General features: G+C 40.4%; 2 protein-coding genes and 1 long non-coding RNA gene across 3 annotated transcripts in view; 1 reads left to right on the top strand and 2 right to left on the bottom strand.

The window, feature by feature from the left end:
* Positions 1–4,215: 4,215 nt before the first annotated feature.
* On the bottom strand, positions 4,216–36,690 carry LOC108435319. The gene is made up of 5 exons (XR_005130468.1): positions 36,616–36,690; positions 7,540–7,607; positions 6,942–6,993; positions 6,478–6,566; positions 4,216–4,712 (listed from the first exon to the last, which is right to left on the bottom strand). It is a non-coding gene; the product is annotated as an uncharacterized LOC108435319 (long non-coding RNA).
* Positions 36,222–67,314, top strand: cd82b (CD82 molecule b). The gene is made up of 9 exons (XM_017687347.2): positions 36,222–36,385; positions 46,191–46,266; positions 49,299–49,371; positions 56,836–56,960; positions 57,771–57,845; positions 61,573–61,671; positions 62,006–62,179; positions 63,203–63,286; positions 65,111–67,314. The coding sequence occupies exons 2-9, from the start codon at positions 46,204–46,206 to the stop codon at positions 65,186–65,188; spliced, it is 771 nt and encodes a 256-aa protein (XP_017542836.1). The 5' UTR covers positions 36,222–36,385; positions 46,191–46,203; the 3' UTR covers positions 65,189–67,314.
* Positions 67,315–110,249: 42,935 nt separating this feature from the next.
* Positions 110,250–116,593, bottom strand: part of st14a (ST14 transmembrane serine protease matriptase a) — a 26,705-nt gene continuing 20,361 nt past the window's right edge. Inside the window, exons 16-19 of the mRNA XM_017722556.2 lie at positions 115,265–115,448; positions 114,858–115,126; positions 112,432–112,568; positions 110,250–111,646 (exon numbers count right to left, since the gene is read on the bottom strand). Of these exons, the coding sequence (XP_017578045.1) occupies positions 111,488–111,646; positions 112,432–112,568; positions 114,858–115,126; positions 115,265–115,448 (749 nt within the window). The 3' untranslated portion in view covers positions 110,250–111,487. The remainder of the gene's footprint in view (positions 111,647–112,431; positions 112,569–114,857; positions 115,127–115,264; positions 115,449–116,593) is intronic.

Raw genomic sequence — 116,593 nt, 5'->3', positions numbered from 1 at the left:
CTCTGAAGCTTTTTAAAATTTAATCTGCACATCTTTTGATCTGTTGCAAAACCAGAATAATCAGAAAACAGCTCCCTTTGAGTTGGGGTACAGAAATCAGTACATTCACTGGCCCAGCATTTTTCAGCAAACTGAATTAATTTCTTCTTATTAAATATTATTTCTGTCTGTAGTCATAGAACTTCATCAACAGATTACTTTTTTTCTCAACAAATGTTTATGCAGACTAAAAGCCTCTAGTGGTAGCCAGATTGTTTTGCATTTGTCAGGGATTTAAAAATGGTCAGTCAGCTCAGCTTGTCTGCCTTTCATCTGCTCAGCAGATCTTTGTAAAAATAAATAGGTTTAAGCAGCGGTTCTCAAACTTTATGAAAAAAAACATTCATTTCGTCTTTGCAGAAATTATACAGCACACAAGGTGGCATCCACTGTTGTCAACACAGGATGAAATTTAAAGATGGGCTAGGGTTTGAACTAATAATTAAAGACTCAGTTGGAATATAACTGGCTAGTATGTAGAATTTTATTAATTAAAATAAATGAGGCAAAGTTTGTTTTTGATGGCCTTGCACTGGCTAATGGAATGACTTAAAGTAGTATTAAATTACTATTAAAATGATAATTGAATGACTAGTAAAGTATTAAAGATTGGATTGACAAGGAGGTAGATAGAACATATTTACCAGTAATGTCTCTATAATGAAGATCCAGGGCAGAGTAGCAAAAAGATAGTTGCTTCATATTAATTTACAATGTAGCAATGTACAAAGTACAATGTTCCCTCATATCTCAACATTGCCTTAAAGTAGTCAGCAGCTATATGTCCACATGGTGATTCACTGCCAATATTGTATATGGGTCTCTGGATTGTGCAGAAGTCGTCTGTTTTTGATTCTTGATTTAGATTTTTGATGATACATTTTGTGCTTAAACCTTATTTATTTGAGTTTTTGAGTACTATTATTCTTCCAGTAAATATACCATTAAGGGTTATTAACATTGATCAAGCATGTTTTCTTCCCAAGCATGTTTATAAAACACTGACAAAAAAGCTTAAATGTTTTAACCAGCAACATTCTTACAACCCCAATTCTAATGAAGTTGGGACGTTGCGTAAAACATAAATAAAAACAGAATACAATGATTTGCAAATCCTTTTCAACCTATATTCAATTGAATACACTACAAAGACAAGATATTTAATGTTCAAACGGATAAACTTTATTGTTTTTTGCAAATATTCACTCATTTTGAATTTGATGCCTGCAACACGTTTCAAAGAAGTTGGGACAGGGGCATGTTTACCACTGTGTTACATCAACTTTCCTTTTAACAACACTCAATAAGCGTTTGGAAACTGAGGACATTAATGGGAATTCTTTCCCATTCTTGATGTACAACTTCAGTTGCTCCCCGGAGACAGTCCGGGGTCTCCGTTGCCGTATTTTGCGCTTCATAATGCGCCACACATTTTCAATGGGAGACAGGTCTGGACTGCAGGCAGGCCAGTCTAGTACCCACACTCTTTTATTACAAAGCCATGCTGTTATAACACATGAAGAATGTGGCTTGGCATTGTCTTGCTGACATAAGCAGGGACATCCCTGAAAAAGACGCTGCTTGGATGGCAGCATATGTTGCTCCAAAACCTTTCAGCATTAATGGTGCCTTCACAGATGAGCAAGTTACCCATGCCATGGGCACTAACACACCCCCATACCATCAGAGATGCTGGCTTTTGAACTTTGTGCTGATAAAAATCCGGACAGTCCTTTTCCTCTTTGGCCCGGAGGACACAACGTCCGTGATTTCCAAAGACAATTTGAAACGTGGACTCATCAGACACTTTTCCACTTTGCGTCAGTCCATCTCAGATGAGCTCGGGCCCAGAGAAGCTGGCGGCGTTTCTGGGTGTTGTTGATATATGGCTTTCGCTTTGCATGGCAGAGTTTTAACTTGCACTTGTAGATGGAGCGACAAACTGTGTTCCCTGACAGTGGTTTTCTGAAGTGTTCCTGAGCCCAAGTGGTAATATCCGACTCAGGGATGCTCCCTTTATACCCAGTCATGACACTCACCTGTTTCCAATTAACCTGTTCACATTAATTATCTTGTCTTTGTAGTGTATTCAATTGAATATACGTTGAAAAGGATTTGCAAATCATCACATTCTGTTTTTATTTGTTTTACACAACGTCCCAACTTCATTGGAATTGGGGTTGTAAATGTTGTCCTTAATATCTTATAAGTATTAAAATTCTCCTTTATTTGGATGAACCTGAACCTGTTTGGCCCTATTCGAACTGGATTAGTTTTACCAGAAGAACTTCAGTAATGTAATTTTTGCTTAAGTTTCATTGTGAATGGCCGATTTGTACAAGATAAACATTCTTATAAGTACTTTCTCCAAACTGCAACAAATAGCCTGGATCAAAACATCGTGCAGACATTTACGCCAAGCAAAACCATCAAAATACATACATAGAAGCCACAATTTGTTGTTACCTATCTGGGCTGATATGTGCATGCATCCGCCATGTTGAAACGATGAGATGTCGGTTTGAGCAGGTCTGCTATTAATGAAAAGCTCTGAGTTTGGTGAATTATAGGAAGTAATTCACTCCAGCATTATTACTTGGCGAACTTTTAAAAACTATGAACATATCAATTCTGTGCTGAATCAAAATCATTTTAATTACAGCACGTCCCCAGGTAATACTAATCCTACTTGAATAGGGCTGTACGGAAAATTCTAACAGCCTGTTTCCCGAACTGAAGGGACCTGTTCATTAGATGGCATCTTCCAAGTATCTACAGCATCACAAGGATGTGTATTCTATTTAAATGCATATGTGAGCATAGTTATAGAAATACATTGTTTTTTTTTGGAATAAAGAAAGGTTCTGAAATGACTGAAATCTGATATGTGGAATCTATTACATGACCTATGCCTATAATTATGTTCATACATATACTGAAAGGCTTAAACCCTTATTGCATGACATTGTATCATCTTTTCTAGGTTTCACATATAGGTTTCTAATATCCTAAATAGGACAATGTTACTCACTCTTGCCTAATTTTCGAAGTAAAGTTACTCAGCATTAGGTATTGTTGGTTGTGGAACAGCAGTGTGGTGGTGATGAGGTAATATTGGACCCATTCTATAGAATTTAATGAAGCTTTATTGCTACTTATCTCCTATTTCTCCTCTCTGTACCTTTTGCGGGTACAACATATCCACATACACATTAATGTTCATAACTGGAGTTGCTTACCAAATTTCCCTAAGCTAGATAGGTAACGAATGTCAAAGTATTGGAACAACCCTGTCATTGCTAAAAGGTGTTTAAAATAAACTACATAGTCACGTAGTCTTAATAGTCAAACAGACATTAGGCAGCAGAATAGGTCGTACCCAAGAGCTCAGTGACTTGTGGCATGTTTAAACACAGTTGCGTTGTGACAACCTATTGTTTTGGTGCCCACAACGTTGAAATGTAATTCCTCAAAAGGTTGTGACATCTAACATTGAGACGACATAGTGGCAACATTGTCAGTAAGTTGTCACAACCTCCTAGAACCCTTTAAGTTCCATTATGTTGAGCAAGGAATTTTGCTAAATTGCCAATAGGTACACTGTAAAAAATGTGACTAATGGTTACTTTAAAAACTAGTGGTTACTATGATGGCAACAAGTGACACGTAATATAACAATCAATATTACTTACCTAAACTTTGACTAAAATGCATTAAATAAGTGAACTAAATTTAAGCAAAAAATTAAGTGTTAATAAAAACAAGTTAAAATGTATTGTATTTAGTAATAGTATTACATTATTATTTCATGTAGCCCACAAATACTGAGTAAATACAAATTTATTTAATTACAAACAAATTAATTACTTTGAAAATGTATTCACATTTACTAAATATCTGGTGAAAACTGGTTTGTATTTACTACACTATACTACAGCTGTGGTTGTCGGATCTTCACAGTAAACATATACAGTGGAAAAGTATGACATTACAGTATGCTTTTTTGCCAACCGTAAATTTCTCTGTTGAGAACTGTTGACTGTTTAATTACTGTTAAAAAAGCATATATTGTAAATCTGTATACAGTAAATTATTTTGAAAACAGGTAGGCTGTAATTATGTTAATAATATATCAGTGATAAACACAGTACAACCACATGACACATTACAGTATTTTATTGCAAAGTTCAACTTTACAGAGAATTACTGGTAGCTGTAGTTGCCAGAATTTCATTGCAAAAAAATGCAGTACAGCACATTAGGAATTACAATTAGCATAGATTTAACAGTCAACAACTGCTTATGTTAACTTACAAAGAAACACCCATTACAATTCAAGGTACAGACAATATTGATGAATTTTTCTTGCATGATTCAACAAAATGTTCAGGATACTCACAAAGCTATGTTAAGATGATGAAATAACATCATGTGTTCATATATATTAAGGATAATCCACATTGGAATGAATAAAGATCATAAAAAGTATAAGCCACTTGCCCTGGCTGATCAAGAATGAGTCACTGAGTCTAGACTTGACCGAAGAAGGTGCTCAACATAGGACAGTCTCACGTGGACATGATGTTGGATGATTACTGGAACTTAAAGTGTATACTGCCACCAATTCTGCATGTTGTTCATCAGGAGTTCACTAGGGACCTGCATGGCCCTCTCTGTAGCCAAAAAACAAAATAAAAGTTAGATGCTTTGCTTGAGCACGATGCCTACACAAAGATAAATGCAAGGCCTTCTGCTGTTGAACTGAGCTCCAATGTAGTATTAATATATGAGAAACCAGCATTCAGTAATACAGTTCTGCAGGTCACTTTTATAACTGATAGAGTTTTGGAAGTGAAAAGTAAACAAGGACACATTTCAACACCATGACATCATCAGCATTTGTCTCTAGTCTCAAGCAAAGAGGAGAAGAAGTACAACACAGGTGAACACAGCTGATTAATCAATCTGCCACTGTTCTAAGAAAGTAACATGCATTATCATATATTAAGACACTACATACTGTATCATGTCTTGAAAAGCTAACAATCTTAAAGCTCACATGTTAACATTGTAAGCATAAATGAACACCAGAAATCCTTTAGAAACAATTCCATTAACTGCCTAAACAAAATATATACAACTTGCACACAATTCAGACATATTGAGTGGAATAGCAGGTAACAGCTACAACAGCAATGCCTTGTATTTATTTACTTTTCTATTGTTCTATTCTATTCTATTTCTTAATGGAATCAGGTCCATTAAATAAATACACTCACTGGCCACTTGCTTGTAAAAACAAACAGCTAATCAGCCAATCACTTGGCCGTAACTCGATGCATTTAGCCATGTAGAGGTGGTCAAGACAACTTGCTGAAGTGCAGACCGTGCATCAGAATGGGGAAGAAACGGGATTTAAGTGACTTTGAACGTGGCATGGTTGTTGGTGCCAGATGGGCTCTTCTGAGTATTTCAGAAACTGCTCATCTACTGGGATTTTCATGCACAACCATCTCTACAGTTTACAGAGAATGGTCCGAAAAAGAGAAAATATCCAGTAAGCAGCAGATGTTTGGACGAAAAGGCCTTGTTGATGTGAGAGGTCAGAGGTGAATGGGCAGGTTTGAGATGATAGAAAGGCAACAATAACTCAAATAACCAACCAAAATCTCTGAGGAATGTTTCCAACACATTGTTGAAAGTATGCCACGAAGAATTAAGGCAGTTCTGAAGGCAAAATGGGGTCCAACCTTTTACTAGCAAGGTGAACCTAATAAAGTGGCCGGTGAATGTATTTGCACTCTGTAGTCTGCACATTCTATATTACAAATTGTAGCTGATCTTTTTCTCTGCATACTTTTTTAGTCCCCTTTCACATCATTCATCAATGATCAGGACTCCCCCAGACCACAAAAAAGCAGGTATTACTGGTTAATTCTCAGCACTGCTGACATAGTAAAAGTGGTACTAGTGTACCAGATACAGTAAGACTTTAATCACCTCATTGTCACTACTGGACCAAGAACTAACCACTGATGAAGGACTAGAGGATGACCAACACAAACTGTGCAGCAGCAGATGAGCTAATGTCTCTGACTTTACATTTACAAGGTGGACTGACAAGGCAGGAGTGTCTAATAGAGTGGACAGCGAGCGGACACAGTGTTCAAAAACTCCAGCAGCACTGCTGTGTCTGATCCACTCGTAACGGCACAACACACACTAGCACACAAACACCATGCCAGTGTTACTGCACTGCTGAGAATGTTTCATGAATAATACCTGCTCTGTGATGGCCCTGTAAAAAAGGGAACGTGGGGGCACTGTATATAAAGACACAAATGGACTCCAGTCTGTAAGTCAGGAGTACTGTAAAAATAGCCAGTGAGCATATACATACAGTATATTTGGGAGAGAGAATGAACATCTGCATCCTACCTGTTAAATATACTCAGCTCTTGACAGATGTGGAGGTCTCTGGTCAATTTCTTTGTCACTTGCAGTTTGTGAAGATGGATTCCTCATGGCTGCATGTAAAATGAAGAAATAAGTGAGCAAAAGTAGTAATAAATACTCACCATACAAAACATAAGGATAAAGAATTCTGAACAAACAGTAAAAAAATAAAAAATAAATCTATAAAGTAACAAAAAAAACATATGCAAAGCAATACAAGAAAGTACAATGTAAGAGTAACCTGCTCTATATCTTTTACAATAGCACACAATCTTTAAAGTTATATTGTTTTCATGCAACAGCAAAGCAAAGCAAGTGAGGAATACATATCAAAATATGTATTACTGACAATGTGTTGTGCTAAAAGACACTAAATAAAATATTTAGTGTAAAATATAATAATATTACAAAGGGCAATACCATAAAGATACTATAAATTAAAGTACCTGGGACAATTCCTGATCAGAGAACCAGAGAAGGTGAAGTAGCAGTGGAAGGCTGTAAAAGATAAAACATTTGCTAAAGGTTTAAAAGACCAGCTTAAACAACTGAAACAGATACAGGCACATTTATGTTGACTAACTGCATTTCTATAAGCATTCAAGCCTCTCAAATCCAGTAAACATGCTGCTTTTACAGCTTAGAAATATTGTTACGTCTTATTCTGGAGTAGGTGATCAGCAAGAAGCCAAGCTTAGTTGTTGTGTAAGACGCGTTGATAATTTGAGTTAAAGCAGAAATACTCTTGGTTAAATATTACTTGTGAAAAGGTATTCAGTCAACATCTGTACTTGAGTCAACAAGCACCCTCCATGAGAAAACATTTAAAAACGTCACAAAACTGTTCTTTCCCAAATGTTATTACAGGCAGACAACAGTCCGTCATGAGAAACACAGACATACTAATAACTATTAAGTTTAAAACACTGACTTCAATTAAAGACAGACATATTCATCTTGGACAATTACAAATGTAGAAAAATGAGCGTAAACAAAACAGCAACATAGCAAAGAAAGAGAGGTAAATAAAAGCTGCTTCCATACCTGGGAAATGCTGGTGGTAGTAAAGGAAACGTGCTAGGTAAATGCAAGAAGACAAGATATGGCTAAGCCTGAAAATAGGGACATAAGGAGAAGAAAAACAGATTTCACAAACTTTAGTGTGATATAAAATTGTTAACGTTAGCATGTAAAATCACAAATAGAAGTTCAGTTGACCTTATTAAGTTAATGCTTTAACTGTACCAGTTATCTCTCCCTCAGATTTCTATTTTCATCCTCTAGTGTGAGAAAAGCATCGAACATGCCCTGCTGGCCACCAAGCTAACAGCCCCACACATCACTGACCATCGCTAGCTAGCTAACTAGTTTCTGCTTTTCAGTCTAACACCAGTCAGTCATTTGACGTCTCCCGTTCGGATTTGAGCCCATCATGGTCAACACAGGTTAGCCGGAGTGAAGGGGTCGTCCAGCAGAGATATTAGCTCGTGCATACGTAGCTAAGGTAACTGGCTAGCTAACAACTACACACTAATTTATTCTACCATAAATTCGAAACTGTCTCACTTTAACAGTTTAACATTTTAATTTAGCTAAAAATGTGCCTTATATTTTGTGAGAGCAAAGTCAGCTAACATTAAAAGAGGTGACTCGTTAGCGAACTAGCTAACCTAGCTACCTTAACTGTTGGCAAGTGATACTTATTTTCGTTTTGACATATGAAGAATTCAACATTCACAATTTACAGAATTAGGTTAGAATAAACATTGAATTGAAAAGCTGCTGTTATGTCAAATAACCGCATAATTTATTCACCAAACGCATTTTAAATCCTTTCGAAGTTTCCAGAAGCGGCTCTAGGCGCTCAGTTATCGACTCCGCGGTGAAACGTTAGTGACGGTTTGGAGCTCAATACGGGTGGAATCTGTTCTCCTCAATACGGGTGGGATCTTTCAGTATGTCTTTTGTCGACACATCTCAGAGTCTTAATAGTAAAATCTGTAATTTAAGTCCAGGCAACGCTTCTGTGATAAACAAAACTAAAATGCAGTCGCAAGCTGCTAGCTTAAATTTTACTTACAGCACAGGAAATTCGACATGCTTGGTAGCTTCAGTAACTTAAAAGAAAGGGCAACATCTGCATAGTTGGAAATTGTTTGTTTCCTACCAACAATTAAAAAGATCTTTGGGAAGTTGAAGGACTGCAATCCCTGAAACGTGTGGTCACTGATGTCCATGAAACAAAGAATGCATTGGGCAGAAGTGTGCGGTGTTTATAGAGTGTGAGGTGTATCATAGCTAATTATATTAAACCAAAACTGTGTAAAATTCAATTAATAAAACATTCAAATTTATTGGATTTAGCTCAGTTTGATTTCTAACTGAACATAGTCTTTTTATTATGTAGATGTTGCTATTAGTTATTAGGTCAATATTAATTAACCCCAGTCCCACTTTTTACAGTGTATAGTCATAATGTATGACACTGTTATTTAATTATGAGGTTGTGACAACGCTGTGTGTTTGCTGGTGTAGCGGATGCGAATAAATAAAAAGATATTGTTTGTTTTTATTCTTATTTCACATAAAATCCCTCCCTAATTGCATTTATTATTTGAGTAAATGGTTCTTCATGTAATTATGTTGTATATGCACTCTATGTGGTGGGTGTACTGTGGGCTGAGAAGCAGACTTTTATTTTGAAATTACGTGGGTTCTCGCTATCGGCGCAATTCACCTCACTCCTCAGTTCGCGGTTAATCTCACTGAGGAGAGGTGGGTGTTTTACTATGCTCCTCGTAAAAGAAAAACTGTTCCAAAGTTGTTTAAGCACTTTTAATGCACTGGAATTGGTTAGTTTAAATGTATTTCAGTACCGAGAAGATATTAATGGTTTTGTGTGCAGTGTTTTGTATAGAGAGTGACTAGTTTAACCCAAACAGCATACTTCATGAGGTAATGAGTAGCTAGCTACCACTTAAGCTAAAAACGGTGTGCTTTTCTCCTCTCAGTTGCTTGTGTGTGTGAGAGACGACTCATTCCATGCTGTACATCCTTTTGTGCTACTCTCATTTCATGTACAGGTACTGAAACAGCTCACTATTCAATTGCAGCTATTGTATTGTTTATTTTTGATTAGTTTAGTCTTGTTTTATGAAGTTTCATGTTCAGCCAGGAAATATGCCATATTTGGAAGTCTCTCTTAAGTGAACAGAGCAATGTGTTGTGTAGAATTTTATTTTATAGCTACAAGCATTTTGCTGTGAAAGAAATATAAATATTTGTCATTCTATATTTTATAGTCTCTATTTTATATTTTGTAAATTTGATGTACAGAGAAAAAAACCGAATATCACTGGGATACGTTAGTTCGCGGTTAATCTCACTGAGGAGAGTTGCTTGTGTGTGTGAGAGACGACTCATTCCATGCTGTACATCCTTTTGTGCTACTCTCATTTCATGTACAGGAGAGAGAGAGAGAATAAATTTCAACTGTATGGCAGAGTGTGTCCAGTTGTTTCATCCTGCTTCACAACGCAGAGGGTTCCAAGGGGGCGTGGCCAAGTCAACTTAGAAAGAGACACACACACACACAAGTCCGGCTACAATGGTGCCGTGACCCGGATCTAGTTGCTCGAGATCAGTCTACAGTGGATCTTTGCACAGTGGATCAGCGTCTGCGTGGTCACCGGGAGTTTACTCGCTGCTCTTCATGCGTCTTCTCTAAGACTGTGACAGCTAAGTTGGCTATTGACACAACACGTATAAAGGACAATTAGGGAATTTTCAGAAAAAATTTGTTCATACAGTACTATTGTTTTTTTTCTGTTTTTATTTTACTGTTTCTGATTTATTTCAAGTATCAAGTGTTAATATTGTTTAAGTGAAATATCCAAGATGGCATTTGATTTGGGAAAGAACGAAGGTTATCCCACAAGTGAGCACATGTCTAATTCTGGGTTGGGCAGAGGTAAATTTTTTAGTGAGGTACCATTCACGCCAGTTTCAAGAGTAAGGCGAGTAGATATGTCCTCACCTGCATTTTGCTCTACTCGGGTACTCGCCAAACCTATTGTCCAAGCCCCCAGTCAGTCGCTTTCAGCCCTCCCAGATCTGAATGATCCGGCTTTGTATAATCTCATAACACACATCGCTCATCAGGTGGGCCAAACTCTGATGTCAGGTCAGCAAAAACAGAGTAGAGAAGAAGAAATAGATAAAGCTACGTCAGTCCAGGGCTCAGGAGCAAACCAGTCCATCACAGACCCACATTCACTGAATTTGTCAGGTGTCAGGCTAGTTATGCAGTCTGATGTAAAAGAGCCTCCAGTCTTTCGTGGTGACGAATCAGACAGGTTTACTGTACGTGAGTGGGAAGAGCTCATGGAAAATTATTTAAGGAAACGGGGCATAGTGCTTGCTGAACAGTGTTCAGAGATCCTATCTAAATTAATGGGCAAAGCTAAAGACATAGTAAAGATCGCACTTCGCAGTAATCCTACTTTGAAACCCACTGACAACCCAAAGGTTATCTTTGATGTGTTAAAGCAACACTATGGTGAAGTCAAATATTCATGCATGCCCTTAGCTGATTTTTATGGAACGGTACCAGTGTCAGGAGAGGATCCCGTTGAATATTGGGTCCGTCTGAACAAGGCTGTGGATACAGCAGAAGAAGGCTTGAGAAGGCTTGGCAGGCAAATTGAGGACCCTTGTCATGAAGTGGCTATGATGTTTGTTAAGTATTGTCCTGATCCTGCCCTCTCCGCTGTTTTCAAGTTTAAAGCACCAGATAAATGGACGGCAAGCGAAATACAAGAACATCTTGACCGTTATCAGTCTGAGCTGAGACAGCAGCTTCCAGCTAGACCTAAAAGGCCCAGTTACATGAAGCATGCCGCAGCCCATGCTGAATGCTTCGAACCAGATGTTGTGACGGCCAGCAATTGCCCAGCAGAAACTTCTTTACGGCTCGACAATGCTGTTGCACCTGTTCCTCATGCCAACGATAACTGCATGACAGCTCTTGTAAGGCTTCTGGACCGTGCACTGTCGCAGAACAATCAGATTGCAAATCGCTCATTCTCTCTGGCCCAGTCACCAGCAAAGCGATGTAAAGTATGTAAATCTGCTGATCATTCCACTCTTGCTCATTGCAGACGACATCGATTGTGTTTGAATTGCTTTCAGCAGGGGCATATCAAGAGACACTGCCCAAACGTCCCAGCTGATCGAGCTGCTCAACAATCTTCTCCAGAGTCTCAGTCTTTAAACTAGATAGCTCACATTCAAGAGGGGAAAGTGTGGGCAAAGGTGAACAACCCCTCGCAAGTGACGACCTTGAACAATGTTATATGGCAGCATGCACCCAAGCACCAATAGGTTCTAAAGTTATAATGCAAAATACCCAGAGGATTGAGCCATTTGATGAGTTGTTCTATGCACCGGTTAATATAAATGATAAATTCCAGTTACGGGGAATGATAGATTCAGGATCTATGGCATGTACTCTTAGCGAGGAGGCAGAAGTAAAGATGCTAGATGTAAATGCATTGTCAGAACCAAAATCGCTGTCTCATGAGATCGTTCTGGTTGGATGTGGAGGAAAATTGACCAAGCCGAAATGCGTGTACGAAGTTGAGCTGAAAGTGTATGGAGAGAGCTGTCTCGTGCCTGTTCTTGTTGTGCCAGGTCAGAAAGATGAACTCATCCTAGGAACCAATGTGATAAAATTCCTCATGCATCAAATGAAGGTCAGTGGCGACTACTGGCGCCTCATTTCCAGAGGAGGTATGCAGTCTTCTATTGAGTGTGAGAAATTTTTGGACTTAATGGCAAACACATGTCGATGGAAAGGCGATGAGCTACCAAGCAAGGTGGGAACTGTTAAGCTCCAACAATCAGTTACACTACTGGCGAAGCAAGAATACCTACTGTGGGGGAAACTACCGAGCAATGTTCCTATGTCTCCAGGAAGCACAGTTGTGGTGGAGCCCACATCTACCAAGACCATGCCTCGACACATAATGGTTGGACGTACTGTTACGCCACTGTGGGGAGATGGGTGGATCCCCATGAAGGTTGCAAACGTTTCTGACCATCCTGTCACTCTGAAGAGAAATAGCAAGCTGGCAGATGTGTCGCCCTGTTTAGCTGTCGAGGACTTTGACTGTTTCCAAGGGGTCAGTCATGTTGAAACAGCTTTGTGGGGGGGGCAGCCATTACATATTGGTTCCACTGACCTCAAGCGGCAGTTGCAAGATGTTGGGCTTGGCGACATTGATATTGACTCGTGCTCCTCTGACATGGTAGGTAAGGAGAGACTGGTTCAGCTACTCGAGAAGTATAATGACATCTTCTCTAAACACCCTTTAGACTGTGGGGAAGCTAAAGGATTTGTTCACCGGATCCGTCTCATGGACGAGCGGCCTTTCCGACTCCCTTACCGCCGTGTACCCCCTGCTCATTATCAGAAGCTGCGCCAAGTCTTATCAGAGATGGAAGAACAAGGGATAATTAGAAAATCGGTGAGTGAATATGCCTCCCCTCTTGTTCTCGTATGGAAGAAAGATGGTAGCCTAAGAATCTGTACGGATTTTAGGTGGTTAAATGCCAGAACCATCAAAGATGCACATCCACTTCCGCACCAGGCGGACTGTTTGGCAGCACTCGGCGGGAATGTTTTCTTCAGTACCATGGACTTGACGTCAGGTTTTTACAACATCCCCATGGCTGAAGAAGACAAAAAGTATACGGCATTCACGACTCCCCTAGGTCTACATGAATATAACCGGATGCCGCAGGGTCTGTCGAACAGTCCAGCTTCGTTTATGCGCATGATGCTAAGCATCTTTGGCGACCTCAACTTTAGTAGCTTGTTATGCTACTTGGACGATTTGCTCGTGTACGCTCCAAACGAGGAAGAATCGCTGAAGAGGTTGGAAGTTGTGTTCCTGCGTCTGCGGCTACATAATCTTAAACTGAGCCCAAAGAAGTGTCATTTGATGCAGGCTTCAGTGCGGTTTCTTGGCCATTACATAGACAGCAATGGAGTTTCGCTCGATCCATCGAAAGTCGAAGTCATCACCAAGATGTCCAGAGCTGACTTGATGGAGGAAGATGGATACACTCCTTCAGTAAAGAGGATCAAGTCATTTCTCGGAATGGTATTCTATTACCAACATTTTATCCCTAATTGCTCTGCAATGGCTAAGCCACTTTTTGCACTCACTTCAGGACAAAAAAGGAGGGGCAAGGTCAAAGCAAACCTGAAAGCAGGGACATTTCGCAGATTGCAGCCTACTGATTGGACTTCTGAGTGTGATATCGCTCTGTCCAACCTGAAAGAAAGTCTTCTGCACAGTGTGGTTCTTGCACATCCAGATTTCTCACGCCCATTGATTCTGTCGATCGATGCTTCCTTGGATGGTCTAGGAGCCGTACTTTCCCAGGTACCAGCTGGTGAAGAAAAAGCTCGTCCCATCGCGTTCGCAAGTAAGTCATTGACCAAGTCTCAGAAACGGTATCCAGCTCATCGACTAGAGTTTCTAGCACTCAAGTGGAGTGTTTGTGAGAAGTTTAGTCACTGGTTAAAGGGCCATACATTTACAGTATGGACCGATAACAATCCCCTGACTTATATAATGACCAAGCCCAAGCTAGACGCTTGTGAACAGCGATGGGTGTCCAAACTGGCACCATATGCATTCGATTTGAAACACATTCCTGGTAGCAAGAATACAGTAGCTGATGCTCTGAGCAGAGACCCTTTCACGAAGACGGTCAGTCGTAGGCTTATTACTGAACCGTATAACTGCTTGCTTGCAGAGGCAGAAGGAATGAGCGTAGATGGAATTCAAGATACCTTCCATCTTAAAGTACAATGCCACCGACCCATCACTATGCCAACGTCTTTGAGTTTCCCTTGTGATAGTGCGACTATCAAAGCTTGCTTGGATATACACGAGCAGTGGGATATGACAGCGGAGCTGAGAGCTTCACAAGCCATCCAATCTCTCCAAAGCCTCACAATCTCTGGATCCGATGAGCTGTTTGGTCTTACCTTAGAGGAGCTCCAACACAGGCAAGAGTCTGATCCTAGCATTGCACAAATCATGCCTTTTGTCAACCAGAAGAGACGGCCTATAAGACGAGAAAAGAATGGCCTGAGTGTGATGGCCTTGGTACTACTCAAGCAGTTGGAAAGGCTGCGGGTCCAAAACGGCATACTTTACAGAGTCATAAGAGATCCTCTTAGCAGACAAAAAAAGCACCAGTTCATCATGCCTGTAAGTCTCCGGGAGAAGGCCTTGAGGGGAATACATGACCTTGCCGGTCATCAGGGACAAACCAGGACGTTACACCTTGCACGTCAGCGATTTTTCTGGCCTAAAATGGAACATAATGTCAGATCGTATGTGAAGCACTGCCAGCGGTGCATCTTGGCCAAGACACCTGAGCCATCTGCTCGAGCCCCGTTGGAAAGCGTTAAGACATCTGCCCCTATGGAGCTAGTCTGTCTAGACTTCTGGAGTGCGGAAGATCGCAAACAACATTCAGTTGATGTGCTTGTTATAACAGATCATTTCACAAAGCTCGCCCATTCTTTTGTATGTTCGAATCAAACTGCTAGGCAAGTGGCCAAGAAGTTGTGGGATCATGTATTTTGCGTCTACGGGTTCCCAGAACGAATTCACACAGACCAGGGAGCGAATTTTGAGAGTGCGCTTCTAGCTGAGCTTTTGAAATTGTCAGGAGTCTCCAAGTCTCACACCACTGCTTACCACCCCATGGGTAATGGAGGGACTGAAAGGTTCAACCGTACATTAGGTAACATGTTGCGAGCACTCCCCCTTCAAGAAAAGCATAAGTGGCCTGAACAAATTCAGACTCTGACCTTCGCATATAATGCGACAGTACACGAGACAACAGGGTATGCCCCGTTCCAGCTTATGTTTGGTCGCATCCCAAGACTCCCTGTCGATGTAATGTTCAAGCAGGTGTTGCACGATCCTGTGGTCGTCGATCATGGTAGCTATGCGAAATCACTCATGTCATATCTTCATGAAGCAGCTAGTATCGCGCAAAGACATGCTGCTAAAGAGCAACAGAAACAAGCCGAAGGTTACAACAGAAAAGTCAAAGGAACACATCTTAACCTAGGAGACCAGGTGCTTATTGCAAACAAGGGAGAACGTGGGAAACGGAAACTCGCTGATAAGTGGGACCCAAAAGTCTATACGGTGGAAGACAGGAATCTTCAGACTAATGTGTACAAGCTGACGGATGATGCCGGAAATCAGAGAGTAGTGCATCGCAATTTGGTCTTGGACATCAGTTTTCTGCCTGTGAAATCAGTTGAGGGTGTAGTGGATGACGACCAGTTCGGTGCTGAGTGTTCTGAGGATGAGACCTGTCATCTGAGCCCCGTGGGGACCCTTGAGCATGAAAACTCACATGATGCAACTGAAGCCTGGGTACCTGATGATCCTGCTAATGCACAGAGTTTCATGACCCTTGGTGACACAACAACAGAAGCTGATGATCTGAATCCTGAGGATAATGAACCCAGTGTTCAAGAACAGACAGAAGATGAAATGGATAGAAACACCTCACATAACACTTGTGCAGGGTCTCCTGACCAAAATTCTGATTCAGTAGATTTTCCAGATACAGGCATTTCAGATGTTACTGATCTACCAGTGCATGTTAGTACTGACATATCACCAAATAACATTGACACGCAGGATGTTGTCAGATCTCGTACAGGTAGAGTCGTGAAAAAGGTCAGTCGTCTGATTGAATCTATGGCTCAGAAAGCTTTTAATGTTAAGGATTCTGTTACTATAGCCGGCAAGAGATCTCAGTCACTTCTTAATATTTTCTGAAACTGTTTTGATGAGTTATTGAACCGTTTATTAAAATTCATTGTAATCTTGAATTTCAAGACATTAGTAAGGCCAGGCTTTCATGTGGTGTACAAGGCATCATATAGTTCCAGGAAAAATCTAAGGCTTGATCACCCTTGGGTTTATCTTGACCTGTTTGGCAGGTAGCTCATATGGCTGAATTACTGAAGAATTAGATTCTTCTTTAGCTTGTGCCGGTTTGGTCAGTTGGGGTTAATGGACATTACAAGTTCTAGGTGAATAAATAAGAATGATCTTGGAGCCAACTGATCAGGATTTTAGTGAAATTCATGGGGAGGTGAATGTAGCGGATGCGAATAAATAAAAAGATATTGTTTGTTTTTATTCTTATTTCACATAAAATCCCTCCCTAATTGCATTTATTATTTGAGTAAATGGTTCTTCATGTAATTATGTTGTATATGCACTCTATGTGGTGGGTGTACTGTGGGCTGAGAAGCAGACTTTTATTTTGAAATTACGTGGGTTCTCGCTATCGGCGCAATTCACCTCTCTCCTCAGTCCGCGGTTAATCTCACTGAGGAGAGGTGGGTGTTTTACTATGCTCCTCGTAAAAGAAAAACTGTTCCAAAGTTGTTTAAGCACTTTTAATGCACTGGAATTGGTTAGTTTAAATGTATTTCAGTACCGAGAAGATATTAATGGTTTTGTGTGCAGTGTTTTGTATAGAGAGTGACTAGTTTAACCCAAACAGCATACTTCATGAGGTAATGAGTAGCTAGCTACCACTTAAGCTAAAAACGGTGTGCTTTTCTCCTCTCAGTTGCTTGTGTGTGTGAGAGACGACTCATTCCATGCTGTACATCCTTTTGTGCTACTCTCATTTCATGTACAGGTACTGAAACAGCTCACTATTCAATTGCAGCTATTGTATTGTTTATTTTTGATTAGTTTAGTCTTGTTTTATGAAGTTTCATGTTCAGCCAGGAAATATGCCATATTTGGAAGTCTCTCTTAAGTGAACAGAGCAATGTGTTGTGTAGAATTTTATTTTATAGCTACAAGCATTTTGCTGTGAAAGAAATATAAATATTTGTCATTCTATATTTTATAGTCTCTATTTTATATTTTGTAAATTTGATGTACAGAGAAAAAAACCGAATATCACTGGGATACGTTAGTTCGCGGTTAATCTCACTGAGGAGAGTTGCTTGTGTGTGTGAGAGACGACTCATTCCATGCTGTACATCCTTTTGTGCTACTCTCATTTCATGTACAGGAGAGAGAGAGAGAATAAATTTCAACTGTATGGCAGAGTGTGTCCAGTTGTTTCATCCTGCTTCACAACGCAGAGGGTTCCAAGGGGGCGTGGCCAAGTCAACTTAGAAAGAGACACACACACACACAAGTCCGGCTACACTGGGATAGGATTCAATGTTTGCCACAAGTCAGTTTGTGATATTTCAGCCCTTGTGAACTGTTATGTTGTACTGTTGTAGCAGTTATTGTGAAGAGGAGGCATCTAGGAACAACAGAAGACTCATCAAGCACTCACCAAGTGTGTAATAAATAAAATGGACCTTTCCTGTGTTCCACCACTCACCACAGAGTTCCAAACTGCCTCTGGAAGCAACATTATTACAAGAACTGCACCTTGAGAGTTTCATGAAACACACAAGCTGAAGATCATTATGAGGTCTGGCTTCTACAGCTATACCTATGCCATACTCTAGGTAGGCTGTAGGTAGGCCAAAATCCAGAATAGCTTGTAAAATATGTTAAAGTATGCCTGCAAACCAGCTTCCTAAATATCTTGCAACAACAGACTTCTTCATGAAATACACGTACCCAAGTACTATGTGAGTGCCATACTTAAAGCCACCAAGTCCATGGGGCATAAGAATGGCTGAAGGCAGCACACTTAAAGCCAATGGCAAATAGGCCTTCAGTATAGCTGAAGAAGCCAGATGGCATTCAGACGTGCTTGTTGTGGGGAAGTCTCTCATTAATGATTTTACATATTTTGAGGTATATCTGTTTTTGTGTGTCAGATATTGACATGTCCTAACCCATCACGAGTATGGAGGGAGGTCGGTCTGGGGTGCTAGACATCACTGTTGAACCTTATGGAGGTACTGTGAGCTTAATTCCATGAGACACAGACGAAGGAAGGTGCCCGCTTGACAGCCCCTGTGACATGCTCACAAAAATGTCTTTGTTGTTGCTAATATTGTTGGTACCAGTGTAATTGACATATTGCACCCTGTTGTGGCTATACTGTTAAAGTATGAGTACTTGCATCTGACAGTGCAAGTACATGTACTCGGGAAGTCCCTAACCAATAGCATAAAAGATTTAACATCTTTTCCTGTATATAAGTAAAAGTGTCCATGCAAGGAGCAAAATAAAATAATCTACAAATCAACAAATCAAGCCATTAAAACTTTTCCTGAACCTAGTGAAACACAGGTTCAATAGGTATTACACACAGAGAAAAAACCTTGACGTCAATATTGTACAAAAATCTACCTATGAAATAAAACCACTCAATGCAATATTATAGCCAGTAAAAAGTATTAAAATTAGCTATTTTCATTAAATTATTAAATGATGACATAATTTAACAAATGTAATTTTCTATATATCTGCAGTGAATATTAAGAAAGGTTTCACACAAATTAAAATGGGAAAATATATTGTCAAAATATATAAAAAAGTAGGTAATAGCTCTGAAATTATATTTAACAAAATAACTTCTAGATTAGTAGAATTATATGTGTACTACACAGAATCAAAATCTGGTTGCAAAACAGTGGAAACTTGCAGAGATTTTTTGAAAATTAACCATTCTTTGTTCAAGTAAAAAAAATAGTTCAATAACTTGTTTACTGTTAAACATTCAGTAACAACTACAGTGGTGTGAAAAAGTGTTTGCCCCCTTCCTCATTTCCTGTTTTTTTGCATGTTTGTCACACTTAAGTGTTTCAGAACATCAAACCAATTTGAACAATAGTCAAGGACAACACAAGTAAACACAAAATGCAATTTGTAAATGAAGGTGTTTATTATTAAAGGAGAAAAAAAATCCAAACCATCATGGCCCTGTGTGAAAAAGTGATTGCCCCCTAAACCTAATAACTGGTTGGGCCACCCTTAGCAGCAACAACTGCAACCAAGCGTTTGCGATAACTTGCAATGAGTCTTTTGCAGCGTTCTGGAGGAATTTTGGCCCACTCATCTTTGCAGAATTGTTCTAATTCAGTTACATTAGAGGGTTTTCGAGCATGAACGGCCTTTTTAAGGTCATACCACAACATCTCAATAGGATTCAGGTCAGGACTTTGGCTAGGCCACTCCAAAGTCTTCATTTTGTTTTTCTTCAGCCATTCAGTGGTGGACTGGTGTGTTTAGGATCATTGTCCTGCTGCAGAACCCAAGTTCGTTTCAGCTTGAGTTCACGAACAGATGGTCGGACATTCTCCTTCAGGATCTTTTGGTAGACAGCAGAATTCATAGTTCCATTTATCACAGCAAGTCTTCCAGGTCCTGACGCAGCAAAACAGCCCCAGACCATCACACTACCACCACATTTTACTGTTGGTATAATGTTCTTTTTCTGAAATGCAGTGTTCCTTTTACGCCAGATGTAATGGGACACACACCTTCCAAAGAGTTCCACTTTTGTCTCATCGGTCCACAGAATGTTTTCCCAAAAGTGTTGGGGATCATAAAGATGTGTTTTGGAAAAATTGAGACGAGCTTTAATGTTCTTTTTGCTCAGCAGTGGTTTTCTTCTTGGAACTCTGCCATGCAGGCCATTTTTGCCCAGTCTTTTTCTGATGGTGGAGGCATGAACGCTGACCTTAACTGAGGCAAGTGAGGCCTGCAGTTCTTTGGACGTTGTTGTGGGGTCTTTTGTGACCTCTTGGATGAGTCGTCGCTGCGCTCTTGGGGTAATTTTGGCCACTCCTGGGAAGGTTCACCACTGTTCCATGTCTTCGCCATTTGTGGATAATGGCTCTCACTGTGGTTCGCTGGATTCCCAAAGCTTTGGAAATGGCTTTATAACCCTTTCCAGACTGATAGATCTCAATTACTTTCTTTCTCAATTGTTCCTGAATTTCTTTGGATCTCGGCATGATGTGTAGCTTTTAAGGATCTTTTGGTGGACTTTACTGTGTCAGGAAGCTCCTATTTAAGTGATGTCTTGATTGAGAACAGGTGTGGCAATAATCAGGCCTGGGTGTGGCTAGAGAAATTGAACTCAGGTGTTAAAAACCACAGTTATAGTATGTTTTAACGAGGGGGGCAATCACTTTTTCACACAGGGCCATGATGGTTTGGATTTTTTTTCTCCTTTAATAATAAACACCTTCATTTACAAATTGCATTTTGTGTGTACTTGTGGTGTCCTTGACTATTGTTTAAATTGGTTTGATGTTCCGAAACACTTAAGTGTGACAAACATGCAAAAAAACAGGAAATGAGGAAGGGGGCAAACAATTTTTCACACCACTGTATTTACATAAATACATGTTGTATATTATCTTTAGGGTTTCTTAGATGTACAGTACAAATTTCTACCCAATCCAGCAAAAATAAGCAACTGGTGAGGTTTAGAGTGCACATACAAAGAATCCCAAAAATTGAGGGATTATGGTCTAGCGCTGTTTTCCAGGATTTGGTCTTGGCCCCTTAGTTCCAGTGAAGGCCAGTTAATGTCACATCATTTAAATACATTTTACACAGTTATGTGCTTCTACCTTCGGGTCAAGTTTGGGGAAGGTCCATTTTCTGTTCCAGCATTACTGTGCCCCTGTGCACGAAATGAGGTCCATAAAGACATGGTTTGACCAGTGTGGTGTGGCCTGCACAGAGCCCTGACCTCTACCCCACTAAACACTTTTGGGATAAACTGGAACACTGAGATGGAACATCTTTCGGATGTATGTGTTGAGTTATTTTCAGAGGACAGTAAATCTATACTGCTATACAAGCTTTACACTGACTATTTAAAATTATATCCAAGCCTCTTTTCTATAGTGTTAATATAATAAAATATTTGCAGAAATGTGGTGGGGTGTACTCAATTTTGTGAGATACTGTATATATGTGGGGGCAGGCGGAAGTCTATACTAGGATTATTTGCTCCTTTTCTCACTCACTTCCAATTATTCTGCTCGTTCTCTCTCTCTCTCTCTCTCTCTCTCTCTTTCTCTCTTTCTCTCATTCTCTACTCTGTACAATCAAAGTGAACATGAACATATCAGTAAACAATAGGGGTGGGAATTGCCCAAAGCTCCACTATAGAATACTGTCACATTACGATATTATTATGATTTTAAACATATTGCGACATGCTGAGTATTGTTATTAAATATATTGCGATCTGTTACCTTCTTCAACTACAAATACGACTGCCAGTTTTTTTGTTGGCAGTCTGCTATTCTTGTGCTACATTTTGCAGGAGGACTGCAATGTTTGGCCCAGTTGAACTTTCATGTACTGCTCTACTTTGAAGAATGTGAGACAGCAGTGGTGTCACTGATACAGTCACATAGGAATCCACTGCCTTGATGTGAAGTTAATGCCATGAATGAAACAAATATATTTTCCAACCATGCTGCCTTATGTATTATCTACCTATAAGGCACATAGATCAACTGTGCTCACCCTTTACAGTGCTTCATGTGCTCACCCTTTACAGAAGACACGCCTCTTCCAATTCACCCAAATAAGTTATGTAACATAAAAAGTATGTCATTAGTTGTTTTCTTTTATATGAGAGAAGAAATAGCTTTTTGTCTTAGTTGTAACGCCGTGTAACAGCTGAGCCCGCAGTACGGAGGCTGTATTTAAGCCCAGCGAGCACTTGCTGTGACTTTGTCACGTGCATCAAAACGGTGCTGCGTTGTAGACAAGATGGGGAATAAAGTAGATGTAGAACGCGAAAATACGAATAAGGAGCTGGAAATTCAAACAAAAAGCTCCATGTTACCGCAATGAAACAAGAAGTTGCACCATTTAAAGTGGCACGGAAAAATTCCAACAGAATTTCAGCCGCGTTTGCTATAAACCCTCCTTGTTTCTAACCAAAACTTAACGAAACACGAGCATTACTACAATACGTACAGGATCTGAACGCGACGAGTAAAATTGAATAGAAATACACTAGAAGTCACAGAATGGTGATTTATTTTTATGATTTCACAAATGTATATCATTAGACCCAGAGCTCTGGAGGGTCCTCACTACAGTACAGCCAGCAGTGAGTGGACGCAGGGGCTGTATCAGCAAACAGTACAGAGGTAACCGAATGAATCACCGGATGTTCGCTTCATTGATCTGAACAGTTCGTTCGTAAGAACCGAATCAGTGAAATGAACAGAACTCTCCCACTGCTGTTAGTGCAGGCAGCCATCTAGCGTTTGACCGAGGACCTGCACCGGCTCTCTTTAGAGAAACACGAGTTTTTTTCAGTTCTCATTATTTAGATTTGCGACACTGTGTTAATACTTTTACGAGGTTAACACTTCTATTATTTTATTTTAATGGTTTGTTTTATGCTGATACGCTACAGAACACAGTTCATGCATACGGTCAGGCCCTGGATAAACCGGAGAAAGTCCAGGAAGAAGTGTGGCAAGTGAGAGAGCAGCTCGAGATCAATCAAATTGTGGAGATATAAGGTGGAACGGGAAATGAGAATAAGAAGCTTAAACTGCGTCTAATTTCATTACACTGTACGAGTTAACATCAACAAAAAATGACAGCGAAATAAATAAATTAACATCAGAGATAAGTGAACCGAATCTGGTTCGGATTGATACAGAAGGCAGATTTCAAACATTTCTTTCTATTACCGACGAAGCAGTTTTTAGACATGAATCATGTGAAGATGGACAACAAAGGCAAGAACTACAAAAACTCAGTGTGGCAAGAACACAAGAGTGAAAAAGCTACAAAGTAGGAGGAGGACATATCTGAGCAGGTGGGCAGTGAGAAATACTAATCTTAACTTAGTAAACAAGCATGAGTTTATAGCATATTGACTGCCAAATTTATGTCACATTGAAGCTTTTGCCAGTTTTCATTCTACCACTAACCACAGTGGTAATCTAAGTGTAGCATATAAATAATAAATTAGAGAAAGAAATGTACAACAGAAAAACACGCAGATTTTAGAAAAACAGTTACAGTTTGGGGTGGGCTGATTTGCATCATGTAACTTGTTTGAAATCGAAACAATCAAGCAAAAATTTCAATGCACTGTTAACCTCCACAAACCTGCTGCCCTGCAAAGAAAATCTAGATCTTGAGTACATTGTGACTACTGCAGAAAGGCTGGAACCTTACTTCAACAAACTGAACTAGTTAAACTGATTTCCTCCACAAAATGTTCTACTTGCATATTGGCTCCAGTTCCAACAAGTTTACTCAAAGAAATTGTGCCAGAAATAACCAAGACTCTTCTGTCATTAAACTCCTCTCTTAGCCTTTGATATCAAGGATTGTGGAAAAAAACTGTGGCAGAACAACTAAGTTCCTATATGCATAGAAAACACATATATGAAAAAATTAAGTCTGGCTTTAGGCCACATCATACTACAGAGACAGCGCTAGTGAAAATTGCAAATGATCGCTTAATATTCTCTGACCCAGGAAACATATCTTTGCTGGATCTTTGCTGGATCTGCTTGATCTTAGTGCAGTATTTGATATGATAGACCACTCTGTCTTATAGGTAGGCTAGAAAACCTTGTAGGAATAACAGGAATAGCTCTTGCCTGGTTCTTACCTGAATGAGTGCTCTCAGTTTATGAATGTAAATGGTGACTTATCTGTTGTAAAGTATGGCGTTCCACAAAGCTTTGTTTTAAGACCAATATTATTCATATTATATATGCAACCACTGGGTACCATTATCAGTAAACATGGCATTAATTTCCACTGCTGTGCTGATCACAAACAATTATATATATCAACCAAACCCAAAGACAAACTTCATCTTAATAAGACTGAGGACAATGTAAAAAACATGAAAGACCGGATGTCAAGTAAGTTACTCCTGCTGTGCTCAGATCAGAGGTTCTACATTTTGTTCCAAAAGCTGCTAGAAACAAACTATCTAATTTAACACTTAAACTGAATAGTTTCTCAGTTTTATCAGGTACATCTGTAAAAGACCTTGGTGTCATGATAGATTCTGATTTGTCCTTAAATACAGATTTAACAAATATTACTAGAACATCTTTCCTCCATATTCACAACTTTGCCAAATTAAGAAATGCATTGTGTCTACAGGATGCAGAAAAGCTAGTTAATGCATGCATTACCTTAAGGCTGGATTACTGTAATTCCCTGCTGTCTGGATGTTCCAGCAAAAGCCTTTAAAAGTTTCACTTAGTCCAGAAAGCTGCAGCCAGAATCCTCACAAGAGCTACAGAATTTAACCATATCAGTGTGTTTTTTTTATTTATTTTTTTTTTATTTTCAACAATGTTGCACCGTTAAACTCATAGCAGTCACAAACCAGAATGATTGACAAAGACGAGAAGAGAGAAAAACAACAAGGAGAAGGGCATTAACCAAACTTCTTAAGATATTCCCAGACAGAGGACCAGATTCGCCAGACCTTGGCTGTTTGTTGACGCAAGTCAAAAGTCAGCTTCTCTAGAGGGAGCAAGGACGAAAGCAGCAAAATACACCTCTTTGCCACAAAAACCAGCAAAATAAAAGCCTGTCTCATCCAACAGTCAAATGTCTCATTGAGCTGACCGTTCAACAGATACAAGGGAGACATAGTAAACTGAATATCAAAAATGGCCTCCATAACAGAATGTACTGCCCTCCAAAATGAATAAATTCTGTCACAGATCCAAAAACAACGAATAAACGTGTCTTCTTGCATCTGGCATTTGAAACACAGGTCCGGTTTATCCAGAAATATCCTGCGCAGACATACTGCTGTCAGGTTAATTCTGTGAATGAACTTAAAATTAAGCTCATGCACAGTAATTGAGGTACAATTAGGAAACAGACATGAACAAACAGAAGCCCATAAATCTTGATCAAACTCCAGTTCCATGTCCCTCTCCAAAATACCCTTTAGGTTTATCAGGGAAGACATAGACTCGTTGGACAACATAGTGTAAATCTTTGAAATTGACCCTTTTGAGTCATATTGTTTAGTGCATAGCAGTTCCATCTCTGTCAGACCCATTCTTAACTGCCTCTTATCTAAAAGAGACTCAAAGAAATGTCTTAATTGGAGGTAGCTAAAAAAATCTGATTTTGATAAACTATGTTTCTCCAAAATATTGGAAAAAGACAACGTGACTCCGTCCGAAAAACAGACAAGAGATCTGTGTAATTCCGTGTCTAAACCATTTAAGGAGTCCAATGTTTTGCAAAATCAGGATTAAGTGCGGCTGGGGGAGACAGAGATTGGCATCTAGGTATCTTTAGATACTTTTTAACGTCTTTCCAGGTCCTAGATACAACAAAAGAATCAGTAACATTTTTCAACTTCTCCACATTGTTAATAAATGGTAAGAAGTGGACTGGAAGAGGAGAGCATGTCATGGATTCCATAATAATCCATAATGAGGTAGTTCTGTTGGCACACCAGCTAAGAATGTGCTTGAACTGAGCTGACCAGTAATACAGCTGCATGTTTGGTACACCAGTGCTTCCCTTCTCCTTAGGTTTCAGGAAGTTAGTTAATTTAAGCCTAGGTTTTTTTATTGTTCCAGATAAACTTTGAAAAATTACTATGCAAATCTTTAAAAAATGAACCAGATAAATAGCAGGGAAGAAATTGAAATAAATATAGAAAACAAGGAAGAACATTCATTCTCAAAACATTTATCCTGCCAAAGAAAGATAATGGGAGAGAACACCAAGCACCCAGATCAGTCTTAATCTTATTCACAAGAGGCAGATAGTTTTTAGAAAGAAGGGTATTAAGATTTTGCCTTAGGAAAATGCCCAGATATTTGAACCCCTCGGTAGCCAAATGAAATGGGAAATCGTCCCTGAGAAAAGATACCAGAGATGCAGATGAACCAGTGGTCAGCGTTATTTAATATTACAGAAAGTGATTGAGCAGGATTAGAGATAAATAACAAAACGTCATCGGCATAAAGAGTTATTCTATGGCCTTCCACTCCTACTTTAATACCTAAAATATTGGCATACGACCTTATAAGCTCAGCCACTGGTTCAGTCACCAAAGAAAAGATGAGAGGTGAAAGAGGACAACCTTGTCTTTTGCCTCTTTTCACATGTATAACTTGTGACATTTGCCCATTGATTAAAACAGTGGCCCGGGGCTCGGAATATAAAAGTTTAACTAGGTTAATAAAATTTGGTCCCAAATTAAATTTCTCAAGTGTAGCGAAAAGAAACTCCATGTGGTCAAAGGCTTTTTCTGCGTCAAGCGACACAATATGAGCTGGGTGTTTTGATGTATTTACAAAATCCATAATATTTAGTAAACGGTGTATATTATCAGAAGCATACCGCTTTGTCACAACCCCAGTTTGATCAGGTTTAATTACCTTTGGCAGAACCACCTCCAGCCTGCGAGCAAGTACCTTAGCTAAAAATTTTCTCTATTTGGTCTATAAGATGCACAGTCCTGAGGATCTTTACCCTTTTTCAAAATTAAACAAATTGTTGCCATTTTCCAAGTTTCAGGTATTGAATCTTGCTCAAGAAGGTCAACAAATACAGGTAATACAATTGGGTGAAGCTCAGGCCAAAAAGTTTTAAAATACTCTGGTGGATAGCCATCAGGACCAGGGGATTTATTAGAAGGCATAGCTTGCAATGCCTGGAAAACCTCTTCAAGAGAGAAAGGAGCATTCAGATCAACCCTGTCTTCTTCAGATATGGTGGGAAGAGATGATTTATTAAGAAAGGACAGAATATCTGTCTCTGATGCTGTGTTCTCTGACTTATAAAGAGACTGGTAAAAGCTTTTAAAAGAGCTGTTTATAACTGAAGTATATGTATATGTAACAGAACCATCAGCATTTTTAAATAACTCTCTCACTGTTTTTTCTTCAGCTGATGTGCCAGCAGACGACTTGAATTATTGCCAAATTCATAAAATTTCAGTTTGGAAAAATGGAGCAATTTTTTTATGTGATTTTTATGATTCAAATTAAGTTTAGCTTTTGTCTGACATAACAACGACCAATTCAACTGATTGGGAAAAGATTTATGCAGTCGTTCTAACTGAAGAACCTCTGCCTCCAGATCCAGTCGTTCTTGAATTTGAGTCTTTTTTACTGAAGAATAGGATATAATATCGCCTCTGATTGTGGCCTTGGCTGCATCCCATAAGGTAGCTGATGACACTGGGGAATGTTTATTATCTCCCCAGAAATACAGAATACACTGACGCATTAATTTTGCAAAATGCTATGTTAATAAGCAGAGAAGAGCTAAATCTCCAAGTCTTGTTTTTAGATGTTGAAGTGTCCAATTTCATATGCATTTATATTGGAGCATGGTCAGATAGAACAATGGGGCCTATTTTACTGGCTGTTATGAGGTGGACTGAGCTATTGGGTATAAAAATATAATCAATGTGTGAGTATGAACTATGAGGTTTAGAGTAAAAAGTATAATCCCTGACTCCAGCATTTAATTCCCTCCAACTGTCAACCAGTCCAGACTCCTTGCACATCTTGTGAAGCACCAATGAGGATTTAGTATTGGTTAACAGAGCAGAAGATTTGTCCAAATTCTGATCCCAGATACAATTAAAATCCCCAGCCATAATGCCCAGGTTTTTGTGATTATTATTATTAAACAATAAGATTATATCAGACATAACTTTAGGACAATCCTCATTTGGTGCATACATATTGAGCATAGTAATATGCTGCCTGTATAACAGGCCAGACATTACGACGTATCTACCTTCAGGATCATTTATTTGTTTTTCAAAAATAAATGGCAAATGTTCCACCCAGTTTCTTTTAAGCTTTGGATGCTCAAAATCTGACAGATGCATTTCCTGAATCATGGCAACTGATGCTCTCTCCCTTTTAAGAAAAGTCAAAATCTTTTTCCTCTTAATAACATGCCCTAAACCTTTCACATTCCAAGTCATATATTTAAAAGAATCATTTACATTCATTCCCAAAAATAAATGAGCAAAAATGTGTAACTGCAATGTAGTGTGCCATCTTGAATCAAAGCCTCCAGTGCAAATGATTTAAAATTTTACACACACATAAAAACACAAACACCCCTTCCCACCCTCTACCAGCCCTGTCCCCAAACGACAGGACACATCAAACGAAACTAGGTCACCAGACCCATGCAACGACAACTGCAAAAAACACTGAGAAAAAAACAAACCCCACACTCAGCATACACCACAAAATAATAGTGAAACAAGACGAGCATCGTTATGGAACTTTACATTAAAGCAATATTTACCCAGATCTCGAAAGAAAGATAGAAATAAAAATAATAATAATAATAAAGTGGCTGCCTATTGAATTAGAACAAAACAACGTCAGGCAACATAGTCTCTGTCACCTTACAGACAGATATATCAGTCTGTTTTTATTAAAATGATATGGGTTGTCAGTTAAATTCCACATTGAGTACAAATTTCTCAGGGTGCAAGATCAAGGTGCTCAAATATCACAAGGTGCTGGCTTACTATTAGTTCCTAGAATTGAAAAAGCTAGAGCCTTTTCATACAAAGCCCCCTCACATGTTCACTCAAAACAGTGGAGCGGAGGGGTGCTGACATCTCAAGGAGCCCTCATGTCTTTCATACCTTTGTTACCTTCTAAGAGTTAGACCTGCTGGAGTCTCTGCTGCACTCTGTTGATACTGTGTACTGCAGTTAATTACTCTTAACATAAATGACTATATTTTTCTATGCAGAGCTGAACAACTGTACGATCTGCTTGCCTGCCAAATAGGCCAGTTTGACCACCGTGGAGCTTTCTGCTGTACAATGCTGTGCAAACCTTACCTGCATGAATTGATACTTGTGATACTGCTGCCTGCATAGACACAATTTAATCATAGCCAATCATAGCCATTGCTTCACTTACTTTATAGTGTATAATAATAATAATAAACAAAATCTTATTCTCTGTTCATATTGCTCTTGTGTTGTTGTTGTTGTACTGTCTGAGAAGAGAATGGGTCCCCCTTTTGAGACTTAGTTTCTCTCAAGGTTTCTTTTTCTTGGTCTTAGGGAGTTTTTGCCATTGGCATACTCATGGGGGCTTAGACACAGATTTTTCTGTAAAGCTGCTTTGTGACAACACATGTTGTAAAAAGCACTATATAGATAAACTTTGACTTGAGTTGACTTGACCTACCATCCTGTTGAGGTGTGTGGCTATTAATGACCTGGCTACTATCCCGTGCAGCCGTGCAGCTGTTTAGTAGTGCTTGGCGGTAGCTTTCTCTGCTAAATGATCAATAATAGTGCCTTTCCTGAAAAGTGCTATGACTCCTGTGTCTGTTTCTTTGCCCCACGTGCTGATCACCCCTTACCAGTAGGCTTAATTCAGGGGTTGAAACCGAAATGTTAAGAAGAGCCGTTTTGTCCTTTCAGCAATGATGAAACCGCCTTGGGAGGCACAACATTTTCTGTCCCTTTTACCTTCTTGGCTGTAAGTATATCTCAGTATGTGCTCATGTGCTAGTACAGGCTGAAAATATAAACGCAAACTCAGACTCACTTTGCTCTGCTTTAACCTTCAGCTCAGCGGTAGCCGCTTTTCTTGCATCTCAGGAAACTTCCCCATGAGTTTCTTGTAAAATGTCTCTCAATGTTTGACTTTTTATGAGGTTTTCATCCTTTTTAAGAGTTTTCATCATCGAGCTTCTCTTTCGAATTGTCCCATTCCACCGTAGCCTTGGCCACCTTGGCCTGAGGCGCCAGATTATTAAGGAAATTTATTGATAAAATATATCCTTGAGTCATCATTAATAAAAAGGTTTGCAGTAATCATTACATCATTTACAATAGAAACTATTAAAATAGAGTATAGAGTAATTGTAACTAAGGCCCAGGCTGTCTTAGGTAGGAAAACAGGCCTCAAGCTTCTAGGCGAGAGGTGTCTGTGCCAGGCACTGTAAGAAGGCCTTGAGAGATAAGCAAACATCTCCAAGTAAAGAAACGCTACCTGTTCACTAAAAGCAAGCTAGCTTTTAGTGAGGAACAGATAAGCAGCGAGCAGGAATTGGTCGTAACTCTTAAATAATTAAAAAGGCCCAATATGGAGAATCGTAAAAATGGTCCTTCTCAGACAAAGCACAGAGGTGTCAAAAAGTAAATTTAACAAAGTGAACATAATGATAGCCAATGGGAACCTTAGGATGTTCAGAGAGGAGGAGTGAAGAAAATACCTTGGGGAGGGGCAATGAGCATATTCAAAAAACATTATAAAAACTGATATTTTGTGTGAATCTTCGCATTTTGGCGATCTAGCAGCCAACTTGTCACCTGAAACAATAAATAAAGAGGGCCTTCTCCTTCCTTAACAGAACCATCTCCTGAAGTTTGTTTTTTCATTTTTCTTTAACCTTCTGCAAGAATGCTTTTCAATCTTTTTGAAAGTATTATCTTTTTTGGATTTTGCAAGAATCCTTTGATTTGAATTATCCTTTTTTGCATTAGAGAGCAGAATAAATTAGTACTAAAACGTAATTAATTATTATATCAATTAATTGATAGGTAACAACACGCATTTCATCTGCATCGTTCGGGATTCTGGGGTAGGAGGGCAGGGCACTCTGAGTTCCGACATTGTCCTGCTGCACCATTTAAGGTGGAATGGGAGAATTCGAACGAGAAGCAGGAGAAAGAGAAGCGACTTAAGTTTCTTGAGTGTCTGTGGATTAAACGTATCAGGAAACCAGAGTGATTATAAATGTAAATAAGTCCATTCATCTGCAAATTATCGATGTTCATCTTCTCTCTCTTTGCTGTTCCATTCTCTGTGTTGCTATGGTGACCAACAGTCTGCAGGACAGTCCTCAGCATTAAGGGTTGGAGAATTGGCAGATATATGTCAACTCCAGCTTTTAAGGCAATGTATTGTGAAAACTATGTTAGAACTGTGTGTTATAATGATTTTACAGCAAAGGAGGATTATTATGTTATTTTACCTAGAAATCTAGTTCTGCTGTGGAGCCATTATTTAGGCTTGATTCTCACCCCAAACAGAGCCAGAGTCACTGATGAGGATTTTGAGGCTAAAGTGTTGCTGAAGTTTAATAAAAACTTATTAAATGCAGTGTCTTGTTCACACTGTCAGTTGGGCTTATTTGGTGGACATTCACAAACATTTTGACAATCGCGCTTTGAAAGTAACTAAAAAAGTAACACACTACTTTTTAAAAAGTAGCTATTAAAATAGTAGTTACTTCTAATTTTTCAATAGCTATTCCAACCCTGCTATTGAAGAGCAATGCTACTATAAGTCATTGGTTTAAGCCCAACTGAGCAGCGTGAGGCAGCAAGGAGGTATGCAGTGGAAGCAGTGCAGGACAGCGGACACTGAGGGCCTGACAGAGGAATGCAGTGGTGGCCTAGTGGCAGTGGCGGGGGCCACCTGCTTTGAGCAGGTGCTGCGGTGTGGATTCCCAAGGCTGTGGCTATACTGGGTTATGGGGTAGTTGTGCTTGTGCCTAGTTTCCCATTGAGGTGTTTGTTTATCGTTGTAGGGGTGGGAATCTCTTGGCACCACATCTCTTGTGATTCAGAGGGCCACGATGTGATTTTAAAACAATTATCGATGTGTCTTGATGCATCTTTCTTTCTATATAGGATCTCTTTTTTTTCTCACTGTGTGACGACTTGATACTTTTGAAGCAAAGTATTGTAATGATCTATAATGAATTTGCTTCCAATTTCTTTTATTAATAAAAAATGGAAGTGATGTGGTGAGTGAACTGGAAGACTCTCATTCACTGCTTTAGTTTGGAGCACATTAAACGCTGCTGCCACTCATCTGCAATAAAATGTGCTGTTATGGTGAAATAACAACCAGTGATAATGGATGTCCACACAGTACGTTACAGCCGTCCTGCCCATTTTCTTTAGTGATTTTATAACTCCGGATTTGGTCTCGTTGTAGAGAGTCAGGGTCTCTGTGTCAGTAAAACATTTTTGAGACGGAACATGCACAACATAGCGCGAAAGCCCTGTTTCTCAACGAGACTGCAGGTCACTTAGCAACTCAGTCTCTCCTGGCTAAGCTAGCAGTGAATGACAAGACAGAGAGAGATTTAGCCGAACATTTGGGGATTTATTCACATTTATAAGCACCTTAGTTGGTTTCCTGGAACATTAAATCTGCCACGAGAGACTGTCAAACACTAAAACGTTGTGAAGCAGAAGTCGCTTCTCTTTTGAATTTTCCTGTTTCACCTTAAACGGTCCCGCATTTACATTCGGCGCCTCAGTCAGAATTTAAGGAGGAATGGAAAAATTCGAACAAGAAGCTGGAGAACAAGAAACGACTTCAGCCTCGTAAAACAGTCGAACGATGAGAGACATTTTACAATAAGCTGCTCTTCTGAGGAAAGGTTTTCTGGCGGAGATGGGAAGAAAGCAGCTAGCTACATCTGAGCTAAAACTTAAAGCAGAGTAAAGTAAGTCTGCATTTTCGTTTATATTTTTTAGCCTATACTAGGACATCAGCACACACTGAGACATACAGGGCATTAAATGTTATCTCTCCCAAAGTGGTTTGGTTTCGCGATGCATCTAAGAATCAATTTTTTCTCTGCACCCTTATTGTCTGTTATTCCAGCTGTTCAGTAGTTCAGGTTTCTCTGCTGAGCCTTCCTTGAAAACCGCTATGATTCTTTGCCAAGTTGTCACAATATTAAGAAACACTGACTCACCTCTTGTACTGCTATATGCCTCTGTCATCTGACTAATATTCATTTTCCTACTGCTCTCAGCTTACTTTTCTTTTTTTCGAAGGCTGCCCAAAAAACGGTGAATATCACAGCCACTTTTCTTCTAATTCATGATGGCTCATCATAAAGCATCAAACAAAAAGTAATGATTTTTATCATAAGCAAGTACCATAACACAGGATACTATATAAATACGCAGTAAATGAAAGCTGCTATTTAGTTAGTTGAACTCGTCTGTGACCATTGTTGGTCACTGTGTGAATGTGTAGCTAATTATCTTTCCAGGTAACTTATACCCTGTTTACACCTGGTATGTATCCTGCATTGTAACCCAATAAGATTGTAGCCATATGCATATACATCTAGTAGTCAAATATGATAGCTGTGTGGGATGAAAGATGCAAATCTGCTCATTACGTGGCAACCAGTTACCAAATGTTTATCCATTCAGCCTCTTTGTCTGCAGTTTGTTTTGCAATGTAGCATCTGTGCATATTGCTATTAAGCATCACATGCCCCATGAGAAGGAGTTTTGGTTGTGCTGGGGGGTTTTAGTTGTCAAATGTTTCTTGGAGAGACAGTTGACTTTACATTGCCATAATGTGGCTTAAATGTGTCTCAGACCACCTCGTGAAGAGGTTTAAGTGAAATGCATCTTGGTGCATTTACACGTGAATTATTCAGTGGCTTGGCCTTTTTCAGAGTAATCCTCATACTCAAGACACTCAAGCATGAAGTGACCAGATGTAAACATGGTCTTAGCTATGGTAGCTAACGTTAGTGATGATTGATTGATTAGCACTCACAAATCAGCCCGTTTTCAGCAAAAAAGTTTGTTTTCACTTCAAACAATTACTGACACTTTTCAGCAAAATCTTTATTATTTCCACAGTTATAAAGTTATAACGACTTTGCTGAAGTGAAGTGCTGGTATGGTAGTATTTTGTTACAATAATAGGTGCCCCATAAACAACTGATGAGAAGACTGATGTATCTTACACACTTGAAAAAGACAGTTCTTCAAGGGTTCTTTAGTAAAGAAAATGGCTCTATATAGAACCATGAACACTCAAAAGAACCCCTCTGCAGGGTTCTTCACATCATGAAATGGTTGATCAGATTGATGGAGAATGTGTTGAATATAATTCCATATAGAACCTTTGTTCTGTATAGCACCAAAAGGGTTCTTCTATTACTAAAAGCTTGACATTGTAACAATAGAAGAACCCTTTAATCATGCAAAATGTTTTCTGAGTGTTCATGGTTCTATATTGAATCATTTTCTTTACTAAAGAACCTTTAAAGAACCATAATTTTTAAGTGTGTAATGTTATGTAAAGGTAGTGAACATTTATATTTTCTACAGCAGTATGGGGGGGGGGGCATTTTAAGCATATCTGAATATTACGGAGGACACATCCCCCTCTATATATATTGTGATTATGGCATTGTCTTAACTTATAGGATCCAGTAACATTTGGAGAAGAAAATGTACAGACAAAATGTACTGGCTTTGGAAAAAAAAATTAGAACAGGCTGATAGACAAAATTTTTGAGAACTCAAATTTTCCCATAGAGAAAAGTTGGTTTAGAGGTCTTTATCTGAGCAATTATGATGAGTACAAAATTATGCACAACCTGATTCTAGTAATATCACTTTAGTAGTTCTCTACATGACATCACTTGAAGGTGAGTCATTGGTACACATGGTAGTTCTTATCAGAAACATTGCTGTTATATAATATGGTAAACAGAATACTGTTGTCTGGTGAAATATCCTCGTCTCAGGTTTGAGTGCTTGGTGTAGTGTAGTGGGTAACACCTCTGCCTTCTACACTGGAGACTGGGGTTCAATCCCTGCCTGGGTAAGCACCCTACAATATACCAATAAGAGTCCTTGGGCAAGACTCCTAACACTACATTTGCTTACCTATGTAAAAAAATTGGCAATTGTAAGTTGCTGTAGATAAGAGTGTCTGCCTAATGCTGTAAATGAGACCAGGCTTTTCAAACTGTGTTCCTTCTGTGTCCTTGATTTGAGTTCAGAGTGTTATAAAAGGGAAAATGCTCATCTCTGCAGAGCAATGGCCTGAAAGAAACCCAGTTTGATACCCCTGTTTTGTGCCGTCTTGGGTTCTCATGAAAATGTTGAACACAGGTTGGTTAACTACTAAAATGACTTCATTCTATTTAGTGCGTGCATACACGGAGGTTTGAGGAATGCTTCTGCTTTTTCTTTGATATTAAGAAGCAGAAAGATCACACAGAAGCGCGGGGGGTATAAACTGGAATTTTCCACTTTCCAGCACCTCTGAAATGCAGCACTTTGAACAGTCAAATGCTGCTGGTGATCTTAACTACTTTGGGCATCGTTAATGATGTGAGGGCAGCAGATTTCTTTTTCTGTAGTGACTAGTGGTCTCCCTCTAGCCTACATAGACAACCTGCAACATGTTGGACAACTTATGGGCATACACTGAAAACTTCTCACAGACAACTATGTCATAGTAACTTAGTAGGCCCATTTCCACCAGGCAGAGGAGAAAAAAAAATCACCCATGTTTTTTTTTCTTCTGTTTCTGGCAGCAGAAAATGAAGATTATGTCTTAGCGTTTCAAAATAATTACTTATATTCTCTATTTATTGATTTGCTATCTGTAATCACTTTCCCTATATACTGATTTACTCTAAAAGAGCAATTACTAAATTATGGCTTGTCAAAAAGAATGACTTAATAATGGCTTATTATCTCAACATCTCGAGAAACTAAGTCAAAATTTTGAGAAACAAAGCCATTATTAGTCATTATTTCAAGATACAAAGCCAAAGTCATTATTTCGAGGCAATAAGTCAACAAGCCCATATTTTAGCATAGCGCTGCCAGTGTAGGAGGGGAGAGACAGCGGGCGTGTTTCTCTCCTCTTCCTGGCTGGTTCTTTCTCTCCGCAGTGAAAGAGTCGGTTCTGTCTGTCGAAGCTCCTCAGCGTGTTTCACCCTGCGCCTCACAACTTTTGTTCCCTGTTTGAGAGCAGAGCGCGGACTGACTGACAGCTGTTCGGAGTTCTTTACTTCTTCTTTTAGCTAGCTATACTGAAAGGGTAAGTTCTCACTCTTCGTGTATTTAAAACGATTGTAGGCAAGTTATTATAGAAGTATTAACTACAAGTTACGACTTGTTTGGTACCGCGTTTAAGACTAAGTTGAACACGTTGCTAGCAAGTGGAAATAAACCGTTCGCCAGAGTCTCTTGAGAATTTCCTAACATTTTCACAGCGTTGGTACGGCGGGTTGGCTAACTAGCTCCTTCATAGCTGATTTGTTTACTTACCGTTACCGAATAGCCAAAGATCCTGTTCGGACAGTGTTATGGCTCGCCTTTACTGTACGCCTGCTGATGTGGCGTTTTGGTTGTGTGTGCTTCACGCTTAGGACTTATTTATGTTCCCTTCTGGATGTTCATCGTTGCTCGTTGCTAACTTCACGTTTTTTCTGTTTGAGAGACCGCTGTTAATTTAGCTCAGCCCGTTGCTTTAGGACGTCTTTGTAACTTGTAGATTAATGAGTAATAGTGGCATTTATAAGTCATGAACTACTAGTTCCGTGTGTATTCGGACAGTAAAATCTCCAGACTCTTCGAGTTTTACAGTGTGAGGTAGAGAAAAGACCACATTTACACGGAGCTTTTAACAGATTCTGTGCTAATGGCGTTGAAACACACCATCCTTTCCCTGAGGCAGTTTAGATGCATGGTGTGGTTCCAATGCCATGTCTGTGATATTCTGTAAGTAATGAAGGGACAGATTGAGAAATAGGTCAGGCCTTTTGTAAACAGGCTAACTTTCTGGAAGTCGTGAAGTCTAACCATATATCGTTTTGGTTTAGAATAAGCTGGCGATGCAGTGTGTGAGAGACTGGAAGAAGAGGGGGAAACTAGCTAAATATTAAGAAGTTTTATTTAGGGCACCAGGCCACAAAATGCATATTCTGTCCCAAGTTCAAACATTGTGCATGCATTCCTGCAAACACTGAATAGTTCAGTTCAGGCCTTTCCAAACCTGCAGATGAACACCAAAATAATATAACAGAAGTAGCAGCCACTCATTAAATAATGTTTAGCTCCGATCCACGTGTCAAACACAAGAAAAATGACCACCACTGCTCTCATGTCCTGGGTTGAGAAGACGTCTGATATGAATTTTCCTCAGAAAATTTCCTTTTACTCTGAAATAAATCTAGCTGGAAAGGCTGTTGAGTCAAAGTGGCAGACAATGTTCTTTTGGCTACATCAAAGATGTAGTTATCTTGTGAATAACAGTTCAACGACTCACAACAGAGCTGAAGGGTGTATACTTTAAGCTTTTCTTTTTTCCATTGCCCACTTTCACTGTTTCACTTAGCTGCTGTTTCCAGTAAAGCCCCTCTTGAAGGAAAGTTGAAGGAAAGTCCCATATTATGTGGGAGTTGGCAGCTGTGCTTTTTTTAGTAACTACCATTTTTTAATTCTTCTAGAAACCAGGAAACACACACATATATATATATATATATATATATATATATATATATATATATATATATATGTATGTATATGTATATATATATATATATATATATATATATATATATATATATATATAGACACTGATATTGAATTAATGAATTATTCCTATAATATATATTCACATATTTCATAGCAGACTGTTTTGGTATCTGTTGATCCATCTTGTCTTCACTACATAAGCCTGTCACCAGGACTTCCTAGAAGTGATAATGAGCATTCTGTTCTATTTTCATATTTCCTTCTGCAGTAATGACTGTTGATGTAGCCTAGTAGTCAGAACCTATCAGACCTGGCTCTAGTTTTGCAGGCAAATGGGGTTTGATGGTACCCTTGGCTGGGTACCACTGAGTGTTACCCTTGTGGAGCAAAAAGATGCTTTGGCTTCCTCCGGATTAAAGAGGAATTCCACCAACACTTGAAAAAAAATGGTTAAGATGTAAACAGTCATTCAGAGTGTTTTGATGTAAAACAAATAATTCTAGAGACATTTACAGAGTGAGAATTGTTTACAGTGGTGATGATAGTAAGCAGATACCAGAAGCATTTACAGAAAGATACAAAGTATCACAAAAATCATGAATGCATTTCAAAAACTGGTCAAATTCCCCTTTAAGTTCTTTGCTTGTTTGCACTGTACTAGTACTAGCATCTATTATTTGTTGTTTTCAGATCTGTCGCAACTATTTGTTGTGAAAAGAAATCAAAATCTTCTACAGTTATAATGAACAGAGAGCAAATTTAGACTTTAGGGACAAACAGATTACACCTAGGTTTGGAATTACACTGTCAGTGGGGGATCCTCCTTTAAAATCCTCTTTACTCTGTGTTCAGAAAACCCTATAAGCCACAAAGGATTTGTGAAGCCATTTTTTGTTCATGTTTAACATTTATTAGATGGCAAGATATTTTAATGTTCTTTGTGTACTGTATATATAATTGCAGTTACATATCACTTACACATACATACAGTTATACACTATTAACAAGAAGAGTTCTACATAGTGCCAAAAAGGTTCTTTGATGTAACAATAGTGGAACCATATTTGGTACTGTATGCAACCATTTTCAAAAGGTTCTCTAAACAACCATGCAGGAAGAACCATTTCTTCATAGAGAAGAAGCATTTAACCAGGCAAAGAGCCATTTATGCATTCACATTTTTGAGTGTTTACAGTTCTATATAAAAACATTGCTAAATTAAAAAAACCTTTGAAGAACCATCTTAAGGATGTATATAACAGATGGCTTAATAACTAGGAAGCAGTTCACAAATAGACCATCATTAAGCCTCAGTCTATGTGGCCCCACACTAACTACAGACTTCACATATTTGTTTTATAGTAGTTACTGAGTAATTTATTGTAGTTACAGAATAATAAGTCTTAAGATTAGCCTCATAACTGAATAAAAAACAATTCACTATAAAGGGTTAAGCATGAGATCATCATGAGAATAGTCACACTTATGCTTCAAACAAATTGCACCTATATTTCAGAGGTTGACATTTACATATGCCACCTCAGTGCTGCTCCCAATCACAACAAACTTTTATAGATCTGGATGTTCTAGTTTGTGAGCAGGTTTGACAGTAGTTTTCCACCAACTGTAAGCAAAAGTAGCTTCAGTATGTTTACATTAGTTATACTTTTATTTGATTATATTGTGCTTATACCATGCATAACACACTTCTGTAAGAACTTGAAGGATACATAAAAATGGATTTCTTTCATTCATAGCAATAGATGAAAAGAGAGATTAACTGAATTATAATTACTGAAAAGAATGAGGTAAGAATGAAAATGTAAGCCAGCAGCCACATTCTAATGCTCACATAAACCTCTTCATAACACACCATAGCAACTTGTCAAGATAGTTTGGTTGCTTTAGCAGTTTGCATTGGCATTTACATTGTAAATATTGGGCCAATAAGCCTCATAATGTGAATATTTCAAAAGGAGGCTGTGTAGTAAATTTCTGGCAGGATTTGTTGCATGTGCTCCTGTTTGGTTGTGTAACTGGATCATTCTTATTCTGCATTCCAAATCATACATTATGGATTCCTATACTGATCTAGCACTAGCCTAGGTTCAGCAGAGAGTAAGTTACATACTGTTAAAGGAATACCCAGTCTAGGTATTTCATATTTCCTGTTCTTTATCCAGTTATGTTTTTAAAAGTAGATAATGTCAAACTAGCTTGATTGCATTAAAAAAGATTAATCTTTTCTTATGTTAATGTAAAATTAAGGAGGCTTATGGTTTTTTCCACTAGACAGAAGGAATTACTTGACACTTTAATGAATCATTTCACATTTTTACCTGTGAAGTATGGAACTTGACAAAAAATCTGATTGCACTTGAGTGGGAAGTAGTTGAAGAAAATAAACTTTAACAGGGCTAATATCTGTTTTTTAGAAAGTCTTTATATGTCTCTCAAGTCACAAATAATGTCTAAATGTCTATATTTTAAGAAAACTTTCACACCAAGTTGAATTGTACTTGACATAACATATCATTAATACAGGGCCAACACATACTTAAATTACAGAAACTGGCATTAAATTTTGTTTGATTTGAAATTGCTTAGCTGATCATCACGGTCCTTTTTAAAATATCTATAGATACCTTAAGACAAGGGAACACACATTTTAAGACAGTTCTCAGGAGTGTATGTATGTGTTATTGTTCAATACGTGAACTGAAGCCTGAAGCCATCATCACTACTGCGTGTGAAAACGAGAACCCCTGGTGTGACTGTTGAGAAGTAACTGCAGATTGAGCAACCAAGTGTGAGCAGTGGTGAAGTCTAGGCCCTGTAATAATTGAGCATGCCAGAAAACCAAATAATACTTTCCCTTAAAGGTCTATTAAATCTTTGTTCTTTGCATTTAAATATACTGTAAACTACATTATACTATACCAGCTGCTTTACTGGTAGATTATTATGCTGAAATTTAAGAGAGTAAGATGTTCGTTTAGAGTATATAAGTGTAATATATGCAGTGAGAAGAAAATGTTGATGATGTAGAACTGGGCAGTATTTATTTAGTGTTTAAGACATCTGATCATTATGGAAGCTGCCAGGCATAGCTGTGGCTAAAAGCTTGTGGGTGCCTGTCAGGGTGGTAACCCAAGAACCCCCTGGTGGACACCAGTGGTGAAGGAGGCCATGAAGCTGAAGAAAGAGGCCTTTAGGGACTGGATGGCTGAAGGACTCCTGACTCAGCAGATAGGTACTGACAGGCAAAAACGTTGGTAGCCACAACGGTGGCAGAAGCAAAATCCAGGGCGTGGGAGGAGTTTAGCGAAGCCATGGAAAAAGACTTTTGGTAGGCTTCAAGGAGGTTCTGGCCAACTGTCCAGCAACTCAGGAGTGGTCAGGGTGGAGAAACTCTGAATTCAAATGAGGATATTGTCGGTTGGTGGAAGGAGCACTTTGAAAAACTCCCTCATGGGAATCAGGACTGGGGGCTTCTGACGTGTCAAGCTCCATTTCCCAGGTGGAGGTTACTAAGGTAGTTGGCAAGCTCTTCAGTGGCTAGGCACCGGGGGTGGATGAGATTCGTCTTGAGATACATGAGGCTCTGGATATTGTGGGGCTGTCGTGGCTAACACGCCTCTGCAGTATTGCATAGACCTCGGGAACCGTACCCTTGGACTGGCAGACCAGAGTAGTGGTCCCTATTTTTAAGAAAGAGGACCGGAAGGTGTGTGCCAGCTTTTGGGGTATCACACTACTCAGCTTCCCTGGGAAAGTCTGTGCCAAGGGGCTGGAAAGGAGACTCCGACCGATAGTTGAACCTCAGATTGAGGAGGAACAATGCGGATTCCGTCCCGGCTGTGGAACAATGGACCAGCTTTTCACCCTCTCATGGATTGTTTATGGGGCATGGGAGTTTTCAAACCCAGTCTACATGTGTTTTGTGGATTTGGAGAAGGCTTATGACCGTGTTCTCCGAGATATCTTGTGGGAGGTCCTCCGGGAGTATGGGGTTGCCAGGGCTACTACTCAGGGCCATTCAATTTCTGTACTCCCGGAGTGAGAGCTGTGTTTGTATGCTTGGCATTAAGTCAGACCCTTTCACTGTTAGTGTTGGACTCCACCAGTGTTGTTCCCTGTCTCCACTCCTGTTCATGTTATTCATGGATGGGGTGTCGAGGCATAGCCGGAGTCAGGAGGGCATTATGAGTGGAGGCGGGAGGGTGGCGTCTCTGCTATTTGCAGACAATGTTCTTTTGGCTGGATTGCATGGATGCCTCCAGCATTCAGCTGAATGGGAAGTGGTTGGTATGCGGATCAGCACCTCCAAGTCTGAGTCCATGGTCTTAGCCCGGAAAAGGATGGCATGCCCACTCCAGGTAAGGGGAAAGGACTTGCCCCAGGTGAAGGAGTTTAAGTATCTCAGGGTCTTGTTCACAAGTGACAAGAAGAAGGATCGTGAGATTGGCTGTAGGCTGGGACAGGCGACAGCAGTAATGCGGTCACTGTACCGCACTGTTTTGGTGAAGAGGGAGCTGAGCCATAAGGCAAAGCTCTCTGTTTACCGGTCTACTTTCCGACCCTCACCTATGGTCATGAGCTGTGGGTAATGACCAAAAGAATGAGATCGTGAAAACAAGCGGGGGACAGGGTCGTCTGGGATTCTCTGCTCTTCCAACTGTTACCGCAACCCTATTTGGACTAAGCAGTTAACAACGATGATGATCATGATTATTTCAGTAGTCTGATATTTGTCTTTGTGGCAAGGCTTTTTATTTGCCTTTTTCTTATTGTTATTAAAGTTAGATTCAATTAAAATATTTTTTTTGGCACTAGTGATATGGTGTCTCACCATGAAGACCAAAAAAAAAGATATAGTCTGGGCCTCAGACACTGCCCACAGAATTACACATACCATTGTATATTTATTGCTGGCAAAGATGGCCACAACTGTCAGGGTTTTGTTTGTTGCTTTATGATTGGCTGTTTACACAGAGTATTGCAAGCAGTTGCAAGCTGTGCACACAGTGATGACGGTGAGGCTTTTAGGACTTATGATTAAGACTTTTATTATGACTTATGGTTTAAGATTATGGATTATGTCTTTAAAACTAATGCAGTGGTTTCTAAATGAGATCTTCATGTGTCCACGCTTACCAACTGTTTTTTGATTTTTGTCTGATCCTACATGTTGATTAATTGTTTTATATGTTGGTAAAATGACCTTTTCTTGTCAAACATTAAGCAAAAGCAACAGGCTTTCTGATAATAGGCAGAAATCTGATCTGCAGGATTACCAAAATAACTTTTAAACATAGCTTAGGCTACGACACGTTTAGCAACACTATTATTTAGGGCATGCCTACCATTATGTTTCATTGAAATATAGGATTATAGTTTGGGTGTCCAATCTTATCTGCAAAAGGCCAGTGTAGCTGCAGAAGTCCAGCCGAGCAGTAGCACACATGATCAATCGTTTGAAGGCTAAAATCTGCAAAGTTTTTTTTTCAGAACATTTTTACTCAAATCTTAATGCAGATAATCTGAAATTCAGTCTGGTTGATTTGCTTCAGGGGGCGGCACGGTGGCGTGGTGGGTAGTGCTGTCGCCTCACAGCAAGGAGGGCCTAGGTTCGATTCCTCGGCCGGGTGATCAGGGTCCTTTCTGTGTGGAGTTTGCATGTTCTCCCCTGTCTGCGTGGGTTTCCTCCAGGTTCTCCAGTTTCCTTCCACAGTCCAAAGACATGCAGTCAGGCCAATTGGACATGCGAAATTGCCCCTGTGTGTGAGTGACTGTCTGTGTCTGTCTGTCTGCCCTGCGATGGACTGGCGACCTGTCCAGGGTGTATCCTGCCTTCCGCCTGAAGACTGCTGGGATAGGCTCCAGCACTCCCCTGCAACCCTGACGGAGAAGCGGCTTAGAAAATGGATGGATGGATGGATGGATGGATATTTTTGGTCCTTTGCTAGTGTGAGATTTAGGCACATTGTAATAGATGTGCTAAAGAGATTAAATAGATATGAAGATATTTAAACTGAATGCATAAGAATGAGAATAACTGTATTACCTCCAGATAGAGATCTACTGTGCATAAAAACATAAAATCAGGTAAAAGGCAGAAAACATGCATTTAAAGGGGAACTATTATACTATATTCTGGTTTCCTCCTTTCCTTTAATGTGTTTTGTAGCTTTTTATGTATGAAAATGGTCTGCAAAGTTACAAAGCCCAAAGTACATACCTGAGGGAGTAACTCTCTCCCACTGAAACCAGTTTTCTCAGCTGCCTGAAGTGCTTCGTAGCAATTCCAGCCCTTTTCCTTTATCACAAGATGACTTAATCACATAATATAATGCTCATTGCATGCTCTCACACAATGCACAGCCACTGCTGGAGGCCGGGAAGAGTTTGTTCTGACTTTCAGGATAAGCCTCTGGCTCAAAGTGATACAGGAAAACCGACACCATTATAAGAATAACTACAGCAGTGTTTACATCAGGAGGGAAGGATCAGCAGACTACAAAACGGGTGGAACACGTAGGGGTGGAACTCTGGCAATTGACCACTCAGAACAGAAAGAACAATCTAACCAATCAGAGCACGCCGGGGAGGGGGGAGGGGGGGGGGGGGGGGGCAAAGTAATTCTAACAGGACATTTCAGACGTCTACAGACCCCAGAAATAAAATTATGAAGATTGAAATGCACAGAAGCCTCAACAACTAAATGAAAACATTTTCAGTATTTAGTTTGTTCACCTGTCTTAATTACAGCTTCCTTTCTGTTCAGGATACTTGTTTTCAGTTTTCAAGGGATACTTTTCTGCATCTAAAATGCGTATTTCATCAACAGTGATCATGAGACTGGAGCAGCTGGCTTAGGCTTGAGGGTATTGTTCTTTTTCTATGTCTCTGTGATCCCTTTTCAGTCAGCTAAGGGTAAAGCAGTAATTAGAAAGAGTGAAACTTACTTATGTTGCTATTTTGTCTTCCACATAAGTTTTTCTCATACTCAGCTTCACAATGCTCTGGATAATGCCAACATCATCAAGTGTCTCTTGCAGTGGAAAAAAAGATCCAGGCCATGTTCTCAGTTTTCATAACTATACTACTGTTAGATAAAATACAGCTTTCAGTCCTGAAAAATGCAGACTAGTGGTTCTTTGGTTTATAGCTCCCTGCAGTATACTTAGAAGAAATCAAGCCTAGTAAGCTTGGCACTGTGGACTTTTTTGGCCTACCCCATTTCCTGTTTGGAGTCTATTTTGGAGGAATGGCAGACCCTTTTCTGTGTGAATAAATGTGTAAATGAACGCGTGAGTGACTGAATGAGAGTGAGGGTGTTTCCTCAAGTATGATTATTTTGATTGTGATGTTTTAAGGGTTCCAAAGAGAGTAAAACTAGCAGTGCTAAATTAAAAGAAAAAAAGTTTTTAATGTAATACTGGTACAGCCTTTGACTTGTCAGTCTGCGTTACATTGTAACAGGCCTGTCACATTTATTACATAATTACACATCTCATTTGAGGGCTACTAAATTAGAAAAAAACTGTGAAGTGAGATAGATAATCAGCCAATTTGCCCCCTTTAGCCTTGCACTTTAATAGTTACACTGAAAAAAACATGTAATCACATTTATTTATATGGCAAATAACTATCAGCTAAAATGATCGATTCATGATTGTGACAGGCCTACATTACAACAGTTTTGGTCTTTGCAGTTATTTAATTGCAGAAAGATTTTATTTAGTAGGATACCTTCTTGTTGATAGCTGTTCTCTGGCTGTCATGCTTTTGTTTTTAAAAAGAGTTAAGGCTGTTATGATTGCTCGATTGAACTGGTTGAAAGTGAAGCTGAAATACAAATGGACTCCTTTCTGAGCTCGTTCCTGTGCTTGACATTTTAAGCAAGTTTTCCTTGACCTTTGCTTGAAGTGTAGTGACTTTTGCCAACCTTTAAATGCCGTCTCATGTTTGGTTGCATCACAGTGTTCCAACGAAAAGGAAAAAATTATACTAATTGTACAAAAAATTATATTATACCCATAATATCTTGGCATGTTTTCCCTCCTCCAATGGCAACCTGTGTTTTGCTTTGCTTTCCAAAGTCTTGAGGGTGACGTGCACAGGCACACAGAGTCCATCTCTTGTGCACACATGTTAGGTTGTTGTACACAGATTTATTTTAATGATAACTTGACTTTTTTCCTGAAGTAATTTTTTCTTGCTTTGGCTGTGAAAGTGTAAAAAAGTAGAACCTATTAAACATATTAAAATTAAATTAAGCTTTCAACAAATAATGACTCATTTCATCTCGTTTCAGAAACTATTGTGCTGATCACTGTTGTCTTGTTGTCTCTTCCTCACAGAGTTGCAGCAGCTATGGGGAAAGGATGCATTACAGCTACCAAGTACTTACTGTTCTTGTTCAACCTCCTCTTCTTTGTAAGTGTACACACTCTCTTACCTCCTCAACGTAAGGTCCAGTCATTTCATCAGCCATGTTACATCCTGCAGCTGATGTGATTAGTGCTTGCTAAAGGATGCAAGGCTAGTACAGACTATAATATCTGTAGAAATTGTAATAATAATCTAAATTTCAACTGTAGTTTTCAAAAGAGAAATTGAGTGCTAGCATGAGATTCAAGACATTTTAATCAGAAATGAATTAAAGACAAAATCCAGATCAGTCTAAGAAATTTGTCCCAGACTCTTGATGGAAAGAGTAAAGCATAAGCTTGGCCTGCTGTCACGTTAGGCTAATTAGACCTGTTAGTAAAAAAGGATGATAAGCAGCCTCACCCAAAGGCTAATGAACAGTGTTGAAGGGTGTGTGCGCATGTATGTCTCTGATGTCTGTCTTGCAAGAGCAGAGACCTTTAATTACCCAGCACGCCTGTACTTTACTGCCTCTCCTACCACAGTGGCAGCCCCCCACGAGCCAAACCTACAGACATCAGGCAATGTAGTTAGACTGACATGTATGAACTCAGATTGTCTGATTGAATTCTGGTTACTTGGGTTGGCTTTACATGGTGAAACATTCACACGTGATGGATTGCTTGAAATATACAGGAAATTAACCCTTTAACATTCCAGGATTATTTCATTAAAAAAGGTTAATTATTGAGTAACTACATGGATTTCAGTGTAAACTAATGGAGCTGTTCTTAGGTTATAGAAGTGTGTAGTGAAACTTGGTCTTTTGGCTTGTTAAGGGGTTAAATATAAGTTTTGTTGTTTTTTTTTCTGAGTTTTGTTTTTTACAGGCGGGGATGTCTTTGAAGAACACTACCACCTTAAATGTCTATCTCTTGACTGATATTGATATAATGCATCCTCTGATCCTTAACCGTGCCAGATACTATGAAATATTTCCCAATGTGTTTGAATGCAGTATACTAAGTAAAGTCTTGCACTGCAATATCCAGTCTTTGGCAATGTTTAAAACACATGTCATTTGGCCAGGGGCACCAAAATATTGTGCACAAATGTAAAATGTATTTATTATCAAAATTAACTGCTACCCGGTCATGTGCAAATCATTATTATTTATTCTTTTTTGTTGTCAAAAGTAAGATGTTTAGTAATCACAGATTTTACGGTTTCTTGCTTACTGTATATGCATCATCTATGAAAAAAGGACACAGCATAACTAAAAACAACAATAGAAGCCTGAATTCAGAGTTCAAAACTAAAGAAGCAGTCTTGGGACACAAAATTAGCTTTTTCTTAAGTGATTAACTGCGTAGAGATTGTGGAGGAAATTGTGTAAAGTTGTTTTTGCTTAACCTACACTTTGACAGGAAATGATTTCTTTCATGGGTCATCACTACCTCACGCAATATTATATGGAAAAGCCACAACTTTCATTAAGCGCACTGAAGTTCTTTAACAGTGTTATTTAGAGTCACCTATTTAGGCCTGCAATAGGTTGTTGTTTGAAGAAATGTCTATTAGATTTATGTTTAATTAACATTTATTTATTTTTCACTTCAATACTGTCATTCTGTGACTCATTTTACTCCAGCTGGCTCAACTTACTCTGCTTGTCAGCTCAATTTGTGCCAGTAGACATTTTTTTTTCCGATTGCAAGGACTAACATTTTTCAGATTTGAGTAAACTTTATAATCTATAAAACATCTTGATTGCCAAACATCACTAAAAAGTTCATTGGTATCAGTAAAACAATTGAATTAAAGTTAATAAAATAATGACTAAACTTGCCTTGTTCTCCCTTAACTACTTTAATAGCTAACTAACTGGATTGGACAGGAGGAAATTCTGTGTTTCTGTTGAGTGAAAAATTTAAATAACAGCCTTCATGGCCTTGAGAACAGCCTGACCAAACAGACTTCTGTATTGATCAGACTAAATCAACAACGTCCATATGTCTTTGCCTAATATACTTTAGGTTGTAAAGGAGTCAAATATGTAATATATTAAGAATTAAAATAACATACTGGAAACATTTCAATGTTATGGGGAACATTTAAAATGAACATTCCAATACAAGTACGGTAGAGTACTACACTTAATATGCTCCACCATGCTGGGGATACTTCTCATTCAATGTAATAGGTGTGGTAAAAGCTGGTAGTAATGACAAAAGAACTAAACCAAACTGATCCACTACTGAGCACACTGTCATAAATCTGCTTAAAAAGAACTTAGTGTACGTCTCAGCACTGCTATCCAAAATGTTAGAATTTTGGATCCAGTGAACATCAGCAAACAAATAATGCCCAGTTAAGCTGTCATGAAAAGGATCAATTAGATCCACAACTGGCTGCAAACAGACTTTATTTAAACAGAGAGAAAGGAGTAAATGTATTACTGAAATTCACATTCAATAATCATAGAAAAAAGTTCAGTCTCTACTTACCTCAGATGTAGGCATTGCATTCAGCTGTTCTTGAGTACACCTTAGCCCGAGACCAAGAGAAGGTCAAGTAAAAATGATGTCAATACTGAGACAAAAGAGATTTCAAGACCGGTTTTAAGACCGTTCTCAAGACTAAAACTGGATTAGACTACTACAACACTACAGCTTTACTTTGAAACAAGTTTTATAAAAGCCTACTTAGCCTGTAATTACATCAAACAGATTTTATTTTTACAGAATTATGTTAATTAATACATCATGGGCAAGAAAATAAAACAGAAGATGGCCTATTGGATGGTTAAGATTCAGATCTGCTACTATTTGTGTGAAGGATTCACCATGTAAAACAGTCATTAGAAGCCTAGAAGTTTCAGTTGTGCTGTTCTGACATCTGATTGCATTCTTGTGTACTTGAGGTTTAGTATGGCATGGGGACCGGGAAGAAAATGTTCTTTTTGTGAATCTGTCTGCAGTTTTTCTCGCTCTCTACCTTTTTTTCGTCTTTACCTTTCTAAATCCTGCTAGGCACAGAAATATCAACATGTAACAAGTGTGGCTTATGTATTAATGAATTTTTTTCTTACTCTCTAGATTTTTGGCGCTCTGATCATGGGCTTTGGATTGTGGGTTCTTCTGGATAACCAGAGTTTTATTGCAGTTCTGCGTAAGTGCAAAAACTGATGAATTTTGTCCTTCCCTGTTGTTTATATTTTCATGTCTTAGTGACCTCAGAGTCCATGTCAGGATATATTTCATGACAAATGAATATAACCTCTTTGGAGCAGAAGCCTGAGGCTGTTAGATTTTTAGATGTGCTGTTCTGGTGGCTGATTCCATTCCTGGGTCCTCAAGAGAACAAGGCTTTACGTGTGACCCTCAGTAGAAAACCATATAGCTTGTCCTGTCTCTCAGAAAAAGATTCATAGCTCAGCACTTCCTCTGGCCAGATGTTGAGGCCTCATAGTGTGTTGTGGAAAGTTGCTCTTGTTTCTGTGATGTTTTTGATTGCAGCTTTCTCTATTTAGCTGTGATGTGTATTCTTTTTTTTAGTAGTAGGGGGTTTCTTTTTTGCTACTAACCGCAGCCCCAAGCAGTAGTGGTGAAGTCTAAGCTTATACGTGTGACTGACTCATTAAAGGATTTTCCAACATGTATTTTGGGGACTTTGGAAATCCTCCTCAAAGTTTTATTCTTTTCATGGTGAGGAGATTCACATCCTGGTAGTATGTAATTCAGCTCAGTTGATTTGGATCAGTAGGTTGGAACTGTACATTCATATGTACACAGCACATTCTCTTTGGGACATGCACTCAGTTGCCTGTGTGAAGTTGGTTGATAAGTCTGTATATATAGCATAAACTGTGTAAAAGCATTGAGAGGAAGTATTTTAATAAGACAGACCAGTTTTAAAACAGTCTACTAAACCAGCCTTTCCCATTCAGCTATGTTGTCAAGTAATAATAATAAAAAAATATTTTTCCTCTGTACAGTGTATTCCAGTACATGCATGCTGTTTATCATGGTACTGCAGATTAGGTATAGGACCCAGAAAGTAGGTGCTGAGATTTCTTGCTACATCCCATTTCCTATTCCCTTGCATGCGATTGGGACATTAGTCTGTTCACCATTTAGCTTCCTTTCATCATCAAGGAAATGTTTTAAATCCTTTAACATTCTTAGCCACCTACATTCTTAGCCCTATTCTTTAGTAACTTCATGGAAAAAAAGTGCAGCATGATAGAATTAATGTTAGGTTATAAGAGTTAGTTAGAGAAGTCTGAACCTATGGATGACATGAAAGTTAAAGTTAAAGTAAATTTCAAGAGAAGCAAATAGCACAAACCCTATTGGAATTATTTTGTTGACCACTCTTTAAAGTTTAATGTGATTATTGTAACACACTAAGCAAGTGCTGACTGAATTTCATTTGACTGTGTATCAGTGCCAATTTTCTACTTAGTGAATATGAACATCTGTGTTTTGTCACCCATTGTACACTCATAGTTTCCATTCTCAAATTCCAAACTCTCTCTGTTAACACAACAGTGATCTATGTTTGAGTGTATTTATGGACAAAATTTACTGTGATGCAAACAAATGTACCAGCTGACATGTAAGTGAAGTTGTAAAGAAAACTGCAGTAGAGATTACAGCCAAAAACAAGTATAATTAATTAAATTCTTTTAAAAAATGAGATCCGAAATTCTCTTCCGTGTAGCTGTGAGACACTATAAATAAGACTGTGACCGAAAGCAAGGGAAGAAAATGCAACATGGAAACTGGGAACACACAGAGATCCTGTTTTTGGCCAAACTTAATGGAAGCTCAGAGCGAAGACTACTTAAGTCAATAAACAGTCAGGCGTCCATATACAGCACTACATGGGCGAAGTGTAGGAGGTTCCAGCCCCTATAGTGGTAGAACAGAGGACCCTGCCCAGAGACATGGGGTCGGAGCAAGGCCACCCCAAGTATGAGGATATCCTCATGGTACTGAAGTTGAGCAAGAGCCAGAGCCTCTGCTATCTCTAGAGGGACAATTGGATTCTAAAAACAATAGCTTTCTAAAATGGTCATGATAAAAGGGGCCCTTCAAAACATTTTCTCAAAAAAACAGGCGCTTTTCATTCCTGGGAAAGAGAAACACATTGCTGCTAGATATTTCCAAAAAATAAAAGCAGACTTAGAAAGAGTATTTTTCAGGAAAACCAGCACTGTAACTTACATGGAAATATTATTCTTGTCAGTTTAGTATATGTATTTATACTTATACATTAATAAAATTCGTGACCAACATTCACTTACAGTACATTGGTGGAGACCACTGGACGAATGTTTTACAACCCCAATTCCAATGAAGTTGGGACGTTGTGTAAAACAAAAACAGCATACGATGATTTGTAAATCCTTTTCAACCTATATTCAATTGAATACACTACAAAGACAAGATATTTAATGTTCAAGTGGACAAACTTTATTGTTTTTTGCAAATATTCATTCATTTTGAATTTGATGCCTGCAACACATTCCTAAGAAGTTGGGGCAGGAGCATGTTTACCACTGTGTGACATCATCTTTCCTTTGAACAACACTCAATAAGCGTTTGGGAACTGAGGACACTAAGTGTTGAAGCTTTGTAGGTGGAATTCTTTCCCATTCTTGCTTGATGTACAACTTCAGTTGTTAAACAGTCCGGGGTCTCCGTTGTCGTATTTTGCGCTTCATAATGCGCCACACATTTTCAATGGGAGACAGGTCTGGACTGCAGGCAGGCCAGTCTAGTACCCGCACTTTTTTACTATGAAGCCACGCTGTTATAACACGTGCAGAATCTGGCTTGGCATTGTCTTGCTGAAATAAGCAGGAATGTCCCTGAAAAAGACGCTGCTTGGATGGCAGCATATGTTGCTCCAAAACCTGTATGTACCTTTCAGCATTAATGGTGCCTTCACAGATGTGCAAGTTACCCATGCCATGGGCACTAACACACCCCCACACCATCAGAGATGCTGGCTTTTGAACTTTGTGCTGATAACAATCCGGACAATCCTTTTCCTCTTTGGCCCGGAGGACACGACATCCATGATTTCCAAAAACAATTTAAAACGTGGACTCGTCAGACCACAGGACACTTTTCCACTTTGCGTCAGTCCATCTCAGATGAGCTCCGGCCCAGAGAAGCTGGCGGCGTTTCTGGGTGTTGTTGATATATGGCTTTCGCTTTGCATGGCAGAGTTTTAACTTGCACTTGTAGATGGAGCGATGAACTGTGTTCACTGACAGTGGTTTTCTGAAGTGTTCCTGAGCCCATGTGGTAATATGCGTTACAGAATGATGTCGGTTTTTAATGCAGTGCCGCCTGAGGGATCAAAGTTCACAGGCATTCAGTGTTGGTTTTCTGCCTTGCCGCTTACTTGCAGAGATTTCTCCAGATTCTCTGAAGCTTTTGATGATATTATGGACTGTAGATGATGAAATCCCTAAATTCCTTGCAATTGCACGTTGAGAAACGTTGTTCTTAAACTGTTGGACTATTTGCTCATGCAGTTGCTCACGCCCCATCCTTGCTTGTGAACGACTGAGCCTTTCAGGGATGCTCCCTTTATACCCAATCATGACACTCACTTGTTTCCAATTAACCTGTTCACCTGTGGAATTAAGATTAAGAGACCCTTATTAGTCCCACAATGGGGAAATTTCACCTCCACATTTAACCCATCCGTGAAGCAAAACACTACATACACTCTAGTGAGCGCGCACACACACACACACACACAATGAGCAGTGGGCACACTTGCCCAGAGCAGTGGGCAGCCCAATCCGCAGCGCCTGGGGAGCAGTTGGGGGTTAGCTGTCTTGCTCAAGGACACCTCAGTCATGTGCTGTCAGCTCTAGGGATCGAACTGGTGACCTTCCGGTCACGAGGCTGGTTCCCTAACCTCCAGTCCATGACTGCCCCATACTCCCCCATGTTCCAATCAGGTGTTTCCCATCTTTTGTTGCCCCTGTCCCAACTTCTTTGGAACATGTTGCAGGTATCAAATTCAAAATGAGTGAACATTTGCAAAAACCAATAAAGTTTATCTGTTTGAACATTAAATATCTTGTCTTTGAAGTGCATTCAAATCATGGTATTCTGTTTTTATTTATGTTTTACACAACATGCCAACTTCATTGGAATTGGGGTCGTAACTTGTTTTAACAGACATCTGAGGCTTGGTAAGAGTACAGACTATAATAATACAATAATTGAATTTTTTTTTTATTTTAAGTGTCTTTTCACTGTTTAAGTCACAAAGTGACACAGTACAGTAAAACATTATAAACTATGTAGCGAGATTAACAAAGTTAGGAATAAAGGCCAAGGCAGGTCACTCTTGGTCTCAGAACACCAGCCAAAGCCGTCAATCTTAGTGACACTCTTTTGGTGAATGCCTTTTTTTCAGGATAGCAGATGGCAGTGAGCTCTAAGCGTTATTTGTCTAATTCATGAGAGTATTTTGAGTCTATGCCAGAAATTGGCAAGGGGAGCATGAAGCTCTGATTTGATTTGGTTTTTCCTTGTGTGGGCTATATAGATGATGAGTTAAAAATGAAAATATTGGGAGTTAGCTGAAAAAACATCCCACCATTTCGTTTTCAACAGTATAATGTTGAAAATGTTTGGTAGGCAGTGGTAAGATACACTTGCTAAAAATCTTTGTCCTGTTGATATATCTGTTGAAAACCTAGGAAATGCAGTTTGTAAGACATTCAGCCCAGTATTTATGGCTATTTTAGATAGTGCAGTGAAGCCCAGTAAGACAAACCACACAAAAAGCATTAGTGCAGTATTAATATGGCTAATCTGGTTTTCCTGTTTTGGGAATATTTAATCCGTACATTGAACCTTAAATCAAGTATTAGACTAAGTGAAAATTATCCACACAAATGGCCTTGAGAAAGACAGTATGCATCACATGTACATTTACACATATTCAGCTTTATTTTGTAATTTTACTGACTTTTAACAGGCATGTGGTTAGGGCTAAATGTTTACACAGGTTTACAGATGATGTGGTCTGTTTCTGTACAGCGAGCTTACAGAGACACATTTCTGCTGCTCCGCCCCACCGATGAAGTTGAACATCTGTTTGTGGTAGGCTGTCACAGCCACTAAATGCACATGTGTAGCTGGAGGATGAAAGCTTTCTCTTTGCTCTTTACATTCTGTGCTCAAGAGTTCTACCAACAGTAGAAAACAGAACCAGGAGCTGCTGAGAGACGGCTCCTCATTTCTCATTTAAATTACATCCTCAAAGGTCATATACACCCAACCTACACAGACCCTGCCCTCGACTCTCTTGAGCCCCAGTCTTCCCTTTAATTATCACAGAACATTAGATTTGTACTGTGCTATACATAGCATTGGTTGTGTGTGCTTTGTAGGTCAATTGCAATTGAAACAGAGACGGACATGTTCTATGAGGCTGAATGGAACTGCATTTTATAGGATTTTCTGCTGTTTCAGAGTGAAGTGATTCAGTTCAGTTCAATTCAACTTTATTGTCATTATACAATACAGGGTAGTACAGTATAACAAAACACTATGGGGCTACTTTTCCAGTGCAGTAATAAAAGATGCATAGTACAGTGCAAAGACAAAAGACAGACAAGATGTGCATAGGCAAGTGTTATAGGTGTATTTGACGTATAGACAGTTAGTGCATAATCAGATATTCAAGTGTATCAGGTATATAAACAGAAATGTGCATGGTGAATTGCAGTACAGTACAGTAAATGTAAAAGTACTATTGGTAAAAAAGAGATGTAAACAGTGATCTGTATATAAAGTGTAGTGATCATAAAAGTTCTGCAGTTTTCCTTTAATTAATGAACTTTTATCTATGGGACAAGTTACTAAAACATAAGCAAATGCTGGATTTTGCTGAATTGGGTTTAACTGCTGTAATATAAAATTCACTAACATACCTATCATGAAACTCTGGATGGCCAGTTATCGTTCTCAACTCACATTGCGAACCTAACTCGGTCATGCAGATATCTCCTGTACAACATCCGTAGGCTCTGACCCTTCCTCACCCAAGAGGCCACCCAGGTGCTAGTGCAGTTTTATGTCATCTCAAGGCTTGACTAGTGCAACTTGCTCTTGGCTGGTCTTCCCATGCAGGCCATCAAGGCTTTGCAACTCATCCAGAATGCAGCAGCACGGATTGTCTTCAATCTGCCCAAGTTCAGCCACGTCACCCCACTGCTGTGCTCCCTTCACTGGCTTCCTGTAGCTGCGAGCACCAAATTTAAAACCCTAATGCTTGCTTACCAAACCAAAAATGGCCCCTACTAGCTTGATGGCAATGGTGAAATCTCGAACTGTACCATTAGCCCTTTGAGCTTCGAGTACAGCTCGGCTTGACCCGCTATCCTTCAAGGCATGTGGAAGACAAGCGTCGAGAATGTTCTCTGTACTGGGACCCAAGTGGTGGAATGAACTCCCACTGGCTGTCCAAACAGCAGAGTCTCTTGCTGTCTTCAAACGCAGACTGAAGACACATCTCTTTATACAGCACTTAAATGAGCATTGAATGAAGTTTTGTTTGTAATATACTGTGCTCCACATATTGGATATCATATTTTATTGTATTGCACTGTGTATTGTAGTTTACTTTATTGTTGAATGCACTGTGTATTGTTGTTTATTGTATTGTATTGCATTGCATGGCACAGAGTTCTGTGCTCAACTCTGTTCATTTTTTCTGGGTATCTACACTGACTTTTGTTTCTAGCAGTATCTGAGCTCATGACTGTCTTTTTCTTTAACCTATTGGTAACTAGCAAAGATACTTTCTCTAGATAGACAAAGCACTTTTTGTAAGCCACTCTGGATAAGAACGTCTGCTAAATGCTGTAAATGTCAGTGTCATTGCAGTGTTGAGAATGGTCCACTTCTGGGGTTAAAATATACAAATTAGAAGTATTCAAGATGAAGAAACTGAGTATTTATATTCAGTCCACTGGTACATTTTGAAAATGCACAATTCTGAATATTCAAAATTAGGAAAATACTTACTATATATATATATATCTTAGAGTTACTGTTCTGTTTACTCAGTGGTGGATGTGTTCCCAAATAATAAACTTAGCATCCATGTTCATTATATAAAAATCTTACTACCTACTTTATAGTCAAATTTGCAAGTTCTCTCACTTGGATATTGTGAATTGTTCCAGAACTTTCCCATACATATTATTAACATGATTTTTTTTTCACTTATTGTAAAAGCCACAGATTAAATCACTCTGTCAGCATTTGAAATAGGCTTCTGCTCAGACTGCCTTTGTCAAGAAAAGGAAGTCAGCAAACCAGTGTTTTAGGTTACTCATGCACAAAGCTGAAACACCAATAATAATTGAAAGAATTGACTATAGCGAATGTTTATAACTAGAAGAATATAATATAGCCATTTAAAAAAGGTACTTGTGTGCTTTCTAACTAGCTCTCTGTATTCAGTATTTGGTTTGTAATATGGAAGATTGTTTTGTGTGTGGATAGGTGGGTGGGTGTGGGAAGTGTGATGTGCACCTACAAAGCCAACATCTGTCTGTTGTCTTTCTGTTGCATGCATATACAGAGGAATCTTCCACCACGCTGAAGGTGGGCTCCTATATCTTGATTGGCGTTGGTTCTCTTTCCATGCTCATGGGCTTCCTTGGTTGCATTGGAGCCATCTATGAGATCCGTTGTCTACTAGGACTGGTGAGGTTGCAAAGAATATGAAGTTGCTTAAAAATTAATTAAAATGTGTTTATTTTCATTTATGTGACAAGTGGATATAGTAAATGACACAAAAGAGTTTTTTTCCTCAATATAAATTATAAAATCAAGACTGGCAAATAAGCATCTTCTGTCATGGTAAACATTTAACATGAATTTCTCTCTAATACTGAGGACAGACAACTTAGACAAATAATTGGACAAAATGTTTCTTTTATAATCTAACAGGAACTGAACTTTGCAGAAGACATCATGTGATGAATTTGCAATTATGATCACAATTTGTTTGAGTTGGATCCCAAAGCTTGCAGTTCTGCTGTAAAACATTTATGCTTGTCATCATATCAAGGATGGTAACATGCAGAAAATCTACCAAAAAACAGAAATGAAACCTGCATAAAAGCCCCTTTCCATTACCATGATAAAGAGGTTGTGTGAAACGGGTTTTTGAGGATAATGCCAGTAGATTTGCTGAGCTGGGGTAATAGGGATAAGCCAGGGAGGTTTAGAGGGGCTTCATGAGGGGACCTCATACCCTCTGTAGGGTTAAATAAGCTTTGGAGTAGACAAGTGCCTTTGCACTGGTTGACCAGCTGTCACTCCCTCTGTATGCAGAGTGTGGGATAACACAGCTTTGTATTGATAAGCTCCCCTGTCAAGGAGGCATGAACATTTAAAAGTATTTATGATCATGTCAAGCATGCAAAAGAGTCAAATGCAAAGCTGTGAATGAGCTACAAGTTGAATGCTTAATTGAAACATATGTCATGTGTGACTTTCCTTATTTCACAGTACTTCACCTGTCTCCTGCTGATCCTCATTGCCCAGGTGACAGCAGCTGTGCTCATTTACTTCCAGCGAGACTTGGTAAGTATTATTGACATAATCTGCTACACTGAGTAGAGACTGAAAGACCCAATCTTCTGAGCAGTTTCTTCAAGGGCAGATAAATATTACAAGCTAAGAAGTGATAATTTCACATATATTATGTGACTTTAATTGACTGTTTCTGTCTGTGGACTGTTATGTTCAACCAGGCTATTTCTTCTGCACTTCTGCAAACTGCCCTTTTCCCTAAGCCTCAATATACTTAATCTCTAAATCCTAGGCCTTTAACACAACATGCTGCCTGTTCTTCAGTAAGTGTGAGTGATTCAACAGATGGGTGCAGGATGTGTTAGGGTAGAAACTGAGATTTAGACATGGGGGAAGTGGTTAGTTGCAGATGGAGGAGGTGATGCCATTGTTTTTTCCAGCAACTATGAATGAGTGTGTGTCTATATTTGTTTGTTAAAACTATCAGTTATGGCTTGCTACATTTGAATAGCGCCAGGGCATTATTTGTGCCAAAACAAATTGGACCTGAATCCGGCATCTCCAAGAGTGGATACGGCGTCGATTTGGATACACCCCTCGTTTGCATATTAAATTCATGTGATAAGGTCTAAACATTAATTTGCATAAGCATACAATTAACTGAAAAGCTAGTGTTCTTTGTCGATCCCTTAATTAGACCTGAAATTTTTTTTCAAACCTGAGTATAACCCCAAACTTTTCTTTCAGAGTCTGATATGACCCCACCCACAGCACCAGATTTTGAGTCTAAACCCAAACTAAACTCTATCCAAACTCGATTTTCTCACAAGCCTGTATGACTACAACATTAAAACCAGATTAAAAACTGTTTTAAACTGTTTTAGTTGGGAAGCAGAATAAAGTGTGGAGAAAAACTAAAGCAGGGGAAAAGCAGGATAAAATTAGAGGCAAGCTCTGGGAACCCAAAGGTGAAATTTTGAGCCTAAATTAAGCCCTACGAATATTTTGGAAATGACCTCTGAACATTACTTAATCTGACATGAGCAGTCAAGACAAATCATTTAAGCGCAAAAACTGTTTTACTTCATGCCACGCAAACACTTGCACTTCTTGCATCTCCTGTGGAGGTGCGCACTTTAGTTATAAGATCCAACATACGCATGTCTGATGTACCTGTTTCTGCCTCCCAGGAAAGCTGCCATATCCATCACTATTCTGTGTTCCAGAGTCATTTACAAATTAACCCATACCTTTTGTAGTTGTTGTACAAGACGCGGTATGTCATGTGAAACATTTGTTATTGCAGCAGAAAAAGCTTTATGGACTTTTCATAGCTAAATTTCTTTACACAGCCAGTGTCATGATATTTACATACCAAGCTTTACAAATGTTTGCAATTGCCATTAACATCCTGCCACCGTGATTTGATTGCATGTATCTGATCCTCATTTTATCAAGACACAGGGTATTTAGACTTGCCCTTTCCTTAGTTTACCATGCAACGTTTGAGCCTGCAGCCTTTGAATATATAGGCAGCTGCCTAGAAGAAATTTTTGATATGAGGAATGTGGGAACTGTTGTAAGTCCGTGCTAAGGATGAGATCCAGTAGATTTGAGACGTTGTGACAAGGTCTTCATTTGAGAGCATGCTGTCCATCAGTCTGCAGTAGCCCAGTCTGACAGCCATTCTAACAGACAAGCTTTTATACTGCATTCCCTCCCCAAGACATTTTGTCTTATATGATGCTTTAAATATGGAGAAGAACAGAACAGCACTGAAATTTGTGTTATGTTCTTGTGATGTTAGTCTGTGTAAGAAGACAAGCTGAACACAGTCTGATTATAGTGTTTACCCAATTACCACAGAATTGAAACACATCCCAATCACACCACACAGATACTATTCAAATACATACAGATATTTATGACATTGTGTACCCAGGGCCAAAGATGTTGTGTGTGCACTTTTAAGGAAGTCTTTACCCTGAATAAAGCTACCATTTGCTTATACACTCACTGGCCACTTTATTAGGTACCCCTGTTCAGTTGCTTGTTAACCAATTAGCCAATTAGCCAATCACATGGCTGCAACTCAATGCATTTAGGCATGTAGAGGTGGTCAAGACAACTCGCTGAAGTGCAAACTGAGCATCAGAATGGGGAAGAAAGGTGATTTAAGTGACTTTGAACGTGGCATGGTTGTTGGTGCCAGACGGGCTGGCCTGAGTATTTCAGAAACTGCTCATCTACTGGGATTTTCACACACAACCATCTCTAGAGTTTACAGAGAACGGTCAGAAAAAGAGAAAATATCCAGTGAGCGGCAGATGTGTGGACGAAAATGCCTTGTTGATGTGAGATGTCAGAGGAGAATGGGCAGACTGGTTTGAGTTGGTAGAAAGGCAACAATAACTCAAATAAATAAACAAAATCTCTGAGGAATGTTTCCAACACCTTGTTGAAAGTATGCCACGAAGAATCAAGACAGTTCTGAAGGCAAAAGTGGGTCTAACCTTTTACTGTACCTAATAAAGTGTCTGGTGAGTGTATAGGACCTTAAAATTGAATCAATATCACATTTGGATATCAGCACACTGTTAGCTGCTAGAGAAACATTTGGACTCCAGATACAGTGTTATAATATTGTCTGCCCAGTTACACATTTTTCAAACTGGTGCAAAATGGTGCAAATGGTCGCTGTTGTCAGTCAATACATATGCTGTTTATTGTGGTTTAATTGACATTAGCTCTATATTGATTTGTTCTAGGGTGTTTTGGTAAATGGTATATGGTGCAGTAGTGTTGTAGTTGTATAGTAATATATACTAACTGAAATTATCTGAAAACTATCTGTACTCCTCACCATTAATGCTTAGTGAATAAGAATGGTCCATCGTGTGGTTTACGTATGTATTCTAGCCAAGACTTACAGCTACAGGGCATCAAAATTCGCACATTCTCCCATATTTCATACCAACCTAGACCTTTTATCCATTGACATGACACTTATGTTACTGCTTCTCTGGGGGTGCAGGACATTGCTCGAATGTGTTCTTTTAACATGGATCAATGGGAAAATCCTGGAAAGGATAAATATGCCTCTTTCAGAATAATGTAGGCCTCTTCTGCTGAAAATACCTTTTAATATTTACTGTTGTCTTTGGTGTCTGCCTGTGCATCCAGTAGACATTAACAGAGAGATGGAGTTAGGGAAAAGTGTGAGGAAAAAGCAGTTTCAGTTTGGCTTGCACAGTCTTTAGTAAAAAAGTTTAAAAATGTCAATCCTGAAAGATGGGTCCAATCCATTATGTTGATAATTGTGAGAAATAACACAAGCTATAGAAGTTATGATTCTCCTCCGAAACTACCTGTATGGCCAGTCTTATTGAGGAGGGAGCTCGGGCCTTTGCCTGGGCATGCTGTTATTCTCAATTTATGGTTCACCACAGGGCAGGGTGGCAGTGTTTTTCTGAAAACTGGGTGAGGTTTCATTCCTTTCGGCATGGACGCCCAGCTGTTCATTTATCTTTTCTTACTTCATCTCATCTTTCCCATGAAATGCATGGTTATGTCATTCAGTTGTTTTCCCAGTTTGATACAAAATATGTGCTTGAAAGTTTAAGTTGTTAAGAACATTTTTTGCCTTACAAACTGTATTTGAACATAGCAAGGTAAGGTCACGTTATGTAATGAATTTGCAGGAATAAGTCCTTTTTGTGGTCCTCCACCTCCTTGTGTTGTTATCTGCTTATTTGTCTGTTTTTCTCCTCTCTCTCAGCTGAAGCATGAGATATCCAGCATTGTGAACACAATTCTGGTGAACTATACAGGTCAGAACAAGACATCCGAGCATGCATGGGATTACCTGCAGAGAACGGTAAGTCTTTTCTGACCTGTTCCCCAGCTATTGTCTCTGATGTCAGATGAATGTGGGTTTTTCATATTTTTGTCTTTCAATACTGAAAATCTGCAGCATGCTTGATACATCATGGCTTTTATTATAGGCCGTGCATTTCCCTTTTTTCTAATTCATTAATTCAGCATGTACGCTGAACAAATTGAAACAGTATGAGATTCTTTAACCTTTTCAGTCTGCAGTTTTACCATGTGTGAAGTTTATGTTTATAATTCATATAATTCTTAATATAATATAATTAATATAATTCTTGCTCACTCTGTCTGTCTATCTGACTATCTCTATGTCTCTTCAGATTCAGTGCTGTGGTTGGACTGGACCATCTAACTGGACTGAGAATGTGTGGATAAAGAACAGCACACAGCCTCTGTATCCATGCTCCTGTAGGAATGCATCCATTCCTGGGACTGAGGTTCAGGAGACAGGCCTGTGTCAGAGTCTGGTTCCTGACTGGCCTGTATACACTAAGGTACACACTACACCTGCATGATCTGGAAGAAATTTTATACTGCAATTATATTGCTAGATGCTATAGTTATGGTATATCTTACAGTATGTTAATATACCCAAAGGGAACACTTTCATCTCAAGTGAACATTTTGTGGAGCTTCCGTGTTCACCTGTCTAAAGCCAGTCGTGCGTTACAGAGCTTTTATAATACAATTTCTAAAATGGAGAGCATCACATCACAGATATCTTAGAAAGAGAAATATTACAAAGTCAAGCTTCTGACAAGGAATACCATTTCAGATTATGAATAGTTGTTGGGAAAGGGGAAATGGGGGTAAAAATCTGTCAAAAAAAATCATCTAGTGTGGGCCCAGCAGAAGTGTTCATCCTGTCATCAGGAGCTTGTGATTTTGATCACTCCTGATGGCACAAGGAGGAAGCATATGCTAACCCACAGAGGAAGCACATGCTAACCTTCATCCTTCTAGTTTGGTAGCATTGCATGAATCAGAAGAGCATACTAGTGAATGTGACTGGTAATCCACAAAAAACATTGTACTAAATGTTTAAATCAGCATTTCACTCATGTTGCTGAGATACAGGAACAAGGCCAGGTCATTTCTGGCTAGACAGAGACTGATTTCTTCATTCCTACTAACCAACAATATATAGTGCAGCTCTAGTACACATACTCCCTGCTTACATTCACATCAGTGGCAGCCAGACAGAAGTAATAATTAGATGTTTCTTAGCCATCTTTGTCAGTCATGTCCTTTCCTGAGCTAATTCTTTGCCAGACGAACATGCTGTTTAAACAAGCATTGTTTTAGCCAGAGTCCCCACAACCCACAACTGATTTAAGCTGAGTTTTCCAGGGACTTGTCCTTTTCTGTGGTCTTTTCTGTTTAGTTTGAGTATTCCTAAAGAACAGGTGTTTCTGGCAAGGCTTTCATTTTGCCCCTTCAAGATCATCTCCTTTTCTCCTTGTATATATTGCTCTCATTTGTGCTTGTTTTTTACTGTCTTCATGTTTTGTTTGCAGGGTTGCATATCCAGTGTGGAGGACTGGCTTCTGAGTAACTGTGGTGTTATTTTGGGAGTCTGCGTTGGAGTGGCAGTGATTGAGGTACATCTGAAGAGCTGTTGTGTAGGCAGCTGGTTACAAGTTGCCTGTATCATAATATCTGTGCAACTCAGCAGTTCTACCAGGAAGACTTGGGAGGCAGGAGACCGTTTTAATCCACGAAGGGATTTTATAAGTTGACATAATGATTCAGTAAAAATGAACCCGTCTTAGGTGTAGGCCCTGTCTTCAGTCCAGGTTTTCGAGTGTTGAGACCCTCACAGATCCTGTCGGATCAAGATGGCAGGACGGGACCAAACTGGTGATGGTGGGGAGGAAAGAGGGAGCGTTGTAACATTGGCATTTAAAAGGAGCACACTAGTTTTGTAAATTGAGTGGTTATAAATGTAATGATGCAGCATGAGAGTCTTCCTGGCAGAACTTTTACTAAAGGTTCCTTTTACACAAAGCACTTAAAAAATAATGAAAGTGTGTACAACTCATTTGATTATTCTATAAATGAGCAGTATTTGTTTTGTCTTTGCTCTATACTCTCATCTGTCGTGTTATTAAGCTTATTAGCATCTTGTCAAAAAAGGAAATATTAATAATATTGCTAGGATCATCGTGTAGTAGGCTAACAACACTGAACATATGGTAGTGCAAATAGCTTGATCGTGTTTCACAGAAGTTTCACGATCTAAAGCCAACTAACCTTCACCTTCTTGAGTGCTCTTGTGTCCATATTTAATTCAGTATGACACTAATTTGCAGTGCTTACAAATTTACATCACATATTTCTGTATACATACTACCACTTTTATAGGATGAGGTATTTTGGATGTTTATTGTAACTACATTATTGATGCTCTACTGCTTTCTCAGTTATAATAGAATCCAGGAATGCAAAATTGGGCAAATTCAAAATTGTTTGAATCATCATTAGTCATGCAATTAATCATTACATCAGTTCTAAAATGGATGCTTCCACTACTGAAATTTTAGGCATGTATGAAGCCATGCTCACTGTATCTCAATAGCTCTGGATAGCACTCGGCATTGATAACACACTTTGCTATAGTTTTGCACACCTACGTGTGATTTATTCACACCCTCATGCACACACGTGAGAACATGGACGAAATGTTTTTCTGTCTTGTCATCTGTGTGGTATATTGTGGTAGTAGCTATCATGCTTTTGAAAAATGCCCTCAAACACTAGTATTTCTAGCTGTGCACAAACATAATGTACAAAAACATTCCTCAGCTTAAATAATACACCTGCCTATTCTGCCTACATGTTTATTGAAAAATTAAATGAAATCTAATATCCAGAGTAACTGCAGTATGCAGCACGGACAGCAGCTAGGTTGGCTGGGAGTGAATCAGTAAGGTCCTAGTAGGTTGTCACAGATATCTGGAGCCATGCTGACTGCAATGCATCCCACAGCTGCTGGAGGGTGCGTGGGGGAGGATGCATAGAGCAATGACGATCAAGGTGGTCCCACAGATGCTCAATTGGGTTCTTGGTCTGGGGAAAGTCTGGAGAATTAAGGGGCCGGGTAGTGCTTGAAAGTCTTGGTCATGCTCTTCGAACCAATGTCAGACATTTATAACTTTGTGACATGTCACATTGTCTTGCTGTAAGATCCCATCTGCCCTAGGGAAGACAATGAGCATGTATCAGTGTACTCGATCTGCAAGGATGGATTTATACCCAGATTGAGAGTGCCACCAATATGGATGAGTGGGCCCAGAGAATGCCACAAAAACATTACCCAGTCCATGATGTTCCCACCACCAGCTTGTGGTCATAATAATGTCACTCGACTGTGTATGGGTAAGGGGCAGAAAGAGGGATCACTCACAGCTCTGTTCTTTTTCCAGCTTCTGGGAATGGTGCTGTCCATGTGCTTATGCAAGAGTGTCCATCAGGAAGTCTACACCAAAGTACCCAAGTACTGAGAGTAAAGAACACACCCACAAACACTCACACACAAACACACACACACACATCCACAAACAAGGAAATACACTCACTACTTTGGCAGAGCATTTTGCCACAATAAAACAAATAGTTTTAACAGTCAATGTTTTATTACCCTCTTGCTTTTTATTTCAGTTTTATACTCTGTGCAAGATAGATTATTTTGTGTTTGTGTTAGAAACTTTTGTTAGTAGGGTTGATTTTTGTTTTGGTGCTTTACCTGCTCTGTGTGCTTTGTATTATGTATGTTTTTTTCAGGTTTTAGTTTTTCCATGTGGTTCCATTCAGGAGCACTTATTGTATGGGAAGTGTGGACTGTAAAACAGTGCTCCTTAAAGCCAGTCTTGTGACATATCAGTGAGCAAGTCCTGAAAAACGACCAAGTGGTCTTAGTATGTTCAGGTCATTTAAATGATTAGAAACTGCATGTAATATATCACTTAACTGGGGGTCCGTGTTTGCAAACACTCCTGACAGGTTTCCAGGAGGAACTTTATGAGAAAGCCAGGGTGGGAAAGTTTCCTATGGGTGGGGTCCGATCACTGAAGTTGTTGAAGGGCACAGACTTGTCTGTGATCACCGTATATTGAGCACATGAGATTTTTAATCTTAATGTGACTACCCTGGTTAAATAAAGGTAAAATAAAAAAAAATAATAAAAACATAGAAAAAATATGTACATCCTTCCCACATTAATAGATTTCATATTTTAAATTATATTAATAGTACAAATTGTATTAGTACTATAGATTTAATGCATTACATTTTAAGCTTAGCAAGGTTTTGATGGGAAGTTGCCAGAGTATCTGTTAGTGTGTCTGACTAGTTATGGTCTTCAGTTGCCACAAAAAGTAGTTTCCTTTATCTGTCTTAAACATTCTGACTCCACTGTGGTATAGCATATAAATGAATCATGAACACAATAACCCCTCCAAAGACCCCTTCCTTCATATTTATTGACTATTTAATGGAATATTTGTAGGTTGATGGGCTTACTTAAGATGGTTGTTGTTTTAAAAAATCAATTGACTTTATTGCTGTTTTCTATTTTAAGTCATTTTTATTGGCTGTGCTTTACACAAGCTGGGAAACAAGGTGGTGAATAGGTCTATAACTGGTCAAATGAAGTGGAAAAATACATACAGCTTTACTGAGTTTAGTCTAATAAGAATTTATTGTGCTAAATTATATTTCTGCAGGTGAAAGACTCTTGCTTATTAGATATCAATTTATAAATATTTATTTTTTAAGAAAGTTTGAGAAATACCTAAAGACGGTATGTAAAAGAAAACTGCACTCTGACAGCAATTCTATATATTCATCTGTTTTCCAGTTTTAGCTTAAATACGCAGATTCTTGACGATAACTCGTTTGTATGACTACATATTGGCAAAATTCCAGTGCCTTTAAATCCAGTAGATTTTTTTTTTTTACAATATTTTACGATTTCAGTATTAACCCCTGGAGGAAAGTGAAAGAAACACTGTACTAAACATGAACAGAGTCATGGAGTCTTTTGCAGAGAAAACAGCTTTCAGCTACTTGTTCCACCTTGTTCTGTTTTTTACAATTCACTCTAACAACTTTGGAACATATGCTGGAATGTTGGACAGAAGTTCATATGTAAACATATTCAGGAGTTGTACATGTCTAACACTGACTGTGTGAGCTGTTTTCTCTTGCGTTTGCACAATGCAACTTCAGTGCGTTTACTATGCAGTTATTTTAAGCACATTTATCCAAGAACAGAAAAAGACTTCTGTGCTCTTGTTTGGTCTTGTCTGTTCATGTTTTTGGTCTCCAGGTCTGTGAACACATCACTTTTAATCACATTGAGGTGTGTCTATTTGTGCTTGGCTGGAATTGCCTTTATTAAAATGCCCTGGAAGAAGCTGAAAAACAAAGTTGATGATATAGCACTATTTACAAAATTGCTGTATGTTCTGTTAGGGTTATGGCAGTGAAGATGAAGGCTTTTTACTGATACTTTTTGATTGGAATTTTTGTTTTTTATGGAACCCAGTTTGTTAATAATCAATGTATTGTTTTTTTACATCCACTCCAAAAGTATTTATGTAGAACAATTAAACAGAGTTAAAGTCTTCATGCTGTAATGTGTGATCTTTTCTCTTGTGTTAAAGTAATCTCAATCATTTTAATGTCAGTTCATGTTTTGTACTGAGATTTTTATGTAATATCAACAGTGGCAATGAACAGAGATATTATAGCATAGCCATGGGTAGATTCATTCTACACTGACATGAATTTGGTTGGATATTTTAGGTTAAAGTTACATTGAACTGAACTGATCAGAAAAAGTGAAAAATTATTTTTTTTAAAATAAGAAGAAAAAACACATGACCTTTGAGATTTCTGAGTTCTGTGAAGGGCTAAATGAAAATGTGAAGGTGAAAATGTGGGTTTTTTTTCTTTTGGAAAAGAAGAAACAAAGTACAAAATGGGATTAGACCAAGGCTGCAAACATGAAACTTTTGTTCATGTTTGAGGAAATTGCAAAAACTGCAGTTTTGGCAGTAACCAGAAGAGGGTAATATAAAAGAGACTGTAAGTATTGGCAGTGTTTCTGCCATATCTTTCTCAGACTATGAATGTCAAAGAAGAATTCTTTATTCTAGTTCATATTCTGTGGTAAGTAGAATTTCAACCCTTGAGCAATTTAGATCAATAAATGCCATGGCCAGCTGAAAGTCACCAACTGAAGAGAGAAAGGTTGAAGTATTACTGTTAATATTAGGATCAACTGTATGAGAGATTCTTGGTATCTTACCACTGACTGCCAGCAACTTCCTTGTTCCCCACCTATGGCTGTTAATGAATGCAGATGTGCAGGGGGGGATTTGCTTGCTTTACTTGACAAAACAATCTGGGTAGAAGTGCTTGAATACATTTAAAAATCTGCCCTTTTATTGTCTCTAGTTTTGAAAAACAGGCACAAGATCAGACAATACTGGATGAATATATCACCAAGAGAAAAATGCTAATGTCAGGATATATTCATCCAATTAAGAGTGCAATATCTCAGAATGTATGACAGAAATTAGATTTGAGGTACTGTGTCGCCAACACAGTTTTGTTTGTTTCCAGACTGTTTCATATGTCTGCTACACTGCTAAGCCCATGACCCAAATTCAGTTTACAATGAATAATGGAGAGACTCCCTCTCTCTCTAAAATGTCTACTACTCACCAAAATACAATTTTTGACTAAACTCCATTGACATGCACTGTCCAGAAGCATTGACACCCCTTCCAAGTGGTGACTTCTCCCACCTGTTGCTGACAAAGTCATATGTGGTACATTTCATTTAATTTCTAATTTCATGCCTGTAACATATTTTAGTGAGCCAGCCCAGCCAGGAGAAAAGGTAGTAAACCTATCCCTTCCTGAGACAAGCCTAGAGTCACAGAGCCATGGAGAGTAGCCAGCACCTTCTTCACGACAGAGTGAGTGCAGTCCTGTGGCAGTTAGAGAAGGATCAGCTCGTAGAGGTCTGCAGGTATTTAAAGTGCAGTGGCCTGGATGCTGTTGATTCCCTCACCAAGCCTCATAGAGCACTCGTCAAGCTGGCTGAAGGGGCGTTGGATGAGGTTGAGTTAAATAAGGAAGAGGTCAGTCAGTTTTTCAGAGGTTTGCTCTCATTCATAATAGAATTACAGCAGGGCATTACTAGTGAGATTTCCAAGGTAATGAGGCACGCGCCTAAGAGTAACAAAGACAGTCAGGATGAAACTAAGGCAATGCAACCATCAAAAAGTCCCAGAAGTCACTCAGGAGAGAATTCAAGATTTTTGGACAGATTGGTGATAGTAACCAGAAAGATAAGCTATCTTACCCAAGTTTAGTGCATCAAATTGAAGTAGGCCTAGAGAAAGGGCACACAAAGGCTGAAGTAATTGAAGCTGGAATCAGAGTAGTGAATCCAGGTTTACCACTGAGGGACATGCTTGACTGACATTCAGAGTGTTGTACACCATACTCCAGAGCCACAAGGTAGACAGCGCCACTGATTTGTGTCACCGGCTAATTAATATGTCACAAGATCCAAAAGAGTCGGCACAGAACTTTGTATTCAGGGCCATTGAGCTGAAAGAGAAACTGATATGGAAAGCCACAAATTGTGATACTGATGAACAGTTTAGCCGTGACACGATTCAACGTAAATTTCTCCATTCAATTGAAATAGGGCTACTGAGTGGCTCTGAAATTCCAGATCTTACCTTATCTTACTAATGTCCGAACCACAGACAAAGTCCTTATTGAAAAAGTGAACGAAGCTGCCAAGCTAGAGGGTGAGAGACAGGAGAAACTAAAAAGAGTGAACTGCAGAGAGGAAATTGTCAAGGACTGCTGAGGACTGCCAGCCCTTCAACCTGCTGAAGCAAAAATGCAACTAAACAATTAGTTGAACCAGGATTCTATATGTAGTGTCCCTACTAGCCTGGGTTCAGTCAAGTATTTGCCGCCATCACAGCACTCTCACCTCATTGATTTGATAGGCAAGCGCTGTCTTGTCAGTTGTTACTTTGACAGCCACCCAGTTATAGCACTGTGGGACACCGGTGCACAGGCCGGCGTTGTGAATGACACCTGGCGACAGCAGCATCTTCCGCATACCATTGTACAGCCCATTGTAGATTTAATTGGAGGAGTGACACTCACTGTTCTCGCTGCTAACAACACAGAAATTCCATTTAATGGCTGGATTGAAGTGAGTTTTAAGTTAGCTGGTGAATCCACATCAAGTTCAGAGCTAAAGGTGCCAATCTTGGTTTCTAGTGACCCGACCGTTGCTGAAGACCCAATAATAGGTTACAATGTCATAGAAGGAGTAGTCAGGGGGGCTGAGAGAAAACATGAAAGGAAGAGAGGAGAGATTACACAGACAGTTAGCACAGCCTTCTCTATAACAGCCAAGACTGCCCAAACGGAGGTAAAACCGTTGTGTGACACAGACTTGGATATCAATGCGGGCAGACAGCAGTCATATTTGAGCACAGCACAGCTATCTCCAATTAAAACCTGCATTTTCATATACTTTCAGACTAACCCCCCCCCCCCCCCCCCCCCACCTTTAAAATGTATATGTTACCGCTGATGTGATATCCAATCACGGTACCATGCTGGAATTCACTGAGCTCCTGAGAGTGACCCATTCTTTCACTATACCTGTGGCCATGAATTCAATGATTTGGATGGGTGAGTGAATCCTTTTGCCAATATAGTGTATGCTAATGAACACTAGATAGGGCTATACCTGATGTTCAGTTACACCAGATCTGAGACGTGACGATGTTTTTTCTTGGAGTCCTTTAGTCCGAGGAATGATGCCGCTCTGACTCTTGACCTCTGAGGATGTCCTAAAATGTACCCCGTGAAGCAATGGTTATAATTAAATAGTTCAAGTCTGTGTTGCAGAAAGTAATTTTTCAAGAAAGTAAAGAAACCCCACTATAATTTGAGAGATTAAAAAAAAGCAATAATTACAAATATAAATAGTACACAAATACTGCACATGCCATAATAGAAGGAAATCAGTGTTACAGAGCCACATGTACATAACCAAGGCAGTGGGAGATTGCGGGGAGGCCCTTGGTGGCCTAGGCCCATGCAGCAGAAACTAGCTCTTGGTACATGGAATGTAACCTCAATGGGGGGGTGGGCAGAACTTGTGCAGGAGGTTGAGAGGTACCAACTAGATATAGTTGGGCTCACCTCCACCCACAGTGTCAGCTCTGGAACCAAACTCCTGGATAGGGGTTGGTCTCTCTCCTACTCAGGGGTTGCACAGAGGGTGCTGGGCGGGTGTGGGGATACTCACGAGTCCCCGGCTGGTGACCATGCAGTTGGAGTTTGTCCCAGTGGACGAGAGGATCGCCTCAATGCGAATTAAAAATAATAAAATCTGTGTTTATGCACCAAACAACAGGTCAGAGTATTCGGCCTTCTTGGAGCGAGTGGGTGGGGTTCTGGAAAGGGTCCCACCTACAGACTCCATAGTCTTACTGGGAGACTTCAACGCTCACTTTGGCAATGACTGGGAGACCTGGAGAGGCATGATTGGGAAGAACGGCCTGCCCGATCTAAACCCGAATGGTGAATTCTTATTGGACTTCTGTGCCAGGCAAGGATTGTCCATAACGAACACCAAGTTCGATCACAAGTATGTTCATAAGTGTACATGGTACCAGAGCTCCTTGGGTCGAAGGTCAATGATCGACTTTGTTGTCATTTCATCTGACTTGGAACCATATGTTCTGGACACTAGGGTGAAGAGAGGTGCTGAGCACCATCTGGTGGTCATTTGGATCACATGGCAGGGAAAACTGATGGTCAGGTCCGGTAGGCCCAAGCGAATAGTGAGGGTGTGCTGGGAACAACTGTTGGAGGCCCCTGTTCGGAATGATTTCAACTCCCACCTCCGTGAGAGCTTTTCTCATGTCCCGGAGGAGGTAAGAGTCTGAATGGACCCTGTTCAAAACCTCCATTGTGGAAGCTGCCAGGCGTAGCTGTGGCCAAAAGCTTGTGGGTGCCTGTCGGGGCAGTAAACCAAGAACCTCCTGCTGGACACCAGTGGTGAGGGAGGCCGTCAAGCTGAAGAAAGAGGCCAGCGACTCAGGAGTGGTCGGGGTGGCTGCGCCCAAGCTGTATTCAGCAAGGGTGGAGAAAGTCTGACTTCAAATGAGGATATTGTCAGTCGGTGGAAGGAACACTTTGAGGAACTTCTTAATCCGGGAGACGTCAGGGGCTCCTGGGGTTTCAAGTTCCATTTCCCTGGTGGAGGTCACTGAGGTAGTTGGTAAGCTCCTCAGTGGAGCAAGGCTCTGGATATTGTGGTGCTGTCGTGGCTAACACGCCTCTGCAATATTGCATGGACCTTGGGAACAGTACCCTTGGACTGGCAGACTGGGTGGTGGTCCCTATTTTTAAAAAGGGGGACCAGAAGGTGTGTGCCAACTATCGGGGTATCACACTGCTCAGCCTCCCTGGGAAAGTCTATGCAAAGTGCTGGAAAGGAGACTCTGACTGATAGTTGAACCTCAGATTGGGGAGGAACAATGTGGATTCCGTCCCAGCCGTGGAACAATGGACCAGCTTTTCACCCTCTCACAGATTGTTGAGGGGGCATGGGAGTTTTCTACATGTGTTTTGTGGACTTGGAGAAGGCTTATGTGTTCCTTGTGGGAGGTCCTCCGGGAGTATGGGGTGCCAGGGCTACTACTCCGGGCCATTCAATCTCTGTACTCCCGGAGTGAGAGCTGTGTCCGTATACTCTGCATTAAGTCAGACTCTTTCAGTGTTAGCATTGGACTCCGCCAGGGTTGTGCTCTGTCTCCACTCTTGTTCATGATATTCATTGACAGAGTGTCAGGGTATAGCCAGGGTCAGGAGGGCATTATGTGTGGAGGCCGGAGGGTGGCGTCTCTGCTATTTGCAGATGATGTTGTTCTTTTGCCGGAATCACATGGATGCCCCCAGCGCTCGCTGGAGCAGTTTGGAAGCTGAGTGTGAAGCAGTTGGTATGCGGATCAGCACCTCCAAGTCCATGGTCTTGGCCCGGAAAAGGATGGCATGCCCACTCCAGGTAAGGGGAAAGGGACAGGCGGCAGCAGTAATACAGTCACTGCAGTCGCGACCCTATCTGGACTAGTGGTCAATGATGATGATGATAGTTTGGCTAAATACAGGATGATACACTAAAATTAGTGTTGACAAATTCATGATTCCATATTCAACACTTATTATACAGCACAGCTCTTCTGTGTCTGATCCACTTGTACCTGCACAGCACACACTAACACACCACCACCAAAATTTTTCCAACAGTTTTCCAACTTTCCAACAGTCCTATTTACAAGCATTGAGCATTAATGTGAAAACCATTAACAAAAAGGAACATTTCACTGTTAGTTGCATAAAAATAAAAATACCTGTAGAGGCCGCTGTCAGAGTCACTCAGAGAGTCTTGTGGGGTCGTCTGATGTTATGGTCCCTCAAAGAAACGACCCTCAATTCCTGCCACCATTTCTCTACAAAGAAGTACAAGCAGCATTTACTATGGTGCTCAAAGGGCTTCTGTGCCATGTAGTATTTTATTATTGTGGTTTTCTAATCTGCGTCAGCACAAAAATGATATACTAGACTATTAATTTAGACCAGAATAGTTTAATTGGAAGCCAAAATATAAATGTAAATATTGTCTGACCATATTTCTATTTAATCATCCAGACACTTTTAGTATGGGTTGTCTAATTTGGGTTGCTGAAACTGGCACTTCTCTCAATTAATGTGGTTATATTCAAATTTTCTATGTACATTCTGGAAAAACTAATACACAACTAATAACAACACTCTGTGACAGCAGTTCTTTGGCAAGTAGGGTATGTGACACAGATCCTCCTTGTCCTGATTCTAATAAAATGACTACAATTAAGGTAAATTTTCTTTTTTTTTACCTAATTACAGTAACATGACATTTGCTAACTTACAAAATAATGAAAGAAATGAAACAAAATCCTTCCTCCTGAGAAAACACTCAAACTAGACACAACATTGCAGTTAAACTACAATATATATATATATATATATATATATACAGTGGGTTGCAAAAGTATTCAGCCCCCTTGAACTTTTCAACCTTTTGCCACATTTCAGGCTTCAAACATAAAGATATGAAATTGTAATTTTTTGTGAAGAATCAACAAGTGGGACACAATTGTGAAGTGGAACGAAATTTATTGGATATTTTAAACTTTTTTTAGAAATAAAAAACTGAAAAGTGGGGCGTGCAATATTATTCGACCCCTTGCTTTAATACTTTGTAGCGCCACCTTTTGCTGTGATTACAGCTGCAAGTGGCTTGGGGTACGTCTCTGTCAGTCTTGCACATCGAGAGACTGAAATTTTTGCCCATTCTTCCTTGCAAAACAGCTCGAGCTCAGTGAAGTTGGATGGAGAGCGTTTGTGAACAGCAGTTTTCAAAAGCGGTAGTTACAGGCAAATATGTGATCTTATCATGCTGGATCACTTCTTCACTGTACACTGACTTGAACTTTATCCTCGGTTCAGTCCAACTAGGGAAAGGCGTCGGCAAGCCCAGGCCAGAGGAAACCTACCTCAGAAAAATTCCATGCCAAAGAAAATTCTCCACTTTTCTGGACAGCTTGAACATCCATACCATTAAATTCAAAGAATACTCTGCAGTTTGAGCTCCCAACAATTTACTGTAGAGAAGACTTTGCATAGTTAGACCTCAACAACACATGAGGGTAGAGTATGGCTTGCAGCCTGAATATACATACACAGTTTAGTGTAGAGAACACCTCTCAGCAACAGTGTAAATTTCAGTGTAAAACAGACTTTAGAGTAAAGAATGCATTGTAGTATGACAGTTTAATGTAAAGCACACATTGTACAGATGATGAACCCCATGGATACCAGTATTGTAGGCAGAAAAAAATGTTTGGGTAAGCCTGTGGAAAATGTGGGCAGGACAACTTGGTATATACAAGTTCCCAACATGACATGTACTATAATGTTGTAACATCAAGCTGTAGGCTATTTCTGATGGCAGTGCAATCAAAATTATACCTTTTCCAAGACTTCTGTCCTGATACAAATCAATAGCAAGACTGTCAAATGACGTTAACTAGAATGCTGAATTCACATATACACCAACCAACACTTCATTAACAGCCAGCACACTTCAGTGTAAAGCATGTTAAATTTAATTCGCTCACAATTTTCGCCTCCAATTATGGTAACATGAGAACATTGGAACCTTTGCTGACTTACTGAGTGATACATTAAATGAAAGAAAATCCCCACAAAACCCACATATAAGAAACTCAACTTGACTGACATCTACACGCAAATACATTCAGCCTGATCAGTCTGGATGATGGACCATGAAATGACTAGATGAATATACCGCAAAAGACTAATGACTAGATGAATATACCGCTAGATGAATATACCGCAAAAGTACAGTAACAAAGAAATCTTAAGGTAGAGATAATATGCAAGAGAGAATGAGCCAGAGGAAATGACTGCAATACAATGGAGAGATAACAATTGAAGTAAATAAATTCCACAAAACATTTCAGCATCTCATAAATACATACACATCATTTACCAGTAATAAACACATTGGAAAGCAAATGAAAAAGCACACTGAATGATCCTAAACACATCTTAATGTATAGAATCTTTGATCCCCCAGAGGTTTAGTGTAGAAAACACATAGCACAGTTTGATGTGTTCCCAACAGTTTCATGCAGAGAACGTAGTGCACAGACTGACTGCTGAACATGCTGAAGTGTAGTGCACCAAATGTGCAGCACAGCTTGAACGTCCATACAGTTTAGTATAGCGAACACACTGTAGTTTGAGCTCCCACCAATTTAGTGTAGAGAACAAATTGCAGTTTGATCTCCCAATGGTTAAGTGTAAAAAACACATTGCACAGTTTGATCTCAACAACAGTCAAATAATACTTTGTAGTTTGACCTTCCAACAGTTTAGTGTAGAGAAGACATTGTACAGATAAACTTTTATATGTAGTGTGAATTTATTTATATATTTATTAACATTGAGTTCCTTTACGTTTAGATAAGGTAGATCATTGTAAGCTGCAAATGCTGAACTGTTAGTAGTTTTATCTATCCACTTTAGCTTAGTAAAGTTTGCTGACTCAGTATGTCAATAATATTTATCAAATTCTTACTACATAGACAGCTATTAGCTGTTAGTGAAAGGTGCTTAGATAAAGATAACAGTGATTATTATTAGAAAAATTATTCTTACTATTATTAACCAGACAAAGTGAACAGACACCACTCAAACACTCAGTGGCTCTAGATGCGTTTTGATTAGCTCATGTCAGGGAGAAATCTCGTTCACTCATTCATTTACTCACATCCATTCTTTCAAGGTGTATTTATTTTATTCTACACTTCTTCAGAAGCTACTCTTTCCGGAGCTTTTTTCCCTCCTGCAGCTCCTTCTGCTCCTTGTTCTTTATCTGCTTTTATAGGTCCTTATCCTTCTTTTTCTGTTCCTTCTTCCTTTCTTTCTCCTCTGCTTTCCTTTCTTTCTCGCTTTCATGCTTCAAATTCCTCACCCTCTTCTGCTCCTCCTTCATCTGCTTTTTCAGCTCCTTACTCTTCTTTTTCTATTCCTTCTTATTTTCTTTCAGTTCTTTCTCATTCTGTTGTGCCTTCTCTCTCCAGATGCCTCACCTAATGCTCCATTGTGGCCATGTAGCAGCAAATATGAAGTGCATGAACTCCTGTGTTATTGTCATCATCTGCTCTTTTTCTGCTCTCCGCATCTCTCGCTCCTTCTGCATCTCCATCTCCAACCTGGACAGTCTGTCTTTCAGCTGACGGTTTTTACTCTCCAGGTCCTGGTAGGTTGAGGTATTGGTGGTTGAGTTCTGCTCCTCTTCCAGGGCCTCCTTGTGGTTCTTTCCCTGCGCTGCTGTCAGCTCCTCCGGATGTGCCAGCAGGCACTGTTGCACAGTCACGATCTGCTCTCTCTCCACATTTCAAGCGATCTCAAGCTGCTTTCTCTCCTGGCACACTTCTTCCTGGACCTTCTCCAGTTTCTCCTGGGCTCGTCTGTATGCTGCACGGCATATCTCCACTACATGGGCTGTGTTCTGTAACACATCATCAATAGCAGCTTTTAGGTCATTTAAAAAACCTGTACCCAATTTTCAGGACGCTGCGCTGAAAACAGCTCGATGAAGAGATTCTAGTAAATCACTAAGCAAAATGCTTCTCTCTCTCTCTCTCCGTCTCTCTCTCTCTCATATATATATATATCCCAGCAGTCATCGGGCGGAAGGCAGGATACACCCTGGACAGGTCGCCAGTCCATCGCAGGGCAGACAGACAGACAGTCACTCACACACCCACACCCAGGGGCAATTTAGCATGTCCAATTGGCCTGACTGCATGTCTTTGGACTGTGTGAGGAAACCCACGCAGACACGGGGAGAACATGCAAACTCCACACAGAGAGGACCCGGCGCTACCCACGGCTCCACCCTGAATAAAACTCAATTTCTCTAATGAGAGCCGGTGCAGCTCCTCGGTCACACGCTAGATGGCTTCCCGCACTAACAGCGCTGGGAGAATTCAGTTCATTTCACGTTGTTCTTAACAGAGCCATGTAGAGAGGCTCTGGTTCTTACGAACCAACTGTTCGGATCAATGAATCGAACATCCGGTGAATCATTTTCCTCCTAGGAGCTGCGTCACTGCACTACTTGCCGATACAGCCCCTGTCCACTTTATGAGAAACCCACTCACTGCTCGCTCTGCTGTAGTGGAAACCTCCATAGCTCGAGGTCTAATGATCTTTGTGAAATACAAATAAATCACCATTCTGTGACTTCTAATATATTTTATTCAGTTTTCCTCGTTGAGTTCAGAGTCTGCAGGTATTGGTGTAATGCTCGTGTTTCGTTATTACGTTTTGGTGGGAAACAAGACGGTTAAACTTAAAAATTGGGGAAACTCCGCTGAGGATGTTTTTCTCTGTGGTATCTGGGTAGAAACGGCCAGGGGCGTCGCTGCCTCCTTTCGCTGCCTCTGCTGTGCCTGCCAATTTTTTTTAACACCATAACCAAGAGGAGACAGCAGTCTGGCCGTTCAGAGATCACTGGGGGAAAGTCTAACGCCCGCCCGGCTCAGCCAATCCGATCACAACTCCTCAGTCGTAAGCCAATCAGATCAGATCTGAGCTCTGGCGCTACTCGCTCAGCGAAATGTCGATAGTCAAACCGCTGAAAGGATTATGGCTAAAATCTCACAGAAATAAATATAAGGCCTCTTTTAAACTATATAATATACAGAGTGGAACAGTTAGTTACAGAGGGGATGATATTTTAAACCATTCTGTGATTTCTAGTTCATTTTTATTCAGTTGAATCATCGCACTTGTTGCATTCAGGTCTTGCACGTACTGTAGTAATGCTCGTGTTTAATTGTTGAGTTTTGGTTGGAAACGAGACTTAAAAGGGGGAAACCTGTCCAGCAGGTTCATTCAACCTAGTGAGAAACTGTAGAACAGACTCAGTTTAAATCGTAATACCTACGTCAGTTATTCGTTAAGGCTAATGTGAAACTAGAGCACACTCAGTTTATATCACAAGGCCTGTTCGGGTCTTGCATTGGCAATTAACTGATATTAGAAGTTGCAATCAGGTAACCTTTACTTTGAAATTATAATAACATTGATTCCAGTTTAAGTGTCATGGTCTTGGTGAACCACGAATGTAGTCTGTTCTTGTAATAGAAGGTTTCATTAGCTGTTTGCAGTCTTAGAGCGCCACTTACTGGCCGCTACGGGTTATTCACTTTATAGTATGTGGATTGACGTTCTCTTCCATTTCTCATAGGGTCGTAGTTGTCGCCTCACATTGAAATCCCAGTTAGAATCAGTTTGCTTTTAAAGAGATTATTTTCACCACGTGAGCAAGACCACAAGTAATAACTTGTTTTCTTTATACTTTGTATCTTTGTGTTAAAAATAGGATTTATTTGCTTCTGTAATTGCGGCTAAATTTGGGATAGCTACTGGAAAAATGAGTAGTTAGCTATTTTGTAGCTACTTTTCCAAAATTTGTAACTAGCTACAATTTAGCTACTTTTCCAGAAAGAGTAGTGGTTCATTTTTAGCTACTTTAAGAGTGTGATTGTCAGAATGTTTGTGAATCTCCACCTGACACACCAAAAAGCACAACTCACAGTGTGAACAAGACCCTGCATTTAATCCTGTGCCAGAAAGAAATGCACAATTGAAACACTGCAAATATACAAAAAGATCACCAAAAAGTAAGTTTAATTGTAACCAACAAACTTATACAAACAAAATGGTGATAGCCAACAAAAATGTAGAATAAGTAAAGGCAAAGTCAGTCATTCCAGGTTTTCCTAACAAAAATCAACAAAATTAACCAAATACAAACAAAACAATTTTGTGTAATGCATTGTCAACTCCAGCAGCCCCCGCGACAGAAGGGGAAGATGCTTAGAAGATGTGTGTGTGTGTGTGTGTGTGTATGATTATTACAGCAATGATAACTATCTCCTTTTGTTTTTTTATTCAGTCATTGCTCCTTTTTTACTCATCTACAACTGTTATGCACTTTTTCTTCCATTTGTCCTTTCTTCATCCCTCCATTCTTCCATAAACTGCTATTAATATTCCTTAAATTTATTTGACTTCAGTTGCCCTGTTGAAGTTTAATTAATCATTTAACTATTCACTTACCTGCTGATTTCTTAATGTCCGCTACATGATACTATACCTTCAATATGCTGGTTAACAGTGAACTTTATGTTGTTTGTTTATGAGTAGGTACATTATCACTTTAATTTCACATCTAACCTCTAATTATAGCCCACTATGGAGCCTGTAACCTAACCTGAGCAGCTATTGGAGCTGTACTAAAGCATGTTGATTTGGCTAGCCACACTACGAGCCATCCAAGCAAAAAATAATTAAATACAGGGTTTTATTTTACAATTATAATGTATTAATTAACTCTCAGCTAGCTAAAATTTTTGCCATAGCAATGTTATGTGTTAGCTTATAGCATGTGTGCTGCTCGTCTTAAAAAGTTACTCTGGTTCACTGGGCTGTGTAGCACATTGTACAGAGACAAACAGAGCAGGCAGTTCAGTCTATGGCCGAGCCACAGCTGTACTGAGGTCAGCTGAGAATCTCTCCCTGCTCACTGTGTAGTTTCATTGCTTTTTGCATCTCATAAAACCCTGAGAAACTTCTGAAGAGCTTGGAGTCCTAACACTAGTTATGAACATCACAGGTGCTAACACTCAGCCATGAAGTCAGCTTCTCATTCAAATTCTCCCGTTCCAACTTAAATGGAGCAGCAGTAACATACATTCTGCTTCAAGCAAAGCAAAGTAAGTTTGTGTTTTTGTTTATATAATGTTTTTTAGCCTATACTACCACATTAGCACACACTCAGACCATGATCTTCGCATGGGGGCAGCGCATACCCATTTGCTCCACCTGTTTGCAACTCAGTCATTACTGCACAGTCACCATCAGATTTTCACTATAGCTATACAAAAATGTGTAGGCACTACAGCTACTAGCTACATTTCATACAACTGTAGTGGCTACAGCTACTAGCTACAAATATTTGTAGCTAACTACAAAAAGTAGCGTGCTACTCCACATCCCTGATTAAGATAAGTGTATAAAAGCTAAAAATGATTTAATTATATTTTTGCAGTTTCGCAATAAAGAAATAGGAGAAAAGGAACTGAAAATCAAGCTCTGCCTACATGTTCTAGGTTCATCCTATAGCTTAGTTTCTTTATGCTTAGTTTACTTGATAGCTAAGCAGCAGCGACATTTAGTTTGCTACTGAGTCCTAATAGAGTGGTGGGATACTTTAAATGGCCAATACTGGAAGCAGCTTCACCCAGTGGCTCTATGGGGCTTGGAAACCATAGGCTTGACTGTTCCATGAAGCTAAGTAAGGCTGGTCCAGATCAGTGAGTGGATGGGAGATCATGCTGCCTTGCCAGTAGTTCAAAGCTTTTCAAACTAAGATATGGACACAGTGAAACGAAATTCATACTCTGGAACTAAGCAGAAGGATTAAGACAGCAAATAGGAAGTCTGCATGTTTGTGGTTATACATTCTGCTGAATTACTTTAGAAGGCCTATTGGCTTCCTGCTTCAGCCAGTTTATACAAATCTATGAGAAGATTTAGTCTGGTCTCATGTCAGAAACAGAAGCTTGATTCAAAATGAAGAATTTTCAAAAAGTCAGCCTCTATTAAGTCCTAATAGAGTTGTGGAAATCTTTAAATGGCCAATACTGGAAGCCAGCCACAAGCAGTGGCTCTCTGCGGCTGGCAATCCTTAGGCTCGACTAATCTGTGAACCTAAGCAGGTCTATTCCTGGCTAGTGGCTGGATGGGAAACCATGCTGCCTTGTCAGGAGGCCAAAGCTTGTCAAAGCAGACTTGTGTTTTGAAAGTAAACTTTGGATAAAGTGAATAGTTATGTATACTGTGGGACTAAGCAGAAGGCTTAAGACAGCAAATAGGATGTCTGCAAGTTCTTAGTTATATATCATTGTTGTCGGAAGAAAACCTTGCATCTCCATTTTTGTTGTTTTTCAGTTTTTGACATAATTTGAAAATGCCTGTTGCTCTTTATGCTACGTATAAATTTCACAGTGAATGGACCACAAGAATCCAGCCAAAATTACTTGGAAAAATGTCTGGTTCCATTTACTTACATTAAAAGTAAAGTAGCTTTTTTCCCTCTCCTATGAAGTTACCATTTTGTGGATATGAGGTTTTCTTTCGACAACAGCAATATTCTACTGAATTACTTTAGAAGGCCTTTATTGGCTGGCAGGACTTGTATTGAAAACTGACATTAGAAGTTTTGAACCAAACCTATATTTTGATATAAAAATAGCTTTAATTGAAAATTAAGAATTCAGCCACTGTTGTGTATAGAGTAGTGGGATTCTTTAAATGACCAATACTGGATGCCAGCCTCAACCAGTGGCTCTATGGGGCTAGGAGCCCTTAGGCATGACTGATCTATGAAGCTAAACAGGGCTGGTCCTGGTCAGTTGGAGGATGGGAGGATGTGGGTGGAGTGAAGGGATGTTCGAAAGAGTCTGTATTAAAACTGACATGAAGTTAATTTAAACACAGGCAAGATTAGTGTCCCTCAATTTTCTGATTAAGATTACTCCATCTCTGATAAACAGGCCACAATGGAACCTCCATGTACTCGACCTCAAACTGACTTCACTGTGATGCCATAGTTTAGTCTGAAGATGATTTTTCCTCTCTGGACCTGCTGGAGATGATGCTTGACATCTGACATATACCTGCAGAGAATATTATATTTTCAACAAAACAAGTTATTTTTACAATGTATAAATAAATAAAATAAAGAAAAACAAATTAAATGAATGAACAACATGTTCAGTAAGAGGTGATGGAGTTCAGCACTCTGGACAGCTCTAGGAAAGTGACCCTGTTGGAGTCCGAGATAAATTCATCATCTTTAAACACAGTGAACAGCTTTGCTCAGTAATCAGTGAATCAACACATAATAATCCAGAGTTGCTCTGGAGACTCTTTCCCTTCAACAATGTTCCTCAAAAAAATCAACAAATGCTGATTTGACTTTTGATGACTTTTTAGGTGGAGTGATTCATTAAAACAATATTGACATGTAAATATTCTTAATATCAATGTGAATGTAAAAAAAATTGTTTTAGAGTAACTTGATCCAAAAACAGACATTTCCTCATATCTTGGTTATTATGGGTTCACTTTGGTTCAATTATTTTAATAAATCATTTAAAATGCAATTTATACAGAATTTAATCCTCTGATCCTCTCATCAGCATGAATATGACAGAGGAATGGTTTTTGATCAGTGTATGTAAATGGAAAACATGAGATGATGTAAGGGAGTGTTAAATCTATTTATATTATTCTTCATTTATTCTCATAGTTTTGTCATAGTTTATCACTTTTACAATGTCTCTGTTAAAGATGTTGATTCAGAGTTTTTAACTTAACAATGAAATCAATTATTAAAGGTTTTTATTTGCCCAAGAACAGTGATTATGGCTCCTTTGCGGCTCCATCTTTAAAAAGTCCCACAGCCACTGTGTTAGAGAAAGGCTAACAATGCTCTACATCATAAATAAATATGCATAGACACCACGCTGACTGTTGTTTTCTGTTACAGTGATGTGTCTTCACATCCTTCATTCTGGAACACTTAATACTGCTTGTAAATAAATAAATAAATAAATAAATGTTAAGATATGATGACTTATCTCTGTAGGCTACGTATCCTTGTTAGTGCTACTTGGCCATAAACGCAGCTTTCGATACAATAGACCACAATATTCAATACACAATATAGGTTAGAATACATAGTTGGAATCACAGGGACAGCCCTATCATGGTTCCAATCTTACCTAACAGAACATTATCAGTTCATCAGCGTAAACAATTTATCTTCCAATTATTCAAAAGTAAGATTTGGAATTCCGCAAGGCTTTATTTTAGGACCATTATTATTTACACTATTTACATGTTACCCTTAGGCACAGTTATAAATAACAATGGCATTAACTTTCATTGTTACATAGATGATATGCAACTGTACATATCAGCCAAGCCTGATGACAAATACAGATTAAAGAAAATAGAGGACTGTGTAAAAGATGTGAAATGCTGGATGTTACATAACTTCCTCCTACTAAACAGTAACAAAACAGAGGTTCTCCTTCTGGGTCCAAAATTGGTGAGAAATAAATAATCAGATTTAATTTTAAATCTTGCTGACTTTCCAGTTACACCTGGTACAGCAGCAAAAAATCTTGGCATCATAATTGATTCAGATTTATCATTCGATCAACACATAGGCAGCATCACTAGGACAGCTTTTCTACATCTTCACAACATTGCCAAAATAAGAAATGCCCTAACCCTGCATGATGCAGAAACACTAGTACATGCCTTTATTACTTCTAGGCTAGACTACTGTAATGCACTACTGTCAGGATGTACGAACAGGAATCTAAGCAAACTTCAACTAGTCCAAAACGCTGCAGCCAGGGTCCTCACTAAAACTAGAAAATTTGATCATATCAGTCCAGTGCTATAATCACTTCATTGGCTGCCTGTTAAATTCTGTATTGAATATAAAATTATTTTAGTGACACATAAAGCCCTACATGGGGCTCCTGAGTACCTGCAAGACCTTATTTCCTATTACAAGTTATCACGACTACTCAGATCACAGAGTGCTGGCTTATTAATAGTTCCTAGAATTCATAAGGCAGCAGCTTCCAGAAAATGTTCAGGACTCAGACACAGTCTCAATCTTCAGAACTAGGCTGAAAACTCACTTGTTAAGTTTAGCTTTTGGTAGTTAATGTTCCCCCATAGATAAAGGCGGCAGATCCAGGGGTCCATGGACACAGGGAATCACAGTAAACTGAGACGCTGTCATCCCGCTTCTCGCACGCAGTCACTCAGGTTTGTGGACGGTGGAGCGGAGGGATGCCAAACTGTTTCAGAGTGCTCTCGTGTCTGTGTGTCCTTCTGGTTCTCTCCTTTTAGTTAAGCTGTTATAGTTAGATCATTAACCATACTCTGGAAATCATTAAGTCATTAACCACACTCTGGAAATGTTCACATTCCCTGCTTTACATATAAACAAACAGAACAATACTAATTCCATCTCCCTACCTTTTTCTGAGTAAACGACCGGCCACATGTCTGAAGGACAATTGACTGTCGAGCTCTCCTGCTACCCACTAGCTGTCCATGCCCCAGCTGCCTTGGACTACCTGCCCACCCTACATTGAAGTTTTCACAGACTCCTAGCTATTACTACTACTAATACTACTGCTATATTAGTAGTATAATCATTGGTAGTTTGACCAGAGGAGGATGGGTACCCCCTTGTGAGCCTTGGTTCCTCCCTAGATTTCTTCCTCAGCTCTGAGGGAGTTTTTCCTTGCCACTGTCGCCCCTGGCTTGCTCACCCTGGGGGTTTTTACATTCTTTTTAAAACTTTGTCTTTTCTTTAATTCTGTGAAGCTGCTTTGTGACAACATCAGTTGTAAAAAGTGCAAAAAAAATAAATTTGATTTGATGACTTCTTATGTTTAAATCAGACATAACTGGCCTTTTATCAGCTATTATATAAACTATTATACAACTCTTCCAGTTATAAATTCAGTTTTTCAAATGACTGCACATCTAATTGTCACTAACAGCACCTTTTTACCTCCCTCTTTATCTAAGTCTGAAAAATGGCAGCACTGAAAAAGAAAAGAAACCATCTGAAATAATGATGTAATGTGTATTAAATGATATACAGTTGTCAGTGTGTGGAAATTAATTCAGTGTCTTCCTCTTTTTATCTGCATGTTGCTGAGTGGATTAAAAATGTTGTGACTGGTTAATGACTAAATATAATTATTAGGGCTGGGAGAATACAATGATGCAACTCATCATATTATTTTGGGGAGCATAATAACATCAATAGCCAAAAACTGAATTTTCTTAATTCATTGCTAAAGTACTAGGAAACCTAAATGCATTATTTTCTTTATCCACACGATGGAGCTGAGATGTCTTTTTTTTGCTTTATGGTGAGATCAGGTCCTCTATCAGTGCTGGCTAGAGAGATTAGATTAGATCAGATTCTTTATTGCTTTCCAAAGAGGTCAATTGTTTTTAGACTGTGCTATTTGTACACTGTTAAAATGAAAGAAAATAATATAGCAACTGATTACACAGCTTTTCTTGAGTTGAGTCTGAGGGCACAAGAGTTCACATAACTCAAACTTCTTAGTTGAATAAAAAGTTCTCATTTTTTAGTTCTGTATCTCCGTTAGGTAAATAAAATTAGCTTGTTTTTTCTCAACTTCCCTTCTAGCCAGGACTCTTTCCATCACACAGTCTTGCTAGACAGCTTTTCCTCTTGGGTACACACTTATGGATAGTTACGGCATTGCTGCGGTTCAAACTCACAAGCTCCTGTTGGATTGGTCCACTGCACCACTCAGGAACAAATCTATAAATACACTGTAGAAGATACTGGTTGTTTTATCCTTAAAGAGTGACATAGTGCTCTTTTGGTGCAACTGTCTAATGATTCAGCCCAACATTGTGAGTTTGAATCTTAGCAATACCATAACTGTCCATATCTGGAAGCCCAAGAGGAAGATATGCCAGATGGGCCTGTGTGATGGAAGGAGTGCCAGCTAGTGGGGAAATAGAGTTTTTGAAGAAAAGAAGAAAACATTTTTAAAAAAGGAATTTAGTTGTGTTTATCTAACAGAGCTGCAGACTTAGAAACAGTAGCTGGGAGAATGTTTGACTCAACTTAGAAGTTTGATTTGTGTGAACCTCATGTTGAGTCAACAAAAGAAAAGCCACATAATCAGTTACTGTGTCATTTGAAGTTCAACAGACTTCTCATTTTTTTACAGTGTGCTTATTTCTCTCCTGTGGGAGAGCTGTTCAACAGATGTATTGGATTGGAATTAATAGTCTGTACCAGCTCTGTAGAATAATGTTTAAAGTCTCCTCCAGCAGAGAAAGTTTCATGACTTTAAGGTTTACTGTTTTAAGGGCTTATGTTTTTGGTGATGTTTCTCAGGCTGCTCTAAAGGTTTTTTCAATGGTTTTAAATATGACGCATTGTTTCTTCACCCATTTGTCCACTCCATTGTGGCCCCGGAGCTGCAAATGAACTGCACAAACTCCTATGTTGTCCCAATTTCTCCTCTTTAGACATCTACTTGAGTAAAAGTACAAAAGTATTTGCCTTCAAATGTACTTAAGTATCAAAAGTGAAAGTACTAAAAGATTATGACTCTAATGTCCAATTACCATTTTTGTAACAAGACTCTTGCTTCACTAACTCATTTTAGATTAACATACTCTAGTATCAATCTTGTAACACCAATATTTTTTATAGAATGTTAGTCTGTCACTACTGTCTATTCAAATTATCATAAGCACAAAACTTTTCCATTAGGTACAACCAAGTGGCTCTGAAATAACTTTTTGTCACAACAAATTATGTCACGAGCTGATGTCACAACTCGGCATATATATGTGTGTTTATGACGTAATCAATAAATACCGTGTGTTCTGCCCTCATTAAAGAGTTCCCCTTCTTCAATTAGACAGACAGATGACTCCCATAACACACTGGTCAGATTTGGTAAATTTATTCAAACTGACAGCATGCAAAAGGTGTAAAACTAAAATGAAGAAACAAAATAAAACACAATCAGCATAAAATATGTAACTGCTACAATATCTAATACGCATATCCAAGCATATGGCCTACAACTAGCCTAGCAAGCTACTAATCAACAATTGTTACTTCAACGAAATTACCAATATGCGTAAATATACGCATCATATATTTATACAAGCAATATCCTTCTCACAGAAAAAAATACTCACAGACGATGCGTCTACAAGAGATTTCAAAAGAGGATGAGTTTGGATGCATCAGCTGCTCAATTTACCATGCCCCGAACTAGTCTGACTGAAAACAAAGATTCTAGGTGACTTCTTCTAAGTGTTACATGCCCACCATGAATTCAAGACACCACCTAGTGGCAGGAGGAGGAAATAACACACCAATTACCCATGAAATGAACTCAGTCCAGAACACTCCCCTCCTGGTATCTAAAAAGATGCCACCTTTAACAAGGGGAGTTAAAGAAGAATAAACCCTAGTCAGTCTCTGGGGAGAGGAGTAGGACGACCTCTGAGACAGGTCGCAGAAAGGTCTTGCTTGACCCATCCTTTGCAGTCTTGATCTCCACCTTCCTTACCCTCCCGTCTGCGCTAGGGAAGGTCTTGATGATGATACCCATGTGCCAGTCGTTTCTCTGCAACTGATCATTTTTCAAGAGGACGACATCTCCTTCTTTCAGATTCCGTTTCTCCTTTTCCCACTTCCTGCGTCTCTGCAGAGTGGGGAGGTACTCAGTCCTCCATCGATGCCAAAAGGTGTTGGCGAGGCTTTGGACCTGCCTCCACTGCTTGCCATAGAGGTCCTTCTTGTCAAATTCACCCTTGGGAGGAGGAAGGGCTCCGACTTTCTGTGTGAGAAGTGTCGCTGGTGTCAGGATGAATGGGGAGTCAGGGTATGTGGACACAGGAACCAGAGGACGGGCGTTGAGGATAGCAGAGACCTCCGCCATGAATGTAGTCAGGACCTCATGTGTGAGCTTAGCTGGGCCGACCTTCAACAGCATAGAGTCCAGGATACGCCTTGACAGTCCAATTAGCCGCTCCCAACTGCCCCCCATGTGTGAAGAGTGTGGTGGGTTGAATATCCACTTACACCCATTGTCATTGAGATATCCTTGCACCTCTTTGTCGCTGGTTAGAGTCAATCTGCAATTCCTTACAGGTCCCGACGAAATTGGTACCACAATCGCTTCTGATCTGTTTCGCTGGCCCCCTGACTGAGAAGAACCGTCGTAGAGCGTTAATGAAGCTTGAAGAGTCCATTGACTCCAGTACTTCTATATGTGTGGCCCTGGTGCTCATACACGTAAAAAGCGCAGCCCATCTTTTGCTGCAAGCCAACCCTCCTCTGGTCCGCCGTGCCAAGACGTCCACACCCACGAATGAGAAGGGAGGATCTGCGCTGAGGCGGTCTGCAGATAAGTCAGCCATCTTTTGAGTCTCCATCTTCCTGCGTAGCCTTCTGCATGTGAAGCAGTGATGAAGGATGCTGCTGATGCGCCGTTTCCCACTGATAATCAACAGGCCTGCCGCTCTCACAGCACCCTCGGTGAGGTGCCGTCCTTGGTGCTGGACCTGCTCATGATAATGCCGAATGAGCAACGTTGTGACGTGGCTCGGCCCAGGTAAGATTATAGGACTAACCTCTCTTCCATCCAGGTTTGCCATGGACAGACGTCCTCCAATCCTGAGAATGCCAGCACTGTCAAGGTAAGGACACAGGCTGAGGAGTGGGCTTTGTTTAGGAATGGCTAGTCCTCCCCGAATGCATTCCAACGTCTCTGCGAAGGCATCTTGTTGGACAGCCCGTATTATGACGTTTCTTGCTTCCTCTAAGTCTTCTGTGGGACAGGGCCCTTCATGGATGTGCCAACCCTTGCAGCTGTTCCCCTGTGTGAAGGAGTGGGCAACATGCACGAGCTTAGCAACTGCTCGATTGAGTGACCGCCAGCTGGAGAACCTCTCAAAACGCTTAGGGCCAAGTTTGTCACTGGTAACCCTGTTGAAATGACAAGTGATGTTTGGGCGGACATCCGAGTCAGAACTAGGGACGATCAAGTCAAAGGATCTAGGTGTAGGTTCGACTTCAGCTGGCGTCAACAGAAATGGTGGTCCACACAGCCATGTGGTGTGAGTTAGGCTGCCTGCTGGGACTGCTCGTGAGCCGTGGTCAGCGGGGTTTTGGCCGGAGGGCACGTACTTCCATTGCTTAGGGCTTGATGACCTCCTAATGCGCTGCACCCTGTTGCTCACGTAGACGTAGAATCGTCTTGATTCATTGTGGATGTAGCCTAGGACCACCTTACTATCCGAATAGAAGGTCACAGTGTCAAAGATGGTGTCCATCTCATCCACAATCGCGTCTGCAATCTCTACAGCCAGGACCGCAGCACACAGATCGAGCCTTGGCACTGTTGTTTCTGGACGTGGAGCAAGCTTCGCCTTGCCGAATACAAAGCCCACCTCCACATGACTGCCCGCATTGGTTGTCCTCACATAAGCAACAGCAGCTATAGCAGTAGTGGAAGCATCGCAGAATACACACAGGTCCTTATTGCCTGCCTGGCGGAGAGAGATGGAGGTGTATTGGCGCGGGATCTTGAGTTGTTCAAGCTCCTTCAGAGAGTCCCTCCACAGCTTCCATTCTCTGTACTTTTCCTCAGGGAGAGGGGCATCATCTTTCCAAGATGGCGGCGCGTGCACAACGCGAGGCCCAGCGTCTCTCCGGATTTCGCCTTCTAGTAGTTATCTGCCTACTGGTTTCAACTTTTTTTACCTCAAACTGCCTAGCATACATTTCCTACAGCCGACAGGCTTTGTTGAACATTGGTTTCACCTGCAACAACAGAGTTTTGAACCATCTAGAACTCCCTCGGGAAATCTCAGCAGTACCGTGGGCAACGCAGCCTGCTCCCCCAACGGAGCGCAGCCGGCGCCGGCGCGCAGAACGCAAACAAAAGCGGGGTAAGCGAGGGGGGCTACGTGCTAAGCTAAGGCTAAGCCCCCACCGATCGGCGGTTCCCAGCTTGTTTCTTGCCAACGTCCGGGCTCTAGCGGGCAAAATGGACGAGCTGCGACTATGGACCACTACACAGAGATGGATCAGGGAGTGTAACGTCATGATTGTGACGGAATCGTGGCTGAACAGCGACATTCCCGACATCGCGGTGGAGCTGGACGGACGCAGCATGTTCAGAGCGGACAGAGTGGCTGAGGACTCCGGCAAGAGCAGAGGGGGGGGTCTGTGCATCTATGTAAACAAACTGTGGTGCAATGACTCCACAGAAACTGAACGTTGGTGTTCTTCTAACTTAGAATACCTGATGATAAAGTGTCGCCCCTTTCATATGGCTAGAGAGCATTCAGCCGCTATTATTACTGCTGCCTACGTCCCTCCTGATGCCAATGCTAAACTAGCTATGGAGGAGCTGAGTTTGGCAATCAGTAAACAACAAACTGCGCATCCAGACGGACTTTTTATTGTTGCGGGGGACTTCAATCATTCCAACCTGAAATCTGTACTGCCAAAATTTCATCAGAATGTCTCCTGCCCAACAAGAGGAGACAAAACCCTGGATCATGTCTACACAAATATCGCAGAGGCATACAAGGCTGTACCCCTCCCCCACCTGGGGCAGTCTGATCACCTCTCATTGTTCCTGCTCCCGAAGTATGTGCCACTCATCAAACGTGTGAAAACATCAACAAAGACTGTTAAGGTATGGCCAGAGGGGGCCATCTCTACACTACAGCGTCAGTTTGAAAACACTGACTGGAGTGTGTTCTCCTCTCAAGCCACCACAGAATCTCACACAGACTTGGACACGTACACTTCAGCAGTCATGAGTTACATCAACTCATGCATAGACAACGTCACTTCTGTTAAACAACTGAAAATCTTTCCTAATCAGAAACCCTGGATGAATGCAGAGGTTCGCCTACTGCTGAAAGCACGTGATGCTGCTTTCAGATCTGGCGATGCCGAGGCTTACAGCTCAGCCAGGGCAAACCTGAAAAAAGGGATTAAGAAAGCCAAGTACATCTACAAACTGTCTGTTGAGGAGAACTTCCACAACTCTGACCCCCGCCGCATGTGGAAGGGCATTCAGGCAATCACTGGCTACAGGCCTCCATCCCTGACCCCCTCAGCCAGCAGTGCCTCTCTCCCAGATGAGCTTAATCAGTTCTACGCTCGTTTCGACCAGAGGAATGACCAACACAGCACGTGGAGTGGTCTTCCCCACAATGAAAGCCCCCTCACACTTTCCACTGAGAATGTACAGTCTGTACTGAGCAAGGTGCATGCACGCAAAGCTGCTGGTCCAGATGGCGTCCCTGGACGTGTCCTCAGAGCGTGCGCTGGACAGTTAGCCAAGGTCTTCACCGATATCTTCAACCTATCACTGGCCCAGGCTGCTGTTCCGGCATGCTGGAAGACATCCACCATCATACCGGTGCCAAAGTGCTCATCTGCTGCATGTCCTAATGACTTCCGCCCAGTCGCACTCACCCCCATTGTGATGAAGTGCTTTGAGAAACTGGTCCTCAACCACCTAAAGACAGTGCTCCCACCATCCCTGGACTCCCACCAGTTTGCATACCGTGCAAACAGGTCGACTGAGGATGCAATTTCCACTGCACTTCACTCTGCCCTCACCCATCTGGATGAAAGGAACACCTACATCCGCATGCTGTTCATCGACCTCAGCTCTGCTTTTAACACAGTCATCCCAACTAGGCTGGTCACCAAGCTCAGCGACCTGGGAATCAGCACCCCCATGTGTAACTGGGTTTTGGAATTCCTGACAGACCGACCCCAATCTGTGAGATTGGGCAGTCATATGTCTACCACCATCACCCTGAACACTGGTGTGCCGCAAGGCTGTGTGCTGAGCCCTCTGCTCTTCTCCCTGTTCACCCACGATTGTGTTCCTCTGCACACATCTAACATCCTCATCAAGTTTGCAGACGACACCACAGTGGTTGGCCACATCAGGAACAACGATGAATCGGCCTACAGGGAGGAGATCCAGCACCTGACTTCCTGGTGCACCACCAACAACCTCATCCTGAACACAGGCAAAACCAAAGAACTCATCGTGGACTATCGGAAAACCAAGGGCTGCACACACTCTCCTGTCTACATCAACGGAGCAGAGGTAGAACGTGTGTCCAGCTTTAGGTTCCTGGGAATCCACATCTCGGCAGACCTTTCATGGTCCTTCAACACCTCCCATCTCATCAAGAAGGCACAGCAGCATCTTTACTTCCTGAGGAGACTAAAACAAGACCGGCTGTCTCCTCAGATCCTCACAAATTTTTACAGATGCACCATCGAGAGCATACTGACCAACTGTGTGACCGTGTGGTACAGTAGCTCCACTGTGGCGGAAAGGAAATCCCTGCAGAGGGTAGTAAGGACTGCTCAGCGCATCACAGGCATGCAGCTCCCTGCCATCAAAGACATTCACCACCAGCGCTGTGTGCGCAGAGCACACAGCATCATTAAGGACCCCTCCCACCCCAACCACAAACTGTTCAACCTACTTCCATCCGGGAGGAGATACAAGAGCATCCGGGCCAGAACCAGTCGGCTCAGGTCCAGCTTCTTTCCCTCCACAATCACTCTGCTGAACTCCACACCTCGCTGATATCACTACCACTCATACTGCACACAGCGGTCTATGAACACTGCCTTTCATACTACACTCACCAATCAGAGCTGTTGTTTTGTTTTATTTTATTCATCATTATTACCACTGCACAAATGTAACATTCTACTGCCATGTAAATAACACATCGCAACAGTTATTCTATACAGTGTACATCTCCAACATGTTCATGTATATATCTACACATCTATAATCTATTTTTTTGCATATCTATAAGTAATTTATTCTATATACTGTAATGTTGCACTATGCCTATTTATTGCACACTTGCACACTCTCTTTTTGCACTATTTGCACTTCTGGTAGATGCTAACTGCATTTCGTTGCCATGTACTTATACTGAGTAATGACAATAAAGTTGAATCTATCTATCTATCTATCTATCTATCTATCTATCTATCTATCTATCTATCTATCTATCTATCTATCTATCTATCTATCTATCTATCTATCTATCTATCTATCTATCTATCTATCTATCTATCTATCTATCTATCCCAGTCACATGACTCTGTGGTGAGCTCCCTCAGTATGGACCTTCCTTGAATGATTACAGGGGCAGCGAAACCTAATGGGTCAAACAGACTGTTTACTGTTGACAGGACCCCACGTCTTGTGTAAGGCTTCTCTGCATCAGCAACTTGGAAGGTGAACATGTCATCTGAAATATCCCAGCTCACCCCTAAACTCCTCTGCATGGGAAGGGGGTCTGTGCTGAGATCCAGGTCTTTCATCCCCTTAGCGAGATCGTCAGGAGGGAAGGCTCTCATCACAGCCACCCTGTTAGACAAGATCTTGTGAAGCCGGAGGTTGGAGAGGGCCAACATGTCTTGAGTATTGTGAAGAAGCGTGATGGCTTCCTTTTCTGAAGGGACAGACAGAAGGCCATCGTCAACATAGAAATTCCTCTCAACAAACAGCCTAGCCTCTATGCCATACTCCCTCTCTCCCTCTGCAGCAGCTCTTCGGAGCCCGTATGTGGCTACGGACGGTGACGGGCTATTTCCAAAGACATGTTCGCACATCCTGTACTCTATGACGTCATCATCCAGGTTATTATTGCAATGCCAGAGGAAGCGCAGAAAGTTCCGATGGTCCTCACGTACAACAAAACAATGGAACATCTGCTGGATGTCAGTCGTCACTGCCACTGGCTCCCTCCTAAATCGCAGCAGTACCCCGAGCAAACTGTTGTTCATGTTTGGGCCCGTGAGGAGGACATCATTGAGGGACACCCCTTGGTGTTGTGCACTGGAGTAGAATATGACCCTCACCTGTCCAGGCCTCTGAGGATGATATACCCCAAAGAACGGTAGATACCAGCACTCCTCATCTGGTGGTAAGGGCGGTGCCACTTCAGCATGTCCATTCTCGAAGAGCTTGCTCATGAACTCAGTGAAATGTTCTCTCCTCTCTGGGTGTTTCCTGAGTGTCCTGATGACTGTAGCGAGACGGGTCCTTGCCTGCTCAAAGTTATTTGGCAGACGCTGACGTGGGCTGCGGAAGGGGAGTGGAGCCTGCCAGCTATTGTCATCACCCTGTTTCATTTCCTTCTCCATAATTCTCAGGAAAGCAATAACTTCCATAGATGGAGCCGTCTTGTCATCGTCCTTTGTGTGACAGAAGATGGACTCCCCCATGTGTCACGTTTTGTCATTTGGCAAGGACAGTTGTTCTGAGACTGAACGACTCTGGAACTGGCAAGTGGGGTTGAGCTTCTCTTTGATTTCGATCTTGTTGTGGCAGGGACACAGAACGCTGGAACGTCCGTTCTCAAGAATGTAGGTTCTGTAGGTGTTCACAGGCGAGGGTACGTGTGCACCGTTAATACACACATCCCCTACTATCACCCAGCCGAGGGCTAATCGCTGGGCAAAAGGAGCGTGTGGGGGGCCATTGCGCTGTTCAAGGACCTTGTGCACCTGAATCATGTCTCTTCCTAAAAGAAGTAAGATTTCAGCCTTAGGGTCAAGAGGAGGTATCTTAGAGGTTAGGGACTTCAGGTGCAGATGGTACATCACAGCAGCTGGCGTGGGAATCTCTGCCCTATTATCAGGAAGCTGATCACACTCGATGAGTGTAGGCAAAGCTAGACTGGTCTTTTCATCAACCGACTCCACGATGAACCCCCTGGCTCTGCGGCCAGCAACCTCTGACACACAGGCACAAGTTTTGAGTGTGTAGGGAGAGGTGTTGTCGGCTACGTTGAACATCTCGAAGAACAATGACCTGGCTAGTGACCTATTACTCTGGTCATCTAAGATGGCGTATGCTCTTGTCTTCTTCTCAGGTTGGTCTCTAAGATATACGTAGACCAGACTGATTTTGGCACATGACTTGGTAGTCGCGCTGTTTCCACAAACCTCTGTGCAGATTGAGGTAGTGACTGAAGCAGGAGTAGATTCCTCTCCCTCCCCGCCATGCTCTTCAGAGGGGTCGCTAGCTGGCTTTCTCGACCATGGTGCAGGACCGGCATGCAGGGCTGCAATGTGCTTATCGCTGTTGCATTCAGAGCACTGGATGATAGCCTTGCAGTCTTTTGCTTGGTGGGAGGTTGAGGAACAACAACGGAAGCATATGCCATTTTCCTTAAGGAAGGCCTTACGCTCGTCCAGCCGTTTCGCTCTAAAGGCTCTGCACTTAGGTAGGGGGTGGGGCTTTTTATGTATGGGACACTCTTTCTTCAGGTTGTCTAAACCCTTGGTCTCATTCCCCTTGGCAGGATTGGCCATCTCTGTTTTATGCACGGCTATCGGGGTTTTAGCTGACTTTGGTAAGAATTTCTCCCCTTTAGGTGGCGTGTTGCTGGGAGCTGCGGCAGCAAAGCTCGGATCATTCCTCATCCTTGCTTCAGCACATATGAAGTCAGCGAACACGGAGAAGGGTGGGAAGATGACGTGGTGTTTTTCTTTATACTTCGTACCGTGCACCATCCACTTCTCCTGAAGGTTGAATGGCAATTTTTCCAGGATAGGGTTAATGCCTCGCGCTGTGTCCAGGTAAGCCAAAGCGGGCAGGAACCCATCCTCCTTGGCTGGCTGTATCTCCAGGAGAAGGTCACCTAGTTCTCGTAGCCGCTTGGGTTCTTTATTGGAGAACTTGGGGAACCGTTCAAGCTTGTTAAAGAGAGCCGTCTCCATGGCCTCTGGTGATCCATAAACCTCCTCTAATCTTCGCCAGACCATATTGAGGGCCTCACCAGGGTGTTTGATACGAACTGACCTCACTCTCCTTGCATGCTCCGTGGATTCTGGACCAAGCCACTTAATCAGCAGGTCAAGTTCCTCACTAGGCTTCAGACCCAGATCTTCAGTGGCATTAAAGAAGGCGGACCTCCAAGCCCAGTAGTTTTCGGGTCTGTCATTGAACTTTGTGAGTCCAGCTGTAAGTAGCTCACAGCGAGCTAAGAACCTTCCCAGCACTGATACATTTGCACTGGATTCTTCTCCCCTTGGATAGCTGCAATCCGCTGTATCTCCTCTGGGCGTCCATCGGTTCTTTGGTTCAGATGCTGAGTGTGATGCAATAAATCCACCTTCTCTTTTTGGTGTGAATTGCCCTGGTGGCCGATCTGAATAAGCAGCTGTTGCAGTTGGCATTGTGGCTTTCAAAGACAAATGTTGACTGTCACCTTGACTTGGTAGCTCATGATGTATCTGAGAATTATCATTAGAGTTGAGGTTAACAGCTGCTGAGAGAATAAAATCCGCCTTTTTATCCTGCTCTGGATCGTCTGTGCGCTCATTAACTTTCACATAAGCAGCCTGTTCTTGAACATATTTCTCTGTTCTCTCAGCTGAATGATAGAATGAGCCTTGGTCGACATCACAAACTCCACTGAGCTCCCCCATAGCTGCCGAAACCACTGCCGATTCCAATACATTAGCTTCAGCACAAGCGGCGTCGGCCTCCTTCTCTTGCTGTATGGCTTCCCATGTGGCATCAAGACGCGTCTCCTCTACTTTCAGCTGAGCCTTCTTTACTTTAACATCAATCTCCCTTTGCGCATACAACGCTCTTGCCCGTGCAGCTTCTGCCTTAGCTCGTGCCTCCAATGCAGCCAAGCTAGCTGCAGATCTCACAGAGTGCTTAGATGATTTTGATGTTTTAGATGAGTGTGACCTTGTTTCATAATCCTTTCCTTCTGTTACTGACATTTTGGAACTGGGAGATGTAGAACAGGCAGGATATTTTACTCGCTGCTGTAGAAATCACTGTTGAGTTCGTCTTTTTACTGTTCTGCCCTCATTAAAGAGTTCCCCTTCTTCAATTAGACAGACAGATGACTCCCATAACACACTGGTCAGATTTGGTAAATTTATTCAAACTGACAGCATGCAAAAGGTGTAAAACTAAAATGAAGAAACAAAATAAAACACAATCAGCATAAAATATGTAACTGCTACAATATCTAATACGCATATCCAAGCATATGGCCTACAACTAGCCTAGCAAGCTACTAATCAACAATTGTTACTTCAACGAAATTACCAATATGCGTAAATATACGCATCATATATTTATACAAGCAATATCCTTCAAAAATACTCACAGACGATGCGTCTACAAGAGATTTCAAAAGAGGATGAGTTTGGATTCATCAGCTGCTCAATTTACCATGCCCCGAACTAGTCTGACTGAAAACAAAGATTCTAGGTGACTTCTTCTAAGTGTTACATGCCCACCATGAATTCAAGACACCACCTAGTGGCAGGTGGAGGAAATAACACACCAATTACCCATGAAATGAACTCAGTCCAGAACACCGAGACTCGAAAAAATCCTCAGCCAGCACACTATGGGGTCCTACTTAATTGTGTACGAAATGTTTTAAAATAAAACAAGAAAACCCACAAGAAAAGTGCTGTAAATGTAAACACAAGGACAAATTTCGATCATGAGGACTGAATAAATCTCAGCTTCTCAAAAGAGAGCCAGTGCAGTTCCTTGGTCAAATGCTACATGGTTTCCTGCATTAACAGCGCTGGGAGAGTTCACTTCATTTCATTGCTTATGTTCTTACAAAGCAACTGTTCAGATCGATGAATTGAACATCCGGTAATTCATTTTCCTCCAAGGAGTCGAGTCTCTGTACTGTTTGCTGATACAGCCCCAGTCCACTTTATTAGAAACCCCTGCGTCCACTCCCTGCTCGCTGTACTGTCATGGGGAACCTCCAGAGGTCTAGGTCTAATGATTTATGTCAAATAATAAAAATAAATCATTCTGTGACTTCAGTTTTTATTCAGTTTTGTTAAGTTCTGGTGGGAAACAAAAGGGTTAAAAAGGGGGGTGGGGACTGTCTCTGCGGTATCTGGATAGAAACGGTCAGGGGCGTCGCTGGGCCACATTTAGAGAGGATTTAGCTGCCTCTGCTGTGATTGTAAACGATTTCTTACGTCATTCACTCGTTTTCTTTTATTCATACCCACCTTTTCTTTACATCGTGGGTACGTTTTTTTAATTCGTGATCACGATTTTCTAATTCGTTCTCTCGTTTTCTTTTAACCATGTTCATGTTTTATTTTTAACTGAATGCACGTTGATTTTTAGTTGGTTGAAATGTCTACGCTGATCACCTGTAATTATGTGATGGTCTCCAACACCGCGGCTTGCCGCGGGAGCAGAAACAACGCTAAGCGGCCGCACTGCGTCTGTAACTCTGTTAAACGTGATTAGAAAGGGCTGCAGTTTCCTCAAAACCCCCCAAATCAAAATCAGACCTAATGAGCATCTCAGTCCATCATTTCATCAATAACTCCTCAAAACCCGTCAGACAGTGTCAGAGAGCTGTTAGTTACTCCAGCACAGGACAGATAACACGACCTCTATCGACTACACTGATTTTGCGCACGAAAAAAAAAAAATAACGAACGTGTGTTCCTTAAAATGAAACATGACAACTGCTAAAAGAAAACGAGAGAATGAATCACAAAATCGTGATCAAGAATAAGAAAAAAAAGTGTGATTCAGACTGAGGTGTTTCTCCTCACTCTATTCAGCTTCCTGATGAAAATCGTTTACATGACCACAAGTAATCCGATGCAAAATGATGCGCATGCGTGCAGTAGCGCATAGAGTAAACGTTAACATGACAACGTGAGTCGAGTTTCCAGTTGGCGCGCTTTTAGTTTTAACTGCTTTATTAACTGATGTCAGACTCAGAGAAGTGAGAAGCAGTGAGGGGAAAGGGAATATAAGCTGGCCTCCCGCCCCGCCGCCGTCTTTTAAAGCTGCGAGTATAAACCTCGTCTCCTCTTCAGACCAGTTTCTACTCCGCCATGTTGAACGTTATAAACCTTTCACTATGACGCGCCGCGCATGCGCAGAACGTTTTTACACGTTCCGATTGGAGAGTAATCGGATTACATGGCTATTATTCTTCTATTTAACGGATTATAGAGAGGATTACCCACCTCGTTCAATCACGTAGAAATTAATTATATTCCGAATGGCCTAAATCGGACTAGACTACTCCGATTGAGCCATTAGTCGGATTAAGATTATCATGTTGCATGTGAACGTGGCAAGTGAGAGGTTCCAAGTTACCAGCACAAGACAAACCACTGAGAACGGACACCCAATTTAATTGTGGATTTTTTCAAGTTATTTAAGCAAGTCAAATAAACAAAAATACACATTTAAAAGAAGCAGTAGTAAAAAAAGTGTTCAGTCCGTTTTTACATAGTCCTCATGAATTTATAAGCAGTCCATCGTCCATTAACATGGATCTGGAGATAAAACCAAAAGGAGCAGTCCAACAGAAAAGCCACGCATAAGTCCGAGAGTCCGCCTAGATTGGCGTCGAGTTAGAAAGGCCAAGTCGTCTTGATTTCGCAGGCAGGCTCCAGCTACTCCGCAACACTATGGACAAACAGTAAAACGGCCTCGCAGTCACAGCCGCACTCGCACAGGCAAACCAACTTCCCTTTACTTATCTTGGTGCGCGCTGAGCCAAGCTCCGTGCTCGGCCATTGGCACAGAGTGGTCTGGCTTCCGCAGGCAAGCTCCCGACCAGACCAAGCCACTTCAACTTGCGTTGAACTTCGCATCAGTTTCTCCGAATTATCGTGATTTGGTAGGCTTGCTTCTCACAAAAAAAACACTATGGAAGAGAGACAATTCCTTGGTCGCAGGCACACACAGCCACTGTAGGCGGTCAGACTTTACATAGCTTTAATGTGCGTTGAATCAAACTCCGTGTTCAGCTGCTGTGTCACTCAAACCGGACTCTTCTCCTTCACCGGGTCCGCCGTCGTTCCTTAAGTTCACCTAACAAGCCTACAGCCTATGTGGCGTCCCTGCTGTTCCTCCGTGTTCGCTCCTATACTTTTCTCCATCTCTCTTCCACACCTGGCCATCAATTAGCAATAAACAGTGTCACGCGCAGCCGGGGCTAGGCAGAGGGGATAGTCAACTGGCTGTCATGATCAGCTGTTTGTAATGCAATCACACAGACCCACAGATACAAGCACAGGGTCACAGTAAACCCACAGCAAATAGTGCTCCAAAACAATCAGCAACTACAGCACGGGCAATTCACTGCACACATCATAAACCCAAAACCCAAATTAAATAAACACCGCGCACAAACACAAAAAACAACACATTATTTGGGCCAATAAATCACAAACACGGCAAAGAGATGTTCCACTTTTGACATTTAACAGAAAGCTATGTAGTATGGTGGAATGCTTAGGGGTTTCACATTTTCACATTAAAGTGAACATGGCCATTAATGAGGGACACACCCACTTTGTGGTGGGTGGAAGGTGGGTAGGCAGCATGCTGATTTCCGGGGAAACTAAAAGGGGAAGCACACCCAGGTGAGTTCACTTCCTGATTGGTTAAACAAAGGGATGGTGGGGATTGTTTGTTGCTGTCGCCGCTGAAAGAACTCTGTTCGTGTATGTGTGTTAGCGGGTAGCCAACCAGGCAAGAATCTGAGAAGTGCACTTAGCAGACTCAACGGCCAGCGTGGTTGGGTATCAACCGTGGCCTAAGTGGCGCTGCTGGTCTACCGTTGTCTGCATCTGTATTAGCTATGGAGCAAGTATGCTGAGCAAGCAATCGTAGTGGTGTCAGTAGTGCCTGTTACCTGGAGTGGGATCGCAGCCACTGCAGGCCACTGTTTCTTCCCTGCACTGAGTTTTTGTTTTATTATTGTGTGCCTTGCAAATGGTATAAGTGTTTCTTGTATCTATTTTTATGGATTGTAGTTTCTTGTTTAGGATGTAGTATTGGGGTTGAGGTTTTTAGGTATTACCACTGTTATTTATGGAACTTTGTAATAGCATATCACAGGTCGTTTGTTCATGGTTGCACCCTGGAAAGTGTCTACTTTTATTCTTTTCTTTGATTTGTGGTCAAGGGGTGGGCTGTCCCGGTGCTCTGGCTGTGCCATCTTTGGGTGTTTTATTTTTTGTGTAGTATTGCTGTGGGTGATCTTTATTTGGTGAGCGTGGGTTTGTATGGTTATTGGTCGTTGATTGGGGGTACTTTTGGGCGAAGAGCACCGTGGCCTTGGGCACCTCCTTGGCCACATTTGTTTATTTGGGGCCTGTGCTATGCTAACTAGTCTTGGTAATTAGCATGAATCCCATACAGTTATCAATAGTAACTACACTCTTTAAGACTCTTTGTTCTTAATGTTTTTTTAATAATTGTAAAATAAAATGTACTGCAACATTATATTCTGATTGATGCAGGTGTATTACTGGCTGGCTCTAGACACTCTTTTGGTTGAGTGGCCTGTGAGAGGGGTCCCCTTCCCCATAATTTAGGGGTGGCATAGTCGAAGCTCTTTCGTTTAGGTGTCTGCATAAGTACAAGGTGGGGTGCTTTTATTGTATTGATATTGCACCCGGTACGAGTGGGGGGGGGTAGTGCGGCCACATTTGGCGTAGTCGGCAGGATCACTTTAGTTGAACCATATGCCAGCTATACCCTGTATCTAATTGGATATAAGTGGCAGTTTTATTATGTGCTTGTTATAAGAGTGGTGGGAAGTCAGTGGTCAACAGGTGGATGTTATTGCTGGAAGCATCAGGACCATTGTGACATTTCGGGAAAGACAGTGATTCATCGGAAAAGATTGGAGTTCTTGTATTTGATTTTAATTTGTGGGCATATTTTTATGTAATTTTCTTTTCTGATTTTTTTTTTTCATTGTTTGTTTATTAAAATGGCTGACAAGGTGGCAGAGCAATTGAAGGCTCTTACCGATTTGGTACAGCAACTTTATGCAGAGAACACTAGGCTTAGAGAGGAAATGGTACAGAGGCTGGTGGCTGCGGTGGCAGTCACTCCAGCAAGAGAAGGTTCATCTACACAGTCTCCTATTCGAGGTGGTGCTTCTGAGGAACCATTTATTCCTAGTGGTGTAATAGAGAGGTTGATATATATGCCAAGAGAAAGGAAGTGTCCAAGGTTTTCTGGAGATATGTGTGCAGCAGTTCCCTTGGGGTTGAAGATTGGATAGAAGAGGTGCGCAGTTTTTTGATCTCACGTCCTGGTTCCCGATCTGAACAGGCTCTGACCGTATTTGATAAATTAGACGGTGAAGCACGTACAGAGATTAAGTTTCGTCCTATAGGTGAGCGGGATGATCCAGAGAAAATTTGACATTCTTATTAGTGTTTATGGCTGTGCCCAGTCTTGTATTAATTTAGCGTGAAGGTGAGTCTTTGAGAGCTTATTCCCATGCTCTACTGTCTTTGGTGGAGGTAGTAAAGCGTTGAGACTCTTCTTGCTTTACTAGTCCTGACAGTGTATTACGTGATAAGTTTATTGAACACGTTAGGGATGTTGTTCTGAGGAGAGAGCTACGACGCCAGGTTCGATTAGATCCTACTCTCACCTTTTTAGCAATCCGAAGCGAAGCAATTCATTGGGCAGAAGAGGGTGAGTCTTCTAGTACTCAGCGAGCTCGGGCTCACTCTTGTTCTACTTATACCGCTGCAGTATGTGGATTGTGGGGTGGATGCAAATGCTGTCATGACAAAATGTACTGATGAGTTGATTGATTTAAAAGAGCGACTACAGCTACAAAGCATGCTGCTTCTTCCTTTAAAAACAAAATGGGGCGCTAGTGAGCGAGCGATGGTGTAGGTTGCATTTTGCAGAGCTCTCCAGAACTTTTAGTCATTTAAGTGATATTTGGACGTAATACAGAATACAAGTCTCTTCACTTTATATCTAACTTGCATACCTTACGAAAGGGAAGGCAAATCATGGCCAGCAGGACCACTAAAGGGCGTACTGTGGCCATTTCTTCGACTGGGCCTGCTAAAGCTAATGCGCCGTCACCCCCAATGGACTCGGGTGATTCTGATAAACCCGCTCAAACACCTGTGACGGCGGTGAGCCCTTCCCAAATCATGGCCTTCAAAGAAGCTAGTGGCCGCGTTGCGAGCGGATTTTGCGAGAATTTTCAAGGATGAGATCAGAGTGGTGTTTGAAAGCGAAATATCTGCTATTAAACAGGAGATGCAAGCTGCCAAAACGGAACTTTCTAACTTTAAGACTGATATAAGGAAGGATGTCGCAGCGATGGAAAACACCACGGAGCAGATGGAAAGGGGGCTTTCTGGATGTTCAGATGACGTTGTGGCATTACAGCGCACTGTACAACAACTTTCAAACCAGAGGACAAATGTGAGGATCTGGAAGGAAGGTCCAGATGTAATAACATTCAGATAATAGGGGTACCAGAGGGCGTAGGCAGCTGCAGCATATCGGCAGTCTCTGCACTCTTGAAGGATGCCTTTCAGCTAGAAAAGGCCCCTCTACTGGATAGAGCACACCACACCTTACAGCCACCCCCGAAGCAAGGAGCAACTCCTAGAACCATAGTGGCCCGTCTTCACTATTTTCATGACTGCTCTAACATCTTGCGACTTGCCAGAGAAAGGAAACGTGCGGCTATGAACGACTTGACCATCTCGGTGTATCCGGACTATACAGCGAAAGTCGCCCGGGCACGAGCAGCCTTCAATGACATCAGACAGCAGTTGCGTGGCATCGAGGGACTTCGTTTTGGCATACTTCATCCGGCAAAGCTTCGCATCACTTACAAAGGAGTGGAGAAGAATTTCACCTCGCCAGATGATGCTCAGAAGTACATCGCACAAGATATTATAAAATAAACAACCGCACGTTCTGAGTTTCCTCTTATGTAAAGGGGATGCAGAGCCTGACTGTGTCTACTTTAATTAATGTGACATGGTTCTTAACCAGCCTATTTTGATGGCTTGACCTTTCGAGCTGGGGTAAGTTTGGGATGAGAGCGGGGTTAGTAATAATATGATTGATACAAAAGCCGAGACATGGCTGAATTATGAGGTGTGTGTAATATGTGTAATGTATATTTTGATGTTGGGCATGGCTTGTTGTTGGTTTGAAACATTTGCAAAAATATTGATCCTTCAGAGGTAATTTATAAACCGTAATAGTTTGGAATAAGTTTGTTAATACTTCATGAGAATGTAAAAGTAGGAGGGAAGACGGTATGCCCAATTTCATTTGTAACCTGGAATATTAAAGGGATGAATCATCCTGTGAAACGTAAGAGGGTTTTAGCACATCTACATCAGTTAAAAGTGGACATTGCTTTCCTCCAGGAAACATTTAAATATGTCCAATCATACGCGTTTACATACTAAATGGGTGGGTGAAGTCTATCATTCAAAGTTTCAGTTTAAATCAAGAGGTGTGGCAATTTTAATCAGTAAACATCTGCCTTTTATTGCTTCCCAGATTGACGGAGATTCTAAGGGCCGATATGTTATTGTTACAGGCAAAATATATGACATGCCAGTTTTAGTCAGTGTTTATGCCCCTAACTGGGATGATGATGTATTTTTCACGAATCTGTTTACTCGATTACCTGATTTAAATGAACATCATTTGATTATGGGTGGAGACATGAATTGTGTGTTGTCACATAGATTAGACCGTAGTTCTGATAAAAACATACACACTTCTAAAGCTGCCCTTACAATTAAATTATTTCTTGACACCTATGGTATTGTTGATGTTTGGCGTGTCCTTAACCCCAATGCTCGCAAGTACTCCTTTTTATTCGGCTGTTCTTAAAACATTTTCACGTATTGATCACATTTTAATGGATAAGGGTTTGCTTCCTTTAGTTCAGGAATGTGATTATCATTCGATTGTAATATCTGATCATGCTCCTCTTAGATCGAAAATTAATTTATCAATTATGATACCTGTTTATAGACCTTGGTGGCTTAACCCACTCCTACTTTCAGATACATTGTTTTTAGATTTTATTACATCACAGATTGATTTTTTTTTTCTTCTAGAAATTAACCAAACACCCAATATGTCATCATTGACAAACACTTAAAGCATATTTAAGAGGTCAGATTATTTCCTACAGTGCACAATCACGAAAAAGTGAGGAATAATCATATTAATAAATTGATTAAACAAATTGGGGACCTTGATTTACAACTAGCAACATCCCCGTCTGAGGATGGCATTAAAGAGCGCTTAATACTTCAAAAGAATTTAATTTTTTAACTACACAAAAAGCAGAGTATCAGTTGGTTAGATTCTGCCATACATACTATGAGCATGGTGATAAAATGTGGAAGCTTCTTGCACATCAGCGTCATAGGAAAGCAGCAAGTCACATTATTTCAGAGATTAAGGATGAGTCTGGGTCAGTCTGTATAGATCACTCTGCATTAAATTCGCGTTTTATGAGGTATTACTGTAACCTATACACATCTGAGTCATTAAAGGATGAACACCTAATTAATTCATTTTTTCAAGGTATAGACATTCCTCGCATAGATCTTGTAACAAAGGCAGAGCTGGAGTCTCCGTTTACAATTAGAGAAATCGAGGATGCCATTAGAAGTATGCAAGGGGGTAAATCCCCTGGCCCAGATGGGTACTCAGCAGAATTCTTTAAGAAATTCTCCAATCAGCTGGCCCCTCTTTTAACTGCTGTTTTTAATGCCTGAAACAATGCGACAAGCTACTCTATCACTTATTCACAAAAAAAAGGCAAAAACAAACAGGAGTGTGGCTCTTATTGTCCTATTTCCCTTCTTAATGTAGATAATAAAATATTTGCAAAAATGATTGCCCGTCGCCTTGAAACTGTTCTTCCAACAATAATTTCACCAGATCAGACAGGTTTCATAAAAAATCGATATTCCACCTTCAACATTAGGCGATTGTATAATATAATTTATTATATTATACAATATAATATAATATTTTGATCGGGATTATTTACTTTATATTATATTATACTTTATAATATAAAGTATATTATATACTTTGATTGGAGTGGGATTGGATTTGGGCCAAATATTATATCATGGATAAAGATCCTTTACAAATCGCCAATGGCCGCAGTTCAGACTAATAACAATATATCACCCTATCACTGCACTATCGCGAGGGACGAGGCAGGGGTCACCATTGTCCCCCCTCCTTTTTGCGATCATAATTGAACCATTAGCCATAGCTTTACGTACTAATAAAGACATTAAGGGTATTGTGAGGGCAGAAGGGGAACACAATGTCTCATTGTATGCAGATGACATGATACTTTATTTGTCTGGCGCTTCCACATCTCTTCCTGTAGTGCTTAATCTCCTTTCTGACTTTGGCAAAATCTCAGGGTATAGAGTAAACACACAAAAAAATGAGTTGATGCCCATAAACTTAGCAGCAAGAGAGTCCTCATTTGTTTACACTCTGACATTTAAAGTGTGTATGGAAAAAAATAAAATACCTTGGTGTTTGGGTCACTCACAAATTTAAAGAACTTTTTTCAGCAAAATCCCCCCCCTTTTATCCTCTCTTCAGGAAGATCTTGATCGCTGAGATTTACTACCCCTGTCTTTAGCAGGCAGAATAAATACAATAAAGATGAGCGTATTGCCTTAATTTCTCTATATGTTTCAGTGCATACCAGTTTTTTAAACAAAAACTTTTTTCATTTCCCTAGATAAAAAGCTCTTTTATTTGGAATAAAAAGAACCCACATATACGTACCTCTATATTACAGAGTCCTTGTGAGCGGGGTGGAATGGGACTGCCAAATATTCCGCTTTATTATTGGGCAGCAAATATCAAAATGATTTCGTATTGGATGGAACAAAGTGAAAAGTTTCTGCACCTGATTGGCTAAAACTGGAAAGAGGGTCCTGTGAGAACACTTCACTGTGTGCCTTATTGTATTCTAGTTTGCCATGTTCAGAGCCTGTGACAAAATATACTTCAAACCCAGTGGTTATTCACTCATTAAAAATTTGGAAACAATTCAGACAGTCTTTTAAGATTAATAAGTTCTCATTGCTCACCCCCATTGTAAAGAATCATGTTTTTATGCCATGCCAGATTGATGCTGCATACAGTATTTGGCTTAATCATGGGATCTGTTCATTTAAAGATATGTTCATAAATGATTCAATCGCATCTTTTGAACAGATTGTTTAGACATTCAATATTTCCAGGACAAATCTTTTCAGATATTTACAGGTCCGTAGCTTTGTATCTTCGCATATAAGTCAATTCCCCTCACAGCCCCAAGATACACTTCTAGTGGGGGTTCTTAGAAGCTTTAGCGTTTGTTACAATTGTATTAACGTATTTGTAATTAAAAACTAATAAATAAGCTTGGTTAAAAAATAAACAAAATGATTCTAACTGTGACTTGAACACAATGCGACGACAGGCGAACTACGACTCTCTTATCCGCTGTGGTGCCAAGAGAGGAACTGTGGTACTGTATGAGGAAGTCAGGTGTAGCTGAAAAGTATGTTAGGGTGGTGCAGGACATGTATGAGGATAGTGAGACAGTGGTGAGGTGTGCAGTTGGAGTGACAGATGGTTTCAAGGTGAAGGTTAGGTTACATCAGGGATCAGCTTTGAGCCCCTTCCTGTTTGCAATGGTGATGGAAAGGTTGACAGATGAGGTCAGGCAGGAGGCTCCATGGACCATGATGTTTGCAGATGACATTGTAATCTGTGGTGAGAGTAGAGAGCAGGTGGAGGAGAATCTGGAGCGGTGGAGGTTTGCACTGGAGAGGAGAGGAATGAAGGTCAGTAGAGACAAGACGGAATACATGTGTGTGAATGAGAGGGAGGCAGGTGGAAAGGTGAAGATGCAAGGAGTAGAGGTCGTAAAGGTGGATGACTTCAAATATCTTGGGTCAACCATCCAGAGCAATGGACAATGTAGAAAAGAGGTGAAGGAGAGGGTGCAGGCAGGATGGAGTGGGTGGAGACGGGTGTCAGGGCTGATGTGTGACAGAAGGATAGCAGCAAGAGTGAAAGGGAAGATTTACAAGACAGTAGTGCATCCTGCTATGATGTATGGTTTGGAGACTGTGGCTCTGTCTAAAAGACAAGAGGCTGAGCTGAAGGTGGCGGAGATGAAGATGCTGAGATTTTCGTTGGGAGTGACAAGGATGGACAAGATTAGAAATGAGCAAATCAGAGGGACAGTGAAGGTTTGGAGATAAAGCCAGAGAGGCCAGGTTGAGATGGTTTGGACGTGTTGAGGAGGAATAGTGGATATATTGGTCAAAGAATGTTGGAGATGGAGCTGCCAGGTAGAAGGAGAAGAGGTAGACCTCAGAGAAGGTTTATGGATGTAGTGAAGGTGGACATGGAGATGGTTGGTGTGAAAGTAGAGGAGGCAGTAGATAGGGCAAGATGGAGGCAGATGATCCGCTGTGGCGACCCCTAAAGGGAGCAGCCGAAAGAAGAAGAAGAATATTATGAAGTGAATAACTCGTAGCGGCCGCAAACAACAAATGAGAACTTCTACTGCATATGCAGACTACCTTCGAGGTGCATTAAGACAATGACACTTAATTTGGACCAAAGTTATTTTTATTTCAAAGTAAAGGTTGGGTTGAAAACCTGATTGCAACTTCTTATATTGGTTAGTTTATGACATGAGACCAGACCAAGGGTTCTCATAGATTTGTATACACTGAAGCGGGAAGCCTATACAGGTCTTCTAAAGTTATTCAGTAGAATGTATAATCAAGTACATGCAGACTTCCTATTAACTATTAACTTCCTACTAACCCTAACCCTAACTGCAGCATGGCCTTGCATCAAGTCACTGACCTGGACCAGCCTTCTTTAGCTTAACAGATCAATCAAGCCCAAGGGTTACCAGCTCCATATAGCCACTGGTTGACGGCGGCTTCATGTATCGGCCATCTAAAGTATGCCACCACTCTATTAGGACTTGATAGACACTGAGTATTTTACAGGTTCTTAATTTTAATTCTTCGTCAGGTGGTGGGCTACACGCTATGTGATCCGGTCATCTGGGAGGAGCTCAGAGTAGATCCGCTACTCCTCTGCATTTAGAGGAGTCAGCTGAGGAGGTTCGGGCATGTGATCCGGATGCCCCCTGGACGCCTCCCGGTGGGGGTGTTCCAGGCACGGCCTACCAGGACAAGACCCCGGGGTCATAATAGGACCCACTAGAGGGATTATATCTCCAAGTTGGACTGGGAGTGGCTTGGGGTCTCCGGGAATGAGCTGGAGGAAGTTGCGGGGGACAGGGTCATCTGGGATTCTCTGCTCTCCCAACTGCTACTGCGACCCTATCTGGACTAGCAGTCAACGATGATGATGATGATAATTTTAATTCTAACTTTTTATTTCAAATTAAAGATTAGGTTCAAAACCTGACTGCAACACTGAATGTCAGTTTGTTTCAATACAAGCCCTGACCAAGTTTGACATTGCTTAGTTTTTGACATGAGACCAGACCAAGGGTTCTTATAGGTTTGGAAGACCTATGTAGGTCTTTCAAAATAATTCAGTAGAATGTATAATGAAGTACATGCAGAATTAGCTGTCTTAGGCCCTCTGCTTACACCCACAGTATGAACTTCTTTTCACTGTATCCATAGATCAGTTTCAAAATAAAGGTTTGGTTGAAAAGCTTTGAACTACTGGCAAGGCAGCAAGGCCTCCCATCCAGTCAGTGATCTGGACCAGTCTTCTGGCATCTGACAAACCCAGATTCATCCATCAGCCTACCAGACAGTGAATTCATCACTGCACAGAACAAGTTTCCACAGCTTTAGAGTCTAGGGGCAGTGCGCTTTGCATTACTCCTGCTGACGCTTGTAATTGCACATAGTGATTTTACGCTTGTGTGCAGTCGGTTGGCCATACAAACCCATTTAATGAACCTCCAGACTCACAGTTCTTGTGATAATGTTGCTTCCAGAAGCAGCGTGGAACTCGGGAGTATAGTGCATAATGCAAGAGAGGATAGGCAATTTTTATGCTATATGCACATCAGTGCTCAGTGGCCCTCTCTATGAGTTTGTGAGGTCTACCCCTTCGAGGCTGGATGGAGATTTTCAAAAATATACTTTAGGCCAAACCTTATCTAAAACTATTGTAAAACAACATCACAGTCATCAGACAGTGTATCCATAACCAGTTCTAGCAATAGCTTCCTGTGTTAGTAAGTTTCTCTACAAGAGCATTTTGCATCAATCCACTTTGAACTTTATTTACATTTGGCATTTTCTATGATTCTCTTGTTGAAATTGGAACAACCAGATAAACCAGTTTATAATGCTTCCATTAAATGTTTCACTGTCCATTTTAATAGGAGCAGACAGAACAGAAATAGAGACAATATTTATTAATGATGAACTTTCGCAATCATGGGCCACAAATAAGTCTTCCAAAACCTTCTAAAATGTTCTAAAAGATCTAAAATGCACTAGTTAAATGCAACTCCTGAAAAAAAACAACAAAACAATGAACTCAGACACCTGAGGTCAACATAATTCAAAAGGCAAATTTTCCTAATATACATAAAAGATAATGTTCAAGTGCTTTGTATAAACTTGTGTATATCTAAGAAACTGCTTCCTCAAAGTACATTATATTTGATTTATAAAGTTAGCTTGAGACAAATTCCAAGATCTCAAATAAGCAAAGTCTAAAGCATCTTTCAGCTCAAAAGAAATACAAAAACAAAGACCCCACAAAATTAGTCTGACATGAAATGTGCTATCCTAGAGAAACCTCTGACAATAGCTGTGATAGGATCCAGTGACTGATCCCTTTACAAGATGTATCAGAGAAAGCTGGCTTGTTTACAGCACATTTGTTTTTTTTAATAGGTGGAATTCCCCTTTAAATGTTGAATGGAAAAGAAGATGGAGAAAAAGCACATTTCACATTTTAGTTTGTATATGGAGATATGAGTATAAGAGGATGTCCTCAACAGCAATACCCACATATAGCATTAAAAAGTAACAATTGGTAAAATAATAACAACAGAAAAAACATTAGTTTTTGCTGGTATCTACAAGCACACAGTAAAATCTTTTCCAAGTAAGTACATTTAAAAGAAGGAAATACATATATTTACATAAAGCAAAACCCTGGTATTTCCCTAAATAACATATACAAATATAAAACAGATGACCATGAATAAGCATTTCATTAAAAAACATCTAAACAAACTCAATAATAAATTCACAGAGATAAAATGCACAAAAAACATGTTTCAATGATACAGGTTCATCATGCACTGGGTCAAAGACCTAACCTCAACGACAGCCTCAACATTTCTAAAGGCTCCATGCATGGTTCTTATCCATTTGTCTACTTGGGCACAAATCAGAAAAGAAAAAACAAACAATTATACAGTCAACAGTATCACTGAAGTTTTTGTCCATAATCCTAAGCAATCTGTTTTCCTTACAGTTATACTCCTGTTTTCTCCTTGATCCAGGCACGGAATTTGGGCACAGTGGTGTAAATGCCAGGCTTGTTCCTACGGGCACAGCCGTCACCCCAGCTCACCACTCCTGCCAGAAATAATCGGCCAGTGCCAAGACTAGAGAGCGGACCTCCCGAGTCACCCTGATTTAAAAGAAGAAAAAAAAACCAAACAAACAAACAAAACACATTATACAAAAACATTAACCAATAAACAGTATTATGATTTAGTAACTGTAAGCATGCAATAGCTTACACATAGTAGCCTGAAAATAGTTAGCTTTTTAGAAGCATTACACATGCCTTAACATTGTAGATTTGGGGGAGTCATGGGCTGGAGGTTAGTGAACCGGCCCTCTGACCGGAAGGTCGCCAGTTTGATCCGCAGCGCCAACAGTATGTGACTGAAGTGGCACCTAACCCCCAACTACTCCCTGGATGTGGATAGGCCTACCCACTGCTCCAGGCAAGTGTGCTCACTGCCCCCTAGTGTGTGTGCGCGCTCACTAGTGTGTGTGTGTGCGCGCTCACTAGTGTGTGTGTGTGTGCGCGCTCACTAGTGTGTGTGTGTGTGCGCGCTCACTAGTGTGTGTGTGTGTGCGCGCGCTCACTAGTGTGTGTGTGGCGTTTCACTTCATGGATGGGTTAAATGCGGAGGTGAAATTTCCCCATTGTGGGACTAATAAGGGTCACTTAATCTAATCCAAGATGATATCCATCACCACTGCTATGAAGAATTTTAACTCTGCAAGTTAGTCTGAAAGCACTTATTTAACACCAAACCACTCTGAATTACTATTCACATCTTAATACATAGTCATGCAGATATTTAGAACATTGGTAGAATTCTCTTTTACACTTGCAGAGAAATAGAACCAATGTAATGTTTACAATTATATTTCATATATACACGAAAACGGAAAACCCACCTGGCAAGCATCTACTCCTCCTTGTAGAATTCCAGCACATGTCATGCGTGAAGTGATCTGCCCAGTCATCAGTTCATTACACACTGTGCTGTTAATGATACGCACTGCTGCTTTCTGTAACACTGTTGCACCAGCACCTGCCCCACACACACACACACGCATCAAAATGGACCTCCCTCCTTCCTCTTTGCTGTGCCACTTGACACATACAAAGTTTGATATTTTAATAAATACTGTATTATGGCTTGCTGCCAGTCATCCTACTATTTTTATAACTGAGGCTTTTTTTTTTTAAAGGGTAATCCCTTTGGGTACACCCAAACAAAACCTTAAATGAATGTCTCTGCCAAAAATTGTATTTACACCATTTCCTACTTATGCCAGATGTAGTCAGGCAAAGACTTTGCCTTTATTAGTTTAGTCTTGGAGCTTTGAGGCTAATGTTTCTGACATACAGTAGAAGTCAATAGTCACTCGACAATCTTTTCTGTAAATGGCCAAAACTTCTCTCAACCTGCTCAGACCACATCCAGGTCTTCATTAAGGTTGAGCTTCATTACGGCCAAGTATGGTTGAGTTATAGATGTGGTTTAGGACACAGTAGCTTGACTTCTAGCTATGTACTGCTTGCAGTCCAGGGGTCAGATTTCAGCTACACGATGACGTGCTGTTCAGTTTTATAGCTCACTGTAAGTCATACAGTGTTCTAAACCAGGGGTTCTCTTTTTTAACCCCAAGACCCACCTGTTTATACACACAAAGCATATCGGCACACAGAGAAACTAAAATCAGCTTTTTAAATACAATTTTTCATTTTCATTTCTTAAATGCTGACACTTAAAAAAAATAAATAAATAAGAAGAAGAACTGGAAATTAAGAAAATGAGACCAGTTTGATCACAGAAGCAAAAATGACTTATGTTACAAAACCATAATGTAAAAAAAAAACAAAAAACAAACAAAAAAAAAATTTGGTTGCAATGAAAATACAAAAAAAAAGGAGGGGGCGGGGTTAGAAATGTAGGCGGTCAAAACAAAGCGAATTACAGCAAATTTGGTCCTCACCAAACAAGGTAGTTGAAAACACCATTAAGTTGTGCTTCAATTGTGTTGACTTCTTTAATTACCCTTCTACTGTGGCATTTTATTTGTACATCTGTAAAAATTATATGGTTATAATTTGAAAATCCTTGATTCTTAGATTTTTAATTATTCAGTTAATATTTTTGCACTTTTCATGAGAAAGTTACTGGCCCAGCACAAACTTCTGCCTACCCCTCAATTCAGGTCTGTGGATCAGTAGAGGGTGCTTCATGCCCCACAGGTTGAGAAAGATGTTGAGATTTGAATGACTTTTGGCTTCAAGTGTTTGTTAGCAATGTTTTTGCCTTGTAGCTGCAGTGTTAAAGTTGTTAAAATCACACAACCACGGACCATGTCTGGCATAAGTGGGGAAACTGCGTAAATTAGATTTTTCATCAAACAATTCCTTTAATATGTCCAATTTAATACTGCAAAGCTCACAAAGTGATTATTGTATGGTGGTGTACAAAGTAGGTTGTGCATTTGGGATATAGCAGGAATACTGAAACAATCTTTGCAGTGATACTACTGTTAAACATAAATACTGAATTTCTTAACAGTTACTTTCGGCTAATGTCTGCAAAAAATTGCTAAGCGTGCATGTAATATTACCAGTACCTCCAAGAGAACAAAACATGAATATGTAGAGCACTTCACTGTACAGTGCTGTAGAATATTGCATTCAATACATATAGCCAACATGCTTTTGCAATAGGCTCCTATTTAAACTGACAAATTATCTTGGTTGACTTGATGCTGTACTCTCTCACTCTGGCACTTTTTTCTGTTCTCCAGTATTTGGTTCATATTACTTGTCCAGATACCAATTTAAAATATTCTTACTTGTGTCCTTAATTTTAATGCTAATATTGCATAAGGCTGGCAGACTTGTATAAAAATGTAGAATTTTTATGAGTTTGTGTCAGTTGCATTCTGAATGGACGCTTGAAAATGATTATTTTGACTATTTACCCTCCAGGGTGGTATAATGAGACACAGAACATGTAAGAACATGTTTGTTTCTAGGTTTAAAGAGCAGATTAGTTTAAAAAAAAAGGACCAAAAATTCTTGGCTGAACATTAATTCAATGTAAGAAGATATGTTCCTATTTCACCATTAACACTATTATATTCTGAAGGCGTGTCTTCATACCCAAGGTACTCATCAAAGCTCCACTACAGGCACTCTTTCAGCTTGGAGGCTAATATATATTTAAGAAGTTTTGATGTGGCCTATTAACTTCTATCATAACATGGGTAGACTATAGCAAGCTGTTACAGTGAGGGGAACAATACATATTTAGATTATGAGCGATGAAATTACACGAAACCCTTAAACACACCTCCTTCTCTTGTGGCACCCCAGCCAGTAATCCAGACCTCTTTGCCCGCAGGAAAGTTGTAGGAGGCAGAAGGCAGGCAGATGGGCCGGATGGTGTCCTTGAAGTTGACCGGCTGGTCCAGCTCCATTAGGGCTATATCGTTGTCAAAGGTGTATTCATTATAATTGGGATGAGGGATGACCTGTTTCAGGTAGCGCTTCTCTGCTTTATCTAGCTGCTTCTGGTTATGAAGGCCTAGGTACACCTCCCATGAGCCTGGCTGAGAGAGCCTATTACAAACACACACAAAAGCACACCCAAACAATTTAAAGCCCTTCCACAGATAGATGGTATAGAAGAGCCCCCCCACCACTCTATTGCATCTATTCAGTGATGCAGATGTAAAGCACAAGAGAAGCAGGATTTACTTCACTTTGACTTCATCTTGTACGCAGTGAGCAGCAGTGACAAGCCATTGATTGCTGATGAGTGATGCTCCACACACATGGATAGAGTTCTTTATGTGAAGGCTGACCTGCCAAGGCCACTCGCCTTCTGCAGCATCCTGACCACCCACAATACGTGAGGTCTTATAGGGTCGCGTTCCACAATCTACAGTAGAAAAGCAGAGAAATTATATTAATACATACACAAAGTACAAGCAAGTTAGCTTGATTGTATAACATTTGGGCAAAACTTCGGAATGTAGCCAAACAGTAAAGACAGGTGTCTGAAGCTTTCTTCTTTAGGTTTTGCATTAGAGTGTTGAAGCTTATTTAACAAGCATTGTAAGGTTACAGGCTTGCAAAGTGCACACCCACATTATCAATCTATGTAGTTCAGATACTATGTAATGAACATATCTAAAAACAGTGTTGCTTTTCAAGTTAAGAGCATGTCATACAAAAGTCAAAAACCACATAAAATCTCTAGATTTCATACAGTTTGAAACAAGTATGTGATGATTCAAGCATGCAGTTTGCTTTTTCGGTCTCAGGGTGATGCAGAGAAATGGTTCATGTATTTTTTTTTTTTTTTTTTTTTTTTTTTTTTTTACAAGAGTTGACTATTCTGACTGATTAACTAATGAAGTCAATATATCCTCTACAGGTCGTTGGAAATGCAGAGAGAGAGAGACAGAGACAGACACAGAGAGAGAGAGGGAGAGTTTTGAAAGAACTGCCCTTGCTATTTGTGTCTCTTAGGAGAGATTTTAAAAGTCCTGCAACCAGTTTTAAGGCTCTAAATGCCCCACCACCTGTTACCTCACAGAATGTCTTTCTATGTTCAAGTTTTAGGATGTGATCTTAGATCTTTTGGCCTTTTATTTACGCTTCTGAACTATGGGACTAAATTCCACGTTTTATTAGACAGTCAAGCTCAGTTCACACCTTTTAGAAGAAATGGTATGTGAATTGTACAGAAGTGGTAATCTCTTTAACTTAGTGTAAAACTTCACATTTTGGTATTAATCTTTATTTGATCCGTGTTATGGCCTTGTGATTTTAATTCACTTATACTTTTTTTTTTTTTTTTAACTGTTAAGCTGTCTGTAAAGCACCGAGTTGCCACTGGTAATAAAAGTGTTCTACAAATAAAGATATTATTATTATTGCTACTACCACAACCACAAAAACCAAAACCACAACAACCACCACCACAGGTGAGTACAAACTTCCATTACTTGATGTTTATATAACCCTTTAAGCTCCCGCACAAAACTGATCAACCACCGTGTTAATAAGACTTTTAGCCAA

Source organism: Pygocentrus nattereri, chromosome 7 (genome assembly GCF_015220715.1).
Source record: "Pygocentrus nattereri isolate fPygNat1 chromosome 7, fPygNat1.pri, whole genome shotgun sequence".
NCBI classification, from domain to species: Eukaryota; Metazoa; Chordata; class Actinopteri; order Characiformes; family Serrasalmidae; genus Pygocentrus; species Pygocentrus nattereri.
The sequence above is the reverse complement of the archived record's forward strand: the minus strand, read 5'-3'. Positions and strand labels throughout refer to the sequence as shown.

Bases quoted from the DNA above. Each gene is read 5' to 3' on its own strand.
- cd82b (XM_017687347.2), top strand. From the start codon at position 46,204: ATGGGGAAAGGATGCATTACAGCTACCAAGTACTTACTGTTCTTGTTC. The intron at 56,961-57,770 runs GTGAGGTTGCAA...CTTATTTCACAG, and splicing joins TCCGTTGTCTACTAGGACTG to TACTTCACCTGTCTCCTGCT. The intron at 62,180-63,202 runs GTACACACTACA...TTTTGTTTGCAG, and splicing joins ACTGGCCTGTATACACTAAG to GGTTGCATATCCAGTGTGGA.